The sequence below is a fragment of the Tympanuchus pallidicinctus genome, unplaced genomic scaffold (genome assembly GCF_026119805.1).
Source record: "Tympanuchus pallidicinctus isolate F22 unplaced genomic scaffold, pur_lepc_1.0 scaffold3, whole genome shotgun sequence".
NCBI classification, from domain to species: domain Eukaryota; kingdom Metazoa; phylum Chordata; class Aves; order Galliformes; family Phasianidae; genus Tympanuchus; species Tympanuchus pallidicinctus.
This window is the reverse complement of record NW_026294747.1, coordinates 98,910,940-99,033,716: the sequence shown is the minus strand read 5'-3', so window position 1 is coordinate 99,033,716 and position 122,777 is coordinate 98,910,940. Positions and strand designations below refer to the sequence as shown.

At 39.3% G+C, this 122,777-nt stretch overlaps 1 protein-coding gene across 4 annotated transcripts; it reads right to left on the bottom strand.

Moving 5' to 3' along the window:
• Window positions 1-3,219: 3,219 nt before the first annotated feature.
• ANO10 (anoctamin 10) lies at window positions 3,220-117,525 on the bottom strand. Of its 4 annotated transcripts, none has more exons than XM_052695895.1 (13): window positions 117,460-117,525; window positions 115,471-115,620; window positions 114,277-114,459; window positions 113,332-113,466; window positions 112,219-112,338; window positions 109,172-109,741; window positions 108,214-108,269; window positions 107,008-107,082; window positions 105,977-106,159; window positions 101,705-101,896; window positions 99,777-99,905; window positions 40,149-40,265; window positions 3,220-4,971 (listed from the first exon to the last, which is right to left on the bottom strand). In XM_052695895.1, exons 2-13 carry the CDS (start codon window positions 115,607-115,609, stop codon window positions 4,936-4,938), a joined length of 1,935 nt encoding a protein of 644 aa, XP_052551855.1. In that variant the 5' UTR covers window positions 115,610-115,620; window positions 117,460-117,525; the 3' UTR covers window positions 3,220-4,935. The 4 variants fall into 4 exon arrangements, with proteins under 4 accessions (XP_052551855.1, XP_052551856.1, XP_052551858.1 ...); XM_052695896.1 differs by having other exon boundaries at window positions 117,369-117,476; XM_052695898.1 differs by lacking the exon at window positions 117,460-117,525 and adding an exon at window positions 117,119-117,258.
• Window positions 117,526-122,777: the final 5,252 nt, after the last annotated feature.

The following is a 122,777-nucleotide window of genomic DNA, read 5'->3' as shown; positions in this document are numbered from 1 at the left end:
TCCTACTCATCTTCTTGGCCAACCTAGGGCAGCTGGCTGGTGCTCTTCTCTCTGCATCCGGAAGCTGTGCAATACAGAACACAGAGGGTTTCAAAGTCGCAGATAAAATATTTGTTGTGTGTTCATCAGAGACCAGCCATAGCCATGCACACATCCATGACAGTTGGGAGTGACGTTGTGTCCACCTTGCTGGCAGCTGTTAGAAATAAGGTGCTTCACTTGTCTCAGGTTTGTCTTGTTATATAAAATAATTGATTGCGTATCAGTTTGCCATGTCTGTAGGCAGCCTGGTAACTGATCTGCTTGTAAAAAAGTATGCGAGCAGAAGTTTCAGCAGGGCATTGTACGTGCCTTTAATCCAGCCTTAACCCAGAACTGTTCTTCTCTGCAATATAGAACAGTAAGAGTGAAAAAGAACCAAAAAGTGAGTATCAGGGCTTGCTGGTTTTGTGCAGAGAAAGGAGGTAAGGTGCAGCACTGTCTGAATGTAGGCAGTCACAGGTAGCGGGCAGCCAGGAGCTAATGCTGCTTATTTACTGCAACTGCTTCACAGTGTACTGCATGCAACGGAGTCCCATGTTGCAGTGTTTGGGCTGCCACGTGCTGGTAAACATCTGCTCTTGAACACTTGGTCTAAAATGAAGTACGTCAGTACAGAACTGCAATGCCTAAGCTGAAATACAGGCACAGGCTGTCACTGTCATCACTTAAAAACCACTGTGCCTTAACACGTACGGAGTCGATCAACACTTCTTTTGCTTTGTTTTCAAGGTACTGTGAAAAGCATTTCAGGTTGAGGGGAGGAGTAGCTGAGCCACTAAGCAGCACAGCTGGCTTGTGCTTCCAAACTGCTCTGCCAGTTTTGCCTGCAAGTGCCTGATTGCTGTCTGTATCTGTCTGTGCATGTAACCACTAACAGATTCCTCTCTGGTGACTCAGGAAAGAACTGTGTAAGCAATACCCCATGAGTGGAGAGAGAGGCTGGGCATCCCAGCGTGCCAGGCTCCATCTCTAACAGTATAGCCAGGATGACTGGTGCTGCCAGGGCTCCAGAACCCTCTGTGCTCAGCTGGAAGAATCCCCACGTACTGATTTCCAGGTCAGGGTAAGTGAGGGCTTGGTGAGTTAACTGTGATGTAACAAAATCATAACCAGAGATGCTCAATGCTGTGTGACCATACCACATTGTTAGGGATGGATGGCATTCAACAGGCCCTGTACTATCTGCTCCAAAAGTTATGTTCATCACTGGTGCCTTTAAAAAAGTTGTGGCTGAGAATGTACTCTATCAAATTCCATCATTGTGCTCTTTGTATCTGCTGTAGTTTCCATGGAAATAAATAGGAGGCATTACTTTTAAAGCAAGCTACATAATTGTATGCAATTAGTGTACCACTGCTTTATGATGAGCTATCTGTGTGAGGATGTACCCATAGGCTTTGGTGGCTGTGACCACTGCTGGGGAACATCTGAAGTCTGGTCAATGCAAAATGTGGAGGTAGCAGCAGCAACCTCTGCCTCAGCAGAGGAAAATGCAACCCATCTCTCTCCCCTCCTGTTTTTAAGAGAAGGCAAACAATTGTGACTTATTAACTTGTATTTGCAGACATCTTTCATCAAGAGCAAATAAAGGAACGTGCCAGCCAGTTATACCAAACTTGGCTGGCAGACTGGAATGTCCTCAGGTGACTGAAAAATGACAGAAGATAGCTGAGGCACCACGACAACCTTTCCAATGGTACAGTTGATATGAGTAAATCAGAGCAGAGCTGTCTGTCACTGATGCTAGATTATTGCTTGCGGTACAAGGTGTTTGAGTAGTAACAACATAACCATACTTGGGCCATCTTGAGCATGACTCATTTGTTTGTCTAGCTGGGCTAAAGCCAAGTTACTCATCAAAGTCATGGAAGAACGTTGTTGTGAGGGAAGGCCAGGACACCTTCCTTAGGAGCAATGTTTTTGTGGCTTCTTGAGTCTGCCTTGCTCTGATGCTTTTGAGGCTGAAACTGCAGTTGTTAAAGGTTAACTTACCTTGGCCTATTTGCATGGTACTGCAAAAGATACCAGTTTCTAAGAGCTGAGAACACTGAAATAGTGACTGATTGAATTCTACTATACCAGAAGGGGAAAAAAAAAATAAATCCATTGACTTTCCCAGGCAGTAGAATTGTCCTGTGAAGAAATACTTGGGGCTTTTTTAAGGGCTTCACTTGTCTCTTAGACATGCCATGTCAGGTCTCCCCAGCAGCTGATTTCTCTTGTGTAACATCTTCCTGCTCCTACTCTCTCTTGAGAAATACTGGACTGGAGGAGGTAAGGAGGGACAGAGCTGTTTTTCTCCGTAGGCACCAGCTGCCACATACACTCAGCTCCCTCAGTGCCTGAGGCCTGGGAGGAGTGCAGCTCAGCTGCAGGCCTGCAAGCCCAAAGGGCTGATGAGCTCTCTTACACTGAGCCAGGGATCACCTGCATCACATCTGCAATGACAGATGCCATCCTCACCGCATTTTAAATCAAGCCACAGGGTGCAGAGACCCATTCTCTGTAAGGTAGGAGGCCATCAGTCTTCAAGGCTGACAGTGAGTCACCAGGCTCTGCAGTTTCCACCTCCTGGACAAAAAAGGGGAAAGCCACTCCAAGGAAAGAGGGCTCAGGGAGTATAAGGAAGGGTGCCTGCTGGCTTCACTTACTTGAACAGGGAAGTAGTGCACTGATGTTTTAACTCCTCAGTGCGAGGTAAGACCTAGTATCCCCAGATCAGAGTAGGTTAAACCACCCAGAATTGCTTGCCTGCTGAAATAGGAACTTTTCCTCTTCTACTGTCCTTATGTTTGCAGGAGGGGCTGCAGGCCAGCAATGCCAGTGAGAGGTCCTGAGTCAGCAGCCTGCCTGGGCCACATGCTGTGACCTGCAACTGAAACCATACCTGAGGAGAGAATTTTTTCCATCACCATTAATTTGTATTGCACTTCTCTGTAAAAACAGCTTTCTGTGCTGCTGCTGCTAAGCAGCAATATAAAATTCAAGCTCTCTAGATAGGACCAGGCTATTCACTCCCATGTGTTCTTCACCACAACCAGGATTCTCCTCCAAACCAAACCCATCCTTGATTTCTCCCCTCAGATTGAGACATGAGAGTTTCCACTCCCACAGGCCTTGGGCACGCAGCTCCTCAGACTGGGAACAGACACATGTTACACAGCTTGCAAAAGGCAGTCACCAGTAAATACCTTATTTATTTTTTCTCATCTTTCAGGAGCAGTTCAGTGACAAAATACAACACAGCACCATCCAGGTAATAGTTCTCCATGGACCAGAAATGCTCTATCATGATTTTAGCATCGCAGCTGCTGCGCAGTGAGTTCTCCAGGGCAAACTACTCTCTACATTTGTGTAAATGACTGCCATACTCTTCACTCACACACTATGGAGGTTGTAGTGCCTCCACACCACCTGGCTGTAGGCCACCCAAGGAACATTATTACCCCCAGTCCTACATAACAATACTGAGCAGAAGTGAATGGATTTGCTCAAGGCAAGGACGGCTGCCGAGGTTGCTCACATCACCAGGTACCCAAACCTTACTACGTATTTTCCTATTAGGCTGCAGAAAACTGGAATAATGCAATAACTGTGAAGGCAAGTACAAAGTCAGCTTTGGGTAAGCCATTACTTATTTCTTTCATTTGACTACAGCTGAGATGCAACCTGATTCCTTTTCCAACCAATCCTGAGGCATTTTCAAAGACAACCCATGCAGCTGCCATCACAAACCTGCCCGCTTCATGCTCTGAAAGCAATACCAAGCAGAAGACAACAGGCTCCAGTCATAGCAGCTCTTACATCTCAAGAGGAACCATCCCCCAGGTTCCCCACTAACCACGCCGACCAGGCAGCAGGAGAAAAAACACTGAAATCTGCAATGGTAGCTTTTCTACATGCAGCCCCAGGAGCGTCATGCATAGGTAAGGTACACCTACTGCAAATTCAGGTCACAGCTGGAGAATGGAGATTACCCATGGTTAGGGGAGATTTTGGTCCTGTAACTGCCAAAAAGCAATTAAATGTTATGAAAATGACTCTTTTGTGAAATGCGGAGGGGGGATGAAGTGTTCGCTGGGCACCTGGGCACTGGTGTATCATGTTTACAATGCTGTGGTTCAAGGCCCAAGGAAGCGATGCCAAAAGCAAATGTAAACAAAACAATGCGTAAGTATCTGCTGCTTAATCTTCACAAGTTACTGCTCAGTACTGTTTCCTACTCAATGCTTTTACCCAACTTTGGGGAAGACTAACTCACACTTATTTGGGTAACCAGCACAGAGGAACGTGTAATGCACACCTTATATTTATGTTTAGATATTTCTCAGGTTATGTCAGGAACAATCATATTTCGTTACATAACGTAAGTTAATTTGCTATGTGCAAAAATTAGCTAATCAGCAGTGGTTGAATAAAAGAGAGGACTGGTTAACTATCATCATAAAGGGACAAAGCAGGCCGTAGGCTCAGAGGCAGCGCACTGAATGAAGTGCTGCTCCACCTTTTTCTTTCTGTTTTCTTTTACAAGATTACAGCTGAAGTCCCCGGGTGTCTTGGGGATGCTTATCCCAAGTTCTGTTTTCCATCAGTTGAAGTGTGGTGGGTCAGGAAGCCTTCAACCAGACCTTGTGCAGGCTGGACTGCTTTGTGTAGTGTCAGCTCCACAAACTGGTGTATGTAGAGGGGAAAAAAAAAAAGGAGTAGGAGAAATGATCTCTTTTTCACCGCCTCAAGTAGTGAGTATTTACCAGGTATCACAGAAGCAGGTGCCACGTGCAGACACACAGAATAGCATGGTGTGCACTCAGAGCTCCGCAGCATCATAAACAAAGGCTCAAGGAGTGCCCACGTCCACGTGTGACTGCTGTAGTCATCTTTGTTCCTTCATGTTTACTCCTTCAGTGATTCAGCAGCGAGTTTCATTTGCTGTGGGAGAAGAGAAAAAAAGCACATGAACTCAGTGGTAGTATGATGAATTAAACCAAACTTCATGTCAGAAACATGCTCATTGCATGGGATAATCTCAAACACAAAAGGAACTTAAAATACATTAGTTATTCATTAATATAGCAAATATTTGTTATTACCAGTACAAGAACATGTCTGCTGCTCATGTGCTGTGCATAGTTCTAAAATACATTCTTTGGAGAGATTGAGGTGTTAGTTCACTGTTAGATCGAGTTCCTCCTCTTATTCCTGTATTTGATTTCAGAGACTCGGCCCGGTAAATAGAGTCAACCCTAATTGTATCAAAAACATTCCAAAAGATGACTCCTCACAGTAAAACCCACCTACAGTTACTTTTGTTGCCATTTTTAATCTGCATTTCCAAGCCACCTATGAAAGAAGTATATTAATCTGCAATACAAATATTTATATGCTTCTCCATGGCAACAGCATAGAGAAAGCAAAATGGAATGGAATGCAGGAAGAGAAATTCCTCTTCTGCATCCTGATTCCCTTATTTGAATAAATGTCTGTGTAAAACTACAGCATCTTAATTAAAGTGACTTCAATCCCTAATGTAAAGACATGAGGGAGACACAGAACATAACCTAACTCAATTAATGACCTATCAAATTCAAACCCAATTCACTAATTTTAGAAACATTTTCTCAAATGCTGAGCATTGTTGGAATTAAATGAGGGACCGATCCTAAAGGGTCCCTTCCAACCCCAACCATTCTGTGACACGCAGAATGTGGAACAGGGCAAGGATGCTTCTCCTCCCTGATTTCTCCATTTTTCAACACGGTCTGGGGAAGAGCAACAAGCAAGCATACAACTATTTCTGAGGACTAGATAACAAATCTGGCCAAAAATAGTCAGAAGTGCAATGATTGCCATTGACTTCTGAAGGCCCTCCCAGCTTGCAGCTAGAATGCTCAGCCAGGAACCCTCTGCTGGTGTATTTTAAAGCTGTCTAAGAAACAAACATTTCTCAGATTGTTCAGTGAGAAGAAAAACTGAAAATAGCTCTGCTTACTGCCGCGCCACACGCAGCCCGGACACAAACAGACCAAACGCAATCACTCCCATATTTCAGGAAATGAATCAGAGCAGAGTGAGAACCCCAAAAGCTGAATATTTCGACTTTAATCATTCCCATGACACCAAAACCTCTTTTGCAATCCCTGGCAGCAGCGGGCTCCCCTCAGAGAGACCTTGGTGAGCAATGCGGGGTGGCACGGCTCAGCACAACTCCCTGCCAAGTTAGGCATGAGCAATTTTTTAATTTTCTCTTCTTTTACTCTGAGAGGAAACTTTTTTTTTTTTTAACTGGGAAAATATTTTTCTAGGACACCATCCAGGAAAGGGAGCATATTTTAATTGGCAAGGTCACCTTTCCCCCCAATGGTCCCAACAGGATTTTTTATGAATCTTTCATCAAAAAGACATTTAAACACGTAGGACAAGAGGAGTTAAGAACTCCTAACGCCTGCTTTTTAAACCTGCTTGGTACATCACAGCAAAGGCAAACGAGTGCTGGGCAGGCAGTGGTAGAAGCCCAGAAGTGCTGCCTGGAGCTGTGCTGCTCAGCAGAGCCGGCCCTGCGAACAGCTCTTGGTTTACCACCAGCTGAGGATCCCCCACAACAGCTATGGGACCCCTGGCCCCATAGGCTCATGTTCAGCCTTCAGCAGCACTCTGTGCACCAGCATCTATAGTCATTGAGTTTGTCACAGAGGGTCTACAACCAATATCAATTTGTTGTAGATTCCAGAGCCTAGCTTAATCTAGATTTCCACTGGTGGGAATTGCTCTAGAAACTTCTCTGCTGTAATGCAGTATTTTGCTACTTCTATTTTAATTTCACGTTTGAAAGCATGCATAATATAATTAAGCAGTACTTTTAGTAGAAATACCAAGACTCCTCAATGCAGCTTCACAAACAGGCTTCATCATTTACTTGGGCTTCACTACTTTTCAACACTACATTTCCTGAAAATACTTCAATAAAGCATCACAGATACCTTCTCACCACCAAAACAGTTGTGTACCAAACCTGGAAAGCAGGCTACTATCCTTGTGTGTTTATAACCAGAAACACCAAATAAATTTTAATACACTGAGTACAGATTGTTGTTGATCAGCGACAGATCCCTCTGCAACCAAAAGGTCTGTGGTGGTCCAGTTGTGCAGGTCAGAGAATCACAGAATCCCACAACAGCCTGGGTTGAAAAGGACCACAGTGATCACCTACTTTCAACCCCTGCTACATGCAGGTCACCAACCAGCAGACCAGGCTGCCCAGAGCCACGTCCAGCCTGGCCTTGAATGCCTCCAGGGATGGGGCATCCACAGCCTCCTTGGGCAACCTGTTCCAGTGCCTCACCACCTCTGTGTGAAAAATTTCCTACTAATATTTAACCTAAATCACCCTTGCCTCAGTTTAAAACCATTCTCCCCTGTGCTATCACTATCCACCCTCATAAACAGCCATTTCCCCTCCTGTTTATACTCTCCCTTCAAGTACTGGAAGGCCACAGTGAGGTCTCCCTGGAGCCCTCTCTTCTCCAAACTGAACAAGCCCAGTTCCCTCAACCTTTCCTCATAGGAGAGGTGCTCCAGGCCTCTGACCGCCTTAAGGTCAGAGCTGTGAACACCACTGCTGCACACAAGTTAAAGATAGAGCTGCCAACACAAGCTAACAGAAGCACACACTGACACCATAGATTTCTACTGAAGCAAAATCAGCCCAGCTGCAGGGCTGGTGCTCTGTTCCAGCCTCACTGGACGTCAGGCCTGCTCATGGCAGTGAGAACCCCCTCATTGTGAGCACCGTGAACACAGCCTGCAGGCAATGCACCCCTCCCCACCTCACGCTGGAGTTGTGCTTGGTGCTGGTGAGCCACCCCCTAATTACTCCTTTTACTGCTGTGTGTGGTAACACAAACACAATTTAACCACAGCCTGAGGAAAGCTATGTATTTTTTTTTAATTTACAAATTAAAATAAATGAAAGCAGAATTTAATGACTCAGCAGCTTGGTGCTTTTCCAAATGTGCACTCAACATACATGTTTGTATATACGAGCAGACACAAACAGGCATACAGCTAAATGTAAGAAGACAAAGGCAGATGTTTCTAATCAGCAGCTTTAACTTCTGGTTTTCCTGTACTGGCCATGCTGAATGGCTCACCCCTAACTCACCACTTAAAGAAAGTGCGGTGCTATGTGCCATCTTTCTCATTTTCTCCAAGCAATTATAAGAGAGCAGGATGAATACATATTATAATTACTCTTTCCTAGTGGTGTGCAGTTTTCAAAGACAGTTTCTTAGGCCTCAAGCTGTTTATGACAACTGTAAAAACGTTACCAACATGAGTAAGTACCAGCCAACTACAGACAAGGGAAATTAACACCTACTTCAAGACTCAGTCAGACTCTTCCACAACTAGTATTTTACTTTGTGCAGAAGAGTGAGAATGTATTCAATGGAAATTTGTTCCTGCTGAGCATTATGGCAGAAGGTTGCACTGTTTGCCTAGAGGCACCAATCTTCCCTCTGGGTTGTGGCAAGCAGCATTTGACTGCAGGGAATGGACTCATTTTTCCAGCGACCTAAGATACAACCGCCACAAGAGATGATAACTGAGGCTTGTTTACAGTAGCAATAAACACTTTTTAGTGCAGATTTTCGATAAGGAAGTAGAAGAATTTTAAATAGAAGATAACAGACAAAGAAAAAAGTGCTGAGCTGCACAGCTCTCATGAGAAGGACACTGAAAGCAATGAGAACAACTCACCTCTCTGAGGACTGAAAGGCTACTGACCCATACGAGGTTTATTCTTTTCTTTTCTAAAATGAAATACCATGGTCTAAACTCAGTACTGACCCTGTTTGTAGAATTCCTGAAGATCCTTCCAGGCTGAAAAGTTTTTATACTTATTCCTGCAGCACTGGTGACACAGGAGTATGTCTGCACCCTAGAAATCCTGAGTAGGAATCTACAACAAACAGCAGTAGAGAAGTGCAAAAAATAGTTCTCTTCCCTTTTACATATGCCTAATTCATGACAGAATACTCAGTACAAAAAGCTAGCATTAATGAAACAAGAAGTTTGCAAAATTAGTAAGTGCAGAGTCAGGGAAAACTTGGAGAATCACATAATACATGCCTTGGAGTACTGTGTGTGATTAATAGTGCTATAAGACATAGCAGACAAAGCAATGCCATTTGTAGATATTTTCAAGACTTTTTTCCTGATCTACTTCATACTGTCTTCAATTTAAATTGCAGAGCATTAATTAATACTCATTATAGTATTCTCACTGTATTAGTCACCCTTTGCTGAATCTTATTTTAATTCAGTAGTGCAAAAATGTGGAGGTACTAATAGAAGAAAATACTACTACAACACTATCTAACACAGCTTCAAAAGTATGGCTTATTTATTCTTCTGACCCTCAGCACATTTTAAATTGTATTAACTTATACATTTTAAAAATAATTTATTTCACTGTTTCTGAATATATGATTGCAAAATGAGAGATAAATATATAATGCTAAATGAGATATCTAAGTGCTTAAGGAGAACGTGTGCTCTGAATCTTTTCACAGTGTGACAGAACACCAGAGGAAGAGCTCTTCTCTTCAGGTTGTGCAATTCCCCCTCATCCAATAAGCAGCCAGTCAACAGATTTTGGAGTCAGATGTTTGACCAGCTCAGAAAGCAATTACGCAGAAGCATCCAAAGTGACACAGCCTCAACCATGTCTCAGTTCAGAAGGACAGACTGTGGAGACTGGAGAGCAGTGTCTGTATTTCTCACATTTCCTGAACCTCCAGGTAGGAACTGAGGAAGCAAATTCCTCCACGCTGTACGGGCAGACAAATCTGAGACAGCCTCATTTAAGACTGAATGTGTACAAGTCTATAGGACCAGATGACATGCACCCCAGGTGCTAAGGGAGCTGGCTGATATTGCCAAGCCACTCTCCATCATATCTCAAAAGTCATGGCTGTCAGTTCCCAGTGACTGAAAAAAGGAAAACATCACTCCCCTTTATAAGAAAGGGAGGGAGGAGGACCCAACGAAGCAAAGGCTGGTGAGCCTCACCTCTATGCCTGGAAGATCATGGAGCAAATCCTCCTAGAAGAGATGTTAAGGCACATGAGGGATGAGTGGGTGATCTGAGACAGCCAACATGGCTTTACCAAGGGAAGGTTGCCCGACTAATCTTGTGGCTTTCTTGATGGTGTGACGGCATCAGCAGACAAAGGCAAGGCAATAGATGTCATCTACCTGGACTTCTTTGACATGGGCCCCCCACACCATCTCCTTATTTCTAAATTGGAGAGATATGGATTTGAAAGGTGGATAAGGAATTGGTTGGAAAGCTGCAGCCAAAGAGTTGTCATCAATAGTCCTACATCTGGGTGGAGGCTGGTGATTACTGGAGTCTCCCAGGGGTCTGTCTTGGGACCAGTACTCTTCAACATCTTTATCAGGGGCACAGATGATGGGATCAAGTGCAGCCTCAGCAAATTTGCTGATAACATCAAGCTGAGTGGGGCAGTTGATGCAGGACAAGGAAGGGATATCATCGACAGGGACCTTGATAAACTTGAATAGCAAACTCTACTGAGGCTCAACAAGGCAAAACAAAGTTTTGCACTTGGGTCAGAGTAATGCCAGATTTGTATACAGACTGGGAGAAGAACTACTTGAGTATCTCTACTGAGAAGGACTTAGGGGTCCTGGTAGATAAAAAACTTAATGTGGGCCAGCAGCGTATGCCTGCAGCCCGTAAGACCAACAGTATCCTGGGCTGCATCAGAAAAGAGGCAGCCAGCAGCGTGAGGAAGGGAATTGTCCCTCTCTACTTTGCCCTTGTAAGGCCCCAGCCAGAGTACTGCAACCAGGTCCAGGGCCCCCAGCACAGAAAGGTCTCAAGCTTCTGCAGAGGGCCCAAAAGAGGGCCAAGAAGATGATAAGAGGGAATGGTGGGGTTCTGATACAGGAGAAGAAGTTTTGAGTGCCCCATCCCTGGAGGTGTTTAAGGCCAGATTGGATGGGGCCCAGGGCAACCTGATGGGGTACCTGATATACTGATTGTCAACCCTGCCTATAGCAGGAGTTTGAAACATGATGACCCTTGAGGTCTCTTCCAACCCAAGCCATTCTACGATTGTGTGAGCAGGCCTCTGGACACAAAGCCTGGGGGGAACCTGGGCTGCAGGCACAGGCTGCTCCTGACTCGCAGAGGGTTTGACCGAGAGAACCCTGCATAGAGTATCTATCCCAGTGCTACACACACCAAAACCCACAAATGTTTTTCCATCGGCCTGTAACAAATTCTGTTGTACCAGAAGTGAGATACAAAGTTAAACTATTTAACATTGCAAAAAGAGAGAAAACACCAACACGACTTGCAATCCGTGTTCCAGCAGGAAACAGGCTGCATGAAAACCCTCAAGTTCTTTCGAACTGTGTTATGCCCCTCACTAAGGAAAAAAGACAAAAAGCACTTGGTAACACCACAGCTTCCTGACATAACATCTGGCACTTCAATTGGGCACACAAAGCCCAGCCACACAAGCCTGGCGCCCTCCCCAGCAGCAGCTTACACAGCATGCCTGTCCTGTCCTGAGCACCGTTTGTCCCAAGGATGACTTGGGCCCAAGTTTATTTCCAAATCTGTACGTGCCTGTAGCAGTGCTGAGTCCTAACAGTGTCCAAAAAAGAGTAACAGTAGCAGCAAAGGTTAATCCTCTACACAGAGGATTAATTAGGCAATCTAGTTGGACCCCAATCCAACTTCAGGCACTTCTTTGGGAAATTCCTACAGATGCCATGAATTTGAAATAAAAAGCAGGTAAGATGGAGGGCACATGGCTGTGCTGTTCTGTGCAACTGAATACAAAATACCAGAAATACAGAGCTCCCATCTGCCTTGCAGCAGGCAGCAAACTTCAACCGAGACCCATGTCAGATGATAACAAAGAAATAAACAACTCAGCAGTATAAATAGAAAATATTAAAATACTCCTAAAGCATAAACCATGTGGTTAGAAACAATTTTCACACTAAGTGCTGGGCAGATACGTAGCAAAAGCAAGTGCTTCTTTTTTTTTTTTTAAGGTGTTCTTTTTAAAGAAAGAACTCACCTCCCAGTTCGTATCTCAGAATATCATATCATAGAATGGCCTGGGTTGAGAAGGACCACAATGATCATCTACTTTCAATCCCCCTGCCACGTGCAGGGTCACCAACCACCAGATCAGGCTGCCCAGCCACATCTGCCACACCAGCATGAAAAATGAGTTTAATTGTGAAGTAATTGTTATCACAATATTTACAAAATATTTCACTGCACTACAGAAGGAGAAACTACTCAATATTTAAGTTATTTGGTGAAAGACTACTTTCAGTTCTACTTAAGAGTTTAGTGGGCTAAGAAACCAAGATCAGAAGGAGAAAGTCCCTGCCAGCTCACATCAATTGTTTTTCTCTCCTGCAGAGGCTCTCCTGCCCTGCTGACACCACTCCCAGTACCATACTATTTTTCCTCAAAGTAAGCTTTCCCTCTTCATTTCACATTTCATATTCCTTATATTCTTGCTTTTCATCCATTTACAGCCTACTAAAAATAACAGACCTGGTAACCAACTGCTAGTTACAACAGATTTATTATTATTCTGAAATCACTTCTACCGATTTTAAAATGTAACAAAGGCTCCTTTGCTGGTAGTGTCAGAATAGACAGCACAGCTGGCAGAATTCATTTGTGCATCGAAGAGACCTGTAATGAGGTAAATGCACCATCCGCCAAACAGCCATTCCTAGGAAAGGCTTCGCATGAGGAAAAAATGCAGCTTGTTTTCCACTAATTGAAGACTGGGCTAAGCACAAGGATTGATCAGTTATAGCCATTGACTTGTGTTTAAAAATACATTTAAGTCAATACCTGTCTGACCAACTAAAGCCACATACCTAGTTGGATAAAGTCCATTACTCAATTGGTCATGGGGATTTACGGCTGACTTGGCTCAGGAAGTTCTCGGGCTGAGCACAGGCAGAGGATGGGAAAAAAACAATAGAGCATGACATTATAATCATCATAATTATACATAAATACACATGCCCTGCTCTTCACTCTGTCCTAGGGACCTGCATAGGGCCTGGCCTAGAGAAACAGCCCGCACGCAGATATAGCCACATGCACAATGGGCACGTGCAGATTGCCTACCTTCCCATTCTCATTTACGACACAAAATTCCTAATAAGCCATTAGTGTCAGAAAACTACAGAAGACTGTCTGGCAAGTACGTACAAGAGACAGAATATGGTTTGAAACAGCCTGCAGACAGTTTGAAAATAAAGTAGAACATCGATTTGGTAGTTTGTAACTCTGCATTTCCCAAGATGATGAAAGTTACAACAGCTGGCACAGTCTTAAATTATAGGTATAATGGCAATTTTAAAAATTACTTTGCTAAGCCTGTATTAATTTTAAGTAACCTACCAAAAGCTCTCATTTACTTCACTGAAGTCAGAACTTCACTTTTTTGTGCTTCCTGAGTTGTGAGTGAACGAAACTCTCTTCTTCCAGGGAGTCAGTGGGAAGAAATCCTTTTCACTATGGGTTAGCTACTGCTTTTGCTCAGGAGCAATGCAGTGTTTTGTTGAAAAAGCTTGTTTTATTTCACTAGAACAACTAAGTTGCCCTTAGTTACACTGGTGAACCAACGTGTAGGGCTGCACTGCCCTACATACTCTATCAGCTCCTTCAGATCTATTTGTACCGCTCTTAGAGACTGTAACAACATTTTGTGCTTTTCTATTGGCAATTTCTTTACAAAGATTTATGAAATTATTTGGCAATAAAGAGATACAAAAGGGGGTCCTAGCTGCACCCCTACCTCAGACTTTTACTTGTCATTTCTTTAATTGGAGAAATAGCTCCTTGCTCACCCACACCCAGAGGCAGGCAGGAGAAGGCCTGCTGGCAGCACGCTGCAGCCTGGCACTGCTCCACAGGGACGAGCACAGGCCTCCTCCTGCCCTGTCCTGCTCTGCTTCTCAAGGGCAGGAGAGGAGAAACGGTTCTCCAACAGCACAGCCCTTCTCAGCTGTTTTATGGGGCTGCATGAAGCACGCAACAAAGCAAAGCCAAGAAACACACGTGTTGGACAGACAGCAGCTATTTGAGTCCAGCCCCTGTTCTAGAGCAGCCTTCTCTGCCTCAATGGAAACCAGAGCAAACAGTGCCAGCTTCAGCATGCGCCGAGTTCGGCCATTGTGATTCATGTCCTGTAGCCACACTCATTTAACTCTACCTGACCTCAAGGCTTTGCTTTTAAACATTTCTTACACACTGCAAAGTGCTTTGATGGTACTGGTAACCCAGGGTACCATCACACGCCTGTTTCTCAATTCCAACCTGTCACAACAATATTCGATAGCATACCACCACAGATATCTAAAATAATGTGTCTTCAACACATTAGCTGTAATGCATTAAAATGCTGTGTCCTATTGCTATAGAAACACTGCACAACATCACCACTTGTCAGAAAATGTACTCTGTCCTATACATTTTATAGCAAGACCCATATAAAACAGGTTGCTACAGCTATCAAACAGATCAGATTTTAAAAACACTCCAGCAAGTGCTGTCAAAGGACTCCAAATAAACGTTTGAGGCATCATATGATTTTGCATCAGTGAAGTGAGTTAATATTATCCACTGAGTCACTTATTTAATTCACTGTGAATTTATGTGATGGTGTAAGCTGGGAGGTGAACACACATTTCCACAGATCCTTCAGGGCAAATCAAAGCAAGCAAGCTGGGGCAGGGCAAATAATTACAAAATATTAACAAGCTGGAGAAATCCATTTTCTGCACTTTGAGCTTGATGGTATGTCAGTACTCACATGCTCATGTTTCCTATTTGGCTGACTAGAAACAAAGCTAAGACAAACAGCAAGGATTCCATACACTGTTACAGGATTGACAGAACTGCAAAAATCATGGCAGCCAGTTACATGCCTTCCTAAAAAAGTAGTAATTCACAACTGTAGCTAAGGATTTCTTCAGTAATTGAAAGCAAACACCTCTCACACAGTAAAAAGAGAGCACACAAGTTTCATTACTAATAGGAAATAACGGTATTATTAACGGTGTAAAGGAATATATTAAAGAGTAGAAGGAAATGGAATTACAGGCTGCAGTTTACAAAATGCCATCACGAGAACACACCTACAAAAGGCATTCAATAGCAACCATACACACTGATCTCTTTCTCTCTTTAGCTGTGTACTGCCTGCAGGTATTAAAAGAAGGAAAAGCGTATGCACACACAGAGGAAAACATAAAGGTGTCTTCAACAATGCTAGCTCCAAAGGAATGAACAGTCTCACTAAAACGTCTGTGTGGGAAGAGGCATAATCACCAGTACTAATGGGAGGCTCTTGGCTTTTCTTTGCTGTGTGCTTTTCTGTTCTGCTTGTTTGTTTTTAGCTTGAGAATTCCCCCGATGCCTTCTTCATTTGGAACTTGTGAAATCTGTAAACAGGCCAATGCTACCCCCAAAAGCTTAAGAAAAACTCTCACTTCAGACCAGCAAAGGGTTATTTAGCAGGCAAAATATTAAAAACAAATAGCATGAAGCACTAATGTGAAACACAAATATTAAAAATGTTACTCTATGTTGCTAAGCATTAATCTTCAAATAATTTTGTTTTAATTTTGCTCTAGACACAAACTATTACAAAAGGACTTCCAGGAATTTTAAAAACTACGTACAATTAGGCTAATGAAAGAGAAACTGACAGGAAAAGGGAAATTATCATCAGATATTAAATGGATCACTCTCATGCACTCCCTGGTCAGCAGGAAAATAAAGAAAAACAAAAACCAATTTAACATCAGATGGAGAATAGGAAGTTATAAAATTAAGCTTATCCCAGAGAAATATGAGTGGCCTCTTACTTCATAGTGTTTTGAAACTCAAGGAGATTTGGAAACAAACCCACTAACTGTCTTTCTTCATACTGAACAACAATTACAGAAAACTACTTTCTAGATATTAGGAATTAATTCTTTACTGTAAGGGTGGTGAGACATTGGAACAGGTTGCCCAGGAGGGCTGAGGATGCCCCTGCCCTGGAAGCACTCAAGACTAGGCTGGATGGGGCTTTGAGCAGCCTGGCCTAGAGGGAGGTGTCCCTGCCTATAGCAGGGGGTTGGAACCAGATGATCTTAAAGGTCCCTTCCAACTCAAACCATTCTATGATTATTATGCAAATCCTCCTCAAATAGTCTCACAGCTCTCACCCATAATCTATCATGCAACTATACAACCTGAAATTTTTTTCCCCCCACCATTTTTCCATACCATTTGAACCCAGACTGCAGTTCTGCTGATGTTTACTGCTTGAATTGTGTTATTGACATTGAAGATGTCCTTAAGGAGGACTCTGAATTTCTGTACAACTTTCTGCAGCATCCCCTTCCACAACGAAACTGAATGCAGGCAGCTGAGCTGAAGGGTGAGGCTCATTTGGAGTTATCAGTCATTACTGTTAAATTAAAAGGGAAGCATCCAGTAAAAAAAATTAAAAAAATACAATTAAAGACTTAAAATGAAAAGGAATTGGGCAGTGGCATGATAAATAAAAAATGACCCAAAGTGTCTCTCAGCAGATGTAGCCTTGGTCAGGACAACCAACCTGTGAGGTGATACCAACAGTTTTTAAGGACAGTCACAAATGACAATTTACTCCTGATCTCATCTCAGGGCTTCCTGTCCTGTTTGAAATGCACACCTGCACAAGCATATTTTATACTGAAAGACAGTGTTTCAGTAGTACATATCTCAAGTACTCCATACAAGTTTCCTACCAGCAAGCTGTAAGAGAGTCTGGTACAGACACAGCACTCCATTTGCTCCCTGCTTCTGTAGAAATGAAGAATGTATGAATAACAGGAAAAAGCTTTAGATGAAGCAAGGTTGGCTCAAAGACTATGCTTAAATAAGGGTGGAACAATGGGATTGAAATCAAAGGAGAAGCAGCAGCTCCACGTAAGCCAGTACAAATGGGAAGGGAAGTGCCGTACCCACCTCCCTATGTTCTGGAGTTCTGACTTTGGCAAATCAGTCAGAGAAACTCCAGATTGGTATTTCCTGTGTTGTGACAGAACAGCTACTGAAAGCTGAAACAGGCCAACCTCAGAAATGAGTTGATGGCAGTAAGGAATTGCCACACTTACGTGTGGTGACTGTTTCTTGTCTTTCTCCAGCAGCAAGACAGTAGGTAAAGGCATACAAGAAACAGAAATCTGCATTTTCCAGTTTTTCTGTCTCTTTCTCCTCATGCTCTTTTAGTTCTCAAGAAAGCATTAGTCACCTTGGGCACAGTGAGCAACAGCAGCCCAGGCTTCGTCCTGCCCCAGGTACAGCCTAGTGCTACCACTCATCACAGCAACAAGCCTCCTTTGCAAGTCTCTGAGTCAACAGCAAAGGGAAGTAGGGATGCTGCTAACATACAACCTTCCTCTGTATTTGCCATGCCACTAACTGCCCATCCTCCTCCTGGTTCAACTTTAAAGGATATATTTTAGCAGTGGTTCTGACTGTGTAACTGAAGAGGCCAAAGCCTCTTTCAGAAGCACCCCAGGCACTCCACCTGATGCAATTTTATCAACTTTTCGAAGAAACGTATTATTGAAACTGGCATTTGCTGAACCTGCTTCCTGACTGTACATTTGATCTTTTTTGTGGCAGAAGGCACAAATAATATTGGATTCTCTTAGGGAATTGGCAGGGTTTCCACTAAACAGATGTTGCTGCCCTTCGTTTCCAAATGGATGAAAATCTTTTCTTGATTTGTGCTTATCAGTGAAAAAATGGGGAAGAAAATCCAGCACAGAATTTAAGATTGGTATGAATGATCTCGTACGAGATCTCAATGTGACAAACTGGAACCTTCACAGCACCATTACAATAACCTTGTGTTGGAACCAGATATGCAAATTCACCTGATTAACAAGATGAGCCCAATACTACTTAATACAGAAAGTAGGAAACTGCTTCAGTTAACAATTATTCTAAACTTTTGCCTGTGTTCTCTACTATTTCTTAAGCTTCTCTTGGAAACAATAGGAATGATCACTCCCAGAAAGTAACTGGATGAACTAATTAATAGTTTGGCCTGATGATTTCAACATCACTGAGTTATAAACAAGCAAGGGAAACTCTGGGCAAGTTCCCTTGCAGAAAGGTGTCCTCTTACTGCATAAGAGCCTCATTTACTCACTTTCAGTTTCTCAACTTGGCAGATTAGCTCAGTTCTAGGTTTGCTCAACAGCACTTCCATCAAAGCCATCTTCCAAAGCCATCCGTCTTGCATTCCATTAGGATCTCACCTCACTGCCAGTTATCAAATATGAGCTAGGGGGACTGAGCCTTTTCAAGAGACAGACTGATAAACTTGACAGCATCCCTCAGAAGGAAGCAGGAAGGACCAGGAGCTACAAAAAGTTTATTTGGCAAGTTTATCTCTCCTTTAGATTACGTATACCTGGGAGTACTCTAGCTTTTGATAAAATCCATAACCTTAAGACAATGCTGCAAAACCCCCATCTCTGGGCTTCCATAGTCTTTCAATCTCTTTCAAACAAGACAAGCAGAACAAAACATCATGGACGTGGTATGCATCTCTAGTAAAGGTTCAAGAGCTAAAGCAATCACAAGAAAATATCATAGAAATCTCAAGGGGAAAAAAAAGGGAAAAAAAACCCACCAAGAAACAGCAACTAAACTTCATATTTTCCAAATGCTTGTTAGGAAAGCAAGTCTCTTTTTTCCTCTGCAATCCATTTTGCAGGAGATACAGCCTTGAGCAGTTCACAATACACCTATTATTACACCTACACCTATTTCTCTCGTGTCATCAGTGATAGGACCAGAGGGAATGGTTTCAAGCTACGGCAGGGGAGATTCAGGCTGGACATGAGGAAGTATTACTTTTCAGAAAGGGTGGTCAGGCACTGCAATGGATGCCCAGGGAGGTGGTAGAGTCACCGAGCCTGGGGGTGTTCAAGGAAAGGCTGGATGTTGTATTGAGGGACATGGTTTAGTAGGAGCTATTGGGAATAGGTGAACGGTTGGACTGGGTGATCTTTTAGGTCTTTTCCAACCTTGGTGATTCTATGATTCTATGATTACTGGCTGAACAGCATAGTGAACTACAGAAGAGCACAATGCTTTGAAATGATTCCTAAAGTTTTGCTTGCTGTCAATAGGAAACTAAATAGAAAAAGGAAAAAAGAATACTGCCTAGTACCTGAACTGATAACCTATTCATTTCCAGGCCTGCTTTTCCATTTAATTCCCATTTATTTTACTAAACCTTTAAAATACAATGCAGTTTACAAAGGTATCTGACTAGAGACCTAAATGCAGTTATCTTCCTCCTGGCTTCTCTAAGCTGCTTTATAGGAGCTGGCATCTAGAACGGCACGCTTTGGTATGCAAAGACCAACAGTGCTCCTGAAACTTCCTGACAGACTGCTTCTCAGAAACAAGCAGACATTATCTCCCCAAAAGCCCTGCTCTGAAAGTGTTCTTCTCTGCATATCAGCCACTATCACTGCGTGCCACATTACCTGCAATTCACGTAATCGCACATCGGAGAGAGCCAGCGCTGAGAGTTACGGGCAGAAAAACTTACTCTTTTGTTTGAGCATGAAGCTATTTGTCTAATGGTATAATGTTTTCTATGTACAAAAATGAATTAGTTTTTCTTGCAAATTTTCTCTTCATGCCAAAAACTTTGGTATTTTGTTTAACAAAAACTTAATATTGCTTTCATAACATGGCAAAACCAAGTCTGTTACTATATGCAATGATGCCTATGTATGACAGGCTGTAGGAAACTGCAAAACACCTCATGATTTCAGAACATTCCTGGCAGAACCTTACACTGATTTGACAAAAATAAAGTGTCAAACACTTCAGTTTGAGGCATATTTCAGGTAAAGAAGGATAGGAGAACTCCAGCAATGTCTGCTTTCTACATCACGTCAGACTACATTTCAGTGCTTTATAGTCTGTTCAAAATAGAACACCTTTCTTCTGCACAAATAATCAGAAAGGCCATTTGCACATTGGAAAAATAAACTTCTTGCTGTTTTTACAAAACAGCATATAATGAATTAACTACACACTGGACAACAGGAATCTAAGACATTCCCCACACTACCCAAGCAGGAAGTTATGTGCTAGTTAAGCTCTGACATGCCCCCTGACCCCAACTATCTTGCTTTGAACACAAAGCCTCTCGCATCATTCAAATTTTGAGCCTTGCTATTTTTCCATGTTAGACTTCAAATGCAGCAGAAATACTGTGGACATGATGCACCACAAGAGAATGAGAGGATAGGCAACATTCACATGCTGTCACAGACATTCAGGTTTAAAAAAAAAAAAATCCTTCATAAACAACCAGCAGGCCTCATTTACTCCAACTAATGTACTCCCTCTTCTGCTTACACACAGAAAAACCCTCATGCTAATGCTTCTCTAACCTTCTTTTACTCATTTTTCTTTGTTTCATCACTTCACACTTCGATTGTTTCATAATTCAGCTGCTGTTCACTGAGATGGGCTACAGCAGATTTGCTGGCAGGCTGAACTACGTGCTGTTCTGTACAGAGTGGAATTTTCCCCACTCCTCTCCAGAAGTAAATCAGATTTAAAGAGGAAATGCAATGAATGCATCTTGCAGGTCCATTCCAAGCACTTTGTAACGTATCATCCTGCTCCAAGTTTCTCAGTTCTCTAAATACTTGCTCTCCCCTCAGGTTTGTTCTTACGTTTTCATAACATTTTGCAAACACAACAAATCTCCCCTTCTAGGAGGGCTCTTACCAGATAACCAGCAGTTTCACGCTGAGGCTGCATATGAATAACAAGATGCAGAGTCTAAATACTTCTTTGCTCATCCAGCACACTCAGAGTTTACATATGCCCTGTTGCCTCATGCTAGACAGGAACAGACTTTCAAGAAGGTAGATGGTAAATATGCATATTAACAAAATACTTCTGACAACTGCAATTATTAATGGGTAGCTTAGCTTTCTCCCTTCAGTGCCTGTCCACATGATCATTCACACTGTCACAGACTCAAAGCAGCACCCTCCCACACATTCATACTCAATTAGGAATTAGATTTGAGTCTGTCAGCTGAACAGCTTACACAGGACTGCCACAAACAGCTTTAGATTTTGGATGTCTCTTAAACGAAAGAGTTGCTAACAGTGGTGAACAACAGGGTTATTTTTCCCATATCAGGGCTACAGTAGAATTTCCTGAGGGTATGTGGCTAAGTGCAGGTCAGCAGCTCTTTGCAAATTGTGATGCCTTGCTATCCAGTTGGTCTCCCTAGTGACAGGTTTATACTGAGTATAATTACCTCCAATAACCAAAACATAAAAAAAAAGTCAAGCTCAAGCGTTCCAAGCAGCTGGGCACCCACAGTGTAATGAGCAGCGGGACAAGCAAACATCACACATCACCGTGCTGCTTGAGTTGACAAGATGCATTTCCACAAAACAAACATTAATTATTCTTTGAAGCTCAAAATAGCGTCTGAATTTCAGTCCTGGCTAATAACTGCCTACCAAAACATGCAGCTTCCACAGTGACAGTGTGTCTCTTCAAAGTCACCTGAGTCTGATGTCCAAAGTGCAGGGGCCACAAACAGACCATGCTTTATGCTTTGAGCTGCTGGCCCACTTCAACAGGAATCATCCATTTGCAGAAGTCTGAAGGATAGTAACTACCTTATCATCTCTGAAAATCAGTGAGTTGAAAATCAGAGAAATAACCAGCAGCCTATCACTGAAATTGTAACTCAATTCCTTCTACCATGCGGTAAGTGGTTGCCAGATGTTTAATCAAGCCGTACGTACAGCTGTATGTAGACAGAACATAAATCCTGAGGAAACCAGGCTTCATTAGTTCCTGCTACTCATAAGCAGATTGTGGAAACATGAGTACATGAAACCGAAAAGCTCAGCATACATGAAACCAGGCCCACTTCCTTCACGGTATCTGCCCTGTACACACTTGAGAAAAATATTTTCATTCCCCTCCCTGGTAACAACCTGTGTTTATCAGTTCTGTTATTTTCACTTGTCTCCTAGCATACAGGTACTGAATTTTCAGATTTCTTTTTTCTTTTTTTTTTTTTTTTTCTTTTTTTTTTTCCTTTCTTTTTAGATGTATCTGGAAAAGGCTGCACGCAAAACAACTTTTCCCCTTTTTTATCTCTGAATGAAAGTTAGTGTTCTATGAATCATATCATAGAATCATAGAATGGCCTGAAAAGGACCACAGTACTCATCTAGTTCCAACCCCCTGCTACGTGCAGGTCACCAACCAGCAGATCAGGCTGCCCAGAGCCACATCCAGCCTGGCCTTGAATGCCTCCAGGGATGGGGCATCCACAGCCTCCTTGGGCAACCTGTTCCAGTGCCTCACCACCTTCTGAGTGAAAAATCTCCTCCTGATATCTAACCTAAATCACCCTTGTCTCAGTTTAAAACCATCGCCCCTTTTCCTATCACTATCCACCCTCATAAACAGCCGTTCCCTCTCCTGTTTATATGCTCCCTTCAAGTGAGAGCAAGTAAAAGAAAGAAAGTTTAGAACATTTGAACAAACGAAAGCGAACATACGACAGAAGGAAACTGTCAGCAGCATCAACAAAAAACAGAGTAACTACAGCTTACTGCTTTGATAAACTTGAAATCACTCATGCTTTATAGAAATTTTGCTCTCCAAGGAGCCAGAAGAATAATATCTGCCATGGCAACCGAACAGAGCAGTCTTCTGGCACCTTCTGAATGAGCGTTTAGGAGATTAATTCAATACTGCGAATGATGAAAGGGCTCTTGAGATCCATAACTGTCTCCCACAAATTACCCTTATTGTACAACTGGATGTTTAGAACAGATTGCACATTATCTATATTGAACTAGAGCTTTCACAGCAAATTTATACGAAATAGATTAAGCCCACATGATGTGTCACACTATTTTCACCCACTCTTTTCAGTGCATTTATAAAAATGGGTATTTTATTAAATGGATCGCTGCCGTTTTGCAGGATTTATTTTTAAGTTCATTTATATTTAGAAGCCACCATAAACCTTTTCACTACACAATTTTGAAATTTCTGAAACAGGAAGGTATAAAAAGCTACAAATCACAATGCAGTACCTACACACAGCAGAAAGAATATCACATAAGTAAGCATTATAATATTTTAAGCATTTCACATTCCATGTATATAGTAAATTGATGATAAACTTTGGTAATAATTACACATCTTCCTACTCAAACCACTTTATTTCCAGCAAATGCAGCACCTGACGGGCATGAGACAGCCCACTGATGACAAGCAGTTCTTAGAGAGCATTTTAGAAGAGAATATTAAACATCCAGCTGCGTCATCACAGTCTAAATTACTATGGAATCTAGCCTCCCAGGATTAAAGTAATTTAGTATTTTGTTTACTGATTCCCTTATACTGCAAACAATCATTCTGTACAACATACAAAATGGAAGAAACTTGCAGTAAAAGAGGTTTTACAGTGCAAATGCATTTACAAACGATTTCAGCATAAGAGATCTAGTCAGCTAGCTTTAGGAATGCAAAAGCACACGTCTCCTCTGAGACCACTCTAACAAGATCTTCTGTGCAGCACAGCAGCAGCAAACACATGGTACTTCACTGCTGTATTAAATGAGTATCTTTCCAATCATTTGCAGTTATAAGTACCTAGACTACCAACTATATTGTAATTCTCTTTGCCTTCTTGTTCCTATGCATGAAACTAAACATTTTCTGACTTACAAAATCGCTATGATCTAGTTTTCATCCACCCTCTCCATTACGGCACAGGAAAGCAACTCTTCTCATTCCTGTACCAGAGAAATGCCATGTTTGCTAGCAACTTTTTGCCTCAAAGACTGTTGTTCTTTCATGTTGCCACACTGACATCAATAATTCTTCATAAGCATTTGTAAACTGTACTGAAAAAGTACTGAAAAAGGAGGAGATAAACCTAAATATCAGTCTTATATAAGTTACTCAAGATTAACACTAATAAATGGAATTCTGCCTTGTGTTTGGCAATTGCATCACTCAACATAATAGTAAAAGGCTCTTCACTGAACGCAGGTGGTGTCATTCTTGTGATCTCTACTAACTTCTTGTACTTTCTTACATAATAATTCTTGCTAACTACTACTTAAAATGCTTTAAGATTTTATTAATGAATAAAATACTAGATTTGTAAAGTGGAGAGTCTAAAAAACAGGATAAACTAAAATAAAGTTAGCACACACAATTCTTAAAGCAGCACTGAAAGGAAGATTTGTGAAGGCCATGCATCATTTGCAGTGTGCAACTTCCACTGTGCATCTCTTAATCTGCTACATTATTTCTAAAAACCTCAGATTTGGCTTTTGATTTCATTATTTTATCTTATTTTGGCAAAATCTACACCTCCAGAACTCAGCATACATTGGAGAAATAACACAAAATTAGCGAGTACAGCTACAGTTTTGAAAATGCAAGACTTACGTAGTCCGACCATATACTCACAGATGAGACAACTCTTAATTTACACTGCTAAGTACAGATGATGTTTCCTAAGGAATTGTGTATCTGAAATAGCAAATGTAATTCAAGAAGTAACAGTTAGGTTCTAAGCAGGAAGTATTTGCTAGCCACAGAACAGCAAAAATGGAAAGAACTTTAAGTAAAGCAGCCTCATTCACTGAGTATCATCTAACTTAGCAGAGACAGAGACAGGAATACTGAAGAGGAATGGAAGAAAAGAAAGGAAAAACTAAAGTGCAACCCTACACGCTGATCCAGAGCACAGAGAGCAGAAAGCATGGTTTGGTAAGTCCCTTTAATTTGCTACTTCTTTGTTTTGTCCCACTCTAAAATCACTATACACTATTAACAAAGCCTTCAGTCCCCAGTTTGGGTTTGGTGAATAAGGCTGGTAAGTTTTAGGTCTGTTTAAAACACCAAATGCTTTGAGAGAAAACCTCACAGGAATAAAATCTGTGGGCTACATCTCCCAGGAGCACAAGGCTTTTCAATTTAATGGAGCTGGGCTGAAGACTTTTGTGCTTCTCAACTTGTAAAAAGTAATGAAGTGAAACAGATTTGTACATTTCTTCGGACTCAATGGGAAAGCTGCACAGGCTTTACTACCTATATTTTAGAAAACAATTGAGGCTTTCAAAGTCATTACAACAATTGCTCTCACAGATGCATAGCTGCTGATTAATAAAGCTCTGAAACAAACCACTATTTTCTGTTTAAAAAGAATTAAATAGGTTACAATTTCAAGTTAATAATTCTATGGCATTACGAACTGTAATTTGAGAATTCTATCACGTAGGATTTGCAGAAGTACTTACACTATCCAGCAAATCACTTCTTCCTGACAGCACCGCCTCGGTACCGTTATTACCCAAACCTACTGTTTGCTTTACAAACAAGATACAGAAATATAAAAACGTGTTAAGAACTCCAACGTGTGCATTCACAAAATAAAATGTCTAATTAAACAGCAAAGAATCATCTGCAAACATGTAACCTGTACCAACAACAAATTCTTTTCTTCCCATGGTAGCTGAATCTTTTCTGCCTCAGTCTTTATACCTGCGTTCATTCCTTTCTCTCTACACTAAAAACAGCAACAAAACAAACCGTAAGATCCCACAAATATGTCATTGTTAACCATTCCAGTTTGTCCCCTCAACTATATTGTAATTCTCTTTGCCTTCTTGTTCCTATGCATGAAACTAAACATTTTCTGACTTAGAAAATCGCTATGATCTAGTTTTCATCCACCCTCTCCATTACGGCACAGGAAAGCAACTCTTCTCATCCCTGTACCAGAGAAATGCCATGTTTGCTAGCAACTTTTTGCCTCAAAGACTGTTGTTCTTTCATGTTGCCACACTGACATCAATAATTCTTCATAAGCATTTGTAAACTGTACTGAAAAAAAAGTAAAATCACTTTGGATGTATAAAGGGCATTGCACAAAACCATGATCAGGTATGAGTGAGTAATCATGCGTCACCACGATGATGCTTTCCTAAGGGGCTGAAAGCTGCTCATTAGAACTAAAGGCAATTAAATCTGCCAAAATACCTGATTTTTCACTACGTCATCCGGAGTCTAATTTTTGCTTATATCTTTCTTATATTGTACTTAAATGTATTTGAAAACGTTAGAGAAACTTAGCTATAGATATCACCCCTTGTCTAGTAGCAGAGTGAGAAGTTAAGCATGCAGCACTAACTGTAGACACTGATTCTGAGTGGGCAATACACTTTTAAGAAATGAGTTTCTCCCAACTGAGTGAAGATGTACTGAAAACTACACAGCACGTTATGAAAGTCATCCGGATATTCTGAATGAATGTAAAATTTATCTTTAGTAAGCTGCTCTCAGAAGCTTTGTCACTTAAGCATCTTCCACGTCCTCAGTTTGATAACTGAGCGTTGCCTTGGAAACAAAGACTACTGTCTATCCTTTTCATTTAAAGGAATTTAGTCTATTTGAAGTCAAATTTCCAACTGCTAATTCTTTACCTGTCACAGGCATAAAAGTTTTAAGAGTAGAACCAGAGGAGTTTGTTCATAATAACTGTTCTGCTTTCTTAGTTCCATTCTTCTAAGAATGTACCTTTTTTTTTTTCCAATTATTTCCACCACTCTCAGTAAACTCTATTCTTGTGTACTACTGCTCTGCAAGAAACTCAATCACGTACTTTCCTTCTGTGTAAAAGGGTGATTACGATAATAGAGGAAGCAAACAGTGAAAACTGAAAAACCTTTATGTACAAACAATCAAATACACAGATAAAAATAATTGTGATCCTAGTGTTCTTTAAATTCAACCAAGATTTTTTTTAAGTAATTAGAAATTAACAATAAACCACAACTAAACAAACAGAATAAACAAAAACCTCAGCTCTCTATTTTTAAGCACGTGTGTTTGTTTAGATAAAAGGACACAAGATGAGGTGCACCACTTACAGACATTCCACTCAACTATACCAGTTATGTCACATTATTTAAATGCAGCTTAATAAAAGACACAAAGAGACACCACCAAGCAGGATCTTTGATAGGGACAATATATTTTCTGAAGCTCAAATTCAGCCTTGTGTTAATAAGCCCCTTATTCACGCTTTGATAAACTGTGACAGATCTCATTTTGTCCCTCACTTGGTCAAAATATAAGGCTTTTCATTTTCAAGCAGAATTTATCTTATGGAGCAAAGTCTTAGCTAGTGCCTACCAGTGAAGACGTTCACACTTTGGCCTAAGGCACTCATCTCCAGATTCTCTGCATGCACATAACAGAAAGGAGGTCTATGTTTTGGCATACATCAATTGCAACTCAAAGTTTTGTTCCTTGGCTGAATTATCTTTCACAGGAATCTCTTTTTTTCTGCTCACCTTCCTCAGTAACTAGCTTATCTAAAGTAAAATCTCCCACTGTACCTATATAATTTTTAGTGTGCATACAGAGGAGAGGATTTTTCTTTCCTTTATTTGCTTTCACTAGAGACTGTACTTACATTTTACTTTCAATTTTGCTGTGTTAGTCAAATGCTAGTGCTATGTAAATATATGCTCCTTCTCATAACAGTTTTATACTGTTAAAACAGCTTTTCTTCCTCTCAAACAAGAGTATCTTAAATATCTGCATCTCACTTCAACAATTTAGGATGTATGGCAAGGATCTGTACACATGGATACAGCAGGCATCACGACTGTCCTTAGACAGTACAGAAATACTGTCCATCACACAACAGACAAAGCAGCTGGCACCTTGAAGCACAAAAATGCAACAATTTCATCCAATAGCACGCATCTTCTCAAAGCAATAAGAATCTCAAGCTTACTGCAGCTGTACAACAATGCTTCTGTTGTTATTGAGCCATGTTTGGAAAATGGCATTATCCTCCCTCACAGTGTTTACAGATTCACACTACTCCTGTAGGTTGTTGTGCTTTGGTTTTTTGAGTTGAGTAGTGACAAAGCACAACCACATGGCATTCAATCATCACCCAGGCTTCAGAAACCATGGTTTCTACTCAGCTGTTTAAAAAAAATTCAGTGGCTGGGCCTGCTCACATCTGCATTCCCTATTCCCCGTCAGTGAAATTAAACCAGTCTCCACTTTCAAGGCTTAACAGATTCAAATATACAAAAGAAATTCTCATGACCAGCCTAGCCTTTCTAATCAAACAGCACAACCTTCTACCATACAGTAAAACCTTATTTCCACATAAGCATTTGCAGCATCGAGGACATAAATTGCACATATACCCAGAGGAGGAATAATGAATATTTAAATAAAAAAAAAAAGCCTGAAATAATAAATAGAAGTCCAATAAAAGAGCCTCAGAATGATTCAGTAACACAATTACTACCAAAATTGTCACTGACAGGCTGATTCAGTATCACCAAAACACAACAGTAAAGGACATTAAGGATGTACTTAACATGTGTACATAAAGGTTATGGATAAGGACAAGTATACGGGCACAGGATTCAGCATATTAGGAAACGTTATGCACTTCAAATAGACACAGGAGAATTCAGAGTTAACACAATTCAGCAGATGAAGGCAGGAATCACTCCATTTTTTTACTACGAAGACACTGTTATTGCTTGATTTTGGTATCTGTGTAAAATTAAAGAACAAATGAAGCACATCTTACAGGCACCTTTCCTGTCACTCTTCCACCTTCCCTCAACTTTCAGTTCCAGGTTTGAACATTCACACTTTTGTTTTCACTATGCTTTCTTTTCAAGCCAGAACACTCTGTTCTCATTGAAACGAAGGCCTCCACAGCAGAGTATTTTGAGTGCTCTAACCAAAATGTGCGTATAATGAGGGTAAAGTAAATGCAGTTTAATCCATTCGAGAGGCTGGGAGATGTTATTGAAATACTGAGTATTATGATGAGTGAACAGCACAGTTCAGAATGGGTTCTTTTCTTCCTTAGTTCTTTGTTTGTATCCTAATAAAATCAATATAAACAAAATACCTAGCAGAGCAAGGCTAGCATGGGTACTTAAATGACTTTTTTCAGACCATTTCTTTTCCTGGATTAATTCCATTGTCACCATGTGTGGAGCTATTGAACATTCATAGTGGCAAACAAATGGATATTTTCAAAACACTCACTCTATAGAGACTAGATGTGCCTAGCAGCTGATGAGAGTTCAGGGTGAACTGCAACAAGGCAAAGAGTGCATTTATTACATCAGGTTTGTGAAACTCACTGCCTTACAGCCTGATAGTGTCTTTCCCATGGAGGCTATAAACATTAAGTACAACAAAGAAATGCAAAACCAAGAACACTGAGAGAAACTGCACACCAAAATGAATCAGCAAAAGAATCCCTTAAGAATAAATTAAAACAGTCAGAACAAGACAAAAAAAAGTGGTACAAAATATGACAGATTAGAGCAAGAAGGAGAGAAGACCATTTTAATACCTAATAGCCCCCATAAACTACATTTATTTTATAGTCACATACTCTTTGTCAGTAACAGTCTGCCAGCAGATCAACGACAGAACCAGAACATGTAGCGAATGCTACTACCCCTTGTTAATCTACAAACTAAATACCAAAGAAACATTATTTGCTTTGTACTTTTTTTTTAAAGTAATATTGAATGGATTTTGCTGTGATACACTTGACAATGGTATGGCTGCTCTCAAGTCCCAGCTTTGGAAGGAATAACCAGTTGCCCACTTCTTCAGCAATCAGGGATTAGAAAGTTGCACAACTCTGAACAGGCAAAGAATTAGGGTGCATCATAGGATACATGCAGACAACACGTCCTGAAGAACAACCCATTACTAGTATGGCAGGTACATTATTTCTCTTCCCCAAACAATTGCACATTATCGTGTGGACCAGAGGTGTGCGAGAAATGTTCCATTTAAACAGCACAGAGACTGTGGGCTGGTTTCACAGGGCGATCATCCTGGACACAAGAAGTCAGAACAGATTTAAGTTTTTTTCCTTGAGGAGAAAACTCAGTTTGTATTATGCTAACAAAGCAAAAGAGAAGGTGCTTAGAAACCAGGAAATGTGCAAGTTCCATGGCACTGAAGGAGGAAAGCAGACTGCAGAAACTCCTCCAAAATGTTTCTCCATGAAGTTAATGGGAAGCTATGATTGCTTTAGCAACAGCCAAAAACTGCTCAAACAGCAGATTGGTTTTAACATTAGACTGCCAACAGAAAGAGCTACCTTCATTTTACTTTGCAAGGTAGTCTGCATAACTTTTTTCTTTTTTTGATTGACAAGAAGTTCTGAGCTATAGCTGAACTGACCCCAGCTCCGACAGTGGGCTGCGTTAACCCAACTGTCACATGCTGGACACAACAATACTGGTGTGAATGCAATCGTGCAAAGCAGTGTCCGGCAGGGCAATGTGGCTGCAGGCTGGACCTATAGCAGAGCACTAGCACAGTTTGCACCAGGGACATTGAGCCTCAGGCACATCCTGTTTGCTCAGGAATTTCAAGGCTTGTATGATTGCAGGATACAACATTCAAAAGATCTCTGTAATAAAATAAGCATTTCATCTAGTTTGACAGGATGTTTGACAGGTACGAAGGCTTCAGCTTAGCATGATATTGAACACCCTCAAGTCCAAAGCAAAGCATTTCCAGACAGAGAGGAAGGGATTCTGCTCCTGACCTGTTTGTTTGGTAAGTGACCACCACAGTTCTCCATTAGTGCTTGGCCTCTGGAACCTGAAGATACAAGAGGATGTCACTTCTGTATGCACTGCACTGGTGCTCGACAAGACTGGGATAGAAATATTTTCTGTAAAGATCCCATGCCATGAGTGTCCCACCTCCCTGACTTTTCAAAGATATTTTAAGACAAGGCCAGAGGTAAGAAGAGAATGTTTTTGCATATTCAGTTCATATCATTCCAGCAGTTTCAGGAGAAGAGAACATCTTGTAGAGCTATCACCTGTTACCACTGCTGAATACAGTGATCTTGACCATTTAACTTGTAACAGAAATTAGATCTGGCACACTGTCAAGAAGGTGCTGCTATCTGACCAAAGACTGAGAGTCATGTTCATTATCATCAAACACCTTTTGCTCTTGCTCTTAAATAATGATGAATCAAAAAAGGCTTCAGCAGATTTTCCTCACCTTTGCTTTTCTCCCCCTAGAGAAATATCCATTCTCTTCCCCATAAGTGAACTCTGGTTAAATCTTCACATTTTGCTAACAGTATAAAAAAGCTAACAAAAGCTGAGGTACAATTCTTTTTGGCAAATTAAAAGCAAAGAAATGTTTAATACATCTGTACAAGAACAATGGTCCCTTTTGGCTGGGCTTAAAAACTCCTCACTGTTTCAAACAATACTGAGAAAATTCCCCTGCAAGATGAGGTTCTACAGATGGGCTGCTCTTTTAAACTGACTCAAGAAATTAATTGAATGTTGTCTTGACCGATTTTGTTGTTCTTCCAGGCCACTCATTTCTTTGGAACATACACGTTCCTCTCATGTAAAGCTGCTGGTCCTGCTGTGGAAAGATTCAGATGCACACGTGCTCACCATGCCGGCTTCAGGCAAGCGGCAGCTCATCCCAGAGGAGCAGCAGTGACCCGAGCGCCAGGCAGCCCTTATGTAACGGGCTTATGCACCTTATGTAACTTCCCCACGCTGACAGCCCAGCAGCTCCTGCTTTCCAGTCCTGGCATTACCTGCCTTTTAAGGAGGAATCTTAGAAAACAACCTATTGCCACCCCCTGGCCTCCCCAGACTACCTATGTTGACGGCATCGCACCAGCTAGCAGCAGGAAGACTCTACTGCTATAGGTCCAGCTAGCAGCAGGAGCTCTCCACTTTTTAGATGTTTTCATATATACCCCTGCAAATACATTCAAAGTCACAAATTATTCTTCCTGACTGATATCCATGCACAAGAATAAGATCTGCTCTTAGGAATGTGTTCTATTTGGCTTTTCTAGACTGTTTTTACAGCACACAAAGGTTAATTTTTTCAGCTGTGTTTGGTTAGAATTCTTTATAGCTTTCAGAAAACAGAATATGTAAAAGTAGTCATTCAGAAAACTGCAACAGTAAATTATTTGAAAGCACACATTCTGATTAACAGAAGTATTAACTCCTAGCACATTCTTACAACAGAACACCCTCCTTTTGCACCACCATTATTACATTTATACTGGCAGAACACAAAAACTATTTAGCTGGAGTGTGTCCAAAAACACTGCACGGAGGACGCAAGATAATTCAACCCAAAAAAAGCTAAGAGGCTTTAGCATTAAAAAAGACTCTGAAATGTTGCATCTTAGTGCAATAGTTCTGCCCTGAAAGCTGCCCACTGTGATTGCTGTTTGCTGGTAAACATTATGCATGCAATACAAAAGCAGATGGAGGGTAACTTCTAAATGTACCTATTCCAGAAAAAAGTGGCTCCCTGTAATCAGTTGCATTTTTTCAAAGATTGCATACTGTGACTATAAAGAGGTTGCTAAAAAGATGAAGGAATACAGTAGTTAAAAGGGAAAGACGTAACAAGCATTATGCAGAAAGGATTGATACAACACTTCCTTCCACTATAAAGTTACTGGAGTTTGGAAGGTGGACTTTTAAGTGTTCCAGTCCCAGGTGATAATCATGACTTCAGGTTTAATGTCTTCTTCTGGTGTTCTTTGTTGTTGTTCTACAAAGAAGCTGAAGGTCATTTGTTATGCTGTGCCACGATCTGAATACAGGCCACGAGTTCAGCCACCACCACCAACTTCTGCCTATCTCATCTCACTGTAAACAACAAACTCAAAATTCAGACTGAGGATTTCTGACAGATTTACTTAAATGTGGACATCTGCCTGGCTCCTGCTGTGCTAGCAGAATAGTATTACGGTCTCCAAGCAAGAGGATTCTTTGAATCACTTCACATTATTTGGCCATTTATACCCATAGGAAAAGGGGAGCTGAGTTAGCTAAAACCCTGAAGCACATGTTTTGATTAATTGTCTTAAAGCAAATTTGCAAGCAGCATTAGAAAGTTAAAAGTAAATCAGGCAGTAATATTTTTCACAAAACCCATTTTAAAAAATCATGGAAATTTGAATTCACAGATTCCAGAAGTCAAAAAAGACCTCAGTGATAATTCAGCCCAACATCTCCTGTCATATGTAAAAGCTAATGAATTTTTCCACCAAATCTGACTAGAATATGCTAAGTCAACTGCAAGTAATCAACCCATGTCCTTCACACCAAGAATAATGAGTTGCAGCACTTCTTGCCAAAGGACACTGTGGATGCTAAAGCTAAAAACGGTTCAAAAGGAGAAAGCACAACATCATGGAATAGAAAACCATTGAAGATTCCTACATACAAAGGAATTGATTAGGCCTAGAGAACTAGAATTAAAGATCAAGAGGTTGGAGACTTTTAGTAAGATGCACAACATCTGCCTGCCATGTTTTCCTGTTCTTTCCTAGGCATCTGTAGCTAGGTAGATACAGCGTGCCATCTCTGATAAAGGGTTGCTTTGTCCTTAATACAGCAATTCCTCATGCACTCCATTTCTAATCTGGTCTAGCATTCATCTGTTTTCACAGATCCAAAAGATGTACCTGCTTTATGAATGAATGCAATCTCTAATAACAGTCACTGGGCCACACTATGCTTTTCTCAAGGAAGAACCCCAAGCCAAGCCAAAACCCTAATGCAGTATGTTACTCAGCTATGGGGCCTGAGTAGCTGCTATGGGACAGTAATTTGACTAAGGGCCAGCCCTTTGCATGGCTTAGTAGGCAGGTGTCCCAGTAGGACACCTCAAGAGTCAGAGGCTTTCAAAGCCTGAGAGCTCTTGCAAGGCAACCTTATTTTTTGTTGTTTTTGTCTAGCACTGGAGAATAGCAAGCAACAATTCCACCTAATTCAACTAGATGAGAAGGCTTAATGTACTTGATATTTTTTATGCCTGGTTGTTTTGCACATGTATGGCACAACTTAAAAAAAAAAAAGTTATGGATGGCCTACCTGTTCAAACACAGCACCCTCTAACCTACATGCTTATGCCAACAAAATAAACTGCAAAACGGGGAAATACAGAATGAATATAACTGCTCACCTTCATCTTGTCATCTGAAAATCATCTCTCTCAATGTATTTTCAACTACATAAACTTTCAGGTGCTGGGGGAAGGTGCAGAATTAGATTCCAGAAGGTGAGAAAAGCAATGGTCCATTTAAACACCTTTACAAAGAACCCACATTGAAAGTCTGAAAAAATATCTGCTTAAGGACTGCTCACACATACAATACATGCAACTTAAGTCATATATATAACTTATTATTCATGGGGATTATGCAATCAAAACAAAATTTACACATACAATATAATGCTATTCTTCTTACGCTATTCAGATGAGAAAATACATTCTACTTCAGAACAAATAAAGTCAATGCATACATAGAAAAATCTTGCCTACTTGGCATACCTATTAGCCACCACATTGAGGTGGCAGATACAGATCAGAGTGCTATTTTTCATGCAACAAAAACTATAAATATTCAAGGCCCCACCAGCAAACACAGAGATACCCAGTGTTCAAAATGAATAAAACCCAATGGCTGCATTGGCAATATCCATCATATTTGAAACTTCCTCTTAGAGCTGCCATGATCAGTATGTACAGCATGTGCAAAGACTGTCATAGAGCAAGTGCCATCACCAGCAACACACTGACACCCTTTCCCTTCCCTCTCTTTAAGGAATTCTGTGGACTGCTTTCCACCTAGTCTCAAAAAGAAAATCTGAAATTTTGACACGAGATCTCATTTTGTCTCTTGCTGTACTCCTTTGCCTTCTCAATATATGGTGCATCCATTATTGAAAAGCCTGCAACTGCAGACACGTGAACGTCCTTTAGAAAACTGGTTAACAGAGTTCTTGAAATCAAATCTCACCGTGCACTCTCATTTATATGGAAAATGGAAAAACCTCTTCCCTTGTATTCAAGCCAGTTCACATATAATTGGGAACCCCTCTGGGTTCTGAAACTACAAGAATGCTGCGGTTACATCAGGCTTTCAGCAGGAACAACTTTAACCTAGATTTATCCTATCCCCTTACTCCAGGTTTCCTTGTTGAGATCACACCTTGCAATGATCTGGGCTGACAGGCAAAAAGAGATAACTGAAGTGACTGATACTCATTCCAGCACCAGGCTCTAGCTCAGACTTGAAAAAGCTCAAGTGAGCCACCTTTCCAGAGTGACTTAACTGTTACAGAACCAAATGGACAGTTTCATCCTTGGCAACAGTCACAGAGAATGAAGGGATTGTTGGAAAAGATGAAGCTAGAGAAGCTCAGAACTAGGAAGACTTGGTACAATTTCACTTCTAGATGAAAAGCCGTAACAGAGAACACAAAAACTTCTTGTCCCAAATTAATTATGGACTTCTGATTTTGTATTATTCTCTTTCAAGGACCACCGTTCTGGTTTTGCTGACACTTTGATATTAAAAGTATTTTCCAAAGAAAAGACCAGCACTAAGGTATTGATATTCAAAACATAGATACATTGCCAAAATTGTTTGAACACAGCTCGCACTCCTGTAGGGTGTAAGACTTCCAATGTTTAAAGAGCTGTGTATGAAAATATAATTAATCTTGCATTACATTTGCATTATATCCCTGCAGCTACCAAACACATGCAAATGGCACATTAAGAAATGTTTGGAGGCATTCTGACTACTCACTAGGGAAAAATTGCATTTGCAAAGTAAAATTAACAAGTTCAAGCTCTAAAAAAACAAACCCAAACCAGCAAACAACAATTATTAGTAACAGTTCTATTTTCACATCCACTGTAAGTTACATTTGGTTGCAAAAATCAGTGGGGCCTTTAAAAGAAAGCAGTCACGAAGCTGGAAAAATTGAGACTCCATTTCTTCAAAAAATACCATTTTTAAGGCTTGCTTTGTTGTTTTATTTTTTGGTTAAAAAACATAAAGCAGGTGCTTTATTTCATCCCATTCTGTTTTAACTTTAATTCATCAAATCCACCATTTTACCCAAAACTTCATCAGGCTTTCCAACAGGCTTTCTGATAGCTGCCTTCCAAACTCTTGACCAGCTGAATGAACTCTTTTCAGTCACCTCTCCTGACTGCTTGTGTTCGCTCAGCAGTGCCAAGAAGCGCAGAACAAGCTTCTGCTTTTTGGATCAGCAGCGTTTTGAGGGCAGCCCTGAAGCTACAGATCATCCTTTTCTGAGCCCTCTAATTCCAGTAACCGTAACACTGAATGAGGCAGTAGTCCATTGAGTTTGTTGCTGCCTTACAAAAAAAACTGCCTCCAGTTCCCATTTTGCAGAATAAAATAGCAGGACGTTTAGCACTCACAACTCGCACTCTCCCAGTGTTAAGGATTAAAAATGGTTCCCATTCTCCTCCTCCCAGAAAAAAAAAAAAAGGACATTTCTGTGACTCACTGACAGTTCAAGCAGCTCTGTTGGCCCATCACTGCCACAGCCTCATTCTGAGACACATGACATGCTTATGACACTTACTAAAGTGGAAAACCTCTGCCAGAACAGCTTTCTGAAGAGGTACAACAGGCAAGCATAAGGGTCTTCTTGCACTGGGAAACATCCAAGTTAGCAGTATTTCTGTGGTTTGTTCTGAGCTACAGAAAGTTGTGCTCACAGATGCTTAAGGCCAGTGGCCAGAGGGCCAGCTCTTTCAACTTCGGTGTATTCCCTTGAGAAAAGATGTGATTAGCACTAGTGTGAACCTTTCTCAGGGGAAACAGCAAGGTCTAGCCACTGCTGTCAACAAGAACAACACTCAGCAGTTAGTAGAGCTGCCACAGTGCAATGAATTGCAAAGGTAAAGCATTGAAACTGCAATTTTTATTGGAGAGAATAGTAACTCTCACATGCCAGAATACCTGTAAAAGCAGGGTGATAAAGCTGAGGCACTCCATACAACTGCACCTGGGCAGACAGCAGGCCCCCGCCTATTCTCTCATCACCCCTTCCAAACAGAAAAGCTAGTTCATGCACCATCATGTTTTAAAGAAGTCTCTGGGCAGAGATGATGCTGTGATCAGTCACAATTTCTTCTGGATTTTGTATTTCCTGGAAAGGGGACTGAGACCACCAGGCTCACTTTCAGGAAAGGGATGACACTGCTGGGGAAATCTTAGTGAACATCACATACCTACCCTTGCTTTAGAAATGCTGTTGTTATTTATTATGTTGGAAATCATTAGGAGCACTACAAACACATCCTAAAGCACTGAAGTAACTGCTTGTGGAGATTCAGAACACTGTAGAACATTAAGCAGTTGTAAGCAGGTGGTATGACTGCCATGGAAGATACTGCATAAAAAAGCTTTCAGAACTGAGCAGTAGCTGCTTTCACTTTGTGAAAAGATACACCATTCCTCACTATTTAAAAGATTACTTTTTCCTGAAAAAACAGCAATATGAAAAAGATACTTCAGAGTTCTTTCTGTATTTCATGCTCAGAAAGTAACCGAGCATGAAAGTGACACAAACAATTATTCTGCTTCAATTTATTTCTCATTTGATTTGCCTGGGTACACTGAACTCTTTTGTCTACTCATTAAACTTCAACCTGTCCAGAAGCCAAAACACTTATGTAGCTTTCAATGTTACTAGAACATTGCTCTAAAAATGCTAGCTGTACAGTTCTCATACTAGTTTTACAGCACTGAGACTAACCCTACAAATATGGTCATTCCTGAACCACCCAAGAATGAACCCAGTGTTCTCTTGCTGCTTGCAGCACACCAGTATTTGGTCTCTTCCTTAAAATAGCAATTAGACCAAATAACATAGCATGCTTCTGCTCTTGCAAGAAATAGATGCAACAGAACTGAGTACAGCTGTAAAGCATGTACTTTACAGGGAGAAGGTCTTGTGCAGGTCTAACCCTCCTTTAGAGTTAGTTAGCTTCCTTCCAGTGCACTATGTGATGTTATGATGTGGAATACCAATAACCAAAAATCATAAAACCATGACAGTGAGGGATCACGATGTTTACCTCAGTAGCTGACGGGGACCATTTCTCATAGCTCAGCATCCAAGCTTCCTTCCAAGTGACAAAAACAGCAGACAGAATTTTAGGGATTGCAATCAGGATTGCTCCTGCTCCTCTTCCAGCAATCTCACACCACAGTCTCCCAAATCTGCTGCTGAAGTGCTAAGTTTACTCTCTGCTTTACCCTTCCCTCCCCTCCAAAAAGTAAGAGTATAACCAGCCTGAAGGTCAAGTGGGAAACCTGAAACAAAGTTCACAGTGGAGCACATTCCCCAGTTTTGATTAAAAAGTTTCAAGGATTTTGTCTGACACTGACCACAGACACTGAAAGTATCAAAAATATTTTCAAAATAAATCAAATTATTACAAACTATTCAACAGTCTCAACATAAAATGCATGAAGAAACGTTTAAGAGAAGCATTTCAGAACTACCTAAAAACCTTTCTTATTGACAGTTTGGAAAGAACTTTGAAATAGCAGTGCTCGTACTCCCATGTAAAATGTTGGTGTTCTGTTGATGTTGTTTTTGAATTACAGCATTTTTCATCATATAGGAGTTAACAAGCTTTAATGATTACCATTAGTCTCTATCAGTGAGCTGGAACACTGTACTCCCTGAAATCCTTTTCAAAGAGACACTGAGTCTTTATAAGGATTTGAACACAGAACAGTTACAGTTCAACTACACCAGGTAGAAAGCAATTATCTTAGCATTAATGAAAATCTGAAAGTGCTCACCCTGCCTAAAGTTAAGGATCCCAAACATAATCAATACAACAGCTCAAAGCAGCTGCATTAGGTTCCCTCTCTAAACACTACATACGGAGCTTAATAATTTATTTTGGCATCTTAGAGATTTACAGTCTGATATTGTTAGCATCCTTCTAATAGCTATATCCCAAGACAGAGGGGTCTAAAGGCTTTGGAAAAAAAAACAAACAAAAGAACAGAGATCACTTTTTAATGTAAAGCTCGCATGGAAAAACACAATGAGATGTGAGTCTGGATAGCATTAAGAGTGTTACACACTTCCAGAACAGTATATAAACCAGTTTCTCAGCAGCATGACACCACAGCACATTTACCTCAGACTTATATGTCTGTTGTTTTAAACAGGTATTCCTGTTTGCTGATTTTTTCTGTGTTTAAAGTACCTACCGAGGCACCTAAAAACCAGCCAATATTCTTCCTGAATTCTGCAAGAAGTCTGAAAGTAATAGATGAAAACTGCCAGGCTTCTGGTTCTTACTGAAATTCAGATTAAGCCCTGACTGCTGACATATATACTCATGTTGAAAGAGACTCAGTATATATTCCAGTTGGAATGTCATAATCAAAGGTGACTGTCTTCGCTTGAGCTTAAGGTTCCTGTGGATGACCTAGTTTTGCCTGCTTACAAAATGAAATCAGAGAAATAATAACTGAAATTGAATTGTGGCCCTGCTCCTTTTAATATCATCTAAAAAGCACAGAAGATCCATGACTAGCTCCTGGAAACCTCACACCGAAGTACTAGAAAAGGCAAAAGAAAACTGTCAAGCATTACATTCAACTGTAATCTAGATTTTATTTGTTATGGCTGATTATGAAAGACATTGCTGACCTCAATAGCGATGTTCCACCACCACACAAGAACTGGATTTTTATAACTAGAAAAGGCAGGACATTGTTTTCGGACTTGGTTTGCCCAGAACTAAGAGATCATTTTGTCACAAGCTTCTACGTTAGACATTCCAGTTCTACACAAATACCACAGATCAGAGGTTACACAGCAGCACCTGGAGCACACAGACAAAGGATATGCTTAATACAGCACTAAAGGAGTCTCAGCATCTCAGGATTTATTTATTTATTCACCTAAAACTAAAGCAGAATCTCTCTCATTTTGTTCTCCTTCAGGCCACCAAAGCTTCTATATAGGTCAGTAGTTCTTACCTGTTGTTTGAGAGCCTCTAGTGATTCAAATTCCAATTTGGCCAGCTTTATCTGTATCTCTCTTGGTTTATCAGGAATTACAAACGCCATGACAAACTTTATTGCCAGTAGCAAGTGCTGGAAAAAAAGAAAAAGATAGAAAAAATATTATTCCGCAGAGCTTGAAGCTCAAAGTGCATATTTTTGGAAGTGTTTGTAATAGATGTAAAAACATTTATTGTGACAAGTACATAGATAACATACAATAACCACATCTAGCCTCAGCTACTCCATGTTTTTTGTATTTACATTCATTCACAATCTGAATATGAACATACATTGTTTAGTTTTTAAAGAAATGCTATTTTCACTGCGTTCTCTAAGTTTCTAATTTAATTTTGTATTTGTTATTCCAGTAAAACTGGTAGCTCTTAAAATTTTTTTTTGGTGCACAGAAACTGAATTACAGCACACAGTACATAGTGATTTATGTACATGTGTATGTAATACATTTACATACACAGGACAGTAATACATCATCAGTGAGAACCTGAGCACAGTTTAAGAGGTTAATGAAGCATTTAAAGTGCCTGCTGTGTAATGCAATGTGTAATACCATATTATTTAGAATGCCACGTCAACAGTAAAACACTTTTCTACTCGCATAGAAGTTTTCTTCCCCCACTCAGCTTAATGGTCTCCCAACAAAAATGCTGCAGCTAACCCTTAAAAACTCCTTTTTTTTTTTTTTTTAAATAGGAGAAAAAAAACTGTGTTTTTATCTATTTCAGCATATGAAGAGCATTGCTGTGTTATCAACTGAACAACACCCAGAAAGCAGTACTCCAAAGCTTTTTTGGTGTGTTTGTTTGGTTTGCTTTGGCAATGTACCTGTTATCTGCAGCTTTTGACATTCTCTGCCAGAAAAGTCAATTTTCATTCTAGCACAATTGATAGCCTTTAAACAGCCCTAAATATAAAAGCAGAGCTTTCAATTCAGAAAGCCTTCAAGCCACACAGTAGAAATACAAATGGGGAAAAGTTCTTATTTTGCTTGTCCTGTGCCCTCCAAATGATTGGATTAGATGGACAAAGCTCTATTAGTTATAAATTGCTCAGAACCAAGTGGGATGTCTTAGTGCACAAGGTTGTGACCTCAGCAAACTAAGTGGAACTTAGTAGAGAGCAGCAGCTGTTGTCTGGTAACAACTTTAAGAAATATACAGACTCCCAAAGTGTCTCCTGCTGTTCTTACTTACTAAGTAGGAGTAAAATGAATAAAACTGGGAAGGTGACTGGCAGAAATTAAGAATGTTGGTCACTGGACTCATACAATCCCTTGAAAAGAAAACATACCTATTTTTATTAGCAGTTTATATTGCATTTTGGAATTGCTAACTGACAGGAAATGCAAATAGTTATCCAAGAGAAACTGAAGAAAAAGTAGGGAGATGAGTAATTGTATTCATTTTATCATCCTATTTTGTAGTGATTTTTTAATACTGTTATATATTAATTCCCATAAATCAGATCAGGAAAAGGAGCCATCTGCTTTTAAGGAAAAAATGCCTCATGTGAACAGAATAAATCACCAGAACAGACAGCGAAATTATCCTTCATAGTGAAACGTTGTATTAACACTCGTATGGATGTATGATAGGGAGACAACACTATTTTATCCAAAGTTGTTACACAGTTAGTGTAAATGTATCCATCCAATACTAAAATCACTTCACAGAGCTGATTTCGGCATCTTTTTAAACCAGGTCACAAAGCCAACTGCTATTTCTCACTGCAGCCATCAGAAACCAGCGCTGCTTCCAAGAACATGCCCTTCATAACAATTTCAAGAGGACTATTTCACTATGAGCAAAACCCAGGATAACATTAACACAAGCTGTAAGCTCCCTGATGCCAGCAGCAAAGTCCACCCCACCCCCTCCATTTTGCAATCTGCCAAATGGGCACAGAGAGAAACAGCAAGAGTCTGTCCCTCTTGGAAAACTCAGTGCCATCAAACTCTGTGGTCTTGTGCCACGTGCTTCCAGAGCTGGAGGAACTATTCTGTTGTGGCAGCTACTGACAAGAGAAGTAGCAGCAGCTGTGTTTTGCAGCAACGTGTCCCCAACCCTCTCTCTTCTAAAACAGAAAATGCAAATTAGGGGTAAATTCATGGAATTTTGAAGAGCTGATTTGATTTCTACAGTTGTCTGACTGCAGTGAGTCCTGTCAAAATCTACTCAACTGGAGGAAAAAGAAAAGGAAAAAAATAAAAGGGAAAAAGAGAGCAAAAGCAGTAGTTGCATGGCTGGTTACTCAATGCAATGCAAAGTCAGCTGGGAAATACTTCAAGAAAATTTTGTAACAAAATCCAACAACATCCCTTTCCTTTTTTTTTTTTCTTTTTTTTTTTTTTCTCCAGAATCTAATATTTACTCTCAAAAAATCAATTAAAATCAGAAATCTGCACGTAGTCCAATCTATGCCCAGTATGCACTAAGAGACAAGATGGTCACTGACTACTCACTGCATGTAGAGAAGGCATTCTGTGTGAGAACCAACACACCACTTTCAGCCTCAGTTCTCCACTGTTACAAGCACAACGCCTTCACAAAGGGAAAAGAAAGCACCACTGCAGGACCATGTTACTGTCAGAGCCAAACACAGGGAGATCACTAGAGTCTTTGCTAGCACTCTGGATCACAGCATTCTGACATTAAACTAAGCCAAGATCAAAGACAAAGAACAGACCAAAGGATAAACTTATCTCATTTTGTGGCAAGTGTTTAACTGAAAGGGTCTTGTATCCTTCTGAGAGCAGGAAAAATAGGAAGAGGAAAAATAACCCTGGTTGGTCATTGGACCAACACAGGCAAAGAAAAACTTCCATAAAGGAAGTTCTACTAAATTAAATTGTCCTTAAAATCCATGAGACAAATTTATGAGAACATATTTCTGCAATAGACATAAAGAAAAATCTTGGAGAAAAAATAAAAAGAAAAAAACTTTCCTTCCCACTCAGCCTGAACTGGCTTCAGTAGAAGCTCCCTAACGGGGCAGAATCATCACAAGAAGACTTGAAGAAAAGTCTTTCTCCTGCTGCTTTTAAAACCTCACATCAGTATTATATGGGATGCGAGAATGAGAAAAAAGGAAGATGTTATTTCATGCTGGTTCTATTTCAAGGTTTCTCCACATCTCCCATTCAGTTTGAGGCTGTCTTTCCCACCACAAACATACACATGTACATCTTTGCAACCCAAACAACTGTCCTGATTTGCATGCACCTTCTTTTTATCTTTAACCAAGTACCACCCATTCCTCCTGCATCATTGCAAGTATAAGCTTTCTCCTTCTTGCTGCCAAAACTCAGGGGAGACCCTGAGAACAAGTTGTAGTCACTCTGTCTCAGACTTCATGCCTTTTGCTATTGTAGGTCTGACACTCTGACATCCATCTCAGCTCTCATCTGGAACGTGCTCAGGACAGGCAATGCTCACACGCTTGCTCTTGATGAGTTCCTTCAAGTCCTGCAGGGAGAGTTTCAGCCTGCAGTGAAAAAGGATGCTGCCTTGCAAAGTGCCCATGTATTTACATTTTTCCACCTGTTAATTCGTGCAGAAAACCTTACAAGTACAACTCTACACTGAAAAAGATACCAGGCATGACATACCATTTTGAGGCATGCTTCTATCATTTAAGAAGTATGAAGCTACACCCTGAGAATCGGTATTTGTTTCATTCCTGTTGCACCAGCAGGACTGACACACAGCTCTTTGCAGTCCAGTCTTGGCCTTATGCCTTCACATTTTCAGCAAGTTACAGCCAAAGCAAAGCAAGGAAATGAAAAAAAAAGAAAAAAGAAAAAAAAGGTGACATTTCAGACATCATCTACGTAATCTCTTTGTGAAAGAGCTCATGAACAGGGAATGGGGAATGATCTCTTCTGCCCTTGTGGATTTTTGTACTGTTTTCTACAATACTCTAAGAGCCCAGCTGGAAAATAAGTAAAGCAGCCCAGTATGCTTTATTAAACACGGTGCTGTTATTTGAAAGCCTTAGGAAAATTTAAGCCAGACAACTTTCAACATAAATCATCAATCTGTTAAGTAACTACATCCTGTCAATGCACAGCCTAGCGAAGTTGAAAGCACAAGTAATCCAATCAGTTGTGTAGTCATGACTTTTTTTCCTCTTATAGCACCATCATATTTTCTATTAATTCCAAAACCATGAATTTTTGATTTATTTATAGATTATTAGTTACTCGTGTTTCAACCACAGCTGCCATCCACTGTATTCGGGCACCACTGAACTGAAGAGGTATCTGGTTTCATTAGTCTTATTGAGAAGATTTAGATGCACAAAGTCCTCCACAATTTTCTCCTAGGGAATAGTTAAGAGGTAGGTCTCCTAAAATCGTCTATAAAAATGCAAAGTACACAAACGAGCCTTTCAGAAATGTTCTAAGACACAACTTTTCTCACGTTTGTTTCCTCCTGCTGTCAATTCTAAAGATGTGAAAAAATGCTGCAGGTGTAAATTTATCTTGGAACTTTCAAGTATTTGCTAATAGTTAATTCGACAGCAACCCAACAGTCTTTAAACCAGCATGATAATGCATCAATCTCTATGAAACCATTTGATAATCCTCAAATGTTTTGGCATAACCCTTATCTCAATTTATGGAAAGTGTTTAATAGGAACTGGGGTAAGAGATGCCAAAAGCCAAATTAGCTAATGCTGAACGTAATGAATAGCAGAGCCTTGACTTGGCTCTGAAATAAATTCCAAGTGAAAATTGGAAAGAAAGAAGGATGCCCACAGAATTCAAATCGACAGGGTGATTAATACCAAGCCTTATGAAGGGCCTCTTAGCTGATTGCTAGCATTACACGTAGGCCACTGTTCTGACAGGTATAGTTTATTGTCAAAATGCCTCATGTTCCACATCAAGGAAAGAAAAAAAAAAAAAAAAAGTTTGGTATTTGTTATTAATCTACAAAATTTATACTTCTTTCTACCTCTAAGCCATACATTTTTCTCCATGATAAAAATGCAAGTAAATTACAGACATTGTAATTATGCACTTTAAGGATTTCAGCTTCTCAGGACTCTGAAATTCATCATTCACTCCACAACTGGATGACCAGGGATTGATACAGAGACAAGAAGCATTACTTCTGCCATTTAGTTTGAAATTACTGTAAGTCAGCTGAGAGCTCAGGAGAAATTCTCACCTAAAGCAGGCACCACAGTTCTTGAGCTTGGACCTGCCTCAAACAGCACATGCCTTAGTTAAAGCCAAAGTGCACAGGTATCTGCCAAGCGAGTTTTGGACAGCTCTGTCAGACCATGCATGTACATTTTGACGTATTTGAATCTGAGACAATCATCAGACTTCTCGATTTGACATTTTTATTCAATTTATGCTAGGAAAAGGCAATGTTGCATTGACATTTGAATTTAAACTCTTTTAAACATTGATGGCCTTATTTATTGCAGCACAGAAAAATGTCAACACAGCATGGAGATTCTAGGGAGACTTTATCACCTTAGCCATCTACTTCTTGAAGTATTACAAAGAAGTAGAATCTAATAGGAGAGAGTGGAACAGATGAGTGGGTTACCTGTTTAAGACTACTCTAACTCAGTCTCCAGGGCAGTCACCCAAGGGATCAGTGGGACAGAGCCCAAGACAAACTGCCTTCCACAGAAGACAAGCACAGCTTTCCTTCTTAACTCTGATAAGAGGTAGAAGGTAAATGACTATTGCCTAATGAGGAGCTGCCTACCTTCATAACTGTTTTACAAAGGTAAAAATGCTGAAATGTAGCATTTCAAAGCTTCCTTTAATAGCCGCAACATTTTCATGAGCTCACACCCCTGACAGACTGCAGAAAAGGGCTCAATATCCTCTGCTCTAACCAAAACCAAGGAAGCAAGTGCCCACTTGTAATGCTGTAACAGTAAGTAAAGAAAGTACCATGATAATAATGGGGAAATAAAAACTTTGGCAACAGTAAGCGAGAACAAGAACAAAAGCAGCAGCCGCAAATACGGAATTGAAGGAAAAGAGCTGCTTACTGTGGGAAGGTTTCAGAGATCTCCAGCAAGAGATGGCCTTGCCCACACTCTCAACTCTCACCAGGCCTGCAAAGGGCTGCACACTGGCTCCGCCCTTCCTCTCACTCAGCTGCATTACATGCATCAGAGCTCCTCTGGGTTGGCCTTGCCTTCCCACCAGGTGCTCAATCGCTGCTTCGGGCTGTGTCTTTGCATTTCCCCTATACTCACAACATCACAAGTCTTGCCATCTTTCAAATACAAGATCAGATTGTCCTTAGCGGAAGCGTACTGACCAACGGAGGAATGGTTTTGTCCTTCAGTGCTAAGAACTTAGCAAACATCACGCCAGTGCATCCTAGAGGCCTGCTGAGTTCAGTGGCAGAGACAGCAGGAGTCAAATCCAGATGCTTCTGACAACAAATCTTAAGTGCACAACCTTTCAGGGAAAACCTGAAAAGAAAGGCTTTCTTCTTCTCCACCAGATAAAATCAGCTTAGCTCTGAAACAGCAGATCTCACAGTCTCCCCAAAGACAGCCATGCAAACTAACCTGGGCAGCCATGGAAGTGAAATACTTCAGCGTGTGTCCAACTCCAAGCAGATCAGGCAGTCTTCTCGAGTCAAAAGGACTGCGATGTGCTCAGAGTTAAAGTCGTGCTTATGGACTTCATGGGATCAGGGACACTGGGCATGGGTTTACAAAAGTCTGACTTGTCTCTCAAAAAATGACCTGTTGGCCTGTTTGGAATTACGCCCGTGTCCGTTTGTATTTACATCGACAGTTTGAAATAGAAAACTGATGGACAACTGTAGATGAAAAGAATTCTCTGCAGCTCTAATCAGAAGTAAAATGGAGAGTATGAAAATACATAACTTTCCTTTGGTAAAAGTACGACCACAAATTTGTGGTTGGTATCATGGCAGCAGAATGCACTGCAATACTCCAGAAACAACGTATGAGGTGTAATTTTGAAATCCCGTACAAGCGAGCGGCAATGCTGAGCAGCAGCAACACTTTTGTTCAGCATCCCGCGGGTTTAGAAAGAAACTCAGAACAATTGAAGCATTTCCTCTTTGACTTATAGCAAACCTGTGTTACAGCTGAGGTCTTCCCATTGAATATGAGTGCCCGGGATTTTACAGAAGTTCAAGATGAAAAGAAAACAATATTTTTCCAATATTTCCAATAGTTTTTACTCTACTTCGGCATTTTGCTGAGGTAGCCGTGTGACTTTTTAGCTACTAAAATTCTACAATACAGGTACCTCAGGCACAAGCCCACAGAGACAGGGAACACAAAACACACACCTGCATATATGCACACGGAGGGGGACGCATTAAAGAACAAAGTGACTGGAGAGCGTGAGAGGTTAGAACTGCACCTGAATGCTGAGTTTAGAATTGTCTTCATTTTTTACTCTTGTTTTTTCAACACCTTCTCAACCAAAGTCTGTGGCAGGATTCATCCCAGCCAAGTCCATCAGTCCCAGAAGGGACGCGCTGTTCACTCAGTGGTATTCACAGCACACGTGACAGCACCTACTGAACGCAGTATTTCACCGAAGGAAACGCAAACTGACTGCCCTTTTGCTGGGCATACGCTCAGAGCGATCTCAGGTCAAGATTAAGAAGCCTCAAAGGGCTTGCAGATCATTGGGAATTGATAATGGGATGAAAATAATGGCAGTAATTAGTAATATTTTCTGATACCTTTGATTAAGTCTGTAGACAACACTCTACTTTGTTCTTCTGGTCATTGCTGTTGTTTTAGAAAAGGAAATAATAAAAATGGAAATGGGTAATAAGCAAAACTTGTCACTACTTGCATTTGTTGCAGTCATTCCTATCAGTGCAACGCACAAACCAAATGCTTCTGTCACTATCTGAACAGGTAGAAATGATGCAAACACTATAGAAGCAGTGCAGTGAGTGTGTCCAAAAAAAAAAAAAAAAAAAAGCACCTCTGGAACCTTCCCTCTCTATGTACACGCAGGACACCAGCTGTGGCAGACCACAGCAGCAAAAGTATCTCTTCCATGGGCCACTTGTGGCCCATCCTCCACTTGGGAGTTCTGAAACACAGCGGCACTTCACCTCTTCCTGTCAAGGAAAACATGACACTGAAGCAAAGAAAGACAGAAAGACAGTTGCAATAAAGGATGGACTGGAAGCCGGGACTTCACATTGCAGTCCAACTTTGGATGACAGAGAATTACTAGCATCGAATGGGAAGGGATTTTACCAAGGAAATCAGAAGCCTCCTGTTAGGCAGAGGTGGGCTATGAAATATAGCACTGAACCGGGGGTAAATTACAAGAGCAAAAGATCAACACATCCAAACCAGAGACAGAGCTCCTCACTGACTCAGCAAGGGGGGACAAATTTATTAGGACAGATTCTTTTGACACTGTAAAGCCTGACACAAAACTCTTACTGTCGTGGTTTGGTGATTTTTTGATGTCAGTATTCCACATCAGAACATCACGTGGAGCAGGGGGAGTTAAAGAGTTAAAGTTCTGGTCCCATTTACTGCCTCCTATGGGCAGTTTGAGTATCCTGAGGAGAGGGGAGGGGCGGCATCCCCGGAGGACCTGGCGGGAAGAGGAAGCGAGGTGAAGCTCCGGAGGACCCTACGGTCCACCTCTCCTTCCTCCCCCGGCTCAGCCGCCTCAGCTCGCCGCGGAGCAAAGCACGTGCTTTCCCTCGCACCGCCGTGGTTTGACTCGCACTTTGCATACTCTCGTCTCTCTCATTTTGTTCGATTTGGTTACATTCCATAAATTATCGTTCCTCCTCAGATCGCCGCCGTTATGTTTTCGTTAAAACTATCTGCTAGCTCTCTGCCCTTCCCCCTCCCCCGGAGCGCACGCGGCCCGGGGCCGGCCGGGTCGCGCGGCAAGCCGTTAGTACAGCTTCGTTGTTTTCTCCTTTTCCCGGGGCCTGTGCCCCCTGTCACGGACTTAGATCTAGGGATAAGGCCGTAACACTTTCTGGGGCTAGACAAGACCGGGGCAGTTAGGGCAGTTAGAGACGGGTGGGACGACACACCGGGTTGCCCCTGGCGACAGCACAGCGATGTCACACTGGGGTCCCCGGCGACGGCAACAGCCCACCCAAACAAACGCACACCTCTTCCCTGCTTACCCGTGTAAGGCTCTGCAGGTGAAGAGGGGGGCCCGAAGGGCAGCACTGCTGCTGCTGCTTGGCCCCACACCTCAAAATAGAACAAGTAGCCTTTAGAATGAAAGCCATGGCTCACCACGCTGGTGGCACCACACGAAAGTCCAATACCCAGCAGGAGGAAATTAACGAGCTGCGCGTGCTGCTCATGAGGCTCTGCATCACCACCAAGCAGGTAAATACTAAGGACTGCCAACGACAAAGGGCAGAAACCCAAGCCGTGTGAACCAGTGAGACAAACTGTGACCTGCTGGTCATGGATGTGACCCATTCAAGCGTGTGACAACTGAGCCACATGGATCAGAGTCAGCTCGGCCAGGGGCTGGTAGATAGGGATGGGGAACAGAATAGGCCCTGCATCACCCACGATGGCACCCTCACTAAGTTTGCAGGTGACACCAAGTTGGGAGGGAGTGCTGATCTGCCGGGTGGGAGAAAGGCACTACAGAGGGACCTGCAGAGACCAGATCGATGGGCCAGGGTAAACCCTATGAGTTTCAACAGGGCCAAGTGTGGGGCCCTGCATTTTGGTCACAACCAACCCAGGCAGCCCCACTGGCTGGGGGAGGGGTGGCTGGAAAGCTGCCTGATGGAAAGGCACCTTGCTGTACTGATGGACAGCCAGCTGAATACGAGCCAGCAGTGTGCCCAGGGGGCCCAGATGGCCAAAGGCACCAGTGAGGCCCCACCTCAAGTACTGTGTTCAGTTTTGGGCACCTGTTTGGGTACAGAAAGGACACTGAGGTGCTGCAGCAGGTCCAAAGAAGGGCAACAAGGCTGGTGAAGGGCTTGGAGAATGTGCCCTATGAGCAGCAACTAGAGGAACTGGGGCTGTTTAGCCTGGGGAAGAGGAGGCTGAAAGGAGACCCTACTGCTCTCTTAAAATACCTCAAAGGTGATTGCAGAGGGAGAGGGGCTCTTCTTTCCTCACTGCTGACAGGACGAGGGGAAATGGCCTCAAACTGCACCAGGGGAGGTTTAGGTTGAATATCAGGAAAATCAACTTTATAGAAAGGGTGGTTAAGCACTGCAATAGGCTCCACAGGGAAGTGGTTGAGTCACCATCCCTGGATGTGACTAAAAACCATTTGGATGTGCTGCTCAGGGACATGACTGAGCCGAGGATTGTTAGAGGTAGGGTAGTATGGTTAGATTGGACTTGATGATCTTTAAGGCATTTTCCAACCTGAGCAATGCAATGATTTTATGATTCCAGGCTCCAGAGGGAAGAGAGCAATCAAAATGCCATACAAAGGGCCATTCTATATTCAAAACAGCAGATCAACCATTGGGACACAAAAGGCAACACCCACGTCCACCTGTGAATGGGAAGCGTAAGAACATTGCAGACAGACAGCAGTTTTATGAATCTCTGCCAGAGGCCAAGAAGATCTGCAGAGCCTTGCCTGTAAAACCAACATCTCTGCCCACAAAAAGCCTTCCATACAGCAATGCAAGTGGGAGAAAGCAGGCTCAGCCGAGCTCTGCTCCAGCCCTGACTTTGGCTGAGCAGCAGTGCCAACCCAAACCTCCACTGCAAAGTAGGGATGAAGCCGACAAACCATCAGGCAAATGAAAATGCAAAACAAAACATCTGGAGGTGCAAAGAAGAAAGAGATCATTCTTTGCCATGGATGACCCCTTTGATGTGGATGACACACAAGACCTGGTCGCGCTACCGAAGAAAATGATGAAACAAGGAGAGCCCAGACTCTGTGGAAAAGAACAGCACAATATTATTTCTATGTTTTAAAGCTGCAAAACTTCTGACATTTGGCTGATAAAGGACTATTACTATGAACTGGAAATAGCAGAAAACAAATCTCTGAACTTCCCATTAAATGTCGTTTGAATCATTAGCAATTTGTTCCTTAGCACCAATACTTTTCTGATGTATTCTTAGTGTCAGAAGTCACCTCTTTCCTTAAACAGTGTAGTAGCAGTAAGCTGTGTATATTAATATATATGTGTATCTAAAAATGTATGTATTTATTTACATAAACTTGATAGCAACACCTACTCTTGTATGTACTTCTGAGTTTATTCTTTCAGTGGGGCTGAATTCCAGAAAGCCTGTAACAACTTCTTTTATTGAATAAAAATTTAATATTTAAGAAAAGCTGTATTTGCAACATGAATATACTGCGAGGGGGGAATAAACACTCAGCACAGAAGACAAGTGCTGCTACCCTTCTCAACTCTGAAAATACGAGAGACATCTGCAGTACAGGCTGCTGAGATATGACACACACCCAAGCTTTTATCCTTAATTATGAATAGTAAGTTATCTGACCAAGCAGATCTTATTTTATAATTTATTCCTCATCTCTCCCACAGCTACCTCTGGTTTTACACACAACTCTCTACTCTAAATCCATTTTGAATACATTTCTTCAAGATTTTATTTGTGTATTTTTAAAAAAAGATCAGCTCACAACACAGAGTTAAGAAGTTCAGAACCACTGATTATAGAATGTCCTGAGCCACAAAGGACTCACAAGGATCATCAAGTCAAACTCCTGACTCCACACAGGAGTGCTGAAAATCAGACCTTATGTCTGTGTAAATACAGTTTAAACAAAACAGTATTTCATCACACTAGACGTGTGTTTTATCCAAAATATTAGTAATTTTAACACAACACACAGCTTTTCCTATACATTCATCCTATTCTAAGTGGCACAATTTCCTCTACTTCTATGAGAGCTGCACCTGAAGTAGAGCCTTCTATTTTATTATATTGGCCTAAGACATCAGAGGTGGATGGATGTTGTGGTTCAGCAGTAGTGGTTGAACCTTCCCACCAATATTCCATCACATGTTGCTGCTGAGCAACAAATGGCAGCAGAGGGGCAGTCAGACAAAACGGCACCTGACACGGAAGTGCGGATGAAGCAAATGGGTGGAATTCCTCCACATGGAACAAATGGCACCTACTGACATTCACTGATGCTTGTAGAACATCGTGGAGATCATCCAGTGGATGTGAGCACAGTGAGGTGTGGTGGGTGGTACGTTTCCACAGAGTGACTCTGGGTCATAGCTGCTGCTGCAGATTCTGGTGAGCGCAGCATGCAGGCTCTTGTTCATTACTGGAATAAATGCACAGCTAAAGGTGGTGACTGTGTTGAAAAACTTATTTTTTTGTAGCTGAGAATTCGCTCTACCAAGTAGTGTTAGTGTGCTCTACCTGTTGCAGCTTCCACAGAAACAAATAGGAGGCGTTACTTATAAAGTGACCTGTGTATTTAAAACCTGCGAGTAAATTCAGCAGGACACAGCACATTTTTAAAATCTGGACCAAAAGGTGAGTCATGCAATGCTAAATAATGAACAAAATGTCACAACCATGAGTCACCAGAGAAAAATAATGGCCTTGCAGTATATTACACAGTAAGCTACAGATTAATTAGTCTCTATTCCCATGCAACGTTATTGAAATCAAATTAATTGAAATGCACACAAATAGAACTAGCTGATCTGAAACAATGCTATTCTGTGTGAAGAAATTAATAATTTCCGTATTGGAAACTCAATGCCTTCATTTTTCCTGTAAAGATGAAGAGGTGATGTTCTAGAAAAAAAATACAACGCGAACTCTAACCATCCTTTTGCTTTTCAATAAAGGTCAGAAGAAAAGCTTTGCATTCCGCTGAACTATTTTACTTAAACATTGCAGCAGGTGTTTGGCTATGTTTCCAACCCCTAAAAACCCTGCATAAAAATGGTATATTAAAAAAAAATAAAGACCTGAGTGTCCTCAAGCTCTCTTTATCTGTCTTCTCTGTGAATGAGTATTCACAGAATCACATCAGATTTCCTTTCTTTTGGAATGCTACCTGCCTTAGCTATAAAAGAGTTCTTCATCAAAGCTGTTAGAAGCTAGTCATGCAGTTCTAATGTCAACTTCTATTGCCATAGCAGATCTGTGCAGCACAGCACAGCCCTCAGTTTAATCTCAGCTGCTGACCAGGTTCAAACATAACTAGTTTACTCCAGCTCACAAAAAAAGAGCCCTCACCTGTGAGCCAAATCTACTCTGAAGCAAGTTATTGCAACTAAAGCAGACCCACACAATCAAGCTTTTCAGTGTCCACATATCTCATGCACTCCCATTAAAGCAGGCTATGAAATGCTGCCATAGCTGCAGGAACACAAAGCCTATCTTAAGGTGCATGCTCCAGAAGACAAATAGAAGAAAAGAGAGAGAGGAGGAGAGGAAAAAACACCAGCAGTACTCAGTGCTGGTAGGCATCAAGCAATTTCATCAGCTGAGAACGCAGGTATAACGTGAATCCCAGTGTGAAGACTGGAAAGCAATAACTCCTATACAGTGGGATAACAGAACTGCTCCGGTGCAGCACTGCCATTCAAAAGTAGACAACTTCCATTTGCACAACCCAACAATTACTCCTTGACAAATTCAATGGATACGTGGGACATTCCCAAAACCATCATGTCTGAATTAGAAAGAGATTCTCAGTTGAGTTCAGATATCTAAGGAAAAAGGAAAACTAGCAAAAATGATAGCACAGCAACACACATCACAAATCACATATTCCTTAGCTGCTTCTCCCCACAAGATGACAGTTTGTTCTTCAGAACAATAGATAGAAGAGAAAAAAAATCAGTTTAATTTTCTCAATATAACAGCTCTGGTAAAGTGCAGTTTGCACAATTTCTTACCATCCTGGAATAAAGAGGCCAAAAGGAAGACCATATGGGTCTTAAAGGAAGGACTAGGCATCACTTTGTTGCCATGAAACACTATCACAGAGGGATAATCAGCCATAAGAACCTGCAGCTGATTCATCCTCTGGCTGAAACAACCTCAGCTGTGAAAGCCACATTTAATTTGAAAGAAATTAAGTAGCAATTCCCAGTACAGCACCAAAAAAAGGCTTCAAGCACATTAGACAAGATCTTGGACCAGGGACTAAGCCTGAACACAGAGTTAAAAAGTTCAGAACCACTGATCATAGAACGCCCTGAGCCACAAAGGACTCACAAGGATCATCAATGTTTTCACTGGTCAGCAGACAAACAGGGTGAAGTTACATTGTTTTGCTCACTTTCAGTGGGAACAAGCACATTACCTGTCACCTCAAGCCCGAAAAAGCATCTGGATTCTTTTCAGCATTTATAGGGATGCCAAACATGAACTAGAGAAGTGCCAAATGTACTGCTTTTAAGTGTTCATGCAAACAAGTTTTTAAATAATTATTATTTATTCTTTTAAAATCTGCTACAATATTTCAGATATTGCATTGCTGAACCAGTTACAAATACACCATAACCGATCCTGGCTCAGGTTTCTAGAAGCCTGTTATTGCTTTGGAGGGATGGGATTTTTTTGTTTAAGAAACTTTACACCTTGCCACGTTCTATTTCCTTATTTTTACCTGACTTCTCAGGCACACAAGATGTCTTTAGGTAAGTTGGTTCAAAAGAAAAAAAACATCTTGGGACCAGGAAGACTCCAGATTCTTCTTAAGAAGTAAGCCAGACTCTAGCACAATTATTCTTTCAAGACTTAGAAAGTACATGAACTGTGTTTTTTTTTTTTGTTTTTGTAAATTTGGGTTACCTCAAGTAGATACAAAGCATGTTTAAGAATTCTAAAATAGGTTTTCTAGAGGAAAGAACATAATTATAGTAAGGTCTGCTTAACTTCATCAGCATGACATACAACCAAGGTCAGTTTTACAATACAAACCTGGTACAGTAGGTTTGATCAGAGAGGTACTTTCTTATCCAGTTCTGAGAGTTGACTACTTGATCTCATTAAGGACGTGCTTGGTTGTTAGAAAGGGTAATCCTTCTGAGAATGTTCTGCTTTTAGAGGAACACATTTTATTTATCTGTGGTTGGGTTAGAAGTTCAAATCTCTTTCTTTCAATTCTTTTTATTCCCCAGCATGCCAGCAATCTTATTTTCATGTGGCCTATTCAATATCTTTCCCTTTATGTTTCATTATTTTTAAAGCTTAAATATATTAAAACTGACCTTTATTTTTAATATAGTTTTTTCATGCTTTTAGAATACCGTCAAACTTATTATCACTAGGAGAGTTTGCTGCTGCACTGGTCTTTTGTGTGCCTTCAGCAAGAGGATATGCTTAATAGGATGAATTACTGGGCTTCTCTGATCCATCTGCAACTTGCACAGCAGCTCTCAACATGTTGCCTTTGAAAAATGCATGGCAATGATTTTGCTATGGATCAACATTCCTGAAGCATTATGCCTCTGGAGCCCTCAGCTCTGTTCTATGTACCTGATGTTAGGGAAAGAATACAGCAACTGACATGGGTCATTTTCCAGATTTCAGGTAATGAAACCTGCCAGCCCATGTAATCCACGAGTGCACAAGACCATCATATGCATCCCACACAGCAATGTCTTTGCCCACTCCAGATCTTAGATATTAACAGTTTAGCATCTAGGACTATTAGAAAAATATAAAATTTCAACCATTGTATTCATCTTCCCACAATAATTTTTGTAAATTGGAAGCACTTCATAGTCACAAGGACAATGGCTTACATTGTTTCCATGAGTTGTGTCTTCCCTTTCTACTTATTTGCACGGTAACAGCATTTAAAAACATAGACTTTTCTGAAGATGTGACACTGTTTGTAACACTACACATGGGTCCATTCTTCAGAATACGTATTTTTCTCTCAAAACAAGAGAACGGAATAAAGATAAGTACTGCACAGCTACTACATATCTTCTTTACCCACAACATTTACATATGCTTTCTGAAAGTAAAAGCCTTCACAAGAAGGCCTGTGAACTACTGTTGTCCATGTAAGGAATACTGACTACAGTACTGAGGAATGTGTTAGGAAAGATCACCACACGTGTTCTGAAGCGCTCAGTTTCAATCATTTTAAAATTACTATACGATGATTAAGGATCGCTGGATTATCAGAATAAAATTACAATCTCCTTCATGTTTTCTGACTTTTGCCAAAGAAATAAAAATTACACAAAGCTCCTTCTTCAGCAGCTCAGACACCCTTCTTAATACTACTAAATATGCTAAGAAAAGAAAGTCTTTAAATCCACTTCATGATAAGCCTTATCAAGAATCCGGATGTACAATTATGCCAGTGCATTGGTTACATCAATCCTATGGCTCTCCTAATTCTTGAGAACGAGAATTGTTTTTTTTTTTATTTTAAACATTTGTATATTATGAGCTATTACACTGACACTTCAGTGCCCAGATAGCTCAGCTAGAGAATCCAAACTCTGCATGAGATGCTAAAGACAGTTATTTCAAGTGCTTCAGGTCAATAAGCCAATATCACTACACTTCTGTAAATGAGGCCACGAGTTCCCATGAGAATAATGGATAATTTCAGAAATATTATTCTTTTCGTGCTCTCTGTCCTTCCTGACACTGCAGATCTCACTAAAAAATGCTCATGTTTCAAGAGACACCACACAAATACAAATCTGAACATACATCCAAGCTGGAAAATAACATTCATTCTATGCTGTCATCTCATTGTTTGCAGAATGCAACGATTCCAGTTTTTAAAATATTTTATATTAAACTATATATATTTTAAAAAATAGTTTTTAAAAGTTATCTTTCATTTACATATGTCATTATTTTTTAATGCAAATAGTTTGAGGAAGCGTGTCTCAGCCAAACACACACATTCTCCCCTCACAGCCACATTTCTGATACAGCAAGGTCATGAACACTGGATTACAAAGAGACAGAAGGACCATCCTTAGGAAAATGCATTTGTGGTCAAACAAAAGTACCTAAAAATATGAAAAAATGCAGAAGAACAGCATTAATGACTGCTCTAAGTATTATCTACGTTCAAGATCAATACAGAGTGGAAATTCACTTTTGAGTAGTTCCAGTAAGGTGCTTAGATGGACAAGAGTTACAATGGGGAAAGATAAAATGGGATCTTACAGCCAAAGCAAAATCTTACTCTGGGCACAGATCTGGTTCAACTGTTCTCAAAAAATTATTTGCTTCTATCAGGGGAGCTCCTAGCTAGTTTGTATGATGCTGTAAATCTATTTATATCTTATACAATGTAAAACTCATAGACAGAGAGAATTTCTAAATAAATAAAAAAAAAAAAGCAAGGATTTTGTGGGTCAGGAAAGTTCAAAGGATTCTGCACTGAATTATCAGAGGAAAAAAGGTATTATGGCTCCTAACAAATGTTCGAAGACTTGGACTGTAGTTTAAGACTCCAGTATGCACTTCTTAGTATGAAGAAAACACTGAAAACAATTAAAAATACTTAAGGTTTCAACTACAGGCACAGGAAAAAAAAAACCACAAGATAAAGCTTGTAAGCACTTATCTCATTTTCTCACCCGTGCATCTTCTCAGACACACATTTATTTTCTTGAAGATCTATCTACATTACTATTAGAAAATCAAATAAACCAGAGCCTTGCACATGCCACAGATTTATATGAGTAACTCCATCTGACTTCAAGCATAAAGCATATTGTACCCAGCAGGAATTTCCCCTTAAAAAGTGCAAAGCCCCTTTAAAATCATACACTTCGCTGCATATTCGGTTTGGCTGCACACCAGTAGGCCTCAGAGGAGTCTGAGACTATCATCAGGCAATGATAAAATCTGGAACTGTAATGCTATTTACCACGACTACACATGAATCAAGCCACAGCTTTATCCAAGTGTGATAGGACCCCTATGAGACAGAAAGAGCTCAGTGAACCATCACACTCTTTTAATGAGCAAATTTCTTTCTGTCTGTCCTAATCTCTACAATAAACACCAATCCATACTCTAGGCTCTCTCACAGTATGACAAGTAATTGCAAAAAGATAACAGTGATTCCTTGGAAAGAATAAAAGCTGATGCAAACCAAATGGCTAATAAGAACCTTCCTATGGGATCAGGTCATACTGTAAATGAAAGCTTTTTCCCAGTCCAAAGTCACAATGGGGTACATATGAAGCCTCTAACTTAATAAATTCTATTATCAGAAATGCTTTTATCCAGTTTAATTATCTCATGTTGGACTAACACCACTCAAGGCAATAAAAACAAATAAGCTATTCAGGTGTATATAAGCAGAGCTTGCAGTTACCCATGCACACAGACCTTCTGGTTTTCCAGAAGAACAGCAACGTGCAGCACTCTGTTGCATTTACTGTGTTGCTTAAAAGAGTTTTTTTTGAAAAAATGTTTTAATGAAGTGTTTTTAAAAAAATTGTACTAGTATTTTTTTTTTTTTAATTATTGATACTATATTGAAAGCTTGGGAACAAGAACTTCCAAAAGCCATACACACAAAATATGCAGAAATATATTGCTCTCGCCTTCTACTTTTTCACTAAATCTAAGTTTACTTCTTACTTGCAAAACTTTTCATATCTTAACTTCTCATTTAAACACACCTATCAGAGTTATCTCCAGGGTAGTAGTTCACACTCAGTAAGTATTTAAGAATAAGCAAGCAGCTCAAAGTTTCTGTAGTTATGTAGTACGTGTCCATTAATGATAAACACGTACATTCGGTAGCGATCAATGTTAACAAAAGAAAGCACATTAGGGTGGCAAAGCAACTTCTGAAGTCAGCTATGGATTAATGTCTGTAGCCTGGCCACCACAGCACTAACATATATGGCCTGACCACTCCATCCCACCTCCTCAACCTCTCTCAAACAAATGGAGAAGAATATGTTGCTCATTAAAGTATTATTACAGAATCGATCATTTTCTCTTCTGCTCATTCTAACATTGACTCATTCCTCCAGTTTGAGATTGTACAGCGAGTACTTTTTGGTTAAAAGGACTCATTTCTATCTAAATTCTGCCAATCTGCAGGGAATGCAGCAAAGACTTTTTCATCTTCTCCCAGCAGCTGAGAATGGAGGATTTTTTTTTTTTTTAAAACCTACTTACTTTAAACAATTGCAGATATTTTATAATCTGATTTACAAAACACACAAGGAAACACTTTTAAAGAATATTACAGAAGCCAGAACTAGATAATGTAACTTCAGCCACATTGACTTTGTCATCACTGAATGAGGAAAAAAGGCAGCTGTGTGCTCCAGCACAGTCTACCTAATGTGACATCCTACCAAAAACAAAGTCATCCAGGATAAAATTAATGAGCTCATCTGTATTATGCAAAGACTACACTTTCACCTTAAAACCAAAGAGTGGGTGAGAAATCATGACAGTGCAAGTTCACAACATACATACTACACCATGTGCACACTATTGCTTCACGTATTTTACAGTCATTGTCTGTACCATCCAGATCAAGAAACTGGGGCGGTGAGCAAGTTCAAGTGACTGACATCTTCCAAGAAGACAGGAAACGTTAGGAAATACTCCTGACAGAATGGCCAGGCACTGGAATGGGCAGCCCAGGGAGGTGGTGGAGTCACCAACCCTGGAGATGTTCAAGAAGTATTTAGATATTGTGCTGAAGGACATGGTTTAGGGGGAAAGTATAGCAATAGGTGAACAGTTGGACTAGATAATCTTAGAGACCTTTTCCAACCTTGGTGATTCTGTACAAAACAAGAAAGATGGACTCTTAAGGTTGCCTGCTCTAACAAATAAACGTTGTCTCACATGGAGACACTGCATATACTCCTGTGAAGGGAGTAAGTCTAGACGCCACCACTTGGTCACTGCAGCAGAAGCGCAACAGTATCACTTTTTCCTTGTGTTTCCTTGTGCCTCCTGTCCCACCTGTCAAATCTTCTGCCATCTCTGCTCCTCTCAGCGCAGTTAAACCTTCAACTCTCCATCTCAGCACATGCTGAAAGATGAATATCTACTAGACTTGAGACACAGCAGCTTATTATCGTTAGGTTAATTTTACAAAAGCAAAGCCACACTACAAAAATAGAAAAAATGAAAAGCAGCACTTCTCAAGGAGCTCTGGTGCTTTTCATCACTGAAAAACAGAGCTCCTCACCCGAAGGTGGTCTTCCGGGCTTTAAAAGATACAGAGGAGGCTCCATGTATTCAAAGTAAAGACACCAGCATCTCCATTAATCTAAACAGTTGATGAATTGTCATGATGATGAAGCAGAGATCTCAGCTGCTTTCAGGTGCTTCTGAAATCAGTTAACCTGTACTGAACCAGCTGCTTTGCTTCTAGATTTTTAATACATTTTTTTGTGATATTTTATGTATCAAGACAGGAATTTTATTTTCCTAGCAACATTTCTATTTCATGCTTCTATTTTTATCTCTGTTTTCAAAAAAAAAAAAAAAAAAAAAAAAAAAAAAAGATGAGAATCACAGACCAATCTGAAGTCATCTGGCTAGGCACTCACGGCCAGCCCTCAGGAAATCAGGTGTTCAGATTAAGCACTTACTGGATGGGAAATACATAATTCTCAGTCCAAACAACACCTTCTGCTCCACAGCAGCCACAAGTCAAAATAAATGCTTTGCAGGACACATCTACTTTAGAGTCCAATCCCTATGAAGTCCTGTATTTCAAGGATAATAAACAAACAAACCCCACAACTTCTTTCATAACCATAAAAACACCTTACATTGACATACACACACTCACCTTCACACTGCTCTGCACTTGATTTTCTACTGCAATCCCAAACTACTACTTAAGGTTTAATCTTACATCTGATTCTTGAAATCAAGGTATCTATACGCAGCAATCCACTGATAATATTTGGCAGCAGAATCAAAACCTTCACATTTAATGACACGAGGCTGGAATGCACACCTTTTCATGAAAGGAAAGATATACACTACAATTATTGGAGCCACGCAAGCATGACCTTCTCTTCACAGAAGATTATTTCTTTTTCTCCTCCTTTTTTTTTTTTTTTTTTTTAAAACCAATTTAAAAACTAATAACACAATCCACTGCAGTAGTCTCCATTGAAAAGAAGAGGCTGAGCTTTGTTCAGGGAAGATTCAGGAAAAGCAGTTATTATTCCAGGGGAGGATTGCATTACAATCGCTGCTGCGTTCACCAGGAAACCAAAATACTCCATTTCTCAGAAGAATTAGCATTTACCATCTCCTTTTATTCCATTGTTCAGTAATGGAGGGATAAACACACAGGCTAGGGCTTTCTTTTCAGATATCCCAAAACAATATTAACATAGAATAGTCTTTATGTATTATTCAAGTGTTACAGATACCTCGTGACACATTCTGTAATATTAAAGAAGTGAGAACAAAAAACTAGATAACACATGGGATATAATCTACTCACTCCTTCATGCATGCAGGTGTCAGTCACTTGAAACAATTTTATTAGCTCACATTTTAAAATAGTTTTTGTTTTACTTTGCCCCCATCATGAATAGTATTAGTGCAACTGGGACAGTTTTCTTGCTTCTGAAAGAGTTTCAGGCTGACAGAAGGTGCTTCACATTTATATCTTAAGAGTGCCTTCCGTGCATCAACATCTGAAACGTCCAAGAGGAAATGCTGCTAGCCAAGTCTCACTAGCTGCTAGATAGGTCAGGGAAGGAGTTGCATAACCAAGCAGCACAGACAGAGTTACTGTATCTAGAAAATAATGCAGTGCAGCAGATTTAAAACTAATAAAGCAAGCAAAGTGCGTCTGAAGTTGTAAGTGAAAACATACCAGCTTGAAAAACAGAAACAACGACCTACTTTAATCTTGGAAAAAATATTTAAGAAGATAAAGGTCCCTCTCTTCATTCAGAAAGGCAAAAGCACCTCAGTACAATAGGGAATGACTGCTTGTTTTGTTGTTCCAGTAGGTATAAATGCCACGTCTAAGGCACTGCTGCTGCTTTGTTACCATGAAGTGACAGCTGAGAAAAATGATGCTGCTAAAACGTGTGTTATGAATATACAAATAGGTGAGAGTTAATCAATTGCTGCAGACAAGAGTCTAGACATTTAATTTAGCAAGTGCTTCCCCCCCTCCCCTTTTTCTTAAGTTCAGCAACCCTCCAAACCTACAAAGTTTTACCCAATAATACCTCATACAGTATGCTTCTGGAATTCTTTTGGTAAGTATGGTGTAGACATTATTATGTCTCAAATGCACTCAGCAGCCGTAACGGCAGCATTGATCTCACTGTCATTACAAAGATTAGTCCAAGGTTTCTAAGCCTGCTGGGATGCTGAGTAGTCATGTCCAGACAGCCCTGCCTTGTGAGCACAGAACTGAACAATTGACAACAGCATCATATCTGCTATCAATCTAGCAAAAAGCTGTAAATGAGGAAGTGAATATAGCAATCAAACGTAAAGAGTAACTTTGACAAGTTGCCTATTAAAGTATTTTTAAAAATTCTTTAGTATTTGTAATACAAGAGCTTCTGAATAATACTGAAGTGCGTACTGCACTTCTAATAATTTGTCTGTGTTGGCACATATACCTGCTACAGCAGGAAAAAAAAAAGCTCATCATGCAACATAGAGAAAGGGTTTAAGCTACTTTTTTTTTATAGAAAGGAAAAAACCCTCTTTTGATATAATTTACCTGCATACACAAAGTCGTTTAATTCATACCTAAAGGACATGGTTTCACATACTTAAATAATGTGTTCTTGGGAATGCATTGGCATCAAATCCAACCAATTTTTTTTTCCACGTGTATAGAATGTCAAAACCACGGTTTATTCTACAAGCATTCTGGTAGCTGAATACTGATAAAAGTAGGATGGTTTTTTGTTTTTTGTTTTTTTAATTTCCCTTCTAGGGGAAGTTCTTCCAGTCCCACATTCCATTATAATTGTTTCAGCTGTTTGAGAGAAAACAAGAGGTTCTAGATGACAGATAAATTGATGCTGACAATTAACAGCCATTTCTGCTTTTGTTCTGTTTCTATTAGCTTTCTAATAATCCTCTTCAATATAAATGCAGTCTTGGTTTTCCCATTTTCCAAGTTAACATAAAGCACAAAATCACAAAAAGCAAAATGCCATAGATCATGCAAAGGCTGGGCAATCTGTACTAGAATCAAGAGCTACTTGTCAATAGCACTCTACATTGGATAATTTCATCAGTCCATTTTAACTGAATACTAGTGTCACACAGAAGAGCACAGCTAAAGGTGAGCCCATCATAATAACGAAGTACCTACTAAGCAGAGAATCACACTCTGCATGCTACACACAGTCTCACAACCCTCTTGTATGCAAATTTCCAAGTCCCAACAGGAAGGACAAGGAGACTGTCTCTATGGTGATGGTTTCTATTACTAGGCCAGGCATTGTTTCTGCTACACTGCCACTTTTTTCCCCCCAGGTATTTACAATCACAACTCAATTTCCTGAATCATTTCATGCCTGAGTAACACATTCGTCTTTATGGCACATCATCCAACCTATGGAAGACCAGAAAGAACGGGCATACACAGAACTACCCCAAGAAGGACGTGATACAGAACAAAGCACAGTAGGTTTATATCATCACTGCTAATTTCACACCCAAGCCAGAAGTTCTCATCAACACCAACAATTAAGAATTAGGAGCAATCAACTTGCATTAATGTAACATGCATCACATTAACTGGGTATTGGTTTTCGAGGACATCATAAAACTTGGCTGATAAAAAACAGTTATTTTGATGAAGTTTGTTTACTTTCTCTGAAAACACAACCTGTTTTTACATAACATTTTGATTACATAGACTAAATAAACCACCATGAATATCAATTAAGTAGACTTAAAATTCAGATACATGATAGAGCTCAAAGATACCATGCGAGGACAGTTGTCACCCTTTCCCACAGCAATAGATGAACTATTTCATGATTGCACAGCACCAATCAATATTCAGATGATGTTGGTTTGGAAAGGAAGTGAACTAAATTCCAGAAAAAAACAGTAAAGTAGAATCACAGAATATCCCAAGCTAGAAGAAACCCACAAGGATCATCAAGATCAGCTCCTGGCTCCACACAGGACTACAGGGCTTTATTTAAAAGGCTGATCTTGTTAGCAGGCTTTCCAAATTCTAGAATATTCAACAGAAAAACAAATACCAGGGAGGAGACATACATCTCCAGTTTACGTCATCAGCAAAATGCATGTAGTGTCTTTTTCTAGTTAAACCTCCAGAGCAGCCTTTGGGAGACTGTTGACATTGCAGAACATCACAAGTACACAGCTACTAATCCCTTGCAGAAGCCTTGCTACTGAAATCACAGAGCATTTGCAAGAAATGGTGACAAAGTGGGAAGATACTGCTATTTGTTTTTGTTAACACTGCTTGGGAAACTGACTCCCCTCCACCCTCTTCCCTCAGAAGGGCAGCAAGAAGGCCAGAAGGGAGCTATTCAGGGAGCACACAGTGAGGAGGATGCAAGGTCTAGGTGACAAGTGATTTAAAATACAAGTTTATTTGCTTCTGGACTCAAGTTCAAACATCCATGGCTCTATGCAGGACCAGCAGCAAGTGCCAGTCAGTGACATCTGCACTGGCTGCTCCAGTTAGCCAGGCCCTGAAAGCTACACAGCAATGTCACTGTGATGACATATGGATGTCATGGTGACAACTGAGCATCTCCCAGAACCCCCTGAGTACTGTTGGATTTCACCTGCTGACTGGCAATATGAAGACAGGTTCACTGCAGAAATACTTACATGCAAAAATGCATGTCAAACGGAGACAAAAATAAAAAATGTGCTACCTGAATCAGAAACATCTTGTGTTCCTGAGCCAGAGAAGCTGGTTGAGTCCTCAGGCTCCCCTTCTCCTGATCCTGCAGGACAGGATTAAGGAACAGCCAGGGATGCTGCTTCAGCATGGATGAAGGAAGAAAAGGATTCACTAACTTTTTCTGATGAAGAGAAAAGCAAATGTTTACCTCAGTTTCTCCTGACGAGATCAAAGCCAGCATCTCCTCAGCCCTCAGCTCTTCACAGAAACTTTGGTGACTGGTCGAAAGTGACCAACTTAAGATATTTGGTGGAATCACAGTGAAAACTGTTGTAATCGATGAAGAAATGTTTCAGGTTTAAGTACAGAGAAGGAAAGGACCTTTGAGAGCTTTTTCAGCTGAAAACACTAACGCTTCATTTGTCAACCATATCTGTATGGATTCACCAAAATACACCATGGCTACAAAAAAAACCTCTCTCAGCTGGTGCTTACAGAAAGATACATCATGTGCTCCACACATCAACCAACTCTCACAACATTCCAGTGGGAGGAATGGAAGTTCCAATAAAATAAGACTTGGTAACAAAGGAGATGAGGGTGACAGTAAGTATTCTGATCTTCATTTCTTTCCCTGGCTATTTACATGTATTTTAGAAGTAGCATTGCTGAGTAGAAGAAACATGGGTTAACCTGGGTTATATCCCAGTTTGAAATGATGGAATGAAAGATAAGGAAATCAGGATATGATGAGTCTACTTATTTAAACAGATTTGCAACATACCTTGTTTTAGTCAGGATTGTAGGATTAATCTGACCAACAGTCTTTCTTAACACTCACGTTTGTATTTAGCAATTGAAAGCCTTACTTCCTGGGAATAAAAAATAGAAAGAGACAAACTGACAGCAATTAACTCTTCTCCTTTGCATTTTTTAGTTGCTCTTCTACTCTCAACCACACTTCAAGAGGGATGAACACTACCAGCAAGGAGTTGTCCTCGGGAGATGAGAAGTGGCTGCGCCTGCCCTGCAGGGAGACCTGAATGTGTGCCACCTGAGGCATAGATCAGGTGCCCAGCCCATGCAGGGAAGAACTGCTGGGCAGGAGAGGAACATGCTGGCAATGCTAAAGGAAGAAGGCACAGAGACAGCGGCATCCATGGGACTCCCGCCACTCAACACCCTAAGAAAGTCACCACCCAAGCCAGCACCGCTCCAGCTCTGCCACAGAGCAGCAGCCAGACCTCGGCTGCCACTTCAGCTCCTCCACCTCACATGGGACGCAGGTTTACAACTGGTCCAGTACAGCAGGAGCTTCCCCAGCACCCACAGGCACCAGGCAGCAGCCATACTGGAGCCATCTGATGGACAGCCCCATGGGCACCTGCAGCTCTCACCAGGCACACATCGGGGAAGGGCCGGCACCCTAGTACAGAACCCACTGCAGACAGCAGGGACAGCAACAAGTCATGGGTTCACAAGTTGAGAGAGCTCATAGGTAGTTCTGGAAAACTGTTTGAGTAATATACCTTCTGCATTCTCAGGTCCTTTTATCTATTTATTTACTTAGTGGTTCTGGAAATAGAATGCTTGAATGATAACCCTTTTCAGCTGTCATGTCCTTTTAGTCATTCATTCATTGGTGAAATTTCAGAATCTGCATTTTGCCTCACAAAAGGAAGTAGAAGCAATGGTTCTTGCATCAACTTAATGGTTTTACACAAGAACCAAGCTCTAGGCTCTTAGTTTAGGAGTAACACAAACTCCAAAGCATTGTTTCATCCTGCTATACAGTTTCTCTCTAGACAATTCTCCATAGGAAATTTGGAACTAGCTTTTTGATACAATGTGCATCACAAATTAACAGGCTGGTACGCTGTTAGAAGCACTCTGTTACATAATTTTTTTATCCCTCTGTGTTCTTTAAGTGCACACAGTAACAAGATCTCACTGCTGGGGTAAGATGATTTGGATTTATTCCCCCTCCCAGAAAGAAATGAAACAAAACCCAAACAAGAACAACAACAAGAAGCTATAACTATACTTCAGTAATTATCAACCTCTCCAGCCCAGAGACTGAAGCTGATGATGCAGATCATTCCCAAATAAAAAAGTCACCCATTATCTTACTGACTTTGCAAAATGGTACTGAGCTGTAAATCAGGAACTGACAGCAGCTTCAGCAATAGCGACATATGGAAAACATTAAAAAGAACAGGTGATCTCAATGAGAATATGAAGGGAAAAGCCACCCAAAATTGAAACTGGGAAGCATACAGTTCCATGCAATTAAAGAAATCTCTGCACAAATAGTTTAATAGGTCTGGAAGGATACCTTGCTGGTAGACAGCAAGAGAAAAATGTAGAGCTAGTTGAGAACTGAAGCCCAGAAGGTACTTTTTTAACCATCTAGACATTTAGAGAAGAGCATAAGGCACAGCTTACTTCCTGTAAAACCAGGCAGAAATCCTCCATGGATAAGTACCTGACAAGCACATACAACCACTCAGTAGATACACACATGCACAACCATTTGAAGAACAATTACATCAACATTAAATGTTTGCCTCATTCACCTTTATAACCTTAAATCTTCCAAATTCTGACTAGAGATGCAGTGGCAGAATAAAAAGGACAACAGATGCACATGTGTTAACACTTCTTCGTGTTTTCCAGAATTGAAAGATGAAGTTATAAAGTAAGGAATGACTCAAAGCTCTATTTTTGCACGCTCAAAAATTGTCCTTAGTCCATATATTCCTTAACAGAATTTTTCTTTTTAAAAACTTTGGCAACATACAAAAGGAAGGAAAAAGGTTATATCAATATATTTTTACTTAACTTCATCACCATTTAACTTCTAGATGAACTGGTTAAGCAGTTAAGTGTTTATTCTGCTCTTACTTCCCTTTTCCTGCACTCTAATCTCCAGGCTTTGACTACAGAGCTTGTGAAAGCCTACATATAAAAGCAATTCCACATTAACAAACATTTGATATATTAAAGGAAGTACATCAACTGTACTTTCAATACACTGAAAGATCTGAGAATCCTAATCATTCAGTTCAAGTACAACACTTCTTTAGTCTAGCTTGCAAAAAAACCCTGAACACCCACACGTTAGAATCACAGAATATCCCAAGTTGGAAGGGAATCACAAAGATCATCAAGTCCAACTCCCAGCTCCGCACGGCACCAACCCAAATTCAAACACTGCACCTGAGAGTCTTGTACAAACACTTCTTGAACTTCAGCAGCTTGGGGCCATATCCAGGAATTGATAAAATTGCAATTTCTGCACTGATGCAGAAACGCACATGATCAAAATAACTCAGGACTCTTCAGAGCTATCAAGGGAAGCACTGCACCTGGAAATGGTCTAAAGGATCAGCAACAGAATGGGGGAAGTCAACATCTTAACAAGTGGTAACTTGAGAAAGTTATCTGGGTACTGATTAATAATTATTTTAATGTTATTCCCTGCACCGTACGGCAGTGAAGCCCAGTGTTCTACTTCCCTGGTAAACAGAGGGCCTTAGCCTATGGTACTGGTTGAGAGCAGTACTGGAAAACCCAAATCTTTTTCAGGCTGGTGTCAGAAAGTATTTTGTATTTATTTTTAAGAGCTACTCCGTTTTGAAAAGAATATAGTACAGCAGGTTATAAACCAATAAAGCAATTTTAAGTGAAAACATACCAAGCCAAAGAAGAGCAGGAACATCTACGCATTCTCATCCCGTAAAAAGAAAATAAAAATAGATCTAGCGTCCCCCATTTAAGGAAAAATACCAAGAAGCAGGAAAAGCTCACAGATGGACCATCTGAATAATCAAAGGAACACAGGAACAAAGTAAAGACGACCTATTTATTAAGGAAGAAATTAAAGGGCAGTCAGATTAAAGCATGCAAATGAGACATCAAAGGCAAAAAAGCCTAAACTTAGAGGCAAACTAAACTAAACTTAATGACAAAAGATTGTAGGAAGTCAACTTCAAAATAGGCAATTTCTTAAGAATTGGAAGGATGATTTATACTGGAAGTTAAGTACCAAGGATCAGTTTTTACTACTTCTGTACAAGTATGTATAATTTTCAGTAGTTTTTTCTTCTTGAGTATGCTCCATGTAAGCTCAGCTACTAAATCTTCAAAAAGAACTAAAAAACACGCAACAGAAGTCACATCAGTAGTAAGACAAGCAGAGCAGTTCTGACTTGAAACCCAGCATCTTTAGAAATACTCAGTGCAAACCCAGGGGTGGCAACCCTGCCCACAGTAGAGGGGTTGGAATTAGATGACCTTTAAGGTCCCTTCTAACACAAGCCATTCTATGATTCTATGAAATAAGTCACAGCTATCTGAACAGTAACACCTTATGCACATGTGTTTTAAGCCAAAGACCTGTATTCTCTCCCCCATCCCCACCAGTTCTCCTCCAAAAAAAAAAATAAAAAAAAAAAAATAAAAATAAAAAAAATAATAAAAAAAAAATCAAACTCCTCAGAGCATTTGAAAAGAGCTTCAAATAAAGGACATGGAGCCCACAGAGAGGACTCAGATGGAAGATGAACTGTGAACTCAACCATAGGCAGCCAGCCCTTACTGAAGGTAAGGCAAAGTAAGACAAAGGAAACTAAGTTTATCAAACTACCCAAAAGGATACCTTACCTGACAGCCCTCTTAAGATGGCATTACCTTGAAGGGACTTAGCAGATGGCCTAAGCACAAATTCCACTGATTCACATAACTTGCACAAAAAAAATAAAATAAAAAAATCAAGAAGCACTTATACAGAGTGTAAGGGGACATGAGAAAACATCTGGTATGGCACACAGCTTCAGCAGCTAATAGACAACTATATACCAAAAATATTTTGGTACCTTACATTCATTTGAACAAGCAAAGGGTTCTGACACTTCCCAATATACTTTGGAAGTTCTGTTAGAAAATACACAGAGGATATTTTCAAGAGGAAAATGTGAGTGTATAAGAACCTATAGTATTACTTCCTGGAATGATTTAAAAGACATGATAAATAAGACCTCCATTCTTTGTTCTGTTCCTAAACTAAGAGATTAACAGGCAAGCAGAACTGAACACCAAAGTAACAGAAATATTCCCTGTTAGAAGGGTGCTAGCATCTCCTAAATTTGGAATGAGAGAAAATCAACACGCAAGACAAATAGGAATGTGTCTCAAGATGCAATCAGGGAGGAAAGAAGAAAAACTGAACAGATTGGAGCTCCCTAACAGAATTCAGGTGGCACTGTATGCAGCTATAATTGGCACAGGTATTTTATTTTTAACCTGGGAAACTGTGACAATGATCAAGAATAAGTAATAAAGCACCAGTGAATGAAAATTATAATTTCTAAGTGCTGCTTCCAAGAACAGCTTATTCTACAGATAGAAACTTTTCATGAAATACAAGACTTGGAATTTGCATAAAGCCATCAATGACCTTCCTTAAATGTCTTGGGAAAATGAGCCATCTTCTCAGTAGAGGTAAGGAGACTGACTCATCCATTATATCTATATTAGAAGCAGCATTACAGAACTGTAAGAGCCTTGCCATGCTTACTTGAAGAACAGGAAAGTAACTAGAGATAACCTTCACGGGAATAAATAATTAAGAATGGTTCTCTTCCATTCTTCCTGGGTTAATGGAAGGGGGATCACTCAAATACCTCAAAAGAATTCAACTTATGATGTGTCACAGTATCCCTTTAAGGTAACTATTAAGATAATTGCCCAGTAAGAAAATTAAACTATGGGGTTAAGTCTCTCACCCTGGGCACTCTGGGATGCTTTGCTTTCACGTTCAGGCCAGTCTGAACCATTTCTCATCTTCACTTCTCTCAGAATTCAGTGAGTTATGGAATAAATCAGTCATAAAAACGACAGCATAAAAAGTAGAAACATACTTAATGATTTAACATCTGGAACAGTTCAATCCTTTGGAGATATTTTTATTGCGGATTTTCAGATGTTAGTCCATGTAGTCATTATGCACTGTTTAAACAGGCTACAATTATTACTTTTCCATCTGGATTAAAACTCAGGCTCATTTTCTTATACCACTATAAAATATTGTAAGATAATATCTGTTCACTTTTTTCTTGCAAGCATTTTCCATATGCTCATTAATTCTATCCTTGGTTGTTTTTACTATTTCATAACATATAACTGCTGCTAATAACACAGCAGGAAATCGATCTAACACATAAATTACCTGTTATATAACTTCAACAGTTAACAATGGACTGTCTGGATTACTACTGCCCTTTAAACATGCATTTAAGTCACAAAACTTAAGATATTTCAGTATCTTCTCTATCCTCTGCTTCCAAGAAACTGCCTATTTGAAGATGCAAATGCAGACTTGCATTTAATTTGACAAACGAGTTATTTTATAAAGAGCTTTCTTCTGACTAAGTTACTACTGGCTACAAGCTAGCCTATATTTGGTTTCTGAAGACAGTATGAAGTCCTGAGATCTAGATTTTCCAGTAACTATTTCTTTTCAATAGGTTATGAACTTATAAATGGAGTTCTTAAATACCAGCATATGAATTGTCAGTGTTACCAAAAAAAAAAAAACCAAAACAATAAAACCCACAACCAAACCACACACATTAACATTTGGACACAAATATGCAAGTTGCTATCTCTACCAATATCATTTCAAATGAAATTTGAGGCCTCCTGCTACAAGGCCTTTTTCTCAGTAACCTCTACAACCAACATAGTCTACTACGTTTTATTAGCTACCGAAACCTAGGAAAATAAAAGCAAAAGCAATTAATTGAACTAGTCAATCATACATCAGATGTCTCACAGCACTGCAGTGTTCTTCAGGAATAGAAACGCATATCTCAAAAGTCTCATCTCTATACATTGATTTTAATGGGAAAAAAAAAGACAGTTTGCAGTAGTTATCGCTGCATTATCTAAAAATAGATGCTTAACTCAATACGTCCCCTTTGCAATCAATGGACCCAGGCCTGCGTAGGGTATGGACATTATGAACCTCAAGTCAGATGGGGTACAGATGATGAGAACGTTCTCCACAGCAAAGAAAATCACACAATGCTACAAAACATCTCAACAAGTGAAAATCCAAGAAACAAAGAACAACGGTGAAGAACGTGGTGCTTTTTCTCCTACATGCATGTACATCTTATTTATATAGATATGCCTTGTATGACCTTGTAACTAGCATTGAGTATGATTGTTATATATACATATATATAAAATAACTGTTATATAATAGTTGTTTTATATATATATAACAATCTTATGCAACACTAGTTACAAAGCCGTTACAAAGCCATTCCCACAACATTTCACAAATCCTCATTCCTAAGCCTGTAAGTTATCACACCAGAAATATCTGATCTGAATTTCAATCCGCTCCGTTCACATAATTCTACACAAACTAGTTATTTTCTGTTGAAGGACCCTATTTTCATACAGGGAAACCTATACGTTTGTTCACACTCTCCACTCCTTCTCTAAAACCACAATATCTTAGCTGAAGTTTCCTATGGAAAACTTCCCTTAAGTTTGTAGGTAATGAGAAATGAACAGTAACAAAATAGATGTGTGGCATTTATGACTTCAATAAATACACTGGTCTCTGTACCTTCTAAATTCCTTACCTATTATTTATCTGTAGGCATCCTGCTTAATTATAACGCAAACGTTTTTGAGAGAAGAATGTATGAATGACAAAAAGCAACACTGTGTAAAAAGAACTCTACTGCACTGTTGGTGACAGTGGTTAGCAGCTGCCAGGCACATGCCACAGGCACAGCCTCCAAGCACCACCCAGGAAGGGCTCTATCCAAGCATGTACTTAGCTGTGCTCGTTTTGACCCACAGGGCCTGATAAACCTAGAATTGGAAAAACTACTCTATAGCTCTGTTAAAGCCAACCGTTCAGATTTTAAAGAGCGGTAACAATTGTGTGTGCATTACAGAGGCATTTAGATCATTAGAAAGAATAACAGACACAGAGGCCTTTTTCTGAAAACAGCATAACCAATTTAAGAAAACCCACCATTTTCTTGTCATCTCCATTAGTCGATCTTGTTGCAATGAGATCCATCTGTGAATTACCACTGCGGTGTGGAAGCAGCTTTAAAGTGGGTAAATGCACTTGATTCTATTGACTTTTAATTAACATCAACTAAATTTCTATTAAGCTTATTTCTATTAAGCAAACAGAACTCGCATATCTCCTCAGAAGTTTGAATTGCTGTCCTTCTATCTTCAGCCAAGAAAGATGATACAGTTTCAAAAGAGAAAGACGATAATCTTCTTAAGCAAGAGAAAGCAATAATACTTAGCTGCAAAATAACCACGTGGCTCCTAATACAGCATAAGTTAGTTCTTATGCCAAATTACTTCATGCTTTAATAAGCTCTTATACCGCATTAGATAAGAATTTTAAATTAACTGGCCCCATGCTAAAGATACACTTTCTAGAACTGGTTGTTTTCTTATTTTTCCTGAATTGATACATCGACAGCTAAAGGAAAAATTAGTTGTCATTAGTTGTCTGCAAAGGCAAAACTTGTGTGAAGCTCCAAACAAGCATCATTCCAACACACTGAAGTTGGAATTGCATTTGTAATTATAAACTGAAAAAATCCACATCTGTCAACTCAGGAGTTTTATATTAGTTGCAGTAAGCCAAACATCCCAAAGGCAGAGAAGTTACGTGTGCTATGCACGAAGCATCTGCACACTTCCACAAATTCAAATAAACAAGTCTCTTAAGTCTCGTTCAAATTTCTGCTCGGCAATCTCTTCCTCAGAAGAAAGCCTCCACACTGAGAACAGAAGGAAGTTATAATGCTGTTCTTTTTTTTAAATATTCTAAAATAAAAGGAGACAATGAAACGGATCAGTTTCTCCCTTCTGACAACTACCACTGAATTATTTCACTTGTAACTTGAAAGATGAGCAAGCAATTTTTAGTACTTGACCTGTACACTGTTCACAAATGCAGTCTGCAAAAAATAAGGTTTGTCCTCTGTTCTTCCATCTATCAAATAAGAATCTCTGCCTGTTTACTTGAACATCTATGCCATAAATACATTATTTGGAGCTTTATCTTCCAAAGAAATAGGACAACACGGTTCTAAAGCAAAAACCATCTTCAGAGAAGTCATACACCTCATTGCAGCCTTTCAGTATTTAAAGGGAGATCATAAACAGGGGAAATCAACTTCTTATATGGATAGAGAGCAATAGGCCAGGGGGAAAGCTTTTAAACTAAAAGAGGGGAGATTTAGATGAGACATCGGCAGAAGATCCTTACTGAGAGGTGAGGCTCTGATACAGGTTGCTTAGAGAGGTTGTGGATGCCCCATCCCTGGAGGTGTTCAAGGTTGGATGGAGTCCTGGGCAGCCTGGTCTAGTGGCTGCCAACCTTGCCTGTGGCAGGAGGGTTTGGAACTTCATGATCCTTGAGGCTCCTTCCAAACCAAGTCATTATTCTACGATATATAAGAAATAAGAGCTTCTAAAAAGTGACAGAATTCTGAGTACTCATATATATATATAAAAATATGAAGTGAGAAGTCTGTACAATAGTAGTATATTTGCCAAAAGTACATAAGTAATGCAGTCTAAAGCAGTAAGCTACATCACTCTTTGTAAGACTGAGTTCCTTTCAACTATTCAGCACAGATAGCACAAACTATCACTCCAAAAGCTCCTTCTCCATCATTAGTTACTGGATGTTTCATTCCGTGGCAGTATTACAGGAATTAGGCAAAATACCACCGTGGTCAGCATCACTCCTGTACAGACTGAATAACTACCAGACTTTAAGAAACCAGTACACAAAATGCTCCTCTGTGGACTTAGGGAAAGTTCACATGTCAGGTAAAATAAGGTATGAAGGTCAGAATGTATAAAGATATATACAGAAATAGCCACAAAAAAACAAGGCAGTTTGGGGAGTAGAGGACGGAGAAAAAGTAACAAGGAGTTTGAAGTTCAACCCCTTGAAGGAAGTGAACACAAGTTCAACAAAAATTGAGAAGCAAACAGAGAGTTACTATTGCAAGCAAAGCTCTGATAAGAATAGATAAGCATGAAATTAATTCCACAGCCGTTCACAAGGAAGGCAGTTCAAAGTTTTCAGTTTATATACAAAAGCACTGTAAGATTTATACCAACGCTTGTGCCTATAATAAAAGGGAATGTATTTTATGTAACCGAATCACATAATAAAGGTTCCTCTTTGGAATTTTAGTGTATTTACCTCAATTTTAGCAGTAACAGTCAATTTCCAGACCTTGCAGAAGGTCACCATGTTTCTGGTTTCAGAATATTTTCATACCATTCTTTCAGAGACCCATCAACACCACTCAACTTAGATTCACTTCTCTTTTTTCATTGTGTTTCTGAGAAAGCCACTTATATTTTGTCTTACATTTCCCCCTGCACACCACAGATGTTACAGGTACACAAGCAATACTTAAACATTCTAAAACAGTTTGTTGTTTCTACCACTACTCCATGAGACTTTTCCTTTCAAAAGTCAAATAAGATTACCAACATAAGTAAAAAGATCCTGCAATGATAGGCAGCAGTAGATAGTGCTGCTTTAAACCAGTTCAGATCACCAGATCAGCAATAAGGAATGAATTACTTACTCCTTTCTGAGGATTAGAGCTTGCCAAACACTCCAAAGGAGGCAGTCTCCAAGAAAAGATACTTCCCTTGCAGGTGCCAGCCCTTAAATGAAGTTGGGGGGCATGGAGCCTCCATCCCTTCCAGTCACAGGGGTGAATTGCTTCCACCTGTGCTCCCAGGACTGGCTACACCCATTCACCAGGTGCTCAATCACTGGTTCAGGCCGTAACCTAACAGTTCCCATATGGCCCTCATTAACCAATGCGTTTCTGCTATTCAAAACAAGAGAAAAGCACAGCACCAGGACCACCATTTAATCATACTAGCATGATTACTAGTGGGAGAAAAGTTCCACTACACTTATTTCTCATCTCCTTTCATGTCCTTTTAGACATAAAACAGCAAAGATCTCAAAAAGCATTTTTCTCTCTGCTTAATACAGTTTTTTAAATAACCATGTAGTGCTTTGAAAGTTTCTCCTTCTCTGTTAAACTGCAAGAAAAATACATGTAAGGTAGATGTCCACCTAGCACAATTCAGTGCTTCAAAATATTTTATATAGAGCAGCTTTTTCTTTTTTAAAGCTTGATATATGGGAGAGAATTGTCTTATCACATGCAATCAGTAACTGATTTTTCTGCTATTGAATATTCCTGCACAGAGCCAAGTCCGAGAGACGATCTGAGATCTGCCCACCACTATTTTACAACTGCTCAAATCACTATTTGCATGGGTTCATGCATTTTTTAGCATCCATCCCCTTATGCACATAAACACACCAAAAAAGCAGTCAATGCAATTCCTAATCTCACACTGATACAATCAAGAAGGTGCTTTTTGAGAAGTTCCCCCAAGCACTTTGCGTAGCTTTTGTTACAAGCCATTCTCAAATTATTCCCTTTAACAGCAAGGAGAGGTGGATAACTACAAATAGTTTGTCACTATCTGACAAGGAACTGCTTCAGGGCCATACCAACAAAGTTAGAAAAATCAAAAAGATGCCAGAGACCAAGAAAATGGCTTGAGAGCCTGTCTTCTGAGATCTCAAGAGGAGCCTCATGCATTTCAAAGAACTCAGTATTAAGTGTGTAAAAACGAACTCTACGCCTTTTTCTTCACACTCACCCCCCAACCATCCCAGCCTTTCCAGAGAGAACTCAGAAGCCTCTTTCACCTCTGTTCAGATGCTTCTGATTGTGTTACTTTCCCCTCATCACATGCTTTGTACCAGCATCTAGACTTTCCCAAAATCCACGCTCTGTACTCAGAGCTTTGACTGCATTTTCTACAAGAGATGAACTTTTCTGTTTTGCCTTCAGCAAAAACAAAACAAACACCTGCCCTGCTTAACCCAAAGCACTCTGGAGACAGTTGTGCTGGCAGCAGTCAGGCTGCACACTACCCAGAAATCCTCATCTCTTCTCTCACCTTCTGAGTCTCCTCCACTGCCCTTCCTCCTCTGCCCTGCCCACTTTACAGGGGTTTTGAAATTAAAGAATGTCGGAGCTTTCAGAAGATTATGAAAATAAATGCTGTTGTGTTACTTCAGAACAGTACATATAAACATCCAATGTCCTGCCTTTACAACGAGGAAGCAGAGACAAGTAGATGACGATAGTTTCCCCCAGCAAACTCCAAGCAAACTGCTGCTTTGCAGCTTCTCATGCCACAGGCTGCATCTGGATCTTTGGATTTGTGTTCTTATCCATACAACAATTTCAAAAATGTAACTGAAAACATATATAAATTATTCCTTGAGACCTGACCACTGTGCAGCACCACTCGAGGGAAATGGGCAAAAAAAAAACTGTTCATCAAAAGACTTTTTTTTTTAAACCATTAAATTTGCTCTATGTGTAGATGAACATCCCTCACCATGGGACTCACCCTAACTACATACTCAAAAAATACATATTACCTCTAAGCAACTATTGCAAAAGAGCTTTGACAGTACCGATCAAAGCTAGCATTTCTGCTTCATCATTAGCTTCCTTCAGAAGAAGATGAGCTTGCACAACAATTTAGTTCTCAAAATATCTTCTAGATGTTAAGATAAAAAGACTAATCTATGCTTAAATATATGAATATATTAAACCTGAACTGCAGAGGAAGAGAGCAACTAAATTAAACCCATTGGGGTTCCTGGCTCTGTTGTTTTGCCTGTTCTGTTTTTGTTTGCTTGCATGTGATATAAATATTGAAATATTTGGCTCAAAACTCTTCTGAGTATACACAGGAGACTTACAGAGTCAGTTCAGTGTCAAGCAGAGGAAAAGGAGAGCAAATGACATCCCGTCTGCTTATGTAATATTTTCCAAAGTTTGCTTCCCACAGTTGGGAATCCAAAATAGCATCTCAGCTGCATTATAAAAGCATTCAAAAGAACATTATCATTTATCATGACTACATATCAGATAATGAGAAGGAATAAATTTATTCCCCTGTACCAAGTTCTAAACTCATCATCATACATTTTTCCACATACCTTTAACAAACATGAGAAAACACGCCTGCAAAGGGAAAATGACCCAGAACGCTGGCCTCTGTCAGACCACTTACTTGTGGTTAGGAAATCTCCGAGCTGCTGGGATAATATGGTGATGTGCACAGGATGACTATTTACCTTCATGTATGATTTAAGCATGATTCTGCACTTAAAATGTGTTATCTACTCAAAGGGGCAGCAGCCAAGTTTTTTCTGCATTGCAAACCAGTATGTGTCTACACAACAGTAAGACAGGTTTTGGTCTATTCAAAAACTTTTTCAGTATCAGCTGAAAAACTCTGCTGAAGGGCTCTGATGACTCTGATTTCAAGCCATTACAGACTCATCCTTCTTCAATGACCAAAGTCATTATTTTCCTTATTCCAGAGCCACACTTATGTCATTGCTGACAATAAATATCTACCTGTTAAAACTGTTTTACGTCAAATTTCATTGAGTTTATTTTTTGCATTCCAAACATCCTGTCACTAGGGAAACATCTGTGGGCAGGAATGCAAATTATGTCTGGGGGGGGAAAAGGAGGGTAAAAAAAGAAAATATGGATGAATTTGCCTTTGTTTTTCAAAAACTCTACAACTGAAGCCAGTTTCCAGAAACATTCAGAAGTTCTCCGTTTCAATGTGTTTGAGGTTTTTTTCCTTCATTTAGTGCTGACAGAAAACACTCCATAAGATTATCCTTTATCAAATACATTTTCCACTGACCTGGACTAAAATCCACACACACACTCTCCCACCACCACCAATACTAAGGAACTTCTAAACCAAAAACCTAGTAGCTGAATGTGGCTAAAATGCAAATGCAGACAGAATTTAACAATTAACAATAAATAGGAAGAAACTGTAACTGTTTTGAGCTCTGAATACCCTGGCAATTCAGCAGGGAGAAAGGGCAACTTCCCAAATAACAAAATGCATATTATAAATGTTAAGTGCTTGTCTAATCATGAAGTGACACTAATAGAGGATAAAGTACGAATTCAAACAGCCAGGGTTATTCCAACATAATTTCTTGCAGATGCTTTCATGTTGCTTTTGAGGCCTGTTAGATTCTTGATCCATGCAGCACGCTAGTATAATTAACGGACTGCATCATCACAGTGGTATCAATCCAGCTTCCTCAGATTAGAAAGCAGAAACAAACCAGAGCAAAAGAGGAAAGAGCTTTAGATTTTCACGTAATGGCATCTGTCCAGATAAACTTTGTTTCTCTCTCATTTTAAGATTCTTTTTGCAGCCAAAGATGTAAATAACATTGGAATTTATTTAATATAGAACAGTGCTATTTAAAACAAAGAATTTTAACAAAGTTACATGTTTTTTTAATTTTATAATCACAATTTTAAGGTTCTTTGAACTGTTAACATTCTTCATGTAAAATTAAATGCACTTAACTATGTATTTTCATACCTCCTGGATTTCAAGGTTATTCTGGAAAAAGAGCTACAAGATAACTCTAGATGAAAGACAAAAACAGCCATCTTTTGAGCAAAGATGACGAACAATCCTGTGCAGTACAACACTGCCAGTGATGATAACAATGTATTCCTGGATGTACTCTAATGAACCCTGTAAGCCAAAGCCAAGATAGCTAATAAAGAACTCAGTTCAAAGGGCACAAGGTTACTGAGTAAGAAACAAAAGTGCTCCAGGAAGAACTGAGTGCCTCAAAAAGAGAGACATGGTTAAAGAACAAATTGCTACAACAAAATAACATATGCAACAATGTATTTTACAGAAGATGTGAAATGTCCGATTCAAACAAAACCTGACTTGTTTTTTTCATATGGGAAGATAAACATGAGGAGTCATCAGTGTAAAATGACAAACTGGAACTTGAAAGAGTTGTTTAAAAAAAGCTTCTTGTGAGTTACCCCCCAATACCCAAAACAGAACACGCTGCTAATGAGAATGCACTACCTCTTTTCTCCTGTGTTTGCACAGGCAATCATCACTCAGCAAAACAGTGCTGAATGCAGTAATGGATTTGCATTAGTATGTTAGAAAATACCAAGTACAAGAAAATCTAGGGAATAAACACAGTCAGGAAATCAAAGATAAAAACTACAGATCAAATATTGCTTCCAATTTGTATCTTAGGGAGATAACCCATATATGGACCATAAAATTATAGTTCTCATGATAAACCCCACTTTCATAATTAGCTCTTCCCCATGAAGTGTCTCCTCAGTCCCATTTGCTATACGTCTCCTTGCTAACAAGATGTAAACATAGCACCTCCCTTTTTTATTAGCCTTGGCTACTTAACCATCAGCTTGACAATCTACACATCCAGCTCATGGATGTTTCTTGCAGTTTAAACAAACTAACATTAGTACAGCACTTTGGAATAGTATCGATTACTGTTACACACCTGAATTAGCTCAAGTTTTAACATAATTCTTGCAATTTTAAACAAAAAAGAAAAAAAAGCCTTTCAGTCAAGGTAAAATAGGCTGACAATTCATTAACATGCAGCATTGACAGGTTTTTTTTTTTGTAGTTCATCACAAAAATGATCCCTTTCAATCTGCGTATCTTTTCACAAACATTTCTATCAACAGTAAAATCACAGTACTTCAGAGTACAGAGCACTTCAGTGATCAAACGTGAATTTGACCCAATATGTGAAATAACTACTTCTGTGCTGGAGGTTTAAATTCAAATGCACGATCAAATCGCATCTCCAATAAATACATTGCCAAATTGCTTGGACAGGAGCATCTGGTGCAAATAAACTTTCAAAATAGCATTATGAATTAAAGGGCACTGTAATAAATTATTTCCATGCAACAGCAAACTTCTATTCTCAGGATTTAAATTAGAGGATACATCAGCTAGGTAAATTCACTACATTGCTTCTGTGCCACAACTCTTACAGTCATTAATGTAACACAAATCACCTGGGTCACGCTCTGCATAGAGCTTCAGTAGATGATCACTACACATTTTCCAACTATTTCAGCACTGCCTTTTTCTGAGCTTTTCCTTACAGTAATTTCCCAGGAGTGCTAGGATATCTTCATGTTAGTTATTCCAAGACAACCTGTACAGAATCTGAAAGTCATACGCCCTTGATTTCAAGTTAGATAAGCAAATATATGTAACATACAGTAACTCATTTTGACCGACACAGATATAGAAATACTCTCACAAGCAGTAAGAAGCAATGCTGCCTCTGACTATGCAATGGAAGCGTTCAGAAAAACGAGTTCAGCCTGTAGACTTATCACTGGTGGAAGCGAGCATGAGTTACACATTGGAAATAACAATCGCCTTTGGCCAAAGTTCCAATCTATGGGAAGAAGCAGCATTAGCTATAGAAAGCTGACCAAATTCCAAACAAGGTATTTACACTTCTCTTACATCAGTGAGGTGAACAAGGAATTTCAATTCCCCATTTTTATTCCACAGATATTAGACTAATGCTTTGCTCTGCTAAAAACAATGCCATTCCTCAGGTTCAGTTCTCCAACTCACAAATCAAGAATTAGTGATTATGGTTTAAACCAACTTCAGTACATATTTCATTTAAGTATTTTTTGTATAAAAATACACATCCTGTTCAATATGAGGACTGCTCTGAAAGTAACGCCTCCTGTTTTATTACATTGGCCCACGACATCAGAGGTGGATGTTGGTGGTACGGCAGCAGAGGCTGAACCTTCCCACCAGCATTCCATTACGTGTTGCCGTGTGACAGACAGCAGCAGAGGGGCAGTCTGACAGAATGCTGTCTGATACGGTAGTGCAGATGAAGCAATGGGGTGGAACTGAATTCCTCCATGCGGAAAAAATGGTGCCCAATGACATTCATTGATTCTCACTGAATGTTTATGGAGATGCAACAGTGGATGTGAGCACAGGGAGGTGGTGCAAGGTGCATTTCAGCAATGGAAAGAGAAAGACAAGCCGTGTTGTGAGCAGCCATGCACAGCTGTCACACAAAGAAATGAACAACATCTCAATGAGCTCATCCACGTGCAATAGCTAATGGTGGTGTCTATGTTCAGAAATAATGTTTTATAGCTGAGAATTTGCTCTATCAAATACCATCATTTTACTCTTTTCATCTGTTGTGATTTCCATTAAAATAAATAGATGGTATTAGATTTGGAGCAACCAACTTCTATCTGTATAAACAGAAGAACACTATATACTACAGTTATCACACTTTGTGATTACCAAATTCTGAAAGCTTTTTACCTTACAATTATTCCTTCAGTTGCAATTCAGTTGACCCAAAGTATCTGCAGCTAATGTTCTAAAATAAACCCATTTTACCAAACAATACAGCAGTTCATCAGGAAACAAAACCATCATGGATGGACAAGTCAAATCAGTACCTTCATTTACAATTCATGACCCCCTCAAGCAGGAAAACCAATTATCAGATAAAAATAGGTCATTAATAGGATTTCACTGAGAACAAACAAAAAACAAAAACAAACAACAACAACTGAACAACCAAATAATAGAAGAAAAGGATGGCAAGTATATAAAATTAGGAAGTTAGAAATTTAGAATTGGTTGCCAATGAACTCTGGTAGGCAGCATGAGGCAATAACCGGAATGAAGAAGCAAGAGAAAAGGAAAATTCTTTAAGCAATGTAGCATTCTCCTCACATGTCAGTTATAAGAGAAATCTTAAAAAGAATTCCCAGCATTTATGGTACTCAGCATTAAAAAGGCCTCTCCTGTGCAAAATAAAGGCAGTTTTCTGCTGTATCTGCATATACAGAATAGAATATAAACTGAAACCTACATTCAAGTACACACCAACAGAGACTAAAAGCAGAGATTAGGTTTCTAGAAGTCAGTGGATCGATGTTTAGGTTATTAAGGGAACGCCTGGAACTATGGATCTGGGGGTGGGTCTGGATGAAATTTTAACTTGGGAACATACATTCAGAACTGGCTAACAGAAACATCCGTGTGCGTCAGAACTTAACTCTCAAAGTCTTGCTAAACTGTATGTTCACTGGGAGACATGAATCAGCAACAGTAAGTTAGTTCTAGATAAAACTTTACACTTACAGCAAAAACCTCCGCATTTCCATTTACAGTATTTTTCCTTATTTTGTTATGAATGCTTAAACTGTAAGTAGTAAAACTTGGAAAACTGCTACATTATGGAATTAATTTACATGTGTAAATAACAGTATGCTTCTTGAGAAATTTAGAAAATTAACAGAGGTCTTAAAAATGACAGCAAATTATTAACCAATATGCTAATTTGTTCTAGTAATTCCAAATAGGTCCAGATCAAAGCCTGTCTTTCTTTCTCCAACTTTCAGCAGTACATTTATGTACCAGATACTCCTTATGAAAAGCTCCAAGTATTGAAATGACTCACACATACATTAAACCTTGAACTTTTGTATGTGGTTTTTTTTTTTTTTTAATAAATTCTTTCTCCTGAACTACTGAGGTTGAGAATATGACAAACTTTGCCTCTCACCAACTTTGCAAGGAGTATTAACTCTGCATACTGTAGCGTCAGTAAATGGTGCAGGAATGAAAAACCTGGTAAACAGAACGTGATTCCTCTTTTTGAGGCAGTATTTTTGCAGACTAAAGTTGCTTTGGATTCTTACCCAGCTGTTCTACATTTTCTCCTACAAATCATTACAGCAATACGCTGCCACTTTTCTTCTCACAGACAAGAAGATGAGAGCAACCCGCCTCACATATCAAATCAGCCTCACAAATAATGGAGACCAAAACTGTGGGATGTGAGGCAGCACCAGGGCAGAAATATCTGACATTTTACACCTCTTCACAGATGCAATCAGTCCAATGACCATCTCAGAATGCTGCGAGTCCCTAGAACACGTGAGCATATGAACTACCCAAATCCAACTCATCAGTACCAGACTGTCATATATATATTGATGATTCTTTATACAAGGAATATCTTTTCAGTTCCTTCTGGAAAGATGGGAGACTGGCTCTTCTGAATCACTTTTTGTTTATTTCATAGCTATTTTGGAGTGATTTGAGGAAGAATGCATATGTTCTAATATGTTGTGAGCAGTTAGGGTCAAAACATTTTCCCCTCTCATCTTTTCAACTGAAATGCTCAGAAACAGTTTACATTCCTCTACTCGGTATTTACGACTGTCTCTTCCGCTCTGAAACAGAACCACAGCCATTGTGATAAACATACTGAGAGGTTATCTAGTTACAGCAGCTTTTCTTAAAATCCTGCACCATCCTCTGCCAAAGTGCAACCATGTAATCTTCACTGAAGGCTTATTTTGGCCCTGCTTCATAGTTTCACTGAAGTCACGGCCATTTCGTCCTAATGTCAGTAGTCATTTATTTCTATTTTCTCACCATTCAATCTGGCTTTAAAGATACTACATTTCAACAGACAATTTTGTGGGACATTAAAATTTCACTTTTTGCTGAGATAAAAGAAAGAATTTTAAAGAATATTGTTCTTTGTTTTCTTCTTACAAATTTCAGTCACTTAAACCAAATTTTAACCACGCTGCCTAGTCCTGCAGCCTGCATTCATGTGCCTTCTCCCTTCCCTCTTAAAATTCTACCACGCCTTCCTCCAAGCAGATTAGGCTGTATCTGAGTACTGATGTGGATGAATTGGTAGCACATTCACTACATGTTAGACTTGAAATTAGTCAGTGTATCCCTTTTATGTCAATTCGGCTACGTTCCCAATCTACAGCATTGATGAAGTATTTCATACAATGAACGTACTGTCATTTTATCCAGAATGCTAGTGCCAAGCAAAAACGTCAGGGATGAAAAAACTGCTGCTCTTTGTGCCACATTGTGTTCAGAGTATTTTTACTTCCAAGTAATGCAGAACCAAACACCTCTTTAAAGCAGGAAAATTAAAAATCAGTATTTGTATCACAGCAATTTGACTGCTTTGAGAATTTTTATTCTCAAAGTATATTTAAAACATACAGATCTCACCAAGCTAAGAGAAACAGTACCACCAACAATAAAGCAGAATCTGAATGAGCCAGTTTTGCAGCTCCACAGACAATTCTGCAGCTGCCACAGCAACCAGCAGAGGAGCCAGCCAAGAGACCAGACAAGCAGCCAAAGAGGTCAAGGCTTGGGAACCAGAACTTGGCATGGGGGTCTTACAGCTGTCAGAGATGCTCAGTGAGAGAAGTCACTGTTCTCTACACTTCTTGCAAGTAAATGGGGAAAAGAAACAACAAAACACCACCAACAAATCTACAGCCATTAAAAGCCAAGACAGTGCTGAAAGGAGATACATGCCACCATTTGTTTTGTCACAGCATTGCGACAGCAAGACACTGTGCCAAATGGCAGGAGTATTACATGCACAGAAATACAATTCTGTAGTGGTACAGACTGTTAGATCTCCAAACAGATGGCTTCCTCCGAAAAAGAAATATCAATGAACAAAATGGAAATAAAAATTTGATGACTATTCTTTTTCTTTTTTTCCTGTGATTTTCAGTGGGCGTAACGAGGAAGGTTGTTTTGCTTTTTAAAAAGTGATATATTTTTTTTTTCTTCTTACACCAAACTTTCCTTTAGATTCCCCACTGCATAACTACACCAGCGAGAACTTTGGTATATAACCAATAAAATATACAAAAATTATTTTTAAACTCTATCTACAGAGAACCGAGAAAACGTGAAGCCGTGTTTTCTACATTATTCCATACCAGTTAATCACAGGCTCAAGATGTGGAATGACATCTGCACATTTTGAGACTCACTAAACAAAATTTGCAGGACCTCTACACAAAAGAACAGAATCAGACCAACTTTTTGCAAAAGTTAAAGTTAAAAGCATATGCATGTGAAACCCCAAGCTAGTAGCAGCTTTCAAGAAAGCTGTCTCTACAGATTCTGTGCTGACAAGCCAAGTAACTGCCAAATAATGTTTAAAAACAAAAGAAAGGCTCCTAGAAAGTGCCAAAAGAAATGCTATATGCTGCCTTTATGATTCAGGCTCTATGAACAGAAAAAAGAAGATATTTGCACTAAGATTCTCACAGGCCCTGCGAATGCTGCACATTCCATATTAAGCAGATTCCCAAGCAAGTATCTCGCTTGCCAGCACAGACTGTAAAGATGAATAAAAGTTCATCTGTGATCAAAACAAAAAAAAAAAAAAAGAAGAAAAAGAAAAAGAAGAAACAATAATAACACAACCAATGTCAAAAATGCATGGCTATCTTAAAGAGGTTCTTTAAACACAGTTCAAATAAATGACGAAACTCTTTGAAAACAATTTTGGCTAAAGACTTTTTTCCTTCAGTTTCGTCTTACTCTGTAATCAGCATCTATGTCTAGCTGAAGATTAAGATATAATATTTCATTTTCTGAATCTAGAAGCAGCAATATCAAATTCCTAGTTCAGAACATTCTTAACTCCATAGCCTGTTATCTATTTCTTCGATGTCACACTTCTATACGCCTTCTCTGTTTTCCTAGGATCACGGGGATCTGCAGAAAGCTGTACCAATGCAAGCTTCCCAAGAACACTTTTCACTGTTATACAAATAAGACCTCTAGTGGTTGAATAAACAACCACTACTACTACCGTATTTAGAATTTCTAGTCACCTCTTCTCCAAGATAAAATCTTATTGTCATAGTCCCTCTCAACTAGAGTTCAGCCACTAGAGGCATACCTGCAGAGCCCTTTGGAAAGTTATCCATTCAAGGCAATAAACTTATTTTATCCCAAGCCTGAGCGCATGGCTTAGTTGTTAAATCCAGGGATAGAAACATAACCAACAAAGAATAGGAAAAGAATAAGACTGTCAGCAAAGGTACAAAAGTAATTTCACATCTTCCACATCACAGAATACTACAGATTTTAAGAATATTTTAGGCATATGCACAGATAACGAACTCCATCACACAGGCATTTAATCCTAACCCTCTGACTACCAAAATCATTCCAAAAGTGAATGTTCATTTTCTTCTCATTCTAAGCCATTGGGTTTTCTTGCTCTTCCTTATGTATACTTACTTACTCCAGTTTTAAACTCTAGACAGCAACTTGAAAACAGAAACACCACCAACTCTGGCCTGTGTTTGTGGCAGTGATTTACATTTGGATTGGTAAAATGCTGCCTAGGCATCAGAAATTTGATCTCAAATAGCAAATACACTTCAAATATAATCAGACCTGAAACTGCCAAACACTCTTAAATATGTTGCCACAGAACACTAGTATACTATAAAATATCTGAACTTTAGATTAGCAAGTATGGGTAAAATCCTCCGATTCACATACTTGCCTTCTTCCTTTAATGCAGCAATCCAGCAAATTGCTGTTCTGCCAACAATGGTCCAAAGGAATTGTACACGCAAAAAGAACAGCTTTTAAAATTGATAGCTCATCACAATTTCTTTTCATAGTTCAGTCATTCTGAATTGGAACACATTTACACATACACAGCAGTTCTAATGAAATAGAGTATCTCGTGTTTGGCCACATTTAGAGATTTTGCTTTATTTTTAATGACTCAACAGCTCACTGACAGCACCTTGGTGCTTTTGCAATCTCATATGCTGCTAGAATGAAGAAGACAATGCTGAAAAAGTTAACTTGCCACCCTTCACAAAACACTCCTTAACTAAGAAAACACCTCCAATCTTCCTGTTTTGAGCAGAGGTCACCACAGGAAACTGTGGCTCACCCTCAGTCTATCAAGTAGAATATAAAATGAACACTTCTTCAGAAATGCCAACAAAATTCTGGCAACACAAGAACCAAGTAATTAGCTGTCTAGCCTACATAAACATTCTGTGTAATTTCTACCTTTCATGCACACATTTTAACACAGACTTGTCTTGATATAACACTAATTGTTTATCATAGAGAAAACACAGTTTTCTGATGAAAAATAGAGTGTACAGGAGCAGAATTAGAATGTTGTACACTTGAGTCCCATCTTGACAGAGACGACCTGGGCCTGAGGCAGAAGCCCAAACACTGAGTAGTCCTCTCAGACTCTTTACAGTGTCAACACTGATTTTCCAGATGTAGCTACAATTCTGCAATGTGAAGCACATTACAAAGGTACATACGACAAAGGATACTTTTAGCTATAGATGGTAATAGGCACAAGGAATTTAAAAGATACATTCATATTAAATCTTGACTTTATGACAAAAATAATCTAATCTATCACTGCATGTTGCATATTATATATGCATGAGAACATGGCTGCACCAGCAGAACTGCATTAATGTTACCATACCATGGCAAAATCTCTAGACAATGTTCTAATGAAAAATGACAGGTCAGGAGGCTTCTTTTGTTTGAAAGAGGTAGGAAAGTTGTAAGTCTTCTACCAAACTTCAAAAAAAAAAAAAAAAAAAAAAAAAACAAACCAACAACACAATGCAACTTTTTACGTATTAGCCACAATTACTTTGTGGGATCAAATGAAGTATCTGTATCACTTCATAGCTTCTAAGATGATGCACCTATCTCTTACTGCATCACTGCAGCCCAGACATTTTCAGAGGCAAGCTGAGCAATGATACAGCTGCAGTTCTTAATACAATGTGACACTGCAAAGGAAGATGCAATCTCTTTTCCTTTTTCTTCAGCATTTGTATTAGAAAGACAATTCTAGTAAATAGCTTCCCTGGCTAACATTTGAGAAATGTGTCATACAGTTGTATGTACTTTGGCACTTCAGAACACGTTTTACAGCATACAGCTTTTGACTCACTGCTGCACTCGTTTTATTATTTTCATTATTATTTTATTTAAACTGAGTAACTCAGAGATTAATCTATGACCATGAAGGGGGCAGAGAAAAGCAGCCTGCCATTAATGTTACTCACTCCACCTCCAGAAACAGGACCAGAAGGAGGGAGGTTTGCAGATAGAATGGTACAAAGCTCAACTGACAGCACATTCAGAACTTGTAATTTCAACTACACCAATAAAAAGACCACGCAGCGGTCAGAGAAATGCAGTCACTGCTATCTAGGAAATCAGCAATTACATTTTGTGCTATATGGGGTTTCAAGCTATGCATTGAAGCCAAACCCAAAGTCATAAAAAGGCAGACCCACTTGTACTTTATGACACATCCAACCTTAGGAAGACCAATTAATGAATTCATTAACATAATGATACCAGTGCCACTTTTCAATCTGCAACCCTCGTGAGGAGGAATAGGGCCACATACCATTTTTACTACTTGATGTACTTTTGACTCTGTAAGAACAGTTTGCAAACAGAACTTGAAAGTAATTTTAGTCTCTTGCAATAACAGAGAGAAATCAAAGCACTTACAGAAACACTTTATAAGCTGTGTACTGGATTCTTTCCTCATATGTAAGGAATGTTAATCCTCAAATCTTCCCCATAAACACACTGTAGTATGTTTTATAGGAATAACAAGAATATAATAGGTATTTTAGTTACTTAGTTACTTTAGGTACTTTAGTTACCCAAATTAGTTACTTAAATTGGCATGAAAACCACTGGAAAGATATCATTATTTCTCTATTTCTCTTGCTTGCCCCCTGTAGCTTCTACAATCTCATAGGAAACAAAGCAGAACTGCCAAATGCAACCAGTGTTATATTAAACTAATACCTCAACTTTTCCAATTTACTGTCCTTCAGGATGCATTAACGCTTTATCTGTTACCAACTACTTCTGGTACAGACAACTTGTATTAGAAAATGAAGCTTTTAAGAAGCTAGAAAAACAAGAAAATATTTGAGATCAGTAACTTCATAATACATAATTGTAAAAAATTAAACATTTATTTTAATGACCTTTATTCCCTTTTCACCTAATCTTGCAACACACAAAATAATCTGCAACAGTTATGAACTCCCGATCAAAAAACTGAGATGCAGATAAGCTCAAGTACTGCAAACAGTGTAAGATAACATTTCAAGTTGAATAATAGACACCCTCATGTTTGATATCGGTTTATCTGTAATCCCCATAACACACCCACAGTCATACACACTCACTTTATATCTTATGACAAATCCTCTGACTAAAACTAACCTTGATCAAACATACTATGGTTATGAATTCTCAGCAGCTTCTAACTGAATCTCCTTTGTAGGAATTCAGCCGATTATAGGCACACATTAGCAGTCTCTCATGACATCAAAAGCACCATTCAAGGCACTGGCATAGAAAGCAGCAGCATACCAGGCTCCTTGCACACTGCCACAGTTAATGAAAAATCCCTCTGAAATTTTACACATCACACCACTACCTTCTGATCAGAAGAGTGACATTCTGGATTGACACTTCCTTCCAGCATAAGATAAAGACTCAGTGCAAAAATAAAGTAATTAAACCCCACTTCTTCTGACATTTACCTTACACCATGACTCGTGATCAACTTCAGTCTGCATTCAATAAAACATTTGCATAGAGAATATTTTTAAAAGTCTGTATACAGCAGCTTCTCAGTCCAGTGCTGCACTGTCTTACAGAAATTAAGTTCCAGAATCAGTTTTCAGTTAACCCTATCAGGTGGTTCTCAGCACTTAAGAGAAACCCAGTAAACAACAGACCAACCATAACAAAACCAACCGACCCAACGAAAGAGATTTAATTTTATTTCTTTTTAACACAACTACAGTTTAAAAAAGCAAATGATGCTTTTGAACTACTTTTGAGGTGTGGGGAAAAATATAGCAACTGATTTAGCACATTTTTAATAAGAGACTGGAAGAGATTGGATAACTCCTGCTGCATTTTTCCAATAAATGACTAATTACATTTACTGTACTGAGCAGCTGTGTAACAAAGCCAGTAAAACTAATACTAAAGTAGCTCTTAACACTCTGCTAGTAGTTATTGTAGAAAATAATGCATAAAAGCAAATTATTCCATAAGTTTCTAGATGGAAAATATACAAGCCAAAGTATCACATCATTGAAGACTCTCTGAAGAGAGATGTCTGTATCTAACAGACAACACAGAGGCTCCAACACAAGGATGACTGGATTTCTCCTGCCATCTGGAGACATTTCTATTCAGTTTCTGTTCTCTATTTCTTCTGCAATTACAGCTGCAAAACCTGCATTTTCTACCTTGGGATTCCTCTACCTGCTCTGAGTCCTTCATTTTTACTCTCAGTAATCTTGAAGATACAAATGATAAATGGGATTTATCCTCAAATGGCACACAGAGCTTCTTTTATTTCTTTCTTTATTTTAAACTAAGAGCCTCCTTAGACAAAAGAGTTACACAAAACTTTGGAAATGGGAAAAGCATCACAATTCCTAGAAAGGGAAGGCTTGTAACAAAAATAATACCTAAAAAATGCTGTTGCAAACTGCATCACAGACTTATGGGAATATGTTTCTAGATCCTATAGCTGTAAGTACTCTCTAGCAGATGCCTCTACCCAGGCTTTTTCTGACAGTTATGAATATCACATTTGCAAAAAGTTATTTAAATAGTTTAACTGAATCAATTAATACATCATTTACAAAACAATTCAGTTTCATGAAATACTAAGCCAACCTCTGGGATAGCTGTAAAGCCAAGTGGCTCTGAATGTTCATACTCCATTTTGTCATTAAGTAATTCATAAACAATCAAGTGGAAGGTAAACAACGAATATTAATAGGTATTAACTTGTCTTTTGTTTGACAGTCCCAACTGCAAGCCAGGAAGCCATACATCCCCACCAGGCTTGAGCTGAAAAAAACATTTACACGTGAAAGGAAACTTCTTTGTGGGCAATATTAATTTAAGTGGGTTTTAAAGAGATCTGAATGTCTGATTCTTAGGAGCTCTTTAAAATGTCATTGTCTCCAAAGATCTGTTCTCTATTCATACTGCCTTTTGAAGTTGCCTTATTTTGGCAACTGTACACAAACCCAGGAGGAAAGGAAAAACATATTCCTACTGAGTCTTCTCCTGTTAGTTTTCCAGGTTGATGCCTCTGAAGCATTGTTAGCATAATGAAGGAATACGCTCTTTCTGGATGACTTCCCAAAGTATGTTCTTCAGTCAGCCTTTCTATAATAGGTATGGCTTAAAATTACAGTATGAACTACCAAATGATGTTAAATTCATGAGGAAGCACAATTCCAGAAGACACACTTATGCCTGCTGAAATTAGAGAAGGAATCACCACACGTGTTAAAACGTTGCTGTGATCCTTCTGGAAATTTCAAGTCTTTTAGCTGAGTAGCACCTCATACCCTTTGCAGCCCCCTGTTGGTGCTCCCACCTGGCTGACAGCAAGAGAAGAGGATTCCTGTTTTGCTACTGTTGCCTCTCCTAAGAAGTGTTCTTAGAGTACATCCTATGGCACTGATTTCTCAACCTCTACCATCACGTCACACCCACACTGGCAGCATCTAATTTAGAATTACAAGACCTTACATGGAAAAACAACTAAAAAAAAAAAAAAGAGCAGAGAAAAGCTAGAAAAATCCAAGGTAGAACCTACACACATGGCAATGACTTATAAAAGAAGGATATATTAACAGTCCTTGTCTAAATTAACTGGCTTTTAACTATAAAATAATTCAAGTTCCTTTGAAAAAAAGGGAACGCCATTGTATAAATGCACTGCACGCTTCCATACCAGGTCTGGCCACGTCATCTTCAGTCATGAGAAAACCTTAAGAAGGTTCACACCATAAATCAACAAAGTGTGGGAACTAATTCTGAGGAAACATGCCTACATACTTAGCTGTACGAATACAACCTTCCTTTGTCCTCTGTTGCAATTTGGCCTAGATAAATCAATGATCCAACCCAGCTTTGCTATTTTCTGCACATACTGCATGAGCAATCTTTTGGAAAAAAATCAGTTTTTTCTTAAAAAAAAATAATAATAATAATAATAATAAATTAAATAAATAAAAAAATACACATTTCAAAAAGCAACTGGACCTTTTAAGAATAAATAGATGTTAATATGCATTTTCAGTTCTATAATACTAGAATGCTAGGAAATATAACCAGCACCTACAAACTCGCATAGGTCTAAGAACTTTATTCATGTTTACTTTCATTTATTTTGCCATTAATTGAAAACAAAAAAAAAAACCTCCAATGCAACAACAACAAAAGCTACACAAGATGGCAATAAGAAGAACTGTGATAAAGTTTGATTTTGGAACTAAAACATTTTGTACATGTACAGCCTGCAAAACTATCTTTTTTTTTACCTCATTGATATGGTTGCAGGAATTTGGTTCAGCAGTAGGCATTTTATAGAATTTTAAATAGACAAATCTATAAATCTTTCTTCCTTGAGAAGTTGAACCTTTCACTGAGATGAAAAAAAATCTGAGAAGCAATCTGTTCCCCTCTTAATAGAATATTAACATATCTAAAATATCTGACATCTTCAATTTCAAACTAAACCTACAATTCCAACAACCTCTTGAAAAGTACAATTTATAGAAAGCACACTGAAATTTGAGTTTATTTTTAGTCTTCAAATGTTGTCAAGTAAGCTGAAGGATCAGCACACTTCATTTTTATACTGCAGAAACCTTCAGAAACTCCCAGCTGTTGTTTTTAACCAACGCTACCCTGCAACTTCCAGTAACTTTCCACATGATTTCAGCTTGAAATTTAAACATCAAAAAGCTATTTTTATGGCTCAGAATTGCAAATCTATGAATAAATCGATTTGCAGTGGCTTACCTGTAAGTCTAATATAAAATAAAAAAAAATCAAATGACCATTTTGCAAACTATTAAAAATGAAAGCACATTTTCTTTTTTTAAAGAATACTTTTAGATTTGATTTCCTATGCACACTAAGATGTTTGCTGCTGAGGAATTCTCAGATGGAAACAATACGTTAATTGAAATCACCAGTGGCTTGGATTAACCTTTTTTAGCATGCAGAATTGGTAACAACACAGAATTATTTTGCATATGTACATGTCAATAAACCAAATAATTTAATAATTTATATAAAGTGCATTTTTCCATTAGTCTTCCTACATCTTCCTATTTTCATCACAATAGCAGGCACAGATGGGTGCTGGTTAGAATACCTGTGTTACTAGAACAAAACGTCGGATGAGTACACTTACTAAGTACTTTCCTAAAAAAGATCTGTAAAGCTATCAGTAAGGTTTATATCTTATAATTAAACATTTCAGAAAAAGAACCACATATTTAGCTTTCCAATCAGTATTTATTCATCAGGGATAATCATTCTTTCTACAGTTAACTTCTTTACATCAAATCAAACTGTCAGTCAGAAATTAATTTAATCCACACATCAAATACTTATCAGTAAAGAGAACTGGTATTTGTACCTGAACACTGACAAACTACTCAGGCTGCAAATGAAGTAGCAGTATTCCAACTTGACATTACAAATTAAACACCCTCAAGCAGCATACATACATGCATGCAAATATGCATTACCAGTCTGAAAAGGCTATGCTGCCACAGGAAAGCGGAAGCAGATGGATAAGCAAATATCTGAAGACTATTGCTGAAAAGTTTCAGCAGTAAGAAAGCTAAGTGTTGTCCATACGTCTTCAAAATTGATCACTAATTTTCTCTAATTAAAGAGTGAACGCACTGAGGACAAAGAAAGAACACCCACTGCAACTGACAGCAAGTTCCAAGGAGATGAGCACAAAAAAGCCACTGTAAATCCGGAGGAAGCCAAGAGGAGGGCCACCAAGCTTACAGGGCTGAAGAACCCAACGCATGAAGGATGAAGGAACTGGCTTTGCTAAACTTAGAAAAGAGCAGGCTTTGGGTGGGAGGGAGGATCTAACTACAGTCTTCCCCTACACCTATCAGGTAGTTTTAGAGAAGGCAGAGCTGCTCCCTTCACAAGGGTGTGCAGTAAAAACACAAGAAACCATGGGCCACAAGCTGCTTCAGAGGGTTTTTGTTTTGCTATAAGAAAAAAACATTTTCCATAAGAACAATCAAATATTGGAAAAAGTTTCCCAGATAAGTACGGACTTTCCCTCACAGGCAATATTCAAGTTCTAGCTTAGTTACCTTATCTAGGTTCCTGCTTTCATCAGAACTTGTGCCAAACAACCCTCAGAGGTACCTTCCAATACAGATCACTACGTGATTCCCTCTGTGACACTACAGCTCCCGTATTTTAAACCAGAACCTGTCACAAACATAGAAATGATTTAGAAATAAAAAAGCACAGCTGTTTTGCTTGACCACTGCACTGTTAGAATTCCACTCATGTCAACAGATAACAGATCTGTACACACACCAGTGCGGCACATTTCTCTCCACTTCTCTTCCTACTTCCTTACTATATGAAGTTGGCCATTTTACACAGCTGCTGAATCCCAACCTCCTGAAGCCCCCACAAAAAGAAGCTATTTGCTTCACATGTCTGGAAGGCTCCAACACAGAACCACGTCACAACCTGCCATAATGCTATTCACATAATTTATTTCTAAAAAAATATGTCATGCAGTGCAGCTTCTTAAAAACAATAAATAAACAAATAGCTTTTCAAAAATCAGCTTTCACAGAATCACAGGGGTTGGAAGGGACCTAAAGAGGCCATCGAGTCCAACTCCCTGCAAAGGCAGGTACCCTGCAGTAAGCCATACAGGTAGGCATCCAGACAGGTCTTGAATATCTCCACAGAAGGAGATTCTACAAAATCAAATCTCTATGGCCCAAACATTTATTAAGCCATGTTTGCTACAAATGCCTTAGCCCTATCCTTACACTACGGTACTCATTTTTATCTATACCAGATGTAATTATATTCTTCCTAAAATCATATTTGCAAACTATAAGGTCAGATTTTATATTACAGCTATCAAAATAGCCCTCTGTTACTCTTAAGCATTTCCAAACTCATCCACAAATGCTTCTGTGTGATCCAAACTCATGCGTGATGTGGAACATCCCAACTGCATTCACTTCCATATAAAAGTTTACCATTCGAGGGCTGGATACAAAATGAGTGACTATGGGAGTTTAGGATAAATCGGTATAAATATTTTACAGACACTGTTTCCAAACACTCCTATTGGTGGATCATTTAAAACAAAAACAAAAAACAACCACTGTATCGCTAAGTGTTGGACATGTAACTGATTTCTGGAACTCAGCTTTCAGAGTAGGCTGAAAGCAGTTTCGTTAGCATTCTTCTTTCTATTTCAGACTCATAAATTTTAAGTAGTTATCAAGAAGAAAGCTCCATGACATTCATTATCAAAGAAAAAAAACAAAAGTGCTGCTGAATTGATGTTATACCTTGTTTTTAACCTTGCTTCTTACTTTGCACAGGTGGTTCACAAAGAAAATACATACCTATGGTAGAGCCTGAAGAACTAACCCAACTATGTGACTTAACTCTTTTAGAAGAATGATAATAAGGGCCTACTGTTTCCAACTTTAAGAACATGCATCTACTTCTTTGTTTAAAAACTGCACTTGCTTCACTCACTTAGCACGCATCCGTAAGTAAAAGAGGGGAGTTTCATGATTCTGCTCCAGGTTCAAACTATGTTGCCATGGAAGCAGATGTTGGATTGATGAAAATAGGTCAACCATTCAAAAAGGAAAATCACTGTTCTAATACTTCAATATTATTAAATGTTATTATTTTGATGCTTAGTATTATTTATTATCAACTGCATATTGATTTATTGTATTTAATTAGCACTTGTGTTGATGATATAATATGTATGCCCATAAAATGTAGGTAGCAGTAGATTTAGCGTTGTTAATAAATTATTTTGCACAAACCTGTAGGAGCTTGATATAGAATGCTTAAGAGAGTATCAAACATTCCTCTTCACATCTGTGCTAAATGATGTCAAATCTTGCCACGTAAACACATTTTCATTTGAAATAATATCAGTACCATTGTTAGAAAACACTAACACTTTTAGGAATAACAAAATAATAAAATAAAATTCAGGTCACTGTTCCCATCTATGCTTTGCTTGGTAGAACAACACTTTCTCTGTTTAGCTTTGCATCAAACCAGGTATAAATTTTCAACTGGAGTCTCAATGACTTAAACCTGATAAAAACATTTAACGACAGCTAAGATTTAAGTAGGTTACCCCATCCACTGAACACGTGAAAGGATACATAACCTACAAAAGTAAGTTTCTTGTATTCCTTAACATTTTCACACTGCCTGCCAAACCGTTGTCAACAGAGCACAAATACACCGTAGAATTCTCACCTCCACCTGCAGCACACACCAGAAAGTAAAGTAACTATCATTCTTCTGCACAAAATCTCTACTAAGCGATCTGAAAAGCTCTTCTGTTGACAACCTGGCACATGCAACAGAATTTTTTCCTACCCTGACACTGATGTGCTTAAAAAGCACCAGGTTTGTATTAGAGGCTTTGTGTAATGTATTCTGTTTCTACATTGTTTTCACAAGTAATATGCACAACAATCATTAATAAATACAGCAAAGGTGTGTGGGAATTGTGTCAATAACATCAGATTTGTGTTGCTTTCCTAGGTTAGGTATCTTCCTCTAGATGAAGCAAGATTTACAGGAGAGAATCTGTGGTGCTGAATTCCACAAATGTAACCCAGCAGAAACCTACACCACTGCTATAAAGAGCAACACTGCCTTCCATACAGAACTGTTTCTGCCCTTCTCCCTTTCACCAGTGAACCAGATCAGACAGCTTCTGTCAAATCAGTTCCCTGATCTGATTCATCATGCACCAGATAAAAGAAAATGCCAGTGTAACAGATAAAATAGATTCCCAGGAAGATAAGGCAAAAATACACCCATCTCCTTAAGCTACCAAAAATCATGCTGCTGATGAAACTGTCTGCAGTCCCACAGCATCCAGTCATTCTCCCTTCCTTCCTTTATCTTTTGAGCTCAGTGTTCTAACTTAAAATACCTTCAATGCAAATACTGTTAAAAATTATTACTGTAACTGAGAACACATCTGTCTACACAACGGAAGCTGCCTTCAACAGAAGGAAAAATTATTCTTGTTGGATTCACTGCTGTAATTTTACATATGGAAATAGATATTTAGGATGTCTTTCACTTTGGAGAACTCTTCCAAACGCTCTGTATCTGGTGTTACAGAACTTCTTGCAGAACTGAATGACCCGCGCTACTCTGACTCTTCAGAAAACAAAGCTGTGAAGGTGTGAAATTCTGATTAAAGAATACTGCAGTTCTGTCCCTCAAAGACTGCAGAAGTATTAAATTCCAAATGCAACAGTTTGGGAATTGTTTATAACCAACAACAAAGTTTAAAAAGTCACATGGCATGTTAGGCTGCAGATTTCTTTTGTCTGGAACTTCTCAGACAATGAGTAGTTTATAACAACACAAAAACAGCAGAAGAAATTAAACCAGCACACTTTGAAGTATTAAGCACACTGGGCACTTATGATTAAGCCATTTTTTAAAAATATATCTTTTATAACAAGTGCACTGTGAAGTACTAATAAGAAAGTGAAAAGAAAAGTTGACTTCTCTATGACCAAATAGCTGCCTTTCCTCTCTGGGTCACCTAGCATTGCCCTCTGTTTGTCCCTTCATACAGTGTAGTTTGCTCTAGATGAGCAGCCTTGTCCAAATTGTTTCTTCATATAAAAGAACATTCTTGCCATTTCTCCTTTCAGGATTCATTTATTTTTCCAAACTCTTCCTGTCATTTATTCCTTTATTTGTTTTACTCTCCTTTCCATATGGTTTATAGATAATGTGTTTGAGATGCACTGTTTAAAAGAAATTCCAAGAGCTACTTAATTAAAGCACAGGAATTGCACAACGGTACAGGATCACAGACAGGCAGAATTCAAATTGAGAGAGAAAAAATGCTGGTATTCTCCTATGGCCTATCAAGAGACAGAGGCCTCCTCAGAGACCAAACGGACATTAAAACTTCACTCTGGTTACATTTAGCCACATAGTTTTTGTAACATAACCTCTCCAGATATACCATCTAAATGCTGCATTTAAATTGTCAAATTAGTTTTACATTCAAACATTTCACTAAGGCTAATGCAAATGTTCACACATGCATAATAGAAAAATGCATCAGGTTGTAGGTAGACTCAAACTTCAGTAAACCAGTTGACGTGTGATTAAGATCTAGAGTTAACTGCAAACTTTAAGCAAGCACATAATTTACTGCATAACCCACAACATCTGTAACAACAACACAGAAGTAATATAGAGGCTATACCTCTACAAGGCAATTCAACAACTATACACAAACACAAAAACCCCCTATATTCCTGGAAATTAGAATAACATCATTTTTAAATTGGAATAATAGAAAGATACATAAGGACAATGATCTACAATCTGTTGAGATGTAAAATGGCCAGTCATTTGCCTGAAAAGAAACTCAAGTGTTTACTACATAGAATTAGGAAAACATAAAGCTCAGATGGTCTTACAATCACTCGTACTCAGTCCTTCTACATACTTGTTTCAGATAAGTCATTATGGGAAACATTCATAAAGAAGAAGAACGTATTGCAAAAGTGTAGCAACAACATTCACAGTACAGGAAAACACAGAAAATAAAAAGCAAGGTTTTAACACTCTGCAGGGAAAACTCTTAAGTCCTTTTAAAATAAGCAGATTTTTATCTACTTACTGGTATAATTTCCACTGTTCTTCATGCTGTTTCCTATTAAAACATATATCTGAACTCTATTTGAAGTCAGACTTACCTCTACCAGTGCCACAGTCAGAACAAGATCCATTTTTGAGTCTGGGAAAAGGGCATTCACTTGTGGAGACATTCCAATCAGTATGCAGTTAGTAACTACTGATATTACACTCATAGTTTCAAAAGCCAACTGAAATAAGACACAAACACATTCACAGTTATGACCATTATCTCGGATTTACTCCCAAAGTGCTCTACAAAATTTCTCCCTCCCTCTCCATGAAATCCTCAGAAGAGTCATTACTTTTTTTTTTTTCCTCTCCATCTTTTGACTTCCATAATGTAGACTAGCTTGGCAAGTCATCTACACTATGTCAACCATAAAAATGGGCAACAACACAACCACAACAAGGTTTGTAATACCACAGAGCACACCTGGCAACCCTGAATTTTTCTGTAATTTAATGCATCTGTGTGTGTATGTGTATTTAAAGACCAGTAACATCCTAGATGGAGGCAATATCCAATCACCTCCTGAAAGAATTCAGAATAATCCTCAAGGAAAAAAAGAAATTAAACAAAAAACATGGTCAGGAAAGCATCATAACCTTGGTATCTTCATAACTCAATGTGAACACACAAAAGACTCTGTATCCTTTTACTCTTGAACACATATTTCTTTCAAAATAAAAGAAAAAAGGCAAAACTAGAGGAACTAACAGTCCCAGCACTCTGGCTTTGTTTCGTCCTTATGGTAAGCGATCAGAAAACGTAGTGGTTCAGAACCTTTCTAAAATAGCAATCCGTTTTTCAAGATGAATGTAGCTGTTGGATTTGTTGAAAGAAAGGTTTACCTGTAAACATGCGAGTCTGTGGAGCTCTTGTATATAGAGTTCCCACAAAATGCCTGAAAATACAGTATGACAACTGCTTTTGCAATACAGTGATTACTCATTCCTCTTGAATGAGAAAAGCCGATATGGAAATGTAGCAATTATCACAATGAATTAGCAGAAGTAACTTTCTCCTTGACAGTAAGCTGTTGACTCAGCTCCCATGATAAAATAATTCCAGTATTTCTTTAACAGAAATATTTCAGCCTTGCTCTACCTTCCCACGTAAAATAGTTTGCTAACATCAAATTAAACAAACTACTACTCTATTCTGTCCTCTGTCTTCACCACGCATCAACAGAAAACTTAAACTAGAATACAGATCATCTCCTAGACCTTTCCTCCAGCCTTCTACATTGCTGTTACAGAAAACTTACATCTTTGGATACAACTGGCCATTCTTTCTACCAGTAACACCTCTGAGTTTGGACGAGTTCTGCAGAGTTTTTATTGGTCAGAATCAGTTTACTAACACAGTCTACTCAGGAGGTCCCAAACTAGCTGGTGCACATCATTAGCACAAGCACATCATTAAACAACTGAGGTCAGAAAATCCTTCACCGACTTCTAGTGTGAAACCGTTTAAGTAAATTACACCTCTATAGAAAAGTACAGCCTCTTCACAAAGATCTAAGCTATTTCAAAATTAGTCAGCTTGAGTACCAGTACCCATGAGAGCACACAGCCAAGCATAACTCAGGATTCTGAGTACTTACCTATCATTCTTCAATTTTCTGAAACTACATGAGATGAGCTCCATGCTCCTGAGATAGCCCACAGGTTACCAATTTCAGAATAATTTTGCTATGAATTACTAGGCAGTCCTGTACTGGCAGCTTTGCTTTGTCAGTATTGCAACAGAATCACAACATACATACATACAAGTAGTAATGAAAGGATTTACTTTCTTTTCAAAGGCAACTGAAAATTACACGTGGTTGAAAACCTAACAAAATGTACTACAGTGGGATAATATCATAGGACACTGAAATGACAAAGCGCCTACTAAAAGTTAAAAGCAGCTGATGATGAAACACAGCTTAAATCTGCTGAAACATCATTTATAATAAATGCCTAGAAAAGAAACAAAGCTTACCTGCCAAACACCAATATTTGCTGTGGGTTCTGCAAACGGACGCTTGTAGACTCTACACATCTTTAAAGCATCAGAATATATCTCTGTGATGTTGTTTAACACTGCAAAGACAGCGGCCAGCGGATAAACACACGAGAAAAGACTGACGTAGCCAAACTGTAAAAACAACTCCAAGTAATCATCAAAAGTACCCTGGAAAACAGAGGAAGAAAGAAAAAAAAAAAAGAGCAACTTTTACTCACAAAAAATACATGAAGATGTGGAATTAATAATACAGCTATAAACATGCTTCCTCATGTCAAATTATCTGTGTGGCAATGACCAGAATTAGGAAAAAAGACAGCCTCTCTAGTAATTTTTACAATCAAAACTTTTTAATATGGGGAGGCCAAGGTTTTTCCTTTTGCCTAATGCACTGTCTGTAACATTCACTGATCCGTATTACATAAAGTATATAAGTAATTGTATAAACAGACTCACTCTAAGTTCCTGACTATTCTAGTGAAACAGCTACTGAAAGAGCAGGGTAGGACAAGAAAACAGCATCATTCATGTAACTGGCAGAACATTCTCCTCACAATGCTCTTACTAATAGGCCTAGTACTTCAGACTGTCCAGGAAAGATCTAACCAGAAACATAGGTTTCAAACAGGCAACCCGTCTATTTCAAATGAGTAAGTCAGAATTAATTGCCTACTTGAAGGCTAAAATGTCAAAATGTAGCATTGGCTTCTGAAAGGAACAATTAATGCAAACAAAAAGCCCTATTCTGGCAAAACTGCAATACATCTATCTCCTTGTTTTTGAATCAACAATTTGGGTACTTAAATGCTGATTAAGTATTCACATGTAGGTCTTTACACATATTTACATAGTAATTTTGTTGTATTAATAATAGTTTTCTGTGATTGCAGCAATTATTCATGAAAACGAAGAATAAACCAATAATTTCTAAAGAAAAGGGTTGATTTTGTTCCATGTGTTCTCTGAACAAAGGGTGATGAAATATCATAAAGTACTTAAACAAGGATACAGCTATTTGGTATTCATCCAGACCCACACATTTTCTTCTCTTTCAAAATGAAATAAACGAACCAACAGAACTATCAATAAAGATTTGACAGTAACTGAGATCAGTACAGGAAATCTAACATTAGTTCTGGTTCCATGCACCATAGACACAACTTTCTAACCTTTTGGCTGATGACAATTAAACCAACTGCCACCTCTAGCACCTGGTGCTCTTGTTCTAGTAAACAGACAGCAGAAGCCAGCAAGCTCAGAGATCAACATGGGCCACTCATTAGCTACATTCCTCATTCAAGCTCATTTTCACATCTCACATACGAACAGACCTGCTCTGCAGGCAAGACCTTGAGGAGCTGTGTAATGTTTAGATTCATTGAGATTTTTTTCCACAGAGATTTCCTGTATGAACTCTGAATTTTAGCAAGGCCTTCCTTAGCGGCATTTGTGCAGCATCACTCACTGGAGTGGCAGTCACACATTTGTCCCTGCTATCAGTTACATGTTTCAAGCAAGGAGCAGTGTGTCACTTTATAATTCTCCCCCTGGTAACTGCACAGCACTTTCACTGCTTTCTTCTCATTTTCTTGCTCAGTACCTACCGACTTATCAGCACAGCAGTCTGAAAATAAAACGAGCATTTACTTTTCTCCTATTTGATTTACAACACTTTATGAAGGAAACATCTGACAGGATGTTAACTGTGCTATTATCACTGTTATCAACCTCCTGTTGCCCTAACTGCAGGAGCAGCACAATCTATGGCATCAAGGAAACACAATCAACAAAGCAATCTAGGATTCAAAATGAACTAGGAGAGAAACAGAGGTGAAATAAGGACTACAAGCTTTTATACCTTAAATCAGTTGAACGGCTGGAGAGACACAAAAAGGGGGTGAGGGGAGAGGGCAAGGAGGGCAAAGAGAAATTAGAATATTAAAGGGAAAGTGAAGAAAGGAAAAGGAAAGAAAAGATCCTGAAACACAGAATTCTGTCAACACTCCTGCTGGACTCTTCAGTTACTATACATAGTCAAATGCTTCCCCCTTGTGACAGATGTAATTTCAGTAATACTCTTCTGCTGACAGCTCAACACTTAGAAACAAGTGGTCTAATACCATGTATACTATATACACAAATACAGCACAATCAAAATATTTAGATTGAAATTAAAATCTAAGGCATTGAATACACTGTGTACCAGACTGAAACTAAGGCATGAAATGGGCAACTCAAAGGCAAAGTAATAACCTCACAACTGACCTATTGTTTCCCCTTGGAAAATGATTCAAGGTATGACCACACAACAGGTGCAGATACATCTGATCTGCAAGAGGCACTGGCCAGCAGGATTCAGACACCACACTGGCTTTGTATGTGCCAGCTCAGAACCAGAAGTCAGCTCAGCTCTAGGAGCCACAGCTTATTCTGTCAGGCAAGTCGACGCCTGCTGCCAATTCATACCCTTGGATCTGCGCTGGCACGTTTTCGGGCTCCTTGCTGGACCATGCTGATTTAATAGCTCAGACACTAACTTGAAGATTTCTGTCGTGCTCTCCACTGTAAGACAGGTGTGCTCTGTGTCACTCTACCTCCCCATACATAAAGTGAGAAATACCAACACTCCCAGGGAAACGTTAGTACAGTTATTCAGCTGCAAAGGTAGTATTTCCATTTCCCAGTTCATGGCACTCTCACGTTTCAAAATAAATTTCTAACTCTGATGTTCTCTACTTCTTACATAAAAAGTACATGACCTACATCTAATTCTTACTCTGTAAAGGCATAAAGCACTAAATCCCTTGTGTCTGTGCTTGCAGCCTTTGATGGAACAAGCTGTCAGGCACTCTATAAGGCCTTAACATAGACACTACTGCATTTTGTCAACTCCTCTAGAACACCAAGCAATGAATTCCACAACATGTGTTAAATATAGTGAAACAAATCAACCAAATTCAAATCAAGAAGTATGGTGGGGACAGTAATATACTAAGCAAGACCTATTCCAAGAAAACTTACCAGTTTAACGTAATAAGATGATACAAATACATCTTAAAACTTTGTGGTTGGTGAGAAGGAAATCCTAAAAACAACACAGGTAAAACTGATGATCTGATTCTGTGTTGTTTGTCATGTGCTTACTGACTATGGAGCCATCAGAAACTGAGATAGGAAGACAGCACAAATACCAAAGCTGTAATTTCAAGAAGCAAAAGCTTTCAGCAGTAGTATTGGCCTAAAGAGTTGATCTCTTCTGCTTCTTAGGTTGCACTGGCTACTGTGCTCACCAATTTAACCCTTAGAGTAGTTTTATGTTGCCTTTGTGAACGATGACTGCCAAGTCCAGCACAGGAGATGGTTGGAAACACTGCTGGATTAGGAGGAATGTAGAAGATAGCAAGTATAGCAGTTGGGCTATTCCAGGACTGCAGCACCTGTTGTGCCAGTGGGAACTTCTGGGACCAAGCCAGAAGGTGTAAACAGGCTCCAAAGAACAAGAAATCTCTAGTGAGTGTTAGACAGAGATAGAGAAATAGAAAAGCAGAAACAGGTGGCAGAGAGAATGACAAACAAAAATTGACTTCCTTAAGTAAACAGGAGTACCCAGATCTTTCAGTAGAAGAAACATGCAGTTACATTTCTGCTGCTTGGTTGTTTGTTGGTTTTGTTTGTTTGTTTTGTAGCCCTTGTAGCTCTTACTACTAGGGCTAAAAATAATTCAAAAGACAACAGCGGAAAAAGATGACTGCTCCAAGCATAATGAAGGGCCTTTGCTCTGGACGTAGTAACCCACCTTTTTGTGTTTGGGTGATGTAACAGAGAGATCAATACAGTAAGTAGTAGGAATTCTAAGTTCCACCACATAAGAATAAAATCTAGACACCAGGGCTTCCCTTGCAAGATATAATTTGGGCACTAGTATTCTGCAAGTGTAGCTTATCCCCCAGTGAATTGACAAAAATGATCTCCTGTTTCAAAAGCAACAATTGCTATCACATTCTATAATGAGAAACAAGCAATTCCTTACTCTGCTCTGCTCTTTATTTCTAAAAAGAACATTATGACTGCTGCCAAGAGGTCAAACTATACTTATCATGTATTCAGCGTTCCTTCTGAAATAAAACAGCTATTTCTACTCTAATGTACTACATTGCAGCTAACAACAATTCACCTGAAACCACTTTTTAGCAGCATATAATCTAGCAAAATATATGTTCTAACAACATATGAGCATATTCAACGTACAAAATAGGTGCCCATTTCTTTCTCCAAGTTCACTTGTTCCACTAATGACAGGTCTGTATCTGTTTTCAGAGAACGTGTGTGTTTCTTCATCTTCTTCACATGTCTCTTCTGGAGCCAGTAAGGAAGCAGGGATTCTGCAAACTGATTGAGGATCTGTGAAGTTATCAGCAAAGTGGCCAAGCTCTAAAAAAACAAAAAAACAAACAAACAAAAAAAAACAATTAATAGACCTGCAATAAGTCTGTGATCGTTTCCAATTTTGTGTGTTCTATTAACACTGCAAGATGTTACATCACAACAAAAGCAGCCAGCATAATAAAACTAGCAATAGCAAGTGAGAAGGATAGCTGCTCTGGTTCCCATTCTTTGCAATGTGCTGAAAAGAACTAAATAGGTCTTCAGATAATTAACTATTTAGTGGGTCCTCATACGTCTTGGAGACAGTACAGAAAGTCCAATGAAAGCTAAACACTTAACAATACATCTTTTATCACTAACAGAGGTAAACAATGGACTTAAAAAATACATATTAAGTTTCTACAGTCAAAGGAATAATTACTTTTACTTGATTTTCATGCATTTCATTTCAAGCAGTATTAACAACAGAAAACTGATTTAAAATACCAATGACAAATTATTGTTGTTTCTATTTATTTTCAATTTCTCACTGTAGTAATAAACTTAATACTCCTATCCTCAGGAGCTTCTCAATAAGAACTATAAAGAAAAACACTTTCTAGCATAAAGGAAGAGGAAATGAAAATTCCTCAGCCTCATCAGTGTGAGGGAGTAATCAATTTCTTTTTCTCATCTGCAAGGAGAAAAATGATCGCTCTACATTACTCTGTTATCATTCTGCAACTGTGCGAGATGAATTGAAATACGGAGCTGTATTCATAAGAAAATATAAACTTGACAACAACAATACACACATGTACATATTTAGAAAAACAACTGAAAAATCAGTGCTATTTCAAGCAATCCTTTATTTTCCTAGCTGCATCACTGTTTTTAGTGTTTGAGTAACTCACCTGTCTCAGAAGTTTCATATCAAACAGCACAAAAGCAATGTAGAAGAGAGATGCAAAACAATTCAAGAAGTTGAACTGCAAATGAAAATATTTGTTATTATGCAAGTAGAAATTCATGGCTTGAGAAAAAAATGCCAACTATCATCTAACAGTTACTCTGATATCACAGGGATACAAACTGTCCATTAAATTAAATGTCTTTATCAGCTTTAAAACTACATCAGAAAAAAATAATTCTGATCCTATTGATCCTACTCTTATTTCCATTAAATTACCTCAATGCCTTCCTAAAGCACAATATACAACGTGTTATACATTTGAACTATGAAATGTGAACACTTTAAACACCTGTCATCTTCTACTCATCTTCCACAATTTGGCATTGATCTTAGTTCAGGGTGATGACTTTTTTCAAATTAAAATGTTGTCAAAATCTATTTGTTGGAAGACATCTCTTTAGATCTGTATAACTGATCCTCACTTGACATTAGCTTTACGCTTAACCAGCTCAGGAGGTTTTATGCCCAAGAATAATATTCTCTACTACTACAATGAGAAATAAGTCACAGTGTTGTACCTGAAAAATCATAATCGGGCACCAAAGTAGAAGAGAACTTTTCTCAAGATTTACAGCACAGCCTCGTAAAACCAATACAAGCACCTAGTCCCCTCCTATGCACTTCACAGTAGGTATGTATGCACGCAAAAGCAACTGATTCAGTGACCCGAGGTAAATTATCAGTATATGCTATGAGCTGTACGCAAGCAGAATAATGGGCAAGTATATCCAGTCTCCTCTGATCAGCTGGTTGAACCTAGTACAAATGCACGTTAATGTGTGAACTTCTTAAAACACAGTTTACCATAAAATGTTGCAAAAGCCAAAAGGAATCATTCCCAGTTGAAGCCAGGACCACAACAACTAAAAGAAAAATATATGTATATATACAGAGAATGTAACTACATTACATATCCAGAATCCTAATGAAAGGACAATCAACTCAAAAACAACAACTAACTGTGCAATATAAAACAAGGTATTTATACAGCCTAGCAGTCACTGCAACCACAACACAAATCCTGTTTAATCAAATTATTTGGCACTGAACAAAACTGAAAGTCAAAGCAGGAATGCTGGGAAAATACAAATAAAACACTGAACTTCCCTTTTTAAATAACCTTTTACTCCTCACGCTACCTACTTACCACTAAAACCTTCAGAATTAAATGATTCTGATATGAAGACTCCAGCCTGTGATTTTCTAAAAAAAAAAAAAAATATATATATATATATATCAACAAAATTACTCATTAGTAAACAGCAGAAGCACACACAGTGTACTAAACACTGTTATACAAAACAGGAACATTTTTTCCACCTAGAAATCATTTTAGTAGTAGTGTATTAGGATTAGTCCCTCCAATAATTTACAGCAATAACAATTTGTACTGTACCACCACTTCTTCAGTAGCAGCAATGGCAATGCACAGACCCTGCAACTTCCCTGGTTGCCAGCCTCCATACCCAGATTTTTTCCTATGCTCTGCCAGTTCAGCTGCTAACGTCAGATCTTAGCTGAAATAAGTCAGGTGGGAGACAACCAGATGAACTCCTAATCTGTTCACTCTCCCATGAGAGTGCCCAGAAGAAAATATCTTGATAAGGATGTGAAATCTCAATTTTCATTATACATACAATATACACAAACATTATTGTAAGACAGTTTTGTTTATGTTTTTAGACTTTATTCTATTATCAGTTCCTCTATCCTCTGCAATGATGTATCAGTACACAAAGATAATATTCATCAAACTATGGAGCAAAGATGCCAGGACAGTCTCCTCTGCTGTCTACCTCTAATCTCCTACCCTGATGATCTCATCTCCTCCCTTAGGCTACATTAGCCATATTGCTTGCCCAAGAAAGAACTAATTCAGAGAAGGGAGACTGGCATCAGAGAAAGGTTGAAGAGGAAGGCACGATCGTCCCTTCTGCTAGACTCAGACCAAATTAAACCAAACATGAAACTGCTATCTCGTAACACTCCGAATAAAAGAAAGAAGTGAAAATGGCCAGCTCTTTTACCTCACAGTAAAGTAAGTCCTAAACATTTGTGATTCTAAATCATAATGTACAAATAAGAATAAAAAATAGTTTTCTTACCCCACGATGTTAAGAATTCAGCAGCATACCTATAGATACGGTTCATAACTTCAATCACGACAGCATATATGATACTGGGCACATAGAGCATCAAGCTGCTGAAGGTGGACTTATTCTCCTCATGATAATCCAGAGCCCACTGTTCCAAGTCGAAGTAAATCATCATCACGTACAGCGAGAAGTAGAGGCAAAGGCACACAAACGGTACGGACACCAGATAAATGCGTAACTGTCTCTTAATACTGGAGTACACCGGTTCCTCCTTCCCAGTGACAGGATTGATACCCAAAGCACCGTGGAAACCTGGCCTTGGTTCTTCAAACTGCCTCTTCATCAACAGTGTCCCCCAGCGGTACGTCATCACTGCGCAAATCCGCTTCCAAACTTCCAGGATCACAGTGGACCACAGCAGGTTGAATGTGGCAAACATTACATATTTGTCATAATCCTCCCATGCAAACACATAGTAAGGGATTCCAATGACAGCCATCGGAATCAATGCAAACGTGAAATACTCTAAGAAGCCAAAGTAGAGAGCGATGGTTTCACCAAAGTAGGAGCGTATCTCATCTGCAGAGAAAAATGTCTCCATTAAGATACTCAATAGACATATAAGCACAATAAATACCAAACTTGAACACAAATTAATCCCTTGCCCAAATTTATGTTTTCTGATCTGTTGTTTTTGTTTCTTTGCTTGTTTCTCCCTCTCCTACATTCCAAACCCAGAGGAGGTTATTTGCGTTATGTCATACAAATGCATACATATACTCAGATAGTAGGGAAGCCAAATACCTCAATACCTACAGTATCCAGAGCAGAAGAAAAACTAGTATTCTTAAAAACAGAATCTATAAAGGAACGGCTAGGGTGGCATATAAGGTTGTGTTTTTTTTTTATACCAAGTAAGTGACACTTCTAAAATTTCTCAGCAGCATATGTAGACATGGGAACCAAATTTGTTTCAGTTTGCAGTGTTAAAAGATCTAGCTGTGCTTTGCCAGCCCTCACCGAACGAAAGGAATAGACAGAAAAATATACTGAGTTCTTAAACACATCTAAAAACGCACAGAGGCTGAGACATTCCTTTCAGCAGAAAATCAATACACAAAACACACAATCGCGCTCACTGAGGTTGCCTGCTCAAGCGTTCTAGAAGTTTGGATAGTGCAGTCCTAATGGACACGACAGATGCACGATCTCCTTGGAAAACAAGATCTCGCTTAAATTACCAGTAACAAAAAGATTGTAGAGTGCTACCCATCATGATCTAGACATGCCATCACTTCTTAAGATTTAGAAATAACTAGCACACTGAGTTTAGAGTGCTCAAATCTGCTTTAATCTTTGCCTCCCTGGAAGACCTGATCCTTTATAGTTGCATATCACCGCTACGTATTCACTCACGTAATAAAATATCACGGCCTGTGAACTGACACTGTACTTGTGTTCTGCATGAAAGACTAGATCAAAAGCTTGTGTGCAATGCCAGAATACTGGTATGGCATGCAGTTTACAGAAAACTGCAGCAGAAATTCATAGCTGCCAATCAGATAAGCCTCTGAAAGCCAGAGGAGAAGGCAAACAAACAGAAAAATCAGTATGCCAAAATCTTTTTCAATTAATCAAGAACTTATTATTAAATGAGTTTTAGTATAGACCACTAGCATCATTTCACACTCCACGTGCACAACATAGAAGAGATCCCTAAATTAGTACATATATAGCAGGGTTAGCAGAATTTACTTTTAAACTTTTTGCGTATTTGATGTCATTCAAAAAGAACCTCTCCTGTATAAACAAGAGAAGAGTATAGAGCAGAATCTTCTAGTCTGGAGGCAGGAATTGTTGAGCCAGATCCTTAACTTCTATAGCTCAAGGAAGAATCTCAAGTAACCGCTGGACCAAGAGATTATTAAGCAGGCAAACTCTTAGTTTTTTTCTTTTTCATATCAAGTTCACAGCGTTTCAGCAAATTCAAAATTTAACTCTCTCCACATTTGTCAGATTAAAACTTGATTTCATTTTGAACTTTCTCAGTGTATATAGTCCACTCAACTGAATCTAGCAACCAACAACTCACACTTTTGAAAAGCATAAAAATCAGTGCAGTTTTGTCAACCCCCCAGACACAGAGGAGCCTTCCTACCTAAAGTTAATTTGAAAATAAATAGTTTTGCCTTGGTCCACTACTGATTTGCTGATGCATAGGGACACTTCTGTTAAAAGGAGACTGCTGCAAAGATGGAACTGTGCAGACACTGAATCAGCAGACAAACTCACCATTTCATGTCCTGAACTCTGTCAGGGGGCTGCCCAAAAGAACAGTGGGTGAAATTTTAAAACTCAATATTACAAGAAATAGTCATGGGGTCTTTGAACTGCATGCTCCAGGGTGTTTGAACTGCTCTGCTTGGGCCAAAGGTCTAGATAGCACAGAACTTCTGCAGCCTCAAGAAAGAAAATAGTTATGAACTGAGAGACAGCAGCCTACAGATCCTCTCAGGCTCCTACTTCATCCCAGAAAAGTTGCAGTGCTAGTCATCATAGCAGAAGATGATCCTACAGGCACTTTAGAATGAAGAAGAATTTGATGAAGTGACCTTGACTATGCATGTCAGCAAGTCCAGATAGGTTAGAGTCAAGAAACTATGTACAAAGTACCTTCTTGGCTCCAAGAGAAGTAACAGCAAGTCTAAGCGAACTTCAGCCCATGACAACTAACAAAGCATCTTGGGCAGAAAGGTAATATTAGACAAGGTGAACTGTAGTGGGAATCTGGGAAGGTGACAAGACAAACTCAGTGAAATGGGAACGTACCAAGGTAAACTATTAGTGAAACAGGGAGATTGCAAGGTGAATTCCAAGTGAAACAACTGACTTCTTGTTACAATACTTACTTTCCACACAGGAGAATCACTTTTATAGAGGCTAAATGATGGAGTAGTAGTTGGGAAGGACCTTTGGTCTTCTCACACCAACTGAAGAGAAAATTACTCCAGAAGAAACCCTGCACTTTATGCGTAGCAGAGCAAGTGTTCACATACCTAAAGGCTGATAGCCAATTTTGACTCGGCCATACCAGGTGTGTCGGAGCTTTTTCAATTCTTCTCTGTCATGGAGTGGGAAAATCTGAACTAGAATGCCATTGGTCAATAATCTTCTCACTAGAAGGAAAAAGAAGTACTGGTACTCTTGCCAAATACAAGAAAGTTGATATCAGCAAATAGGTTACATAATGTATTTACCAATCCTAAAGTTCCCTTGAATTTTCTTAGGTGACAGTTACGGATAAAAACACGGTTATTAAAATGATATTGGGATTCTAGAAGAGAAACTGGCTCCTAAGAAACTGTAGCATCTCTATCAATAGACTAGTTGAAGCTACCATAAAGATACTGCTCGGGGCATGCTCCATCCAACACTCACAGGTCATAAATCCACTCTTGAAACAACAAACATATGTCATTCTACCAACATTCTTCACCTCAAAAAGAAGCAAGTAAACTTACTATCGATAAAATACTTATTCATGAACAGGAGCACATTTATCTCAATGACTTCCTGTGGCCTTCCCCTGTAGATTTTGTTAAAAAAAAACAGTTTGGCTGTAGGTTTGGGCATTTGCTTTTTTTTTTTTTTAAAGCACAAATTATTTGGGTACCAACTAAAAATAATAGATAACATCAACTTACTTGAAAATTTATTCAACTAAAAAGAATGTAAAGCAAGAATTTCAGTCTCACAGGAAGACTCAGGATGCAATGATCCTACGGAAATCAACTGGTCCAACCTCCTGCTCAAAGGAGGTCCAGCTTAATTCAAGCTGTGCAGGGTTTTGTCCAAGGTCACTAAGATCTAAATGTCTTCCAGGGCAGAATTCCCACAAACTAAGATTCTGTTCCAATACTTGATTTTTCTCACTGTAAAGAACATTTTCTTAATATCTACTTGGAATTTCCTTTGTTACACTTTACATTCATTGCCCCTTGTTTCATCATCATGAAAATCTGAGAAAACACGATAAATTAGTAGTGTGATTTACATCTCAAGAGTTTATCTTAATTGCAGGAAAATTAAGGCTTTTTTTCCACCATGAATTTCTTCATGGTGGAAAAAGTCAAGATGCTGAGACACAGACAACAAACTACCTTACTTACCAATTGATTTTCCTGGATATAGCTTCGCCTGTGGATATCCAGGGATCATTTTTTCATCCCTAGCTCTCAAGTTTTCAAGCTCATGCTTGATGATATACTGACATTCTGACATCGTAAGGAAATTGTGATTATCATCTAAATAAAAAAGGAAGGTAGTAAGAAATTGTGCAGCATAATAAGACAACCGAGGCAGCAAAAAATTACCAAAAAAGACCAGTCCAACAAACATCTTTTAGCAAAATCTCCACTTATTAAAATGAACATCATAGGAAGAAGCTTTCTATAACTAGCACACATTTGCTACTGCATTTTTGACTACTTAAGTGAATTAAGAGAATGAATTCAAACACAAAGAATTACAAACTGCTGAAGACTGGGATAGTGTACCAGCAAATACTAGATACTGTTGACCTGCTGAAAGACTCTCAGTTAGTTTCCACTGTTTGCCAAGCTCAGAATCTCTATATCCATTTCTGCTATACAGTTCCCAAAGTATTTTTCAGAAAACTAAAAATGAATAAAACCATAGAATCATAGAATGATTTGGGTTGGAAGGGACCTTTAAGATCATGTAGTTCCAGCCCCCTTTTATAGGCAGGGACACTTTCCTCTAGACCAGGCTGCTCAAAGCTGCATCCAGCATGGCCTTGAAAAATGCTTGCTGCTTTTCAGGAAGCATTTCACATCAATTATCACAGCATATTTTCTTTACTGTTTATAGAACATAATGATAAACTATTTGAGACAACTAATTGTGATGAGAATACAAAAATAAGGTAATATAGTATAAAACTTTTTCAAAATAAATCCCCGTTTTTCAAGAGCTACGTTAACAATCCTATCATAACACCGCTCCAAGGGATAAACATGAAAGATTTAATAGTGAAACTGATTATAAATGTACTCGTGGCTTTGTAATGATAGATGAAGTTTAATAACACTTACCTGCAAAGTCTTTGAAAGTTTTTCTACTGCTGTATGTGAAACTTCTCATTGAATTATCATTACACTCCTTCACCAAACCCACAGTTTCAGCTCCCAGCAACAGCCTTAAATAGGAAGCTCCAATTAGATAAATATTTTCATCTCCATCTTCTGTAACCAATGGTTTTATCAGTAGTTGTGCACCTTTGAAGTAATACAAGAAAAATAGGAACAGAATGCATAAAAATTATACCTAAAGAAAACTGTATCATACACCTATCATACTGGCCCTAGTCATCAGAAGCACTGAAGCTGTATCCTTACAACGATGAAGAATTAAGGTTTCAACAGCATATGGTGCTCAGAATTTTGCAGGGTTACCCTCTGCTGTAGTATTGCTTCTGTGGAAGCGTCCACTGAAAATTAATTGTAAGAATGAGGACAGTCTGGATTTACTCCTGTAATGCTCACATCACATCAGCAATCATTGCTTCTGCAGTCCCATTAGTTTTAAGAATACTAGACATCTGAAATAGGCCTCCAAGCAAGTCTATAGTCACAGATCCAAAATCTGCAGAAAGCTTACTGACCATCAGATGTCAGATACAACAGTCATAAACAGTGCCTTTCCAAGGGAAAAGAAAAAATTCTAAAGAATTACAAAGCAAAGTTAAACTGACTTCAATTCTTGGAAGCATATTGGAACACCAAGAAATGAAATATTCTCTGTGTGAAAACATACAAGGTAGAAAAAAGATAATTAAAAGCCAACTTGAATTTATCAAGATTAATTTGCTTCCTGCTAACTCAGTTTTATTCTACAACATGAAGCCAAGGCTTGAAGGCAGAATAATAGATGTACCGCACCTTCATTTTGGTAATTATTTGATAAGATTTACAACTTTCTCTTAGTCAACATGAGAAACACACTCTAGAAGATGAATACAGGAAGTAACTAAGTTACTACAAATCTAAGTTGCATGAGTTTACTCCTCTTTCACAACTAAGATGGAAGGATTCTAAACTTCAGCAGGCACATGACCTTACGTCACTACTCTCAAATGACACCAAGCAACTTCAAAACTGAAGAATGGAATGGGACTGGCTAAACAGTAATTACGTGAATGAATCACGTGAAAACTATTTTTCTGTCTGTCTTCATATTATGACAGCCAATCTATCACAAAGTTTTACAGAAGATCCTGTTATGCTCACCTCCATTGGCTTTTTTGTCCACTATTCTTTTAGTGAACCATTCTATGGTTTCCTTTTTTGTGCCTTTTGCAAGCTCAATTACTACCAGAGGCCTGAAGTTAGGCTCAAAAGTATCTAAGAAAGACCAGGTTTCCTTCATCTTTTAAGAACCTGTTAAGTATAAAAACAAAACAAAAATGACAGTATATCAGCATATATATATATTTATATATAAAAGATATGAATGTAAAGAATGTAAAATTTTACTATGAGTCTGTCTTAGCATCTGTCTTAGCAAAGTGGCAGATGACCATTTAAGTGAACCAACTGAAGAGAGTACTACAAAGCATTTGAATAACCCCTGACCGTCACTTAGCAAGATACTTTCAATCTTTTGGGCCACGTACATCTCACTATCCAAGTTTGGAAACTGTTTTTGCTATGTATAGCAAAGAACTGTTTTTTGAGAAAGAAAACAAATACATAAAGACAAAGTAATAAGGAAGAACTCGCATAAAAGCTCCAGCTTGCAACTTCCTACAGCATAATAATCATCAGCAAATGAAAACACTGACAGAAGAGAACATTAGTCAAACAGCTATCTAAAGTAAATAAGCTTTTCCTGGTAAGAACGCAAACACATTATACATTTACGGAGGTACTTTCTCAGCTAATCTTGTGAAGCTTTAAGCAAGTATTCCAAGGAAACTTAAAGCACCTCTGGTAGGTGAGCAGGGCACTTCTCATACAGACAAGCAAATTATGCTCACAGCAATTAAAAGATTTGTTGAAAGTTATAAGCCAAGTATTCTGTGACAAAGTTCGGTCATAAAGTGCTAAGCAGCAGCACAGACTATTCAAGTATAATATTATTCACCAAACTGAATTGTTCAGTCGACACTATGCCTTCAGTTCTTTATAGAAACAAATCTACAGGGATAATTACTTGATTTGGATTTACAGCACTCAGCCTGAGCATGCAAACATTTAAAGAAAATGCATTAGACTAAAAAAATACTTTTAAAAGATTTCTGATGCAAATCTGTACAAGCAGAATGAGTCAGACAAAGGGAAATGCAATCAGTGTCATAAGGCATTGCAATCGTGGTGCCAGCGATTCACTACGTCACCCCGACAAGTCATTCCACCTTACTGCTTCACTTTCCATTGTTGTTTTATGTACATTTATACATAAAGACAGTAACTGCCACACTGTGCATGCTTCAACACTGAGTGGCACCGGTACTCGGTGAACACTGCACACATCCCGTCAGAGGAGCACTGCTGGATGTTCCAGCTGCAGCGGGGCCTGCACCAGCCAACTTCCAGCCATCCCTTCCAGCCTGAGCACGGCCTCTGCACTCACAGCGCGCTTCTGGAAACTCGCTCCTACCGCTTATCCGCAATCCCCGCGGTCAGTGCAGTGCGCGAGCAGGACCGCTGTCAGCTGTCACAGCCTGATTGCTTCTGAAACACAGAGGTGCGCTGAAGCCCTCTTTAAACCTGTGCTTGCGAGGTCGATACCACAAACCCAGTTTGATTCGGCACATGCAAGACCCAGCACCGAGTCAGCGGGACACAACGAAGTAGTCAGCTTGAGTCAGTGCACACAGCCTGGCACAGACTCGGTCGGACCCCTACTCTCCCACTTTCGCAGAGCGGGAATCACACAGAGCGGTAAGCCTGGCTAGCGGGATACGAGTTCTGCCCAGCCCGCCGGGCCACCGTGCTGCCGCCGTGTGATGGCGGCCCAGCAGGCCGGCCCGCCCGCTTCCCTCAGCAGCCCTCTCCTTTCCACTAGCAGCACGGCCTCAGCGCGCTGACAGACGCGACCCCTCCCGCGCAGCAGCCAAGAAGAAGCCGCCCCCAGCCCCGCCCGGACCCCCAGCCCGTTACTCTCCCCGCCCCGGGAGCCTCACGGGTTGGGCAGATGGGGGCAGGCTCCTCCCCCGCGACGGCGGCGGTAGCGGCGGCGCCGGCAGCACGGCCCACCACCCGATTCCCACTCACCGCCGGCTCGCGGCGCCACATCCGCAGGGTGGGGCGGGCTCCGGAAGGCGGGCTCCGCGCCTGGGCCGGCCCTCCTCCTCCCATTGGCGGAGGCGGTGCTGCCCGCTCTGTCCGCGTGAACTCTCGCTTCAGCCTTCTGTGTTGCGCGCCTTTCGTACCCATGTTGTCTCCTGTCAGGCCAAGGCTTATATCTGGAGATCGAGCTTAAAAATCCTGCGCTTCGGCCTGATACAGAACTACAGAATCATTAAGGTTGAAAAAGACCTCCAGCATCATCTAGTCTGTCAGCCCACTGAGCACGTCCCTCAGTGCCACGTCCACACGGGTCTTGAGCGCCTCCAGGGACGGTGACTGCACCACCTCCCTGGGCAGCCTGTGCCACTGCCTCACTGCTCTTTCTCAGAAGAAATTCTTCCTCATATTCAACCTGAACCTCTGCTGGTGCAACTTAAAGTTGTGCTGATAATTCCTTTTCAACGTGTCCATCTGTAGCAGAGAAGCACTAAGAAACTGCACAAGAGGATTCCCTCGCAGCTTCATAATGGTTTATCAGGTAAAACGAGAGCAGTACAAATCAGCTGCCCACATGCTGACTCCATTTGTACCTATCCACGAGAAGGAGACTGCAGGTCAAAGCCCCCGGGTTCAGAGTGTATTCAGAGCCGATGTACAGACCAACAACATGTAACAGCTGCCAAGGGGTAAGCTTTATCCTTGCTCTAGCATCTGACTTATTCAGCATGCATTTTTCAGATATTTGGAAATGTATTTGCATTTAAAATGTTTAAATTTTAGAGAGGAGAATAGGGATTATACAAAATGTCAGTTTCTGGTACTGAAGTTTTCTATTATAGCCTTGAAGCAGTAAGGAAGTAGGGCATCTGGGCAACCACAGATCTATGAATACTTGAAATCTAGGTACTACATGCTGCACTGGGCAGTAACAGATAAAACCTGTAGTTCAGGCAGGATGTATTGGACTTTTCAAACTATCTCAGTCTAGTCTGGCTCCCAGTGGCCTAACTGTACAGTTTATTCACTGTTCAGTGTCTCTGACTGTGAAAACTCACCTCCTGCAAAGATAGTGTGAAGAAAACAGGGACGTATATTTAACAAAGGGGATTTTTAGACTCACTTTATACTTGAGTTTTGTTTGAAATCTGATTCCAGTCCATCACATCAGAATCTTCCAATGTCTCTGTGGGATTTGGTCTCTGTCTTTTAGGAGCTGTATGGCTTTCTTGGCCTGACATCTGCCCTGACACCTTCTTCACATTCAAGCTTCCAAAGTAACATTCCATTATCCAATTATTTTATCCCTATGCATAGAGTCATTTAAAATCATTGTCGTTTCTTACAGCAAAGTTGTTGTTCCATTTGGTAGGGTCATTTAATGTCAGTATTCCAGCTGCATTTCTTAAATGCTGTGTATCCACTAGGTGTCACATTCTTGCTGTGCAATGAATTCTTACCAGTACACAACGAGCTTTCTAAAGGTTTACATTTTGCTAACTGATGAAGGTTACCGCATTACCTCACCTTTGCAAAATGACAACAGAATTTGTAATCATAGGGTGGGTGTGCCTACAGAGCAATGTGTATAAGTACACACTGCTGGCACAGTGGAAACAGTCTGACCACGATGGCAAAAGGTAAATTACTTGTAACAAGTATGTTCTGTTCCAGTGACTAGAGTGTTTTCATTAGGATTAGCTAATTAAAGATGGATCAGGTTTGCCCACCCTGAATTGCCAACTGCACTATAATTATAGCTAAGTATAATCCCAAGCTTGCATCCATCTGTTGCTGAAGTCCAGTCTTGTGATTGTTAGCTGCTTATAGCATTTTCATGGTCTGCCTCTGTCAGTCACAAAGCAGACTATAGCAACAGTATAACGGATGAGCCACAGTAAGGAGAAAAAAATACAAGAGAGACAAAACAGAATCCATCAACATTTCAAGACAAAAGCATATTTTTATTCTACGGTTTATCCTCTTCCTTCTGGACTACTAGCTACCATGGTACTTAACTAAATTAACAGGCCATTCACTGGGAAATGAAATTCTCTTTTACACCTCACTGAAATCATGCTCACATTTGGAGTATAGTTCAATGACTAGCGGCATCCATCCAGCATCTCACTGCTACTGAAATGGTGAGATCTTATCCATATACCAACATTACAGTTCTCTTCTCTCTGTGCCCTCATTGCCAGTTCTAAAGTCCCATAATTACACCAACTCTGGCACTCATCAGATCCTTCTCTGGCTCCATTCAATTTGCCAGCTCCTATAAGTAGTTTTCTGTGTTTCGCTTTATTCCAATTTCATGATTTAAAATGGCTCAAAGGCTAGAGAAGACCAAGAGCTGCCATAAGGTAAGCACTTTTCCATACATCAAACATGATAATTCAAATACATATAGACATGGTACGACAACCACACTTGACACATAAATGAGATGAACATTTTCTCTTATTTGAAGTCACACAAAGGAATAACCATTTAAGATTCAACTTTACTTAGGGGTATAAGCATTACAGAGCAAGTAAGAAGCAATTAACAGCAACACATTCTTCCCAGTCACATGCTAATGACATACTGATTTCAGTGTAAAATGGATGGTGAGACGTCTAAAGTTTAGAGTTAACTGGTAATTACATTACATTTTTTGTAATTAAACTTACATATTTGTTACAGCAAGATTTGGTAACATTTTATCCACCTTCAATTGTTCTTTTTTGTTTTGTTTTTTTTTCCTGGTCAGATTACACAGCATTACATGGGATTTTTCCAACAGTGTGATAAATACTATTAAAATGTTTGTATTTTCCTGCAAATGGAGAGGAAAATATCTATCAAGTCACATCTGGCACAATTTTTACATCCTGCCAGGAATTGCCACATAAGTGTTCTCAGGCAGACCTAGCATTGTTGGCATCAAAGCATGGAAGCTTTGTTTCATAAACACTGACCAATATGATGCTGATCAACTATAAACCGCAAGGCACAAGGAAGATAGAACTCTTCCATTTTCTGCTAGGTCGAGCTAATTAGAGATATCTAATTTTACTGAAGGTCAAGAAAGAGCAACAAACAAACAAACAAACAAACCCTGTCCTGCCAAACCACATGGAAATAGCATTAAAAAAAAGAAAATCTGCCTAAGCCTTAGAAGAGCTAAGAGAAACCACTCTCAAATTATTACCCAGAGAAAGCTGGTAAAAAAATCTACATTATATATAAATCTTTGTTCATATATGAATTGATGGGAAATGAATTAAATGACATCAAGATTCAAAGTTTATTCCACCTGGGCAGAACATATTTGGTGTATTTTTTAGGCCAGATGTGCCTCAGAGAAATCCTTGACTGATGAGCTGCTTTAGTGAGGAAAATTATGCTAACTTTTAACTAGGTTGCTAAATTATGAACGTAGCAAAAGAGCTTATCCAGGGTTTGGGAGAGGCAGGTTCAGGAAGTCAGTATTTAGTATTTAGCCTTTCCAGAGTAGCATTTGCCAAAAGTAACAAGGTGATAAATTTCCCTATAGTCCTACTCACAGGGCTCTGAATTATGAATGGTCCTGGGAGCACTGCAGAAGTTAATCATTTCAGTTGTCTTTCACCCTGTATGCCTGAATTCAGCTGCTTTTCAGCTGCTGAACAACTGCAGATTGAGGCTTTCAAGCAAACCAAAACCAGACAGCAGTAATATCATCAGCTGTTCCAGACTACATTAGCTGTGCACATGGTGATTTTTATTGTGCTTCATAAAATATTTCATATGTTCTTACAGACAGCCTCCTGAAAGAATCTGGCATATGCTACATCTTCACTATATCAGTCTGTGTTACTCTAACTTTTAGGTACTTGAAGCATAAGTTGGGAACTGGCCTTTCATGGAGCTCTTGATTGTGAAATGATGAGTTGTGTAAGCTTTTATAGCCAATACTTCAAATCGTCATAAACTGATTTCTCTGGGGAAATGCATTGGCTTATCCAGTTAGGCAAGGGCTGTAGCACTGGCATGCTGCTGTCAAAACAATCACAGATTTGACAGCTGTTCAACAGGTTTAAATCTAAAGACTCTGAGCTCCGTTTTCCTTTCGTACAGCATACACTGCTGCATTGTATGATGTAATTACAAGTCTGTTTATCATTTCTCTGCTTACATGCTGTCTGCTAGTATGACCTGTACATTTATTCACTTGACTGTTCTCACCGCTGCTTGGAAAATAGCAAAACTAGTTGAATTCATTAAAGTACAGATATCCTATTTCCATTCATTCCTATTTCTGAAGACCTAAGCTTGTCGTTATTAATGATGTCAGTCTATTTTACGCACTATTTTTACACACTCAGAAACATAGCTTCCTCTTCATTTTGAGACAATCCCCATTGATGCCTACTGGCATTTACTCATCCAAGTTTCCAAAATCTAAATAAAAATCACAAGCCTTGAATAAATCACTCCCTACTTTAAAAAGCTGGACATTTTAGTCACCAAACTTTGCAAAGTTAACTCACAAACCATTGGAACTTGGCCCCTTAGGAATCATCAACACCATGAACAAAATACTGAACTCATGAAAAGAGTAATATCATCTGAAATGATCAGTGAAAGACTGCAGAACAATTACTGCAGTAATTCTAGCTGTTAAAGTGGATGAGTCAAAAGAGAAATTATTTTGCTTGTGATTTCTTCTTGCAGGGCTAGCAAGCAAAGTAGTATCAGAACAAGGAGGTGTGCATATGTTATTGTTAAAAGACTGCATGTGCTGATCTGCTTTTTGCATCTAGCTAGTTTCTTCCTAAATACAAAATCTGGTGCAGTTTTTCACCATCTGAGTCCCATGTGGCCCAGTCATCAAACCTTCATAGCACGGGTTAATAAAGACACATGGTAAATTCTGCCAGGGGGCACTAAGCACTTGGTGAAACTGAAAAAATGTTTAACCTGACCTGTCTGCTCTAGTCATACGTTTAGAAACATGGGAGATATTTCTTCCATAAATTCTACCTTACTGGAGATTAGAAATTTATCATTATTAGTATCAAGTGCTCTCCTTAAAATTTAGCTCTCTAAGTCTGTTCAGAAAAATTTTATCATCAAGGTCATTGAATTTGTCTTTTATTTCTGCAGCACATAATACTATAATTTGATTTGAAGCATGCTTGTACCAGACCTAATTTTAAAAAGCCTATATTTTAGTGAAAATCATCTCCAATCGATAATTAGAAATGCAGTGTGATAGAAAACATGAATCCTATTTCTGTTCTCATTTAAATCCTTCTGAAGCAGATGTCTCGTGTTTG

Coding starts and splice junctions, on each gene's coding strand:
- ANO10 (XM_052695895.1), bottom strand. CDS start 115,609: ATGAAGGAAACCTGGTCTTTCTTAGATACTTTTGAGCCTAACTTCAGG. Junction 99,906..101,704: donor CAAATATTGGTGTTTGGCAG/GTAAGCTTTGTT, acceptor GTCTTATTTCAG/TTGGCTTTTGAAACTATGAG. Junction 40,266..99,776: donor TGACTGTGGCACTGGTAGAG/GTAAGTCTGACT, acceptor CTTTTTTTCCAG/CACTTGCTACTGGCAATAAA.